This window comes from Catharus ustulatus, chromosome 9 (genome assembly GCF_009819885.2).
Source record: "Catharus ustulatus isolate bCatUst1 chromosome 9, bCatUst1.pri.v2, whole genome shotgun sequence".
In the NCBI taxonomy this organism is placed as follows: domain Eukaryota; kingdom Metazoa; phylum Chordata; class Aves; order Passeriformes; family Turdidae; genus Catharus; species Catharus ustulatus.
The window spans coordinates 23,642,642-23,761,161 of NC_046229.1; the positions used below are offsets into that span (position 1 = coordinate 23,642,642).

The following is a 118,520-nucleotide window of genomic DNA, read 5'->3' on the forward strand; positions in this document are numbered from 1 at the left end:
AGCAGCAGACCATCCTTGGTTGGCATTGGTTCCAGAGAAGCTCCCAGCACCTTGTCAGGGAAGATTTCCTCAAAACACCACCCCGTGCTCCCCCTCCCAACCAGTGCAACAGTGGATTTTAATTTAATTTCTGGTGCTGTCTCTTCCCCAGGAAAAAACACAGATATAGATACTACAGATTCCTTCATATTGCAAACAATCATGTGAAAATCAGATGGAAAACTCATGGGAATAAATGTTCCTATGTACTTCAGAGATCTTTCACACAGTTCCTAGATAAGGTGCATTTCCAAACAGCTTCTGGACACAATGTTAATTAACACTATAAATCAGATGCAAAAAATCAATAAAATCATAAATTAATAAACCTGTAGAATTACTTAAGTGTGGAGTACAGAATGATTGTTTAAAAAAGCCATAACAAAAAACCCCACCAGCATTTATTCAAGCTGATTACTATGGAGCTGACCTTACCTGATCTGCCTGGCTGGCAGAGTTCTACTGCCAGCACTAGTGATTGACACAGAGCTTTCTAGAAAAAACACTTCATGCATTTCAGATGTGATCTGGGGACCTTCCATTTTCAAAGTCTGAATTGCACCAGTTTCACCTGCCTTGATGCCCTGCTTTGTGGATGGCTCAGCACTTTATAATTATCATAAAACACTTCTTTAAGGTACAAGAAAATGTTTTTCTCTCTTCAGTATCAGAAATCAGTCTCACATCTTTAGATACCATAAGTACAGCTGGGAGTGGGGTTGCTTGTTGAAAAGGAAGTAGCCAAACTGTCACTTTAAGCTTTTCATGATAAATATTTCCAATAATAGGCCAATTTGTTACAAAAAAAAATCCTTGAACCCTATCTCAATGTTTATCATCAAAAGTTTTACCTTTTCTCTTCCACCCTTAAAATTTGAAAGGTGAAATGACTGAATGTTTTACTAGCAAGATACCTGAAAGTTGTTAAAATGCACAAATAGCTATTTTCCTTTATGTGATGTGCTTAATTTTTCTACCACTGCAGATCATTGGCCACTAACTATAAGAAGAGATTAATGAAGTTGAGGACCAAAATTCTTGAAAGTCTTAGAAGCTTAATTTCCATTTCTGCTCCTCAAAACAACCCTACTGAAATAGAAAAGTACTTTTCTCAGGCATCGGTCACATTCAGGAAATAAAATCCTATCAAGTCTTTGGTTCCATTACATTAAAAAAAACTGGTCCATAAATTAAAAGAAATGTAGCACTCTGAAAATAAGTGGTACAAGAGCATGTGTATTTTTTTTCCCAGGGAAATTATAATTATTCTAAAACATACCAAAAGAAAAGCAAATAAAGGAAGACAGGAATTGCCATAACAAATCAGATCCAAGATCCGGTGTCAAAGAAAAATACTTGACACAGAAAGCAAAGAGTTTTGCATGAGGAAATTGTGAGGTGGTCTTTCCACTCTCATCATTCCTGGTTCTTTTTCTTAAATCACTTGATTTGGACCCCTTCGGTCATTTACCTGTTCCCTGCTAATGGCCATTATTCTGCACATATATCCTAAATGTTCTTCACTTCTGCTTGCAGTTCCCTCTTCCAGTTAAGCCTCCATATTCAGCAAGAAATTAGAAGTGCTTTCTTAGCTGTTAGTACTCACTAATAGTCATCTTGGAAATTTGTTACACCTGGGTTGCCAACACCACATGTCTCTGACAGCCTCTTAATTTAGGCGTGTTCTCAAGAAAAGCATGTTCCAACAGATCTTTCCCTCTCCACGATTACTGCCTGCCCACATTAATGATATGAATCAGCACTCCTGTTAACATGTCTCCCCATTAGTGCTGCTTCTCATAAAAATGTTTGGGTTGTTCTTTTTCTGGGTTGTTCTTTTTTCCTTTTTTTTTCCCCTTTAGGTAACATGAAATTTTTACAGCACATTTTTGCACTAAGAACTGCAGTCAATATCTGCTCTTTTCTAAGCTACCTAAATCTTACCTTGTATTTCTTCAGGGATTCCTAGTTGAGATCTTCAGTCTTGGATTTTTATTCCATTAACTGAATTGAAACGGACATGTAAATTTAACAGATAGCTCTGGAAGTCCTAATTCCTATTCTGTACCCACTCTGTCAAACTACAGCAGCATTTGGCCCTGAGCACTTTGTAATGCAGCAGCAGCAGCTGTGTGTCATATACAGCTATACAGAAATCTCACCTGTGAACACAGACTTTGTTGTAGGATCAAGCAATAACTGTTCAGTGTGAAGGATGCAGCCAGGGATTAGCCTACCAGAGCAGTGCTTCTCTACTGATCCCATCAGTTATAGCTATTTATGTGTACATAAAATACTTTCTGGTACTCATATTTTTGTCCTGCTTCCTCTTTGATTCTCACAAAAACAAGCCACATAACATTGTGGGATTTTTTGTTAAAATACTTGTTTTTTCCCCAGTTACTGAAGATAACTTCAGTCTTTCAATTTTTTTTTTATCTTAACACTACCCCTAGTTCAAGGTATTATATTCCTCACTTTCCAGTCTTTGTGTCTTATTTCCCAGTGACTGGCCCAGAATCACACCAAAGACAAGGGCAGAGGAAGGAGCTGAGTCCTCCACCAGTGCTCCCAGGGGGGCAGATAACTCTCCAGGCCAGTCCTAGCTCATATCTGGGGTTACTATGCCTGGCAATAACAGCTCATATACACAAGAACCCCATTAGATGAAAGGCTCACGTTACCTGAAAAGGTCTTAACATCAGATTAGGTTTCCAAATTCCTTTCTCCTGGAAGCTAATGAATGTGAGTTTATATCCTTAACTATTACTTACTGTGTAGAATTCAGGAGTAAAATATAGGCATACTGTTTGCCAAACATTCATTTGAAGGGTTCTACTGAGTAAAATTGAATTATTATAGATTAGTGAGTGTACAGATTAATCATGGAGATCTCTGATACTTTAATGCATATCTATGTGTTCCTACTTCTATTCCCATTCTTGATGTACTTGCATATGAGATGGGAAAAGGAACTGCTTTACTACAACTTAACCTTTTTCCTGAATTCCTACAGAATGGTTTTTCAAGCAGAATACTCAGACTCTTCCTTCTCTTGAATCTGCACCAAAAAGGAAAAGCATAGGAGCAAACCTGTTTTAGATACAGCCTTCTGCATATGACAACTGATCTAATAAACAGTGTGATCTGGCACCATTTTAGTCAGTGCAATTTCTCAGCGCTGACAGCACTTCCGTATTGCTCCAAATAAACTGGCTCAGGTACCAGGCTCTATAGCTGCTCTGTCTGTGCAGTCTGCCCAGGCAAAATCTGTCCTGCCTCTCAGCCAGGCTAATTAATTCTGATGAGACTGCTGGAATAACATTGCTATGCTGCATCCGATTCCTGAGCTCCAAGAGCACCGGCTCAGCGTTGGCTGTGCTGTGCTCCACCGCAGGACTGTCAGATGCTGCAGCTCACATTTCACATACAATGTACTCAGACTCTCCATAACATTCAAGATTTTGGCAGTTTTGCTTGAGTTAGATGGGAAATAAACAGAAACTGCAAATCAGTGGGTGACTCATTGCTTCCCTTTTCCTCTGAAAGAGTTAACATCAGACACATCCAGGAGGCCATGAAGTGTTTGGCACCAACACCGTGTTCTCCTCATCCACGGCAACAAAATTAAATACATATTTATTTATGTAAAAAATCTGCTTTCGTAATACATTCTTGATATTTTTTAAATTTAGGGGTAAACCTTACTGAAGGGGTAGTGAAGTTCAGTGTTCATAAAAATGAGAGATTAATCCTGGCGAGAACAAGGCTTGGTGCAAGTGGACCCTGTGTAAACTCCCACACATCTCTGTCAATGTGCCTCAGTCAGGAGCAGCAGTGAAACGTGGCTGCTGTCCCAGCGCTCAACCTCTCCCGAGGGGAGAAAGCCAAATCTGCTGAAAAGCTCAATGCTTCGCTTGATTGCAAATAGGTTTCAAGCCCACCACAACAGCACATTTAATTACGCTTGCCTGTTTTTGACACTGTAACAGGTACTTGAGTGTCCTCCAACTAAGCTCATGCAATTGGCTCTATCCAAAAATAAACCACGAGGCACCAGAAGTTGTATCTGTGATGGTGGGGTTTGAGATTTTTTTAATTACGTGTGAATACTTAGTCTACTGGAACTCAATCCTGATGTAACAGAAGCCACTTCTAAGAGCAAACTCTGGTTGCCTCTTGCTTAGATCTTTTACAGACACAAAAAAATAATCCCAAGAAACAACTAATGCAGAGGAAGAGATCACTGAAAAAGAACCAGGTATATGCTCTAAAAAGCAGCATAAGCAGGTCAATAGGAATTTCCCCACTGGCTGTTCAAATTGTGTGCCTGTTTGCCAGGTAACCAGGGCTAACCACAGAGTGTTCCCCCCTGTGTACTGCTGGCAAGCAATCTTATCACTGAACCAAATTAGCAGGAAAGCATATTCTTAGATTGCCATTGGCCAAGGACCAATTTAACAGTGGGCTCCAGGTAAAACCTGAAACAGATTATTATTTTTTACCTTTTTTTTTTCCTTAAAGAAGCAGAACATGAATGTTTATAGAGTCCGCTACAAGTGTACCCAGATCTGTTCTCCACTTACAGGGCAGCAGAATCCAAGAACTGAATTGTTTCAAGGCAAGTAGTGCACCAAATGCACATTTTTATGTGCATGACCTGTTTTCCCCTTAGTTTTGGGGAGAAGAAAGAGCTTCTTAAAGAAGGGAAACTTTCTGCATAGAGGCAGTATTTGTGAGTGTCAGTTTCTCTGGTATTGAGGAGAAAAATACATTGAATATAATCTATTCATACTTGCTTCTCTTATTCAAATCCCAACTTACTGCACAGCAAAATCATTGGAAATTATCCCACTAATTTCAGTTGATATAGGACAGAGTCCTGGCTCAGAAGAATGCTGTGGTCATATTGACATCACTGGACACTTCTAAGCAATATTGCAAAAGCAGTTTGTCCATGGAACTGCTTTCCCCATGCTCACAATGTGCTTTATGGAGCAAAAACCCACACTGGGAAAACGCAGAGAAGGCTATAACTCAGGGAATTGCTTACGCATTATCTTGTTGGGTCAAAAATTTTGTTTTTCAAGAGAATGTGAAATGCATTGGGTCTAAAAAGCTCTCACTTATATAACAGTTGCCAAAGGGCAGCCTATTCATTAGCCAAGACATAAAAGTAAAAAGGCTGCTCCAAGGCCTTGAGGCAGCACAGTTTCTTGAGCTGTGCTGCATAACAGCTGCCCTCCAAAGTCTGGTTAACGTCATCTAAAATGCTCTTTAACGGAGGACTAGGATGACACACTTACTGTCACAGCATCCCCTCTTTGGACAGAAAGAAACATCTTCTGTTTCCTGAGCTCTCCTTTCCAGTGCTGAACTCTGACATACTGGGTTTGTCCTTTAACTCAAAGTATTCGCAGCAGGAAAATTTGCTCTTTTCTTCTTTAATATAACCTTCTGCTCTCCTTAGTCCTTGATAAACAATGGATGCTCAGATATTTATTGTAGCATGTACTCCTGGCCCTGCACAGTTCAGTCCTCTATAGAGAAGCTGCTTTTATCTTTTGAGGATCAGGGGCAGCCTTACAGAGTATTTATGCTTCAGTTTTTCAGGACAGCAAGTAGGGAACAGTTTGAGGGAGCAAAGGGAGAGAATGTGTTCCTTCCTATCAGATGATTTTATTAATTTGCCATAGAAATAATTAGTGCACGCTGCAGTTTTTTCCTTCTTTGTTGCTACAAGATTATATAATTGGCTAAAAAGAGAGAAGTCTTCCTCTCTAAATCTGGTGTGTGTTTTCCCAATCTAGAAGTCCAGCAGAATAGCTGGACACCTGCATTTATTTCTTGCATATAGCCTGCTACCCTGCCATAGAGGCATATCCTTTTCTCATTCCTGGGCTGGGTTACCCAGGTTACCTTCTAACTGCCCTTTAGATGTGATCCCAGCTTCTGAGCCACTTCAGAGGAACCATCAGCACACAGTTGTAGCTGTTCAGAGCAGTTACCATCACATGGTCACTCGGTTGTGTTTGTGATGTCTCTCAGCCAAGAGTGTCAGGTTGCAGGGGAAAGTACTGGCTGGGATGTCTACTGCAGATCAAGGTCTTGCCAAGGAAACCTGAATAAACCTTATAAAAATATTCTCTCCTTCCTATTTATCTTAGATTTCTGAAGTTATAACTACTTAATTTATCAAACTTGATTTATTCAAGTATTTACCTTGGATGCTGTTGTACTTGATGGTTTTGAGCAAAGAAATAACTGATTCATAATGACAGTTGGTTGCAAAAACTCACAGCACCAGGACTTAAACAAAACAAACTCCTGATTTATTTATATTTTTAGCTACTAGCAAAAGCTTAAATAGAATGCTAGATGCAATTTTTTTAAAAAATGCAATGCAGAAAAGAACGAAAGCAAAACAAAAAATCCACAGACATACAGAAGACCATACCCACCTCCTCCATCCAAACACTCTGGAAGAGAAAAGGGAGAAGAGATTGAACTGGCTGCTAATGGCATTCATCTGATGCCTCCTGAGCATTTCTTTGTGAGTGTGGGGCCACCTCAGTTGAAGTTGCCCTTCTCCTTCTCCCACACTGCTTCCTGCCAGGAGCATCCTGCCATGCAGCTGGCACCACTGCTGGCCTCAGGTTGGCCCTGCCTCAGCTAAAGGAAGCTGCTCACCTGGAGGAGGTGCCTAGGGCAGGCCGTGCAATGTATGCACCAAAGATGACATTTACAAGTACAAACAACCTTGTAAATGGGTCCTGACGTCTTCGAAACCAACCTACATTCACGGTGCTCAGCTGCTGACGAGCAGTTTGATTTTCAGAGCTATTGCCATGACAGCAGAACAGACTTTTCCCGTATGAACAGGGCTGAGACCAGGATTTCATACGTGTCAGTTCATAGTTGTGCCTCTCAACTCTCTATTAGACTAGAACTGCGGCCTAGGCTTCAAGGTCTCTAAAACTCAAACCAGATTAAGACAAAAATTTACTGTAGCCCAAACTTGACTACCTGGTTGGAGTGCAGCCTGTCATGAGTTGTGATGTTGTCTGGGTACATATATCTGTTGGGACAAGGAACCTTTTCCTCCCTGTTTGGGCATAATGAGGAAAAAAAGAAGTAACTGGTATCCCAAATCTCCCATTTGTTAAAAGCGAAAAAGAGGGAAACAGCTGCCTCAGAAAACAGCAGCATTCATAAAGAACATTATATAGCTTTGTGCTTCAACAAAAGACCAGAAAATGAGATGAGTTGCTTTTTAATGCGTTTCTGTGCAGCAGGGCACGGTTCACGACTTTAGAAATACTGAATTAATATTTCAAAATTAGCAAGCCTGAAGCTGTAGCTCTCACAAAACCCCATCAGAAAGCTGTTCCTGCATGATGAAAATGTAGAGAATAAGATATCTACTTTGTGGATATTTCTTACCTATCTTGTCTAAGATGAACTTTCAGAATAAAACCTCAGCTGACCAGATGATAGAGGGGCAGAAGATGCTGATGTAGCTCTGAGTGGGTATGGGCCTTGAATGAAAATATTCACGAGCATCATATCTGTAAGACAATAAATTCAGCTGACTTGCTTCTTTCTCATCTCTACCTGCACAGGTTATCCCAAACTAATACCTTTTCTCAATAAAATTTAGAGTTTTAGTCCAAATATTCAGTTGGTACCCATGGCAATGATTTTACAGGAATCAGTAGTTTTTCTGTCATCTACAAAACCTAAAATATCAGCACTCTTCAGAAGCAGTAAAGCAGGGCCTATGGAATCATGCACCGTGACACAGCTGAGGCTGAGCAGGGTCACAGCTCTGCTCTGCTCACCCCACTCAGGACAGTGAGATTGTGTCCCTGTGGGGCTGTCCCTCTCCTGCTTTGCCCTCGAGCTGGGCTCTGCTTCCCTGGCAGGGCACACAGCTCTTGCTGCTTCCTGGCACCCAGGATGGGGGGAAAGGGACAGGGAGCATGGGGACAGGGCTGGCTGGGAGATGGAAACAGAAGGCTGCTGTGGAAAACAGATAGCTCTTCAAGTCAGTGAAATGCTGGAGCTTCCAAATCAGAAGAAAACCTAGGAAGCTGATGAAATTATTCAAATAGGAAAAGATAACAATTCAGTAACTGAGCAAAAACTACATAAGGAAGAGTCAGAGACTTCAACAAATTGGACTGTGAAGATGACAGCAGAGCTGTCTGTGAGGGGACTGTGAGCCTTGTCTGCCCTGCACTGCCACAGAAAGAGTCTTTCCATTGTGAGTGGAGCACAGCAAGGTGTTATTTGATAGTGGAAATGCCTTGCTCTCTTTGAAAGGAGACATAACTCTTTATGGAATAATTTACTAATGCCATTTAAGAAATTGAATTCCTGTTCTATGAGAATTTTATTTATGCTAAATCAATATATGAAGTCAGAATTTCATTTTATGGCTGAATAGAAATTATATTAAGAAAGCAGCCTAGGAAAAGGAAACACTTAACGATACTGAACTGTTTTAGTCTTGAAGTGGTTTCAGTGACATAATGATATATTAAAAATAATATGTTTAAGTATTTCAGAAAATAGCAGAAATAAAAGGAACTACAGTGCTAAACATAGAACAAGATATTGTTATTCTCAAAATGACGTATTAACATTACTAAAATAGGATCAAAATTATTCTTTATTCTTTTTTTCAAGAAAAATAATTCAGAATTGACATTTCTTGCCAAATGTCTGCATTTATCAAGAAAACCATCATCCAGTGGTAGCTTTCTATTGTTATTTTTTACCATTTTTCTCTGCAGTTGAAGAACAAGCACACTGACTTCTATTGCAACATCAGGAGACCTGACAAATATTTGGTAGCCACTGACTCCAGTGCTGATTTCATCTGTGACACTGTAGCCATGCACCTCACCTGTAAGTTATTTTTGCAAATTCATCTCTGAAAATCACTATTAGAAAAACCACCAGCTGCACTGCCCCACAAAAAAAGTTAGTACAGGCCCACCATGTCATCCCTGTTTCTCCTATTTTCCTTTCTTTAAGCTGAGCAGCTGCCAAATCAGCAGCTCCTGGATTTCTGGCTGGGAATGGAATCTCATACTTGAGGCAATGAGCGATGCATGCACTCACGCACGCACACGCTCTGCGTCTCAACTGGAGCCTGCTCCTGGGGAGACACAACCTCTGCAGTGCTGCATAAACAAATGCCATCTTCATTACCTCAAATGGCTCCATGTTACTGAAATGGAGCAAGCTGGATGCACTGCAGGAGGCTCAGAAGTGGGCAAAAGGCGTTTGAAGAGTTTCAGCACAGCCTGCTGGGAAGCTCTGAAAATACACAAGGGCCTCCCCAAGGACTCTATGGAGCACTGACATGTGCAAACTCTGACTCCCAGCTGACTGCCACCAAGGCCAGGCTATCAGGAGGGTTCATCTCCAAAAGCAAAAATTTGAATCTGAGTGCTGAAACCGATCCAAAATAAACTTCCTTTTATTTTTCCCTCTGTGTGTCAAACAGTCACACTTATGGCTACATTAGCACTGCCTGCCATGGCCCTGCAGAGATGTGGGATTGAAGAGACACCCAGCTGGAAATAGATCTATGCCTATTCCTCTGAAAAAGATATACTAACTTAATTTTAGAAAGTTTACTAACATTGTGCATTGCTGATGCTGGCAATCCTGACTCTGAGGACATAACTATTTAAAGCTAAAACTATTTAAAACTATATTTTACTATAACTTGTGTTAAGCATCCTACCTAAATAATTTTTTATCACTAGAAAGAGACCTTTGAGCATCAACTTGCACAGTACTTTTGTAGTCATGTTCATTATTTTGCTTTGAAAAGACATATTGAGTTAAGCTTTGGTATAAAACTATTCTATGTTTCAAATAATTGGATATTTACCAGAAGACTTGAGATTTTTCTGAAGCAGAGAGCTGATGTACATAGAAATGTTCTGTATTCTGTAACTTTCTTCTGTTGTAGTTCTCCCACGTCCAAAACCAGAGTGGGGCAAACAGTTGCTTTAGGTATAGAAAAACAGAGCCCTCAGGGGGTTCTGATTTTCTTTTAGAGGCAATCTGTAGAATGTACTATGAAAAAAAACAAAAAACAAAAAACAAAAAACAAAAAACCAAAAAAAACAAAAAAAAACAAAACAAAAAAAAAAAAACAAAGAAAAAGCAAAGCAAAAACAAAACCCTGGGCCTTTGCAAAAGCAAGATACCGTGTCAAAGAGATAAACATTGGTACTGGGGAGTTTAGTTTTTCTGAGGAATGTTAAATAAAAGATACAACTTCTTGCTTAATGACACACCTGGAGCCACCACTCACTTTACTTTCTTTGCTATCTCACACAAACAAACAGCTCATGATGGTAGTATTTTTCTTCCTTTGTAACTTAGCTTCAGCACTTTCTGTGGCTTAGCTCTGCTACCCAGTCCAGTCTGTGCCTCTCATACTCAGCTTTCCTGGATTGCAGCAAAGCCCAGAAGGCACTGCACACCCTCAGTCCCCCAGCAGCCCTCCTGCACAGGAGGTGTCCTTGGGGTAACAGGGACAGCTGGGAACCCTCCAGGCCTGTCCAGACCCTCATCTCCTGTGTGTGGCCACCAGCTCCCCCAGCCCATCTGCTGAGAGCAAGGGGCAGAATGCCCTCCCTTTCCCAGTGGCAGTGAGCTCAGTGCCACTGGAGCATGTGCTCAGCTCAGAAGTGGAGATGCTGAGTTCATGGACACTGTCTGCATGTGTGTGTGGGAAAGGAGCAGGCACAAACATGCCCTGCAGGAGCGCAAATCCAGCACTGGGAGCTGGGGTGTGAGAGAGCAGCAGGGCTTCTGCCATCTCCTGGAACCCCAACTGCCAGGGCTCTGTGTGCTGGCCCTTTTCTGTGTTGCATCATAAAGCACAGCCTCTGAAAACATTTTAATATAACTGCCTTGTTCATTACAGAGCACGAGAAACAGGGAAAACCTAACCAAAAGCAAACACTCACAGTCCACTCCTCACTGCAGTTACCTGACTGGGCAGAATCTTGTGTAAACTCTGGGGTGCTTTGCTCCCCTATCTTCCCACACTGCATTCATTAACACAGCACTGTAATTTTTACATACCCACCTTTATGTCAGCATCTACCCAGCAAAATGTGGGAGAAATCCAATCCCTCTGGTCACATAAGCACTTGATTCCTCCATTTGTTGCTCCAAGTCCTCTCTCAGCTCATCTGTTGCATAGTTGTTTTTATCCTGGGCTTCAGATTCTAAACCACTCTCCAGGAGTGGTTTGCTCAGCTTGAGGCAGTGGTTAGCATGATTTCTGTGGTTTAGCTGTACTTGATGAGATAAACATTTTTCATCTTTGAGACTGTTTCTCAGCCTTCAGGCTATGCAAATCCAGTGTGCTACACCATTGTTCTTGCCCTGACAGAGCCAAAGCAGTTCCTAGCAAAGCCTTCTATCTTGGGCTTGGTGTCTGACCTGTAAAATGTTTCACCGTGTTCCTGGGGAACATGAGATTAACCCTACAAGTGAATAAGCCAAGTTACTGTGGAGCATCCAGCACAAGGACCACCTTCTTCAAGCTCTGTGTCACCACCTCCTGGATGTTTGGGAAACAAAGGACAATAGAGAAGGCAAAAACCTTCCCTGGCACACACATGGAGAGTTCCTAGAACCATCAGAACTTCTAAATTCTGTTAAGACAGGCTCCTTTAATCGTTTTACTGGGATTTAATGAGGTTCAATTCTACGATATGTCCTTTAATTGGAAATAATTAAAAGCCAAGAGCTTAGTTTACCTCTTTGTGACTGTAAGGAACTTTACTGCAAAAGTGGTTCACACTAGGCACATGAGGGCAGTTTCAGTGTAAATCTCCATTTCTCTAATAATGAAGACGTGCAAGAAGGGAAATTTAACAGAGTATATGCACAAATAAAGAGTTAACTTGGTATTCTTCTCTTTTAAAAAATACCAGCAAAAGAACATTGAAATAATTCTAGAAAATAAACAAACAAATCAAAATCACAGAAGGTTTTTACAGCCCAGGTGCTGCAGGAGCTTAAAAACCATAGGAACCTTTTTCAAGGAATTGAAGTATATGATTGCCCTAAGATTTAAAACAAGAAAAGTTTGGTGCAATTTTTAATTTGGAAAACACTTCAGTTATTTTTAAAAGTGTGACTAGTCTCTGTCTCCACAGTCTTATATGAGACAGCAGCACTCACCTTTTTGTTTTGCTACCTGAGAGGCTTTACAGTTGGCAAATCTTAAACGAAGGAAAATAAATTAATTGTTCTCTGACATGCCATGAACACCAGTGAATTAATCTGCATCTAAGGGTCTTTATACTTTTGATCTCTAAGGTATGCTAAATTTGAAATTTTGTTTTTAGTTCCTCTAAAAATACCTAACAGATTTTGGGCCTATAATATCTTCTAGATTTTCTTCCCACACAGTCCCTAGAGCTTTCCTTCCACACATGATCCCTTCAGCTATGTTAGTTTGTCACCTACCACAACTCCTTGCTGAAAAGGGAGCTCAGCTGACAGCCAAGGGGAATCCCCCTGCTCTATGTCTGCTTGCTGCCACTGTCTGAAGCAAGACTGCCAGCAAGCCCTTGTCTGAGCTGATAATTATGAATGATAGATTTGATCTAGGCTACCAGCACAATTAAATTAGGGTTTTAACCAAGTGTGACTGTACATGTTGTTTAGACAGCTCTCTAAGTGTTTTCAATTATGTTTTGTAATGAGAAACTAGGAGTAAGCAGTGATAAACCTGGAGCACTGACTCTGTTTTTGGACTGCTCCTTCGACAGCTTTAAGCAAAATAAAATGAAGCCTCTTTCCTCTGTTCTGAGAGAGTCATGACACTTACTTGGGTAGACACACAGTTTTAGAAGAATTAAATGATGTGTTTTCCTGCTGACATTTGTAAATTTTATCCATGTGTGGGACAGCACAAGATTTTATACATTTAGAAGTAAATGACCAGTTTTCATAGTACTAGAGAACAAAATAATTTTGTCAACTATTAATTACTTTTTTTTTATTTGTTCTGAAAACAATAGGCTAAAATCCAGAAAGAAGAAGAAAAAATATCAAAACTGTAACATACATCATTATGAAGAAAAAATATCTCTGGACCAATTAAAATCTACAAGTTTTGAGGAAAACTATCAAAGTATTTTCCATTTCTGAAAAGAGGTTGGAGGCATTCATGGAAGTAGTCCTTTAAATAAAAGTAAGCATAAGAAAGAGATGTACAAGCAGTCAGTATTTTAAGCTCTAAGAGTAAACAGGATGTATTTTCCACCAGAACTGTTGCAGTGATTCAAATGCTGATCTCCAAACTCCTATAGGAGTATCACATTAATATATGTGGAGCAATAAGGACACCTTGAGGACAGTTAGAAAAATGCAAAAATTTATGTTCTGCATTGATATGGGAGGATTTACAAACCCTTTGTAAGTCTGAATTCCTTGGAATTGCCACATGATGTAAATCATAAACTCTTAAAACTATGTGGCAAAGTCCCCCAAGTCCCAAGAGTATTATTAATGCTCTCATTAGTCCTGAAATACTAGAATATATGCTTACAATAGGTTCTTGCTAGTAGTTTTGAGGAAAGACCTGTTCTTGCAACTCAATAATCTTGTTCTGAGTTGCTTTTTACCTTGTTACAGAAATAAAAAATTTTGCTTTGCACTGCTCAGCATAGTATTATACTGTACATGTTTCTAAAAGGAAAAGTATAAAAATAGTAAAGGTTTCTGAAGAAGCATTAAATGAAAATCTACACAAAAATTAAAATTCCACAGTTCTTTGTCACTCCCTACAAGTTTCAAGTATTCCTTTAAATTTGTACCTTCCAAAAACCAAAATAACTAAACATTAAAAAAATAAAAGTGGAAAGAGGAAGAAATCTTATACCTCTCATTTTGCTCAAGACTTTTTTGCATGTTTTTTAGTCTAGCTCTAAGTTAGAACTGCAGTTGTGGGGCCATTTGTAGAGCTTTCTGTTCCCTTAGTGCTATCTGCAGCCTTAGAATCATCACATATTTCAGGTGGTTCAGTTTTCTCTGGCTGTGGTGGGGCAAGATCAGTAGTGATCAAATCAGTTTCCTGATCTGATTTTCCTACTTCACTGCAAAATTCAACTTTATCTTCCTGCTGGCTGTTCTTCTTTATTTGTCCATTCTGTGCAGGGTAGGTACTGGCAATGGTGTCATACAGAAACTGGTATTGTTCCTTAAAAATAAAGAAAAGTTAGTGTTAATGGAATGCTCAGAGTCCAAGAATCAATCCTTTCTTCGTTCTCTTACATTTTAGGAATGTAGCGTGTAGTTGACTGCAAGACTGCATATGAAGCAGTTTCCACAGTTTTTGACATAGTGTTGCTCCTTATTATGACTTCATGTGTACATAGCATCTCTGAAACTGTCTGCATCAGATATTCCAAGTCACTCAGTGCCCTTCTGGTTCAGAAAGTACCAAAAAATATGGTTTTGAGAGTACCTAAGTGTAAACAACACATATTGTACTGAGTCTGGAAAGCCATGTAATACCCTGCCCATATGGATGACATCCAGGTCTGGTTTGTTGGTAACTGCACAGTGTGTGCCACAGCTCCTCTGGAGTGACTGGAACAAAACCCTCAGTGGCTGCCAGCCTGCAAGTGGAGCTCATCTCCCAGCTGTAGAAGGGACACTGCGTGTACACCATGAACCAACTGCAAGAACAGCACTTTATGCAATTTGTAATTTTATACTATACAACCTTTGCCAAAGGCAGTACAGAATTGCAGCTCTGGATATCTCACACTCCTTCATTCCTATCAGCAAGGGCCAATGCCCAAATGGTGGTGAGTGTGAATGTTCTGATTAGAATCAGTGTTCCCTGCACAGAAATTATGGTTATGGGAATATTAGTGACCATGAAAAGTAATCTTTTTTTTCCTGTTAATTCATAAGATTTACTTACAAAGGTGGAGACCATTCCCAGCCTGGTGCGACGAAGAGATTTTACCACTTGGAAAACATCTATTACTTCTTCTATTTCTGCACTTTCCAAGAGGGTCATTAAAGCACAAAATACACCAGTCTGCTGTGATCCATCACTAGAAGATGACACAAAATGTACATGTAAATTTACAAAGTAAAATCAGAAGTCTTCTGACTAAATGTTAGATATATTTCAAATTCTTTATACTGAATTATATGTCCAAAGCATTTTTTACTGAAATTGTCACAATTAAGTATATGTGTAGGATTTGCACAGGAGACAGTTTATCTAGAGACTACCTGGACCTGAAGTACCACTTAAGGGGAAGAGGGAAATTCAAAATTTCAGACTTACAGTCTCAACTATTGTTAGCAGGATTATCTTCTGGTTTAGATGGCATGCAAGGCTATTCCTGGAAATGCTCCTAGAAAAGTGCACTTGTACCCTGGAGCAAGAGACAATCCTAAAAACTCTACTGGATGTTCACTATGCATCCTGCAAGTGTACTCTGACCAAGCATTTCCCCACAAAACAGGTGCACCAGCCAAGAACGCCTACTCATAGCACCTGCGCTGTGCTCACACCTGCCCGAGAGAAGTGTGCTTGCTTTTCATCACTGCAATCCAAAAGGCCAAGCTTGAGCAATTCAAGAAATTTTCTAGGGAGAGTTGAGTCCCCAGACACACAGAAAGGCCTGTGAGAAAAGGTAGGCATCCCAAAATTATGGTTGCTATGTATACCCAGAACCCAGAGCTAGGTGAATGTGTGAGCTGATTTCAGACCCACCAGCAGTGGACAAGGAGTGGGACACTGCGGGTTCTCCTGCTGTCCTCAGTGACTGGTCTGGCTGGAAGTTTTTGTTTAATGTTGAGAATCATGCTGACTAAATCTTTGGGGGCTTCTGGAACATCACAGCCACTCCACTTATGGTACTGATACTGATACACCTTCTGAGTTTCTTTTGTCTGGAAAACAGCAGTGGAGATGTGGTTAATGTTCAGGATAAAATACAGATTCACACAGTAACTCTATGGCTGCTGATTTACAAAGGGAGAATTCTATTCCTGAGGAACTGCAGGGTGATAGCTCTACCTCATGAATATGAGGTAGGTAGACATCCAAGCTTTGTTCAAAGTACAAAAGACAGATGATCTCCTGAGACTCCCCTACCACCATCTCAGCAACTCACTAAACAGAAAACTTGAGATAATTTATAGCATTTCTCATGATTGACTGCTGGTCTGCAAGAAAAAAATATTTCCATTTCTTAGAGCAGGAGGTAACTGCAGTGGGAACTGTTTCTTCTCTTTCTTGAGGCTAAGTTAATAAATTTGTTTTTAAATTTAGAAACTCCTTAAAAATCATCTTTTGGAATTTGCAAAGAAACTTTTTACCTTCAGATGTGCAACATCAAATGCACGTATGGTATAGCAAGGACCAGAGTTGACATCTGCCATTTGAACTTCTATGCCATCATACGTTTGCTTTCCTTCTCCCCAGTACTGTGCACAGAGTTCCTAAAATGGATAAAAGTACAGGTCAGTGATTACCACTCAAATCTCCTTTTATTTTGCTTTCCATGTGCACTTAGAGACTGTACTGACTATAAAGTAGGAGGAGTTCCATTGTATTTTAAAATAAAGCATCATACACTTTTCCCTCAAAAATTCATTAGAATGTAAATTAAGTAGGTAAATGCCAGAGAAAAATATATTAGAAATGGAAATTGCTCATCCTACAGAAAACACTTAAGTGGAGCAAGGGAATGAGAGAGTTCAGTGCAGTGTTTTGTTCACATGTAGAGAATATCCAATGTGTCATTGTGCAGACAATGCCCCCACCTGATCTCCTTCCTTCAGCTCTGTCAGCATAACAATGACTTTGACTTTCCTTTGGAACACCATTTGCCAGAAGTCAGAGATAGTTTCCTGCAGTGGTCCCTGTGTTGCAATCATGGCTTTTGGACCCCAGTAACCCTATAAAAGAATTTTTTTTCTTCAATTAATTTGAAATATGATTGTCAAACAATAGAGGAATTTGAGGAATACCCCGTAAAATAAATTAATAAACCTGTTTGTTTATAGGGAAGTATGCCTATCACAGTAGGCATCGGTCTTACAGGAATTCTACTACCCAAATGACATTAACCTCAATCCTCCTAAGAATATCACTTCAGACTGACAACAGTATTTTGATATTGCTGTATTGACATAGATATATTGACCCTGCAGTGGGTGAGACCTCACCCTGCCATTTTTAAGGGGTAAAACATTCCATTTTACACAGCCATTTAATTTTACCACTAAGAAATTGTGTCTATACCACACAAAGTTGATGCACCAGTCAGTTCACATTGAGCTTCCTAAAAATAAAGACACTTTTACCCTGAATAGGTATCCTTAATGTGCATCATTTCAAAGGATTCAGATAAATGGAACTTAGCTAGTAATTCCATTAAAATCAGTTGCTTCATTCATGACCGATAACTGTTCTTCTTTGGGTGTATAATGATACCAAAAAATTGTTGGCTCAAATTTTCAGTGGTAGGGTTTGGTCCATGTGAATAACTATAGTCACATTTCACTAGCAGGGACAGTATTAATCTGGTTCAACCTGTAGACTAATGGAAATTAGCCCACTAATAGAAATATATGTTATCATGAGGACTGTCTGAAGGCTAATGGTTTTAAACATAGATGGATTTGCCAATCAGCCATCAGATCCTTCTCCCTGATTTAACTAAATTATTTTCTATTGTGATGCCAACAAGAGAATAAGAGTTTTAGCCTGTGAAACGCCTACAGTGGATCCTCTAAATACATACAGTTATGAAGGAAGCATTGACGTATTTGCTGGATTCCTCACAGTCGCTGTCCTCATCCGAGGACTCATCTGAATCATGCTCACCCTCCTTACTGCAATCTTCTTCGTGCCTGATGGGCACTCGGTTAAAGTCATCTGTGTGAGACAAAGTGTCACCGTCACAGCCCTGTGGGCATGGCATTTGTGGGGGGCAGGGAAGAGAAAAGGCCAGTCCTTTCACAATAGACTGCAGAACAAGGCCACCTTGTTTGAAATAAACACTCCCCATAATTCACAGTGGTAAAAACTCATCTCTTCTTTTTTAATCACTATAAGAAATTTAAGATTTTACAGTGTTGAGAATACTAATCAAATACTGCTCTGTAAAATAATTTGCTCCTTTTTTTCAATTTTTTTCTAACAGAGGAAAGATAAAATAAGGCAAGGTGGGATAAAATAAGGCAATGGAAAGTACTTACAAGGAATTATGTTGGCATTCCTATTTTTGCTTTTATTTTCCTCCCGATTCCCAGTGTTCTGTGTCCGCCACCCCTTATAGGAAGGCAGTCGCTGAAGAAAGAAGATGTTCGATATAATGCTTGATTAAAATGGTTCTTGAGATCATTGTCTCTTCAGGACTCCCACACTCAGTCTTCATCCTGCAGTGCCTCACTCCTTACTTTAGTTCTTTAAACCTTGCTAACAGCTCTACTACTGTTTAAAAATGCCTGCACACCATATACAATGACACAGGAAATCATGAACACAGACACAAGTAATCATTCTGTGACCTCCATCTTTCTTAAAAATATTAACATCAAAGCAGAAATAAAATTTCATTAGTATACAGCATTTTTTCATTTGGATAAAGAAACTTTCTGAGCCAGAGAAATAAAATAGCACCTAAATAATCTATTACCTGTGGTATCTCTAGCTCATGACTATGGCATTTTTAAACAGAAGTGGGAAATGTGGGCAACTGTAATGCAAAGCTTATTTACCTGGAACTCTGCCTCCAGCAGAGAAGGCTCGCTCGGGTGGTCTTTTCTTTTCAGATTGTTAAGGGAAGAATGCAGTTCTGAGAGACTGATCTCTGTTTCTCCATACTGATTGTATTCCACCAGTGCTTGATGAATAAGGATGTACTGTGACTGGTGTTTCCCATTTGAAGAATTAAAACATGAAGTTATTAAAGAGTAAAAATAAAATAGTCATATGACTTTTGAAAATCATTATGAAAAGCTATTACTCCTGTGACAATATCATTAGTGCTAGTAATATTAAGCATTAATATTAAACAGATATTAAATACAAGTATTAAAATTGTAAAATGCTGAAATAAGTTAAAATACATGCAATTCATCAGTCCATAACTTTTCCGTACTCAACTCATATGAAAATTGGACTTAGGCAGATGCATTTTAGAATTTTTAAAATCGAGTTTGACTCTGCAAGCTCAGTTTTGCATTTATGAATTGTATGCCAAAAAGCTGTTCTCCTTGGCTTCCTCTTCTAAAGCCAGAACTTCAAAAGTTGATGTTTCAAAAATTGAGAAATTATGTTGGAAGTTTTTTTTTCCATCTTAATACTTTTCAGAGCTATATTTTCTATGAACAGCTTCAACTGAACTGAGCAATGCACTGGTGAGAAGTGCTGCGGAAGTAGTACAGGAGAGTTGTGACAGGAAAAATTTCAGGAGGTACCTCTACTTGGACCATGAGGCAGCGCTGGCGCCGCAGTTTCACGATGTAGCCATAAACATCCACTCTGCCTTCCGCGTCCAGCCCCTCCAGCATGGCATCGATTCCTATGTACGTCCCAGTGCGCCCGACGCCGGCACTGCCATGCACAAAGGGATCTTATGGACAGCCAACGGCACCAGCCACTCCCTCTCTGAGGGGAGCAGGCCTTGACAGAGTGAGACTGAAAACATCTAACAACAGGATTCAAAGCAACTGAAAACACTTCTTGCTGTAAATTGATTGGCAACACAAACGATGATGAGTTTGCATTTTTAGTATTATGGCTAAATATGGTGCTCATAGCCAGAGCAGCCCAACATTGATCCAGCTGTTTTTTAAAATCTGCGTATCCTCAGGTTTTATCAATCTGAATTTCCTTCATATCCTTCAGAAAACAGGCCTTGTGTATTTTTTCCTGCCTCATTTTCAAATGATCAAGTCACAAAACCTGGGATCAGACAAACACTTTTGCCAGCTCTCTTTTCTGCATAGCTTCATTTCAGTCATTTGTCATTTTAATAAAGAATAATATATATTTACCTGCAATGAACCACAATTGGACCACTAAAAAAGTTGCTTAGAGCATTAACTCTGCGTCGGAGTTTGAGAAGGAGATGTGGATCCTCAGGGACTCCATGGTCTGGCCAGCTTGTGAATTGGATATGAGTGACATCTCTTCCAGCTGTCCTTTCTCTTCCCTAGAAAAATTGAAGTGTGCTTTTTAATATTTATCAATCTATATATACATTAGTATATGTATACAGGTGTATACATAAGTCTAAGTGACTAGATTATATCCCAAAGCACACAGAGTCTTGAGTGGACTTTGGTATGCTGCTGCTAGACTGAAAGAGAGGACATAAATTTGATAACCATGATTATAAAACCAAATGAGAAAAATGCCTCAATGATATTATTTTACTGGTCAAGATTTATATGGATGTGCAGGTATTTTCCCACTAATTAACCTAAAAATTCTTACTCATAGTTGCATTATCCAGTTGCAGCAGAACTATTAATGCAGTTATTTACCATTGTTGCAGTAATTATATATCACTATTCTACCAGAACTGCAGAAGTGTTCACTTCCTTGCCATGGACCACTCTACAATTCCACAACCAATATCCATTTTATCTTTATTGATATGATGTCAGCTGAAGAGTGAGCAGACAGTTCTAGAAATATCAGCCCTCAGCTTGCTGTAATCACTCATTTCTACTGTCAGGTTTCTCGAGTGACAGAGTAATGTCTTTGTAAATAGTTAATTCTTAACACCCTGATCTGCTCATTGACCACACAAAGTTACAGCTTTCTTTTAATCAGGCCATTTTCTGAGTAAATTTTAATGCAATATGAGACAGTAGAATAGGAATTTCCGGCTGTAATCATGGATCAAGATGGGTGGATTCTGTTGCTTTGCTGAAGATCTGCCAGTAGATTTAGTCTTTGAGTCTGAATGCTTTTAGCTATGATTTAGGCTCCATTTATCATCATTGAAATATTTTTGCAAAAGGCCTGAGCTGAGCATTTAGCTTTTGATGGCAAATTTTGTTCTCAATTACACTTAAGGTAACTAATGTGACTTCAGATGTGTGAAAGAGAGCAATTAACCAGCCTTAATGATTTACACTTATCTAAATGGTGATTTAAAAACTCTTGTATTTATAAACACCCTTGAGATGTCCTATTGTACAGTTATCAGAAGGGTAGATAATGGTTATCTTTGAGTCACACTGATTTTAGTTACAGAGAGTTATGCTGAGATACACACAAAGCAGCAAATTTTTTGTGTTAGAGAACAAATTAAATATATAAGGAAACCACAGTGTATATATTAATTTTTTACCACTTAGCAGCATATGAATAGTTTAATCTTAAATGAAGGTTCCAGAGCATTAAGGAAAAGCACCTTTTGAAGTTGGGAAATATATATTAACTCGTATTTCTTGCAAGAAATTACACCTACATCTAAGTTTTCCCTTCAGCTACATGATGCTTAGGAGAGACTGCAGAGCATCTTCCATTGAGAGGTGACTCTTCTCCCTTAAAATACAGACTGCAAACAGACACCTCAGTTCCAGTCTGTCTCACACTTTTGAATCAACTCACATTTGTGATGTGCAGTTTCTGAATGACGTAGTCTGGACATGTTTTACTTTCATGGATCTTCACAATGATGTCTCCATATGTTGCAGTTCCATTCTCCATTGATGGCCAGTACTGGGCACATTTGTTCTATGAAGACATGAAGTTAAGTAAGCAGCCCAACAGTGAAGTGGCAGAGAACTGAGAACTAGAAAAAAGCCTAATTTAAAGTAGATGGCAACTCTGTATAGCTTTTCCAACTTTTCAATTCCAAATATCCAACAACTCTGGTTTCTGACCTGAAATTTATTATCATGGAATTTAACTTCAGATTAAATTCAGGTAGTGGGGGAAAAAATCCTGTACACTAGTTGAAAGAATGAAGAGTGACTGCTGCTGTTGCCTGATGGCTGAAGAAATGTTTGTAGCTACTTTCATGCTTTCCTTTTCAGTCTTGAGCAGCAACAAGGGCTGCTGTTTCTGCCTGCCTATAACATCAGCTTGGCTGTGCTGTACATCTGCAGGCTGTCAACATCTTTAACTGCAGCTAAAACCACAGTTCCCCTTCCCCTTGCTGTACCTGGAATAAGGAACAAAAGCAAGCCAAAAGCACCCAGCCTTCCACTTAAATAAAGGCATTGGAAGAAAAATATTCTTTCTAGGATCTACTGAGGACACTGCCAGGATATCAGAATAGACAGGAGAAAAACAGAAACCATACTTTTTTTGACAGGTCTATGAGAAGCTAAAGTTCTACCTTGAGCCCTTTTCTGGGTTAAGTAGCTGTAATTTGGAAGCTTACCCTCTGCTACTTACTGCTGTGACTAAAGTGGTATTTTCAGATAAGACTGGTAATTCATAAGGCAAAACTGCTTTGGCATGCTTTCTAACACAAGTTCTGCCACAATGAGAGAACAGCAAAGAATGAAAAAAAAGCACTTAAGAAGAACATGTAATTCAGCACAGCACAGCAATTCATTCGGATTTCAGAAAAGAGAAGAATGGAAAGATAGAAGGAGGGAAGGATGGATATATCTCACCCTCTTTCCTTCCTCACAGCGAGTCACCATGACAATAATAGTGGCCTTCTGTTCCCAGATCATCCTCCAGAAATCATCTGTGGTTTCATCCTTGGGGCCTAGAAGGAGACAATTTAAGGGACTTTTTCAGAGTACAGCCACATGAAAATACACCTGCCTGCTTGACATGCTTAGCCATGCAATCTGAAGAGTTAACCAGACATCATGCAAGTAACAACCACACACTTGATTTCACTATGGCTGCTGCCATTAGGCTACAGCATTTTAAAACTCTCATCTGTATCTTTAGTGCACAGCTATGAAATCTGAAAACTTTTGGTGTAAAATTATACAACATGAGAAATCTGTCTTTGAAGTACAATTTATTGTCACAAAATTCCCTAAGCAAAAACTCATTGACAACTTCATCATATTAAATTTCATAATGTCAGATTTTCATTTTTCCTTTAAGCTTACTAATAGGATTTTACTACTCTAACAAAAATGGGTGAATAAAGAAAGCATTTTCTTTTAAGGTTATAAATTACCTTGTGCAGCAATGTATTTTCTTGGTTCTTTGAAGCCCTGCAAAAAGAACATTGTTATTAACTTTTAGAAAGAAAGTATGAACAATCTAAAAGATCTGCAACCTTAAAAATAAATTCAATATGCAACAATTCAATAATACCAAATACATTACTAAGGTGAAAGCAACCCCAGTGGAAATCCTCCAAGGTATTGATGCTTTAAATGCACAGACTAAAGGATTTCTTCCATAGTGTCTAAGACTTTATTTAAGTAAAAGTCACTCACATCAATATAACTTGCATTGATATAGTCTGATCCTGGATCTCCTGGCATCTCTGAGAGCTCAACACGGTTATGGTCATCTGTTTAAATCATTTAAACCAAAATAATTATATTATCTCAAGGCAATGAGAAATCAAACATTTATAAAACATGTCAAAATTGTTACAAATACTCACATGGCAGAATATCAATGTAACGATTTTTGTTCTGATTATGGCTCTTTTTGGCCTCCTTTATAGAAAATTTACTGAAAACTCTAGGAATACTCTGTAAAATAAAAAACCTATTTTATTAGTTAAGCCTAGATTTAAAACAGCTTTTACTTACAGTCAAATGAATATGGAAATATTTCAGCATTACTGAATCTGGAAGGTAACATTATACTTCATAAGATATTACTTCATATATTTCTTATATCTAAAGTTAAAAAATTCTTAGTTAGTATATATCTCCACATTTACATATTATTTATATCCTCATGGCTATGCAGTAAAACAAAATTTAAAAATATGTATTAAAAGGTACTTTAGGATGAGAGGTACTTAGACTGAATAATTTCTACTTCTGCTGAAGAACATCAGGAAAAAGAATTATTTTCATCTTAAAATGGGGAAGAGACTAGTAGCAAAATTAACTGAGAACTATTTGACCTTCGATGAGAATTCACTCAATTTTCTAGATTATTTATTTATTTATTTCTAACTAGTGCACATAATCAAACATGCTCCTGGATGGAATTCTTCCAACCACTGGATAAAAACCTGTGGTATATTTTGAGTGAAGGGCAAACCTGAAATTCTTCCAAGAAGAGCCTTCCTTCATCTGCAATCTTCCTCTTGTATGTGTCCAGTAATAGCTCTGAGGGTATTGGCTCTATGTTGAGAAGTTGCTTGTCATCATCTTTAACTGTGTAAATAAGTCAAGTGTTTGTTGTTGAAAATGTAAATCACACTTCAGTAAATATGAATCTAAAACTGCCAGATAAATTAACAAAAGAACTTAACTCTTTCTTTTGACTTGGTGTATTTATTTTTATAAAACTGCTGTTGCCCAAGCCAGCTGTGAGCAAACAGGCTATGGGAATAAGAGAACTATTCCAGCTCTGCTGCCTGACTGGAGACACCACTGGAGGAGGCCAGGTGCAGGGACATCACGTGAATACTTCTGCATGTGGTGACTGTCACACTCAGGGCACAGCAACTCCTCAACACCCACAGAGTTACACAGCCTTCCTTCTGCTTCAGCTCTGCTCAGTTATTGTCAGTGATCAAAATATAACAACATGTATCACCTAACTTTCCAGATTTTCTCCAATTTATGCTCTGAGTTGCAATAATGTGCAACATCTTCTTGAATGATAAAATAACAATTGAGTAAGTTTTAACACCTCTTACTAGACATATATTAATTTTTCATTTACATTGAAAAGTTGTATTTTTTGGTAACTGTGTATCTAAGCAAATGGATTTGAATTTCAACACAGTCCTACTGCCTATTTAATATAGGTAGTTTCTGTGAATTTTAGTGTACTAAATTATTTTTTTCTTGAAGCTTTCTGGTATTAACTGGTCCTGTCTTCCTTCACAGGCTTTGAAATCTTGTGCAAAAAGGTGCATAAAATTTTCAGTCTTTGCGTTTTGAAAGCTTTCAGAATTTTTCAGTGAAAAATAACTGGCTAATGTTCAGTCTCTTGGGAAAAAGGTGCACGGAAAATGGAAAACTTGTTTTAAAGTGGATTTCATTCTGGACTTATTCTCAGTGTTAAACACATGACAAATCTTGTATGGGATAACTATAACTGAGTTTTTAATTGAATGACAAATAGAAATTTTCAAACACTGATGAACTTTCAGATCACCCAAATATAAATACTTCTTCTATGTATTTACCGAAGTATTTTTGCCCACCAAATAAGCTGCTATCATGTTAATATCTGTAATCTCTGTATACAACCTAGAATGCAAATAACTCAAGGTGGTAGCAAGACCTAATTTTATTTCCATTTGTTAAATGGAAAAAAATATAAATTGCTGAATATATAAAGATACTCACCTGCAACAAGGTTCACGCCTTCAGAAGAATTGCTGTAAGAAGCAGAAGAACCTGTAAATGCTTTGACCAGTAAGATATATACATAAGTTAAATAAAATCACCAGGGCTGTTTTTAGCCAGCAGCCTGCATTACAAGCTGTCTGTGAAACAAGAGTGCTACCCCTAGGATCATGCAGAGGTGGTTGGGATCCTTGTCTTCCTGCCCTCCTGCCCTGAGGCAGAGAAACAAGGTGGCCATCAAAAAGCTTTAGTGCCTGCATGATTTTGGCCATCTCACCTACAAGAAACATGTATTTAATTTCTTCACTGGAGTGACTGCTCACAACATCTTCTCTTCTCTTGCTAGTGACAGAAAACTAACACATACATAAAATATAAGTTTAAATGCTAAGTAGCCAAGAACAAGTCAGGCTTTCTGGAGCTGTACAAGCAAAAATTAGTTTGGCTTCCCTAAACATAAAAGATTGTGTTTGAGCAAAAGCAGCTTCCTGTCCCCCTAAGGGGAAGAGTAGGGAAGGGAAAGGGGCTGGAAGAGTCACCAAGTCCTGCTGCTGCCAGAGGGCTGAGAGGTTGCAGAGGAAATTGCCCCAACTGCTGTGTCTGCAGCCAGTGCCCCCTCAGGAGAGCAGCAGTCAGCCTGGTTTGCAGGGCTGTGCCATCCTTCCATTGCCATCCTCTGTCCTACAGAGCTGCTGAGCCTTTACTGAGAGATTTCTGTAATAAGCAACACCTCCCTGAGATACAGTTTAGGATGAACAAGCATTTAAAAGGGTTCTGAGAAAGCGTGGATTATTTTCATTACTTTTGATTTAAATCACAAAGGAAATGTTTTCCAGATATTTCTGATTTTTTTTTCAGAAAACTAGAGACAAGTCATTTTGTTCTGTGCCTTGAACAAGGGTAGAGCAGAGAGATTTTAAATTTATTTCACTATATTTGTTAGACAAACACCAAAAAATTAGCTTCTTTTAAAAGGATTTAAAGGTAAAAGATGATATCTTTTCTCAGGATTAATGAAACATCAAACTTGTAACATTTTGCCACTACCCACTGGGAAATTTTGTGGAAAACCAAAAGCCCCATCCCATCCCCCTTCCATTTATGTAAGAGAGGGAGACAAACATGAAGCTTACCCCAGCTTTCTTTTGTGAAGATCATAGATTTTGTACAAAACCAGTAGTAAAGCAATTACAGTCACAATGATCAGGAATGCCAAGAATATAATCAAGGCTCTTGAATTATCTACCAACAGAAAAAGAATACATTTATTACTTTAAAATTACGGTTAAGAAAAGAAACCTGTATACTCCCTAAGAACCAGGGCTCATCAATTTTGGGTTTGGGGTCTTTTTAGAGAAAAATCTTAATAGGTTTGAGGTTGCTATGCCAAAGTAGAGGGGATTTTGTTTTCATTAAGAAATATGTTTTCCCTTAAATTCTCCATGTCCACCTGTCAAAATGCTACAAGTCACTGGTCCAGCATTACTGTGTTTGTCTCCTGCTGTGTGTGACCTGCAGCTCTCAGTTGCTCCTGATCTATAAATTGGGAACCTCTGCCAAGTCACAGATGTTCAGCTCCTGAAATGCAGGATCTGAACACAGGAAAATAATCCTAAAGTGAATAATGCCAGTTAGAGAAATTAATTTCTAGTTGCATTTGACTGTTTCCTGAAGAAACCACAGCTGTGTAATAATTCTGAGTTATGATTAATGACTTGTCAACATGATCTGTTACATTAATACTGAATGAAGATATTTTTCAAATGCAGATCAAATATTAACTATAAAACAGGAAGTTTGGATTTTTAATTAGAAACAATTTAACAATTTACATTGTTTATATTATGTTAAAATCTAAAGGTATTTATATTATGGTAAAATCTAAGGGTAAAGGTGCTGTACATATTTACTTACATCTGGTTTTTATACTCTCCGATATATGTGTCCCATTATATTTTCCATTAGACACAAAGATCTGTATGAAATGGGTGACAATAATAGAGATGTTCAGAGATGACAAGTAAAAATTTCTACATACAATTCTTTAAAAATAAAGCACAATGTATTTTTGAAATCCATCCATCTATTGAGAACACCATTGACAGCAGTCTGCTGTCAATCTCTGCATTGACACTTATAGTGCAGCTCAAGTTTCTACCCAAGTTACAGCAAGATCTGGATTCAAAAATATGGAGATGACAGAAAAAAGAATGTAGAAAAATAGGAAACACACTTGAGAAAATAAAAAACAAATGCATCTCAAAGTAAAATCAATTTTATCTTTTATTAAGCCTCTCAAGTCTGAAAAATAACCATGCAATATATAAAAATCCCATTGTTGCAACAGTAAATATACAAATAGTCCACTGAATTTGATGTTTGTAGTACAAATTTATGCATGGGAAAGTAATTAATAGAAGTTTAATTAAATAAGGTGTTTTCTTGCATCATTAACTTTTGGATACTTTAAAAGGCGTTAAAACAATAACTTTGTTTTGCTGTGTTTATGTTATGTCATATATTTAATATTTATTCATTCTTTTAAATTTCCTTAATAGAAATTCCTATCAGATCTAAAACACAGCTTGCAGTCAAATATTTCACACTAGTTTTTTTTCCTCTTGAGTCTTCTATAACTTGTCCAGAGCCCTTTCATTACCAGCTAAGCCCATAAGGCTTTCTCTGATTTTTGGGTAAGAATGAAGAAAAATAAGCACAAAGCAGAAGCCAGGATTTAGAGGGGCAGAAGCAAATTCCTCGTGTAAGGAAAAGTGCTCACTGAAAGTGGTGGACAAAAGCCTTAAATGGCACAGAGGTCCTGTGCTACTGGGACAATGCAAGGATCTTTTGCTTCTACAGGGCCTGATTTTTATTTTCCAACTATAAAGCTCTCTGAGCAGAATCTGTTGGGAGAATACTGACAAAATATTGAAATCAAACTGAGACTACTCAAGTTCTCTGATATTGCATTTCTTCAGGTAAAAACACAGAAGCAGGAAAAGACTGTAGGGAATAAGCAAATCTGCATCCTAAAAGTGGTAAAACTCCATCACTCTTACTGGTTACTTTCTTGCCTAATCTTCACTGAGAGGAGCTATCAGGATATAAGAAATATCTCTATTGGCCATATTAAGGGAATCCCACAAGACCATTGGTTTTGCAGGCAACCCTAAAAGGGTGAAATGCCTGACAGAAAATTGCAGGAAGCCTTCAGGAAAGTGAAGTGTGTAAATAGAGGATGATCTATTTTGTATGGACACAAGAACTGGCTTGTAAGAGGTTGATGTAAAGACATGCAAAAGGATCTGAACAGTTTTGCACTAATTATTCCCCAAAGAACCAAAATTCTTCATTCATTAAATGGAATATGTTTGAAAAACTAAAATATCAGTCATACTCCAGAAACTATTTTAATCTTACAGAAACCCCAATCTTCTCTCTGAGCCTAGTACAACCCACTCTGCTTGCATTTTTCTTGCTGTTAGAACCTGTGTGGAATAACACACCAGGGAGTGCTTGATAGATTAGGCATATATGCATTTTAGTTCTACAATAATAATTACTTTTTTACACCTGAAGCCTACAGATTATAAATTGATTCATCTGCCACCTTATCTGCCTTTTTTCCTAAAATCAAGCATAATATGCTTAAACAATTAAAATGCAGCAATATTTTATATATTTTAATACAATAAACTAACTTACCTTAAATTCATATTTTGTCAAGTAAAAGAGATTTTCTTTTTTAAATTTACATTTTGTTTGTCTTTCAGTTTTTTCATCATAATCCCAAGATAAATAAAATATTGTTTCTGGTCCAAATTCTTTCTGTTTTTCGCATGTAATCAGGACAGCATTATCAGCTGTCAATGCTGCTTTAACATTCGTCACTTTTTCTGGTACTGTAGACAAGAAAAAGGGTTACTTGGCCTATCCTCATCATTTCAAACCCAACATTTCAAGCTGTATGTGCTTGTCTGTTTCTTGTCTTCTCTCGAGAACTTAACATATTTTCTTCCTTAAAAATTTTAGTCCCAATTTAACAAGATTAGTAAAATCAATTTTGACTTAACCATAGGCTTATCTAAGATGGAAAAGGTGGGAAGTGGAACTGAAAAGGCTCTACTGACATTCAGACTGCAAAAATGCTATGATGGCAAATCTCTGTTACATCTGACATCACTTCCTCATTCGAGGAACATGGGGCAACAGACAAGTTCTCCATGTGAATATTCATTTCAAAACTATTGTAAATTAAATTTTCTCCTAGGAGTCACTAGTATATTCTAATATTTGGAATAGTGTCCTTACATTTAAGTCTGGCCTAAAGCCACAAAACCTTTTCAATGATACAGAATCTGTTAAATCTAATCTGTGGTTTCCAACTGTATGCTGCAGGTAATGTTGCAGGTTTCAGATTGAGGGGCACAGCCAAGTGACCTTTCACTGAGAGCTGATAAAACCTTTCAAGTAAATTCAAAGTAAATGAGGCAGCCTGCGTAATGCAGTAGCCATATCTCAGCAGCCATATCTCAGTAGAACACCATGGAAATTTTAAATTTTCTACAAAATCATGTCAACTTCCAAAACAGCATATTAAAAAAAAAAAAAAAAAACAGAAAAAAAAAAAGAAAAAAAAAAGAAAAAAAAAAAAGAGAGGCAGCTGCTTTTTTTCTTCATATGAAGAGCTAAGACCTGTAAGGCTTTATATGCAGATCAAATATCCCAGGGGAGGAGTGGCAGGATATTTGACTTGGCTGAGTGTGAGATTACATCATAGCTGATCATTTTTATCTACAGGGCAGATCTGTTAGATTCCTATTCCATATGCTGCTCAAAGAGCCGTGACAAGGAGAAAGTGAATGTTTCTGGAGGCAATGTGTTTGCTGAAGATTAAAACATCTTTTCTAAAATGATAGGGGTTTTCCTACTTCCAAGGATTGTGTTCTACTGATACATTCTTCAGTTCAAGAAGCCATAAAAATCTTCCATTTCCTGCTTGACTTCTTATTGACTGTTGTGACAGTTGGAGAAGATCTAATTAACACCATTAATTCATGATGGAACTCGTTATTTTCTCAAAAAAAAAAAAAGGGAAATGAGGTTGTTTGCACATCCATAAACTTGTATTGTAGACTTTAATCTTCACCTGACTTATTAAAATTAGTAGAACCCAGAAAGTGAGGGCATCAAAAGATATGCTCAAACTGGATTTTCGTAGAGAAAAGAACCATGATCATGCTTCTATCAGGGTTGCATAAAAATTAAAGCCATATTTAAATTTGTATTACAGTTAAGTCTCAGATCAACCTGTTTATATTTACAAGTAAATTAATTTACCTGCCATTTTTTTTTTGGTGGAGCTTCAGGTTACAATTCTCATCCTTGTACTATACTTTTGAAAGGACAGCCCCAAAAAGATGCACAGACCTTTCTGTCAGCAGAAGGGTTGGCACACATTTTTTCATTTTTAACCTAATGTTGGAAGCTGTGTACAGGTACATCCAAACTGACATCCATTACAGAGGAACAGTGTTGGTGTAGCCTGGGTCTGCTTCAAGCAAACAGGTAACTACACAACAGAAGGTACAAGCTGCACATCTTTGTAGCTTTCATGCCACAAAGAAAAAAACAAACTTTTTCATTCTCTTTTTAATTCGATTTTTTTCTTTATATTGGGACATAATGCTTCCTAAAAACTTCACAAGAATTTCAAGTTAATGAAATCTTCTTTTTAAAATTTTATATATAATATATGAAAAATACAATATAATATGAATAAAACATAATATGAAGCGCATAATTTAAAAATAGATCAACATTAAGTAATTTTAAAAGGGACGCTATGATATGAAAGTCAGTACAATTATTTTAATGTTAATCAGTCTCTTGGTTAATGGTGATATCACGTATAAAATATAACGAACTACACTAGGAAAGTACAAATTCTTTGTGTTAGTGTCAGGCTAGGTCATAACAGTTAGCCAACAGATTTACCTCCTTCTGCTGTTCTAAATTTATAGCTTCTACTGCTGCCTAGAAGCAGATCACGTCTTCTGTTGAATGTATATGGAATCACACGTACAGAACCGTTGGTATAAGGCGTGAAATTATCGCATTTAAACTGAGTTGTGCTGATATTTGCACGACAAACATCTGCAAAATGAAATTAATGAAATTAATGAAATCTATGTTAGGAGCACAGGAACTCTTATACTTTATCAGACCTACCTGAAACCATTGTCATGTGTATTTCTGTTTTAATTACCTTAATCTGGTTGTGCTGCTTTGCTTACTAATGCTAAGTGAAGGCTGAGGAAGAGGAGGAAATACATAAATATATAGAGAGTATTTACATATAAAGAGTACATTCAGCCTGGGAAGGGGGAAAAAGGGAGGTATCACTGCACAGTGAGCAGGTTTATCCTGGTGTGATGCCAGAGATACTGTGGTAGACCTGCCTTCAGGGGTGGCAAACAGCAGAAGAAAGGAATTGCATGAGACACAACATGAGCAAAGCTCCTGCCCAGCCTGCAGCTGGGCTTTGGTCGTGTGGGAAGCTGGGGAGCCATGGTCTTTCCATGCTCCCTTCTGCCTGCTTGTCACGCGACCTCCCTGCCTCCACACATCTCCTCCATCTCTAACACTGGCCAAGCATAACCAACCATAGAAACTGGCTCATGGGGCTGCCACCCTTTTGGGTTATAGTCAAATGTGGGGCATGGAGAATGGGAAAGATGATTTGTATCAGAGGAGCACAGGAGCATGACAGCCTTTGGCTCCTGTGGCAGCCCAGGTTTATATAACCTGTGGTACATGAACAGAAAGGCTGAACTAAGCCTAGAGGATGAATCAAGTCAGGACTAGCTTAAACCTGATACATATTTATTATTATCAGGCTGTTCATATTAAAAACCTCATTTTCCAGTCCTTGTTTTGAAGAAAAGCTTGCATCTGGAGAACATCTTCCCAGTAAAATGGATACAAATTTATTCATTGAAATGCAAAGTGGCCTACACTAGCATATTGGAAAGGAGTGGCCATTTAGCAGAAGACAATCCCTTGGCTATGCCTATCCAAACATGTTTATGTCTAACTGCCATATGTTTATACCAACTGAAGGGTGACAGGGTCATGTCCTGACATGGTAAACTGAATAATCTCAACTGAAAGGTCAACTGGAACAACCTCAAAGGAAGGAAATGTTAACTTTTGTCTAAAAAAACAAATTCTAGTGTTAAGAGATTCCAATAGGACTTGGCAGTGCATTATGCTTGGTGCTCTGTAACTATATACATATACTGAATTGTTTACTTACTTTCGTCTCCGACAAAGAAATACACCAAGTAGCCATCTATGGGACCCTTGGAAGTGTCCTTAGGTTTTGTCCATGTAGCTGTTACACTTGTGCTAGTACAGGATACATTATGGATTTCTGCTGCTTCTGGAACTATTGTAAAAGAACAGTAACAATAATTAGCAATAAATGAAAATAAAAGTATTCCTCTTTTTACCTATTTTTATTAATTAGATTAAATTTCATCTGACACTAAAGCAAGATACCAAAAACATATTTTTTGTACTCTATTTCAAGAAAGTATACATAAGTATAAACTGAGTATATGTACAAGCATCATATTACAGTAATTTCATACATTTAATTAATTCAGGACAAGGTGAATACAGCAACATTACATTTTACTAAAATTTTCCAATTTCTTCAAATCAAGAACTTAAGACTTGCTTCAGACTAGATCTGCACTTTTTGTGTGCACTTTTTACTGAGTGCATCTTCATTCATAATTCCTTATAGTTGGCCATGTTCTCACTGTCCAAAACATCAACAAAAAATAGTCACAGTCTCTGACAGAAGCAAAAAAAGGCTCAGACTGGAAGACTGAGAGGGTGACTGCAATCAAAGAACAACCACTAGAGCAGCAGACCAGGAAGGAGGAGCTGAAGGAAAAGCTGAGTTTGGCAGAGAATGCTGCTCAAAGTGTATCTTTAACCCCAGGAAGCCCAGGTAATGGGTTTCATAGTAGGGGCTCCCAGAAATACATGAAATGTAAAGCAAAAGTAAGCACTGCACTTACCACCATAGTCTGTTGTTACATTAATGATGATTTGTCTGCTAACATTCCTTTGATTAAAATGCATGTCTCCAGTGCAGTTGTACCTACGGTTTGGTGATAAATCTTTCAGCACTTCACAAATTAACTTTTCTTTTCCTAAAATCTGTGCAGAGCGTGAATCTGTAGACACAAGAAGAGCTTTATTTATATTTTTCACAATTCCAAAAGTATGTGGAACCATTTTCACCGAGATTTTCTCTACTATATTTATTCAATGTCATTTGTTGTAAATGATCATAATATTCCAAACAGAAAAATATACAGCCTGATCCAATGACTAGATTTATGGTTCTTACATACTAACTTAGTTTGCACAGATCTTTACTTTTCATCAGTAAAGGTGATGATTTGACTTTCTAAGGAAACAGCTTTCCTACAGAAATCAGAACACATCATGGGGAGTCTGGCAGAACCCTGGAATGGCTTCTCAGCTCTTCAGCTCCCTGAAGCAGGAAATCTCCAGCCCCAGACATTCATCATCCATTTTTCTGGGGTACATGAGGCCATTCAGCATCTATATCTGCCTGTCACACTAGGTGCCTTTGAGCCAGCATGTCCTCAGGCTGGCTGGCTCTGAGAGCAGGGCCTGGCCTCGCACTGTCCAGGAGCCCGTGCAGCCAGCGGCCAGGGCAGCCTGCCAGGGGTCAGCTCACAGCACACCCACAGACTGCAGCATTTCCAAACTGCTCAGCTGCCCTTCAGAAAACCAAACAGGACCTCAAAATCTCCAGAATTTGTGCAACTTGTGAAGATGGGAAACTCAGCATAAGAGTTCTCTGGGTGTGAACTTTCCCAGATCTGCACTGTGTGGGGATGTCCAACTGGCAGTCCCAGGAATTCTGAGCTGCCCTTCCCTCAGACTGGCACAATTAATTTAAATCTGCCAGTCTCTCAGTAAAAGACAACATCAGCAATGATTTTTTAAATAAATAAATAAATAAATAAATAAATAAATAACTCACTTCTAGAATACTTCAGAACTGTTCCATTGCAGTCAACAGTCACATCAGTACAGGAAAGTGTGCGATTCCAACAGAACTCAGCAGATGTGTTGGTTGTGGCCATGACTTGAAAAGGTTCTTTGACATCTGGAAAGGAAGAATGTTATGCATCATTGTGACATTGACTATACTAAGTCTTTAAATAACAGTTCATCTATATTTTTTGACTTGTTCTGCAATATGAAGACACAATCAGCATAGAATAATATACAAAGAATTTAATAAGAAATGGAAAGTAAAAATTGAATTCATGCGGTAAAGACACACAGGTACTCAAATAATAAATTAAAGTTTTAATCCAGACATTCAGCATAAACACTTTGAAGTGGTGGCTGGTCTTGCTGTTGTTTACCATACTGCATATGGCCAATGCAGTTAAAGTTCCCTTTTTTCTTCAGAATGAAAAAACTACAGTTTGTTTACATTATTCTTTAAGAACATACTGAGAAATTTTAATGTGCAACTTCAAAATAGCTTGCAAACCATGGACAAGATATGAAAACTTTCTGTCTGACTCTCTGAAAAGTGACAAGAATAGACAAAGAAACCTGGAGAAGCTGAATTACTGCATATTAAATAAACAAATAAATAAACAAACTACTAAACACCTTGTACACCTACCTTTTGGAACTTGTAAAGAAATCTCTTTTGAACACTTGTCAATTTTAGCTTTAACAGTATATATCCGGCATTTTGGAAGCTCTACTGAAGTGTTGATGGAACTCACAGTTATGTTTTCGTCACCCCCCAAAATAATATATTCTCTCTTGTCTTTTGTGGAAATATTCAGTGAAACTTCAGCCATATCATAGTTGTCCGTAATGTCTTTTACGTCTCCAAAAATATCTAAAAGAAAAGCCACAGTAAATGAAGGTGAAAAGACCAGAAGTGTTAAATAACTTTAATTTTACTTCTTCCAGAACTTGAAGACATTTTATATGCTAAAGATGCTAATCGATCCATTTAATTTTTTTACTGCTTTATCAGCTTTACAATTTCCTATATTTGAGTTTACTATTTGGTCATGTTTCAAGACTGAAGGAGAATAAGGGGTTTGGTTCTTACCACAATCTGCTTCAGGTACTACTTCTGCTGTGGTATTTTCTATAAGAAAAGAAAACAATGTGAAAGTCGGTCTTAACAGGTTGGGTATTTTTTTCATAGAGCATTGAAGAAGGGTTACCAATACTGGCCCAACCTCTTTGTTCAATATATTCAATATAAGTAAATGTATTTAGCACTCCTCTCACATTTGAAACAGGGAAGAAAACATCAGCTACACATAAGCCCATTCTTTAACTAGTTATTTTAGGGATCATGTGTCTTTCACAATTTTCCAGTGACATCAATGAACGAGAAGTCAAACTAGTTATTGGTAACATTTCTGTCTACCAAATTACACAAGAATATTGCACAATCACACATTCTCATAGCAACATGATAAACTACAGCAGTTTTCCAGGAAATGTATGCAATGGAATGGGTACCAGAACAGTACAAAATGTCACCAAAGACACAAAAATTACCTGTTTTTTGCACTACCACTCTTACCTTTGGAAAGAGATTTTTATACAACAGTACAGATTGTTTAATGACTACTTTTACACCGGGAAACCCACAAGAAATTTTTGTCGGTATTTTCTGTACTTCATCCTGAAAATAGTTACTTAATATATCCCAAGGCAAAGGTGTCACTAAATCTAATCTAATTTTTTTCATAGAAGGTAGGCCCTAGATTTGCCTGCCTCCAGGCTGGGAGTCACCTGGCAGTAAGGAGAGGGCAAATTAAGAAGGACCACTGGAGACTCACCAAGATTGTAAGGGGCAGAACACCCATAAGTAAAAGCTAAGCTCAGCTTGTCAAAGAGCAGACAGCAGCCTACAGCTACTCAAAGGACAGTTCAAAAAGATGGAAAGTGTCCAGCTCCTGGATGTACTTTGCACAAGCACATACATATATTTGCTGATCTGAGTAATTCCCTGCAGCTCAATGGCAACTAAAATCACTGTAAGTGCTTGAACTACTAGATCCCAAGAAAGTATTACTGCTGTGTTGAACCAAAGGGAAGACACTGGAAGTCAGAGAGGCACACAGATCTTGGATGTATTCGCACCTTTTTGCTGCTTGGGCAAATTTCTGTGAACAACAAGAGGGTACTGACACAATAATTGACAGATTTACCTTCCTACTATGTGCCACTGTGTGGAAATAATTGCTATTTTGCACTTGCTTGACAAGTAACAGTTCTGGTATCTTTACTATTACTCATAAACAATTAGTAGGGTTCCTAAAAAACACCCTTAAGTTTAATGCAGTTGTAGGCCTAATTTGTATGTTTAGGTTTGACACATTCTAAATGAATTGCCTCATTTAAACCTATTTTCTATGCCTGATGTATCAAAACTGTGGCAACTGTGTGCAAGTTTGTCACCTATTGTGTGAGTGGAGTTGAGAATGGGGCTGATCCCAGTGCTTGTTGGCATGCTGACTGATGAGGTGGTGCTGTGCAAGGATGTTGAATTGTAATCATCTGTAAGAAAATAAACAACATATCAGGATTAAAAAGTGAAATTCTTTTTTTCATATGGCTTTGTCATCAGAAATGTCTTACACTACAGCACTTCTTTGTTTTTGTTTTTTCTTAGGGGATTTTTGTAATTTAGAGAAGACTGCTGCAAGAAAAGTCATGTTAATACAGTAAATAAACAAAAAAAAATAGTATCTAAATAGAAAGCAAATTTTTAGGAGCATACCACTTACAAATGAATTTTGCTATGTACAATGACAATGTTTTGGTCATGATTTAGTCATAATTCCAGATGAAGTCAACATAAAAATAATGTCACAATTTGTGAACTAGGAAAAACTAGAACATTTTGCTATATTCTTACAGTAGAACACAATTATGAATAGTGCTTGTGCTGTTTCACAAACAACAACTCTAGGTAGCGCTCGTTTGCCAGATCACATATCTTGCTCACTATATTTCTTACTATATCTCATTATTTATAAACATTCCCTGTTCATAAACCACTGACAGGTTCTATATTCTCTTTTAGGCTCGTTCCCATTGCTCTTGCTTTGGGGATAGCCTTGTTGGTATTAATTGGCATTTTGATGCTACTGTGGTGACTGCAAGACTCGCCCCTCAGATCCCAGATCCTGCACATAATCCTGGAATTGCCACTGTGCCAAAGTGCAGACACCTTTTCAATTTGATGAGCTGGAAAAGGCTACCCTGGTGCTGAACACCTTGTTTTTTGTTGGAACCTAGTCACTGAGAATTTCAGACTTTCTGTGCTGACAGACACTGACCCCCAAGAGAACACTGCATTTGACCTGAGGCCGTTGAGAAGGCTTCCAAAATGGAATGATAGAACTGGGATTATGGGTGTGTAGTTTGAATAGAAGTGTCTAATATCACATGGTGGAAAACTTAAGAGTTTAAGGTTTTAGAATATATATAAAGTAATATATAGTAATATATATAAAGCAAGATGGAGGTTTTAGGGCCAAGGTTTGTCTTCCTTCTTCACCTTCTTATTCATGGGTCTAGGTACTATTGTGTAATTGGATACAAAAGTCCACATTGCAGGCTGCGAGAGATTGGTTAATGGGTTAAAAGTAAAAATAATTTAGGTGTCATTTCTTAATTGGACAGTTTATCCTTAAAAGGTCTTATAGAGAGAGAGAGATAGAACTCCATTTTTAGGTTGTTAGCTTGAAGTGCTGTAGAACTCACTGTTTGTGGGACTGTAATATAGGTAAGAACTAACAAACATCTGAGTCCAAACAAGAAATACCGTCTCGAGCATTTAATCCCAACCCTGGCAAAAAGAAGATAAGCCGGGACAAGTTTTCCCCTAGAGTTTTGAGAGCAGAGCGCGGCTTCTAGAGGCGGCCAGCAAACCTGTGGCAGCGTTCCCGGAGGCAGGAGGAGTGCGTGCGGTGGGGGCAGCAGAGCTGCCGGTGCGTGCTGGGATGCTCGGCGCCGGGCTGGGGGTGGGCTCGGGGCCCCCCTGCGTGGAGAAGTGCGTGCTGTTTGCGAGGCTGGCACCTGCGGTGAGAGGTACAGCAGGGTCGGTGATGCTTCAGTCAGCTGTGCCCGGCCGAGGAGGGACAGAGCTGCGCACAGCACCAGGGTGCAGTGCGGCAGCGCTCTCACACTGAGACACTGGGAATTCTCAAGGAAGCAAAGGCACATCGAACATTAAAAGTGCAGGGGATTCAACAGGTGTCAGATGAACAACCAGCATGTATATTCTTTTTTCGTTATGATTGTGCCTTTCATGCTAAATGCTTCGTTTTAAAATACGTTACTCAAAACCAGACTTGTTTGATATTCTTGCCTTTTAAAACAGAATATTTCATTTTGTTGGGTGAATGAAAAGGTGTTATACACTCTGTGAGGTAATTGTGTGTGAGAAAAAGAAAGAAGTAATTTTCAGGGGAAAAAAATTCAATTCAGTTCTGCCATGTAAATTTGTTTCTTACCAGGTGTGGGTTCGGCCTCCTGCCCTGAAAAAGAGAAAGAGAAAAAGTGTAACTTAAACTTTCAAGGAATTTGCCTAAAATATAAGAAGACACATTCCTTCCTCCCAAATATCAACTAAGCTTTCCCCAGGAAATTGCACATTCTTAAGTTTTATTTAGTGGACGTAGCAGCAACCAGGCCCCCAAAATATCAAGTATGTAGTCACAGAATCACAGAATGCTCTGGGTTAGAGAGGACCTTAAAGATCATCTGGTTCAAACACCCCTGCCATGGACAGGGATGCCACCCAGCAGATCAGGTTGCTCAGGGTACCACCTGACAAACTTCCATCCAACTGTTTGGCTCCTCCTTCCTCCTTCTTTTGCTCTTTTTCTACCAGATCTTTCCCACTATGTTTGTTTCTTGGATTTATCTCTTTTTTGTGGCACTTGTTTTTCAGATAGCTCTTCCCTTTTTATAATTTCTCTGTTACTTCAGCTTCCCTACATGGCACTTCACAACTGCTGTAGCTTTACTCTTTTGAAAATAAACTCCAACCTTTAAAGTAAAAAGTCAGGTCTCTGTGAGAAACTGCAATACTTGCGAGAGACACATAAATATCCTGTTCAGGTGTCAGCATCAAAACCATGTATCTCATCTCTGACACAAAAGACCAACATAAGCAGATCCTGGCGATGCCTTGGGTTCCCCGGCATCACTGGGACTCCAGAGATTTTTTTCCTTATGGACCTGACAAGCAGCAGCACATGTGTTGGCTGCTCAGTGGCCACCATGGATTCTGCAATGTCACCTGCAGGGAGTGAGAATTTCTTGGTGCTTGGAACTGTCATGAACTGTGTCTAAGCCATGATATGAATATGAATATACACAAAAGTTAAAATCTTGCAAATACTTTTCTAGTGAGCAACTGAATTTGTAGTGGACTGTACATTATGCAAGATCTCTTACTACAAATTACAATTTAGAAAAAGCCAGTAGTCTGATACCTTATAGAAAAAGCAACAACAAAAGTCAAATGTAGTTCAGCCAAAACCAGTAATGCAGCATTTATTTCTTTACAGAAGTGGGGAAGGGTGTTGCCTAAATTCTGATCCATGAGATGAGGATATAAGTCTATGAGGTTTGCCTGAAATCATATGAAACTGTCATAATAATATTGCTCTTAATTGTTAGAATATAATCTCTAAAATTTAACAGACTCATAACACAATAACGTGGGTGTAGAAGCCACTATATTAACAGGTCTAGGCTGTTAATTCATTTATATCTATACACCTTCCTTGAAACACAGACCATGCATTCTTTTCAAAGCTACAGAATCTCAGCACATGAAACTTCCTAACCTAAGAGAGGCTACAGATAAGAAACAAAAATATAGGTGACCTTTTGAACTATCAATGTACCTTCAGCATCTGTAACCTGTCTGCAACATTTCTTTACAACAATTGCATGATCTATAACTATATGCATTAAACTGCCCAGGGACCCTGTAAAAGCTAACATTCATATCCATTCATATTTGTCATAAGTAATAAATTTTCAATGTATTTTCATGGTTTTCAATTCAGTGTTTGAAAGCAGGTACTTAGTAATTCTAAATTCCATAAGATTTTTCTTTTTTCAAATGGCTTATTAGCTGAAGAATCAATTATTCCCCTTTCCTTTCCCAAATCTTACTTTGGTTTAGCACATCAAATATACCTCAAGCCAAATATTACCTTTCTGTGAGCATTGACACAGATTAACTTTCCCTTAGAAATTTTCCAAGAACAGAAAAAAAGAAGTTGCAGAAAAAGTCCTAAATTAAACTCTGCTTAAACTAGTGAAACATTCTGAATTACTTTTCAAGCTATTTACTGATCTCTGATGCAAACATAATAGAGATAAAAGCATATACATCAAGATTGCCTCTTCCAAGTAAAGTGAGATAATAAGAGGTAAGGGGGATCATTAGAGATGTTAAATATTACACATAATCATGGAACTCCAGGTTAGAAGAGACCTCAAGAGATCACCTGGTCCCCCTGCCTTGCTCAGAGTAGTGTCTTAAAACAGTATGGAAAATAATAGGCTGAGATTGCCCTTTTTTCTCCCCTATAACTAAGCACTGTCATTTTAACAGAACTTCATGGCAGTTTTGTACCCTTCCAAGCATTTCATGGGTCTCCTGCTCTCCTGTGATTCTGTTCCCTGATATGCTTTATTATAGCAATGGAACAGGAGGCAGTTGTAAAGATTTCAATAGGTGGCACCAGAACACTAAAAAATCCTCTGAAAATGGAAAGCAAATGCATTTCCCCATGAAACCTTTTTGAGAGATACTGGGTAAAATGAAGGAAAATCCCAACACACCAAAATCTGTTACTCTGATATTAATAGGTATATTACTACTATTAATTTATTTTTCAAAAGATGTACCAGCATTTAGAAATGTCTGAGCCAATCTCAGGCTAACCAAGGTAACCTCAAAGACAAAACTGTCTGCTCGTGTTTATATTCTAATACATAACTCTAGAAACTTGAAAGCTGAAATCCAAAAACATCTTTAAAATGTAATGAGGATGTCCAATCCCCCAAACACGTGCTGTGCAGTATGAAAGCTTGATGATTGCCAAACTGAATTGTTCTGAGTTTAAATGGGAACTATCCCAAAACTTTTCTCAAAGCTTAAACTGCATCCAACCATAAGACATTCTTAAGACAATATCTGTAGGATAACAAGGATAACATCTGATAACCCAAGCAGAAGAATTAAAGCATAGAAAAAGTTCCTACTACTGCAGTAAGTTTTTCAAGCTTCCCTTTCCCTTTCCCTTCTCTTGATTTGGCCACCAGTTGGCTCCTGCTGACTTACCTAAAAGATTTCAAACCCATCAGTAATGTTTGAGCAGATCTGGCCTTATTCACATGCCCTGGAAAAAGATACAACCAGCAGCTCATCCCAGGGGCAGATGGGAGCCTGGCTAATTGCTTTCATTCTCCTTCCTACCAGCTGGGGGACAGAATGCAGCTGCAGCTTCAAAGAAAGTTTTGAGATGTAATGACATGCTGCCAACAAAATACACCTAAAACAAATGAGCTGATCACTCTTTCTCCTGCAAGCCCAAAGATGAACTGGCCCTGGAAGTGAAACACGGAGTACTGCGTTATGAAGTACTTTCGATGTTCAACAAGAAGAGCTAACGGAAAAATCGTGAAAGAATCCAAGCCACCAAAAAAAAGCCAACCTCTCAAAGCCCTAGGACAGCAGGCTGGCTGGCTCACATCTAGAGGTACAGGAGCTGCTGCATCACCTCTGCAGTACTGACTGCACTCACTGCAGTGAACTGTGGTTGCACCTGTATAAGAAATCCAGCTGTATAAGGAGACAGCTTTTTGATGTTTTATAAAATGTTTTCCCTTGGCAGGACCAAGCAACTCAACAGAAGACATCTGGGACCTAGAATATGTTAAAAATGTGTTTCAAGGAAGTCCAGATCTTCTCAAGCAGCAGGAAGTGCCAGCACACATTGCCTGTGTGTATGTGCTATTAATAACACAAACTTCAGCTGATAAGATGGACATCCTGTTGAATCAGCATTAAGAGCCTAAAAATGTTATCATATTTATAGACGCAGAAATCCATTAGTTGATGACAGGGGACATGCCTTTTAATTCCATTCTGCTGCTTAGTTTGCACAGTGAATAAAATGGACCTGGTTTTGTATTTCCTGCTGGACTGGCCAGGAGGCTGAGCTTGCATGGCAGCAGCCCAGGCTGTCTGCCCTGAGCACAGGACTGCTGCAGGACTGCATTCCTCCATACACACAGCACAGAGCAATGTGGGCAGGAGGATGCCTCCTGCTAATAGTGCATTTGGTGTTTTATCTAGCCTGGTACTGCACCAGCTGGCTCTTCACATCCAGCTGTACTCCTTGTGTGTTTGCCAGCGCTGGGAGGGGGCAGAGGAAGTAATCCTTCCTCTCAGCCTTGCGTCTGTAAAACAGTTGGCAGCCGGATTTTGCTACCCGGAAAAATGCTTAGTGATTCTGCAGAGCTGCTGCCCTTTTCCCAGGATCTCTCCAGCCTTGAGGATATTGGACAGATCCCAGCAACCCCCACCAGGCAGCATTTTACACCAAGCAACTAATGTGGGTCCAGATTCTGCCTTCCCTCTTTTCACAGCTGAACGGCACTGCTTCAGCAGGGTCAGGGCTCTTCACATCTGCACAGAAAGCAACAGGATGTGGTCTACTTGTTCAGATGGAGTAAAGCTCTTTGAGGGGGTCTCCTAGCAAACAGCACAGACATTGCAGCTCCCCTGCAAGCCAACACTAAACTGCAAAAAAAGAGCAGTTCCTGGTGGGAGGTGAAGGGTGATTGAGGCAAGGAGCCTTATAAAATACTGCCAGCCACCGTTTGATTTATTTTTAAACTTCAAGTGGGATAGGATGTAATTCACACCTACTTTAAGGCCCCCTTGTGCTGCCAGAACCAGCTAAAGAGACCTCAAAGTAAATGAGCATCAGGGCCAGAGATGTTACTGTTCTTTTTGCTGAAAATACAAAATGAAGGAATCGGGATCCATTGCTACTTTACAGACAAATCGGGGCAGACCTAAGAATAGACTAGCAAACACCTAAACATCTCAGTAATTCCATACCACAGAGGACCCCTCAAATTTTATAGGTGGGATCACATGTGCTAAAGTGCTTTCATAATCAGAGACGACAGAATTATACTTTATTCTTTATCACTAATTCTGAGGAAGAAAAAACTAAGAATGTTCCCAGTTTCTGGACAAACTGCTGCTTTTTGAAAATTGAAGAAAAGAATGACAATAGAGATCATATTAAAAATATGCAAAATTTTTTAATGCTCTGACTCAAAAAATAAACTACTCATTTGACTTTACATTATAGAATTTTCTCAGGTGACTGAGACATTTCTGAGGGTTCTAAAACAAAAACCTACTCTTGTGTTCATTGAGGATGAAGCCATCAGATCACTTCTAAGTTATTCATAAAAGTTATTGATAAGTCTTCATAGCCCTATAGCAATACATAAATAAACAAACATTATAATTTATTTTCTACAGGCAATATTTACAATATTTATTTCCACCAGGAATTAGGGAATAAAATGTTGAAACTGTAAATTTTAATTTAAGAGAAATTCTAAAATGTTTTGATTAAGAAATGTCAATTGTCTGCTTTGGCTATCTGGATTTAATGTCCATTCTGACTTTTCACAATGATAATTAAAATAATTTCTATCTTATTTCTCAAAAATTTTTTTTTACAAGTTAATTTATAATTGCCTCCCATAGCAACACAGTGCTGCCCAAGAAGCTGATTCTGGAACTCTTTCTTGCACCTTTAACCTTTGGTTAAAGCATTATGTGAGAGTCAAAGGCCTTTTTGTTCCCAAGCACCTGCCAGTGCTGAGAGCTGACTTGCAGTGGAGAAGGCGTGGTGTTCCTGCAGAGCTCAGCTCAGCAGTGAGTGCTGGTCTAACTACAGCTAACAGGATAGGATGGGGTGTTAGCTTTCAGTGAAGATTGACCTCTGAAATTAATGTTTGTTCTGGATCCTTGCTGTCCACCTTCCAAGACTGGAATTTTCCCTATCCTCCTCAAGTAAAGAGTCAACTATGAGCATTAATCAGTATTTACAGCTATGAGGAGGGTAAAAAATTCAAATTAGCCAGCAATCAAGTACAAGGGGGAACAACCAGAAGAAAGGGATAGAATTAAAAATTTTTAACTGACAGATACATGGAGGAACACAATGTTACAGGATATGTTGAATATTTCTGACCATTTTAAAAAAGTATTTTTCTTATTCTGATTATGAAAAATAAACATTGGAGTTCAAGTTTTCCAGAGGAAAATAAAAAAAATCAGAGCAAAAGAGAAATTTCCCTGAGAAATATTAATTTAATGGAAGTAATACTTGTTACCAATGATATGTAGAATTTCTCAAAACCATAAACCTGAAGTAGAACAAAAACCAAAAGCAGCAAATCAAATTCTTTTTGCCAACACAGTTCCTGCAAACCTAAAATAAATACCCAGGAATATTGGGTGTTTAGCAGCCAGAAGGAGGAGTTGTCTATCAATTGCACCATACTTTAAATGACATTTTCAGTCTGCACAGGACAGTTTTGCAGTAACCCACTCGAACAGCTACAGCTAATGATGCCTTTGCTGCTCTGTGGTTTCTCTCATGCTGTTTACTTCTGCATTTCTTCTACAGAACCCTGCTCAAAAGGAAGAGGGTGCAGCATACTGTGGTTTTGAGCTTAAGTGCTTCCAAATGCAAACGGAGTTACCATAGCACCCACATGCCCAAGCAATCAGACTTATCTTGGTGCTAAACCACTTCTCTAGTGCAGTCATGAAACATCCCTATTAAACTCCTTTTCATAACATTTGCATTTGTAATTATTTTCAGTTGTACAGGTTCATTAACATGATACAGTGAGGGGTGGCAATCTTTGGGATGAAGTCCAGGCTGCTTTGCAGGGAGTCCTTGTCACCATGTGAATTGTCTCCAAGAGAGGAGAGTATCAAACCCTGAAGTAACAATTCTTTAAGCTATGAAATGCTGGGTACTGTCCACAGTCACTAAGAAAGACCTGTACATAAAGAATTAAAGATTGGATGTGATATTTGTTTGGCAATTTTGTGCTGCATACAAAAAAATGTGTTAATGTTTGCTTTGCCCTTTATATATTTCCAGTATTTGTACATAGAAAGTCTTGAGTCAGATTAATGTTCTTCCCTTCTCTGCTCCCCAGGCCCAGTCCCTCTAACTTCATCCATGACTTTTCCAGCCCTGCTATACCTTCCTTGATCTGCATTTCCCACATCTACCTTGAACAGAAACACTTGCTCCGTATTACTCTGCTCAATGGCACTGACAGGATGGTTCTGGATTTGCTGAATGGATATTGTTTATGGCAAGCAGAAGGAGGAGAGAACTTCTATCTATTATATGATCCTCTCCATTCTTACTCCCACAGTTTTTGCAATTGCTGACTCTCTTGGTCACAGGAAGCTGAGGAGAACAGCAGAAGGGAGCTCAGTTCTCAAGAGTTTTGATCAGAAAAAAAGGCTACAGCTGAGAGCAGATTGACTGGCTGTTGATGAGAGCGTGAGGCAGGGGCAAACTTCTTCATTTCAGGCCCTTCATTGGACCATGACTTATTTAAACACTTGACTCACTTCTCTGCTTCTCAGAGACATATACCTTTGAGTTTCTTCAAGATTAAAGCATTATCTGACTTTGTAGATCTTCCTGATTGCATATAACTTTTTATGTAATTTTGCCAGTAACAGAAAATGGTTCCTCTGCTCTAAAAAACAAAATCAACTTGGAAATACTTCTTTAAACTGTCTTTAATTATCTCAAATTAAAACCATAAACAGTTTAGTACCATATGAAGAGTAAGGGAGGGTGCAAGTAAATGATGTTTAAGGTCTAGTCCAATGCAAGTCTTTCTGTGAGTCTGTGATTCTAAGATCAGCATTTTAGCCACTGATAACATAAAGCCTGTTGAAATCAGAAACATCTTCTGCTTCCCAGAGTAATATTAGCATGGAATCCTTGGATCAACAGCTCTGTACTTACTGGGAGCATTATGTCAGTGAGGACTCTAATCAGTGATTTTCAAAAAGATTTAGCCAGTGATTTTTAAAAAGAGCATTTTTTTCAAGAACTGACATCTGCCTGTGAGATATTCCATTTCATAATAGCATATTTCTCTGATCCACTGCTATGTTAAACACCCTACCAAACCACTTGTTTGATTGCTGTGCACTGCAGATTTGTTACTGATAAAAGATACATGAATGTACCACAGGAGTGCTATGGCTTCACCTTGCCCTCGGCTGAGGGCAGGACAAGCAGGGCTGTGTGGTGGCACACAGACTCGAGCCAGCAGGACCAGTGGTCACATCAGTGTGACAAATGACAGAGCAACAGCCCCCCAGAGAGCAACACCGAGTAACTGCTGCAAAGGTGCAGCAGCACTGACAGCACCTGAGCGTCGTGCCCCTCAGCAGTAGCAGCTGGGGACAGAAAGAAGCCAGAGTCCCAAAGCTGCAGTCACATGTGTACCTCTGGCCTAGGAACACAGGAACATAGGAACATGTATAGCTGTAGCTGCACCCTTCCCTGAGTTTTTCCCTTCACCAAGGTGAATTTTAATTGAATTATCTGATGATTGTGCAGTCCAGGCCTAAGGAAAACTAGCGGCTTTATTCCACAGCAGAGAATCCACAAGCCATTGCTCAGTACCTCCAGTCACTGTGCTGGGTTTTATTGTGCCCAGTCATTCTGCCTGCACAGCCTCAGCCTTTGAAAGATTCACAAATCAGAATAAAGATGTGGCACAAAAATTTCCTTTTCCAGTGATCTGTCATTTGTATTTCTGTGACTTCTTGCTCCAAGCTTAACAGGACCCTCAGCACTCCCTGTGCTCCGTGAGCTGAAGTCCCAGCCTTACATCTCCAAGCAGCAATGCTCTAAACTATCCTGCTAGTCTCAGTCATTTCCTATGACCCAGATTTCTTCCAGCATGAAGAGAAGATCCTAACCAGCACTGGCTGATAGACAACTAGCTTCTGTTTCTTGAAAGGATAGAGAGTACAGAGGAAAAAAAATCATGCAGTTCAGTGGAGAACCGTTCCCATACCAACTCTGCCTGCTGGCAGCTTCCTCACCCTCCCGGGGCTGCCAGCTGCAGCCAGCAAACTCTCTTTGTTTCAAGGGACACTGATTTTACTTGGCTACTATCTTCACTTTTTCCTCCAGACATTCAGGCCAAAATTTATCAGAATTGAATATCCTTCATCAAATACGCTACTGAAAAACATTTGGATTTTGTTCATAAAATACTCTGACAGCCAGTATTCACTGACCAACAGCTAAATCAACTGCATACTTGTTAGGGTGCAATTTAAACCACAGTAAACTATACACACAAAATGTTGATAGGAAGTATAAAGGTCAGATTCTACCAGCATTATTCATGCAAAAATCATTTGAAAAGTAAATCATTCAGTGATGTGTACCATTATCTTCCAGAAAATTGCCTGTTAAAATTTATCATTTTTTTATTATTTCCCTGGAGGTGTTTAAGAAATGGCTGGATATGCTACTTAATTCCATGATCCAGTTGACAAAGTGGTGTTATGTTTTAGGTTGGACTTTACGATCTCAAAGTTCTTGTCCCAATTCTGGCATTCTGTGAAAAGCAGAAATTACACTTTTTAAACTAATCAAAATGTCCTATATTTGATGTGCGACCTGAAATCTATCTTGTCTTCAGCTAGAACAAGAAAAATTGGGACTGTGACCAAATTCTACCCAGGAATTCCACTTTTTAGTCACTTAACTGCATGAGTGGTTGGATGCACCCTCCATGTCTGTGCCTCTCTAACATCTCATGCAAAGTGGAGAGAGCAGCATATTGCATTTAGAAATTAATTTAAAATTATGAAGTTCACAGACAAGGGATCTGAAAGTGACATAAAAAATATGCTCACATCCGTCTGATTGCATAAACAGGAACTGGCTGCAAAGAGAGAAACTCCTTGAGCTCGAGCTCTCAGAATGCCATGTACACACTTACGAAAGCCTCTCACTATCTCAAAATCTGGATTGCACAACCTGGGCTCAGTCCCTTCAGGGAAGCTGAGCAGCTGAGCAGGTCAAGAAGGGGCCCTGACTTCATCTCATGTTAGAAGCAATGATGAACGGATTGCAGAAGAGAGCAGAGTCCACACCACTCCTCTGGAATTCAACACAAACGTTCAGTGAAAGTGATTTCTTGATCCCCTCTCCTTCTTTATTTTTCTTTTGAAATCAGACCAGTAATTTTGGTACCCAGTGCTGGGCCTTTCACTGCATTTTAAATGTGTTCTTTTTTTTTTTTCTTTTTTACATTTGCTATTTTCATTATAACAAAGAGGAGATGTGAAATCCAACTTTAACAAACCACCTGATAATCACAAGCAAGTAGACGTAAAAACAGTTCATCTAGTTTTGCTTTAAATCCCGTGCTGATCATCCTCTTCTAAAAGATTGTATGCTGAATGTTTCAGGAAATAAAAATAAAGGCTCAGAACAGAAGGACTTCACTCTGCTCACAAGGTTTGTGGTGTCCCATATTCCAGCACAAATCTAAAGCTAATGCTCCTCAGGATTTGAAGACTGATTTCAGTATCTCTTTAAATAATTCAAGGCAAAAAGAACATAAATAGTCTGTGCTTCCATCTTTTGCCTGTGGCAAGGAATTTTCATTAGCATTTAAAGTTTCCCTTTTTTACTATAATTTTTTATTTTAAAAGTATTAAATGAGAGGTCTGGGAAAGAAAAGAAAAATCAAAGATACTAGATAAGGATGCTAGACAAGAATTCATTTAGGAAAAGAATTGTAAGGACCTTTCAGTGTATAGGGACCCATGGAAAGCCCTCAGGTCAAAGTTAAGAGAACATCCAATTTCATGCTCCAAATAATTTTACACTCTTTATATAGGCACAGCTATGCACAAGCCAGGAAATTCCACAGACCTGCAAACATTTCTTATGTCTAATAATAAGAAATGTGTATATAGCAGCATTACACACGTTATGACTTGGAGGTGGGAGGTCAGAATCCAAATTTGATTTGTAACACAAGCATCAGTTTGTATACACACATCCTCATAGAGGGAGAAGTGTGGAAGAAGTGTGTGCTGTCTGCTGCGATGACAGACGGAAAAGCTGAAGCAGCAAGACACAAGTATGCGCACATGTGGATAAGGCTTTTCTAAGTCTATACTTTTACAGTATTTGGTAGAAATGCTGGTGAATGTATGGCCACATGAATTGGTAAAATTTACTGCTCTTTCATTTTTAATACAGAAATAGATAAGGTTTTTTCAGTTGTATAGATATTATTCAGTACCTATTATTTCGTATTTCATATGTATGCCCCACAAACAAACTAAAAAAGACAAAACCTTCTGGCAGGTGCTCAGTGAAGCACAGAAATTTGTTATTTGTCATTTACTTCAGTGGGAATTAAGTGTAGCTTGAAAAACGATCATAGTTTGAAGAAAAATCGCATGAATCAAGACTTCTAAAGAATCTGGCATGTAACAGATCTCCTAATAAGCCCCAGCAGCACACACAAGCAGGAAGAGGGCACTGACAGGGTTTAATTCAGCACTCAGCTCTGCTGGCTCAGGAGGGCATGTGAGCCTTGGTACCTCCATTCGGTGCATGGAGACCAACTCCAGTCTGGGATCACCTGGATTTCCATGGGCTGCTCTGCACCAGTAAACTGTTAGGAGTACTTGGCTAAACTGAGCTATGATCAAAGCTCTGCACAATCTACAGCACCCACCCCCAAACTCTTTATCAATTTTTTAAGTTTTCATTGTCCTTGATGCTGAAACAGAAGCTTTAAAGGTAGTTTAATTAATACTAAAATTATGAAAGACCATTTTGAATGGTGCCCAACATTAGCAAGGCAACTGAAAGACAGACTGCAGCATTTTAGTCAGGATTATCAAGAATACCCTCATGAGCAGAAGCTTTGAAAAATCTATAAAAAAGGTAAAATCTAGCTTCAGGATTTCCATTTTGCTGCATAAGACCCTTTTGTAGGAAATTCCATGGTAAAGGATGCATGATAGTTGCTCTGCTCATCTGCTGCAAACAGAATAAATTCTGCATAGTTAACACAATGTGATCTTTCTTTCCTTTTGGATATAAAGTATGTTCTTTATACACATTTATGTAACCAAGACCCAAAGTACTTAAGGACAGACCAACATCACCTGCGGTGACAACACCAAAAGCAGTCTGAAATAGTGCAATGAAAGATATGTCAGACTGTTTTTAAGGTTGACAGGGTCACAAGAAAGCTTTACAAAGACTTTCGTACTTTCAAGAAAATAAGGAACATGATGATCAGGGAATGGAACCCTGTACCAAGGATATAATGAATTTCTGTTAGGGTACAAATTGCCAGTCCACCAGGGTAACAGCAGGTGTAAAAGAAAATTGAACTAAAGACTGTCAATTCATTTTTGGCACATGTATGGGGCAGACAGCCACCTCAAAGGAACAGGATTCTCTCATGAATGGAAACAGAACTTATTAAAAAAATTGTCCAATTAATGCAAGAAATGGCACTGAGTTCCACAACATCTACACCAAGCTGATCAATCCCACACCATGAGTGACTGGGGAACTGGCAGTAGCAGAGGAGCTGGCTCTGCAGAGGTGAGTGGCTGGTGGCTCAGTGGGGTCCCACAGCACTTGGTATCATGAGGAGCTTCTCACATTAGAACCATGCAATCTATTGGACCATGGCTTTGGTCTACATTACAAGAGGAATACTGCCCTCTTGCCAGAGCATTGGCCCTCCAGCCAGGAGTGCAAGTGCTTTTACTTGTGCAAAGGTGCACAGTGCTAAAATGGATTAACTGACAAATTTGTTTTGTCTTTCAATCTTAAGTTACTGGCAGCCACTAATGAAAGTCATCTTCTACCTCATCAAAGTTAATGAGATTAGGCACTACACTCCTGAAAGCCATTGTGAGAGTCCTGCTTCCACCAGTGGTTGTGTTACTGCTTGTTCAGGCGCCTCTCTGCCTGGCACTGCTGCACTGTGGAATCGTGTCCTTTCTGGCTATGACTCATCACAGTCAGTCAGCCACATGGTCTAACTCCCTTTTCAGTTTAAATCACCTTCAGGTTAGATTTGAGTGGTTTAACCATGGGAGGGTTCCCATTGTCTTGTTCCTGCTTTCTGATCATAGGGGACAAAGCTGAGAGTCAATGTTGGTGTTTATTCATTAGCCAGCTCAAAGTTTTGCTTTGGCAGAGATATAGAGACATCATACAAAGCAGATAAAACCCACTGCAATCCACCACCTCAGCAGGAAGGGGCAGAGGAATTATTTTAACACTTAAAGATAGATAAAACCCTTGCCACACGTGTTTGCTCTGAAGTAGTAAGTTTAACAAAATGTCTGCCCCTGTTCCTTCCCAAGCTCTGCGTTAATGCTGGCACTAACAGCTCCTGAAGCACGGCTGACACATGAATGGGCTCAGAGGGCGTTGGGGCAGGTGCTGCAGAGCTCCACTGCCTCCTGCACATCCCCCAACAATGCTACTCTCTGTTCTGCAGCTTAAAATTGCAAAAGCCATATGTGATTGGCTACTTTTTGCCCATTCTTTTGCCTCCTACCCTCCCTACCCGCCAATGTTTAGGAGCTCCTGATTCAATGCTCCTTCAGCAGCTGAGCTGTAAACTGCAATGGTCCCATGTTCAGGGAGCTGGTCCCTACCTGCCTGACTCCCCCTTATCTCATCATCGTGCATCTGCTTATGACACGCTCCATGAAACTGGCCCACAACTCTGATGATGCCCCCACAGCACAAATCTCTCCATCTGAAAGCTGTGCTCAGTCTAACTCACTGTCAAAACTGACATGTTCTTGCACCACAGTTTCACTAGGAACTTACAGCTGCTTCAGACTTGCCACCTAGATGGCCGTTTACGAAGTCTTGACAGTTTGTTATCTCTCTGCCAATCTGATCAGAAATTCTGAAATTCAGAGGTCATAAGATCACAAGGATTAGTCCAGTCTTCTACAGAGACAGTAGTTCAGATTTGCTTGCCCAGCAAGCCTGTGATGCATAACCATGTCACTATGTTTATCTTCCTGGTCTTGACCAGTTTTCACAGGGATAGTACTTCAGGTAGACTAAGAAGCTTAATTAAAATTTGTATTTCTTTTCAAATAACATACTGATTTCAGAAAAAAATCCAAAATAGACCCAGTCAGCTCCATTTAACAATTCATTGCTAGAGTTGCTAACATTATAGAGTAATAAAAGGAGAATGTCTACTTCCCTAGTCAATAACTTCATCTGAAACATATATGTATTTCAAAAATAAAACACAGTTGAATTTTTCAATAATTATAAGCTGCATATTCAACATCTTTGGTACAAAGGTAAGAACAGACACAGGAACTAATGCAGAAAATAATGATTACAGATATACAAGAAAAGTTGCTTTATCTATCAGTTCTATGAATTTACTCCTGTTCACCTGCAAACCTAAAATGGTAGAGAAGTAGCCAGGATTGGTTTTGCTCCTCTGCCACCACCAGGAAGAGTTGCATGAGCAGAGGGTTAAGCTCACAAGGCACACTTTCAACTGTGCACAGGCAAATCAAGCATAGCTTTTGAAAGTCTTTGCTGTTTTTTAGCAGTGCTTGGAGCTAATGGACTTATTTCAATTTCCTGGTAAATGGCAGCCTGCAAGACCTAAATGGTGTGACAGGATGTGGGTGCCTGAATTTTATCTCCATTTAGCAGAGCACTGCTCTGTATTTAGCAAAGCAGCTTTCTGCTTGCATTGCCAGCAAGCACCTTCCCATTCCCAGGAAAGGCTACCAGTCAACCCACAAATGAGTAAACTTCCTCACTGAGTAAGGGAATGCAAAGGGTGGCAATGTACAGAAGCATTAACACTGCAGCCTACATTGTTTGAAGACACAGAATTTTGCAAACCTAAAGAACCAGAAAGTGTAGCTGCCCCAATGACTAATTTTTTTTCATTTTTAGCATGCTTTTCTAGCTACAAAGCACTACATAGGCAACCACCACAATGACACAAACCTCACAGTACACTATGAGCGGTGTAAATATCTAAGAGCAAAGACTGGAATTTACCTTCTGTGAGCATTGCACAGAACATCCAGAGACTGTCTTGGGCTAGCATGGTGCGAATTGCCCAGTACAAACATCCAAAGTACTTTTTACTGTTATCCTTCTGCTATTACAATTTCATGTATTTTTTAACTACTGAAGCTTCATTGATCTATCTGAAGTCCAAAGAGTCACTGTTAAAATGATGATCCCCTGACTACCTCTGCTGCAGCAGCTGATGCTCAGGCAGCTCTTTTGTTGTTTTGTTTTTTTAATTGGAATTCCATATTCAAAAGTCCTTCAAGACATGTTGAATGAATTCCACAGCATTCAGCTCTGAAACTTGCTTCCTAAAGACAACATCCACAAGCATTTTTTTTTTAATTAGCTTTTTTTTCTGTAAAAGAAAATCTAGCATTAATTAAAATTATTAAAAAAATAAAAAAAGCAACAGGTCCCATTTCTGCTCTTCCCCAGTGCTCCCAGAAGCAAACACCTCATGCTGTTAAACTGCTGGGCCCCATCCCCACACCACTAACAGGTTGTAGTCAACCCTGCTTTCTCCTGTTGCCTTAAACTTTCCAGCACTGAACAGGAATCTCTCTGGGGCTGACTACATGAAAACTTTGCAAAAAAGGCACTTTAGTCTTCTGTTTTATTACTTCTAGTACTTTTTAACAATCTAGCAGACCCATCGAGTTATTCACAGTTTTTCTCATACAGTGGAATAATTTGTTAATTAATTATGGTTTATGTGGTTTCCTGAATTAATTTTTTTATTTTGGTAATAATTACTTTGAATTTTTTCTTTATCTACAGTAGTAGATATTATCTTCAGTTAGTATCATTTTAGACGGATTTTAATCTTCAGAAAACCACTAGTACCTACACAAACACTCATAACCCAGCTTTTATTTTTTTTCTCTGGCTTTATTGCTCCCTCTTCACTTAGGCTGAGGCAACTTGTGCAGTGTTGTCATAATTTCCTTACAGGTTCTAGGATTTCAGTTTATATTTGTATACTCTCTTTCCATACATTCTAAACTGCTTTCTCCTAGAGCTAACTTTTAAACTCTTGTCTCAGAGAAGACTAGAGCTCATATTCTGCAGAAATAGCACTGGGTATTTTAAAGGAGATGTAACTTTTCCTGTTTAAATTATACCCAGAAGATAGCATATATACTTGCAATACATTGCATTTATGTAACATACATCTCTCACTTTCTAATTCTAAGAGCATGTATTTTTACAAGACTATCTCCAAATACTACTTATAATACAGAAGCTCTTCATGGTATATCTCTGCCATGGCCTAAAACTGTGCAAGAAATTCCTTGGTTAGCGATGCTGGGAGACTGAATTAACTCTGTTTCTTTGTATGCCCAATTTCCAGTCTAACTTAATGGTATTTGCAGTGAGATGCTACAAATGTGTGCCTTGTCCCCACAAAGAAGAATGAAAACTCAATTAGTGTGCACTCCCAAGCACTGGGAATGGAGGATTTTTTCAGACCATTAAAACAAATATGCATCTGCATATTGTTACCCATGCTTTTTTAAAAGTAGAGTATACTCTCTGTGAAAAAGCATCAATTAAAACATGACATTAAAGCAAATCATGGGGTTTTTTTAGATAAAAAGTGGTGACTTACTACAGCAAGAGCAAATCAACCACTGGAAAAATACACACTGCCTAACAGTATGGTGAGAGGCATCCAAATGGCCTTAAGTCCCATCCTTCATGCATCAGTAGAAATGGATGAATATCACTACATAAACAACCTGAAAATGCTTCCAAGATTGCAGGACCAGATCAAGCACCTGAGACCAAAGGGGAAGCACCTCCATCTGTCACACTGGCTCTACATGAAGAAAGCCTAAGTCTGCAGCAGAGATGGAAGCAGCAACGTGTGTCAGGATGGCTTCCTGGGCAGGCAGAGAGCTGACAGCCAGGCTAGGATGTTTACACCTGGGCATGTCACACCATATTTCTCTTCTACCTTATATTTTTTATGGATTTTTTAAAATTTCATAGTTTGCATTATTAAGCTTTTGAAAAAGATCCCTATTAATACAGGTTCTCTAAATTAGATTTCAAAAAACCCCAATAAATAATTCATCTGCATAACAAAATTACAAATATTAGAAAACAGCAGAAATCAGTTGATTTCAATAAAGTTGCCCTGACAGACAGATCAGAAATGCCAGTGGAAAGAAAGACAGAAAATTCATTATGTTAAATTATTAATCTGCCGACAGCACAAAGGTAGTGCAATGGATCTGGGTGTGTCCTTGAAATGCCTCTAAACCTTGTAAGCAGGAAAATTATCAGAATTTGTTTTGCAGAAGATGAACAACCCCTGCATCACCAGAGAATCCTTTGAATCTCCCAGATCTGAAAAATCTGCCTGTTGTGATGCTTAAATCTCTTTTTGGTTTTCTGTAGCATGCAGACAACTCCTATCCCAATTGAGAAACTAAGTAATTTTTCAACTTCTTGTTTTCCTCATAGCAAGGCTTCATCTATGAAGAAGGCACAAGCTGAGATGGTGCTTGCCAACTTGATCATTACATTAATAAATCCATCAAAAACAATATTAAAAAGACTCACCAGTAAGATTGCAAGCTGGACACTAAGACAATGTTAAATCTAATTATTTTTTAGAAAAGAATCATCAGAGAGCTGAAATTCAGAAAGAATTTTGGATGTTAGAACAACAGCAGGAATATGAAAAGCAAGTGTACCATAAAGATAATGAGTAGAGAGACCAAGCTAGGATGTATTTGCAATCAAACTGCTGGTTTCTCCTCCAGTAACTGCATTGTGAAGCATCTAGATGGAATCTGTGGTCAAGAAACATCTAACATTTCAAAAACTCAGCATCACACACTGTCAGCCATTCCAAGGATTATTATGAGTGAAATCTCCTGTCTCTGTATGACAAGAAGTCATAGGGATTTGGGTTTGAGCTTGTTTTTGAGCTAAAAGCTTTGAAGCACTTTTTGTTCTGAAATATGGCATCACAATGAATTTTGTGACAGATCATTTCCCTAATGATCACATTTCCTGTAGTGAGACTTTTCATCTTCCTCTGTGACTGCACCAACACTGTAACAACACACTCTGCAACACCTTCTGCCTCCAGTGAAAAGGCTCTTATAGTCCCATAGATTGAAAAAGGAGTCAAAGAAATGTATCACTCTGACTTAAGTCCTGGGTCAGAACTCTGCATCACCAGCACAGCTGATCTGTTTTGATTTGGGGGTTGAATTTATTTTCTATAACAATCTGCCTTACTAAGACCTATCATCATCCTGATCATGTTAATGCTTGTTTGCATTTGCCTCCTGCAATGCCATGATAATTCCAGATCAGAAAATAAATGAAGCTGCTAAACATGCTGAGCCTTGCTATAAAGTTACTGGGGCATTACTGTTATTTCTCTGCTCTTGATTTACTCTTGCTCATGTCCATTAAAAAATGCTGCCCTCTGATCTGACCCAACTGTCCAAGCAATCCTTTTATTTGTGCTCAATTTGATACCTCTGACTGGAATCATGCAGAAATTTCCTGTTGAAGATGACAGCAATCCTCTCCCAGTAAGAAGGATTAACGCCCTCAAGTCCTCCTGCAATAGTCTTTGCTGAACATCACAATAACTTCTTGTGACCACCCTTACTTGGATGACAAGTATTTTATGCAGAAGGTTAACCCAGGATTTCTACAACTGGCTGAGGTGATGCACAGGCCTCCTATCATGCTGCTGATTGACCAACAGGGTTCATTAAATTAATGGTTCATTTCATACATTAATCAGTGTTATACTCTCAGTTTGGGTTGTTCAATATGGCGTTTTGCTTCTGTTTGCTGCAAATCATGTGACTTCCTTTATGAAATTACAGTCACAAACCATCAACTTCAATGTTTGGATTTAAAAATGTTCGTTCTTTTGTCTTCATTTCTGATTTTTTTTTTCTTTTTTGGCTTCTTACTCAGCAAAAGGTCCAGAGCATTTCTTTTTGTTCAACAGCTTTCCAAGTGACCTTTTGAAAGTCAACTATCTGAATGTTTCCATTTAACAAAGAAATAATAACTTTTACTAGCTAAAGTGTTCTGAGCTCTGTGGAACAGTAAGGTAGTTAGAAAGTTTGAAGTCCATTGATGAAGTAGAAATATTTTATATCAGCTCTATGAGGTGACAATTTGCTATGATGAGCAAGTATCCCAAGGCTCTCTTCTTTTGCATTTCCTTTAATAAATAATGTTTACCAGCATTTACTGAAATAAATATGATTTGATTTCTGCAAATACATACTTTTCTCTCTAATTACATAAATATTATTCAAGGCAATTTGAAAAAGGCCCTAGGTCTTAAAAGGAAATCACATTTCTTTTTCTCACCTAAAGGATGAAAATGACTGTCACTAACATTAAGTTTCACTCAAAACCACTTACGTGTGTGAAATAATGAAGACTCATGTACATTCCTGAAAGCAGGAATCTATTCTAAACCCTTTGGAAGAATCATTGTATTTCTACTTGCATGCAGAAACCCAGATAACTGTAAAAACTGGCAGCCCATTCATGGCTTGTGATTCCTGAATGGTGTCTATGGGTGGCCAAGAGATCAAGCCTTGTGCATCTGATAAATGATGCAGTTTAAATTCTCTATAAGAAATCCCAAGGAATTCGACCAAATTTAAACTAGTAAATAGCTCTGCTTTCTTAATGGCACAGATTTAAAGATGTAAAACACTGAAACGTTACTAACACTGATTTTAAAGACAAGCTATGTTGTCTTAGGCAAAACTCTCACAAACATAGTTTGAAAGTTTCTCCAGGTTAGAATCTTTGGAAGAGACACTATAATCCTTTCTCTGAGCAGAATTCCTTCCCCCACAACTATAATAATTGTCTATACGCTTTCTTAGACTGGAAGAATTACAGTATTCTGCCTACACTTCCTGGAAACTGTGCCTAGGGTTGTGTGTCTGCTTTTATCAAAATATCCATCAAAGGTCAGGTAATTTTCCATACTCATTTAAAGATGCTACCTATCTTGATGAATCAGTTCAAGAGTATTAGTGCTTTTCCCTCAAAACGGATCAGACATAATCACTAAGAAAATGAAGTGCATTATTTCCATGACTGTTTTCAAGCATGCTCAGAATTACAATCATAGCAGATCCCACAGCTTCTTCCACTGTGGCCCTTCAATCAGCTCTCCCCTGGCTTTGGAGTTGGTGTCAGGGGACAAGAGGCTGAGCAGGAAATCAGTCAGGAAGGGCTAACTAGACTTCTGCACTAGTTCTGACAGCTGTAAGAAAGTACGAGTATGCGACAGCGAGCACAAGTTTTAAAAAAGAAAAAAGACAAAAAAGAGAAAAGAGCAGAAAAAATGCTCTCACTGAAGAAATGCTGGAGATAAGCCAGTAGGTTTTCATCCTCTTTAGATTAATGCCAAAAAGTGACTGTGCCTGCAGTAGTAATTTACATCTTTCATAAGAAACTCTCTGATTTACTGAGAAAGAAAACTATGCCATTTGTTTTAGCAACAGGGCCACAGTTGCTACTACAGGTTATCAGTAAGTCAGCACATGCATTGTAAGCCATAACAAAGGTCACAATTTCCAAAACAGATAAGGGATTTAGGAACCCAAGTGATCCTCAAAATATTCACTAAAAAAAAAAAACAAAACAAACAAAAAAAAAAACCAAAAAAAAAACCCAACAACCTGTCATTTTCCCCAGCAAAGAATATAAAGATACTTGACTGAAATCAGTTTGTGCTGCAGGGATCCTAACATGACCCAAAGAAACCAAAATATTTTCTTTACTATTAAATTCTTATCTTGGCATTGCAGCAGTTACACACATTGCTTCACATCTTAGAAAGGACCTGAAATAGTCCACAAATTTGTTTTCCTTTTCTTTCTTCAAACTTTTCTTATACCTGGGCAAAAATATTAAATATTTCTACGCAATATTTTGCACTTATGTTTCTTACCAACATCTACTGTCCAAGTCTCAGAGCTGATTAGCAATATAAAAATAAAGCCTGCAGGTCAAAACAGATACAGCGCAGGTTTTTTTCAAAAGGATTTTTCTCCTATTTCTATCTCAATTCTATGCTCCATTAAATGGGAATTACTGCCCTTTGTCCAAAAATGCATTCTGAAAACTGTAATTCCACATTTCCTGAAGAAACACAGATCTAGTGAAGATTGTTTAAAATATTGTCAATATTAATATCATCTACTTTTAATGTGGCAACTACTTTTAGATGTTTTACTCCTTTTTACAAGAATCAGGAATGTCTCATAAAGGGACATTTAGAGTCTTTTGCAAGGGCTCTTCAAATAAATAACATCAACCAATGCAATGTTCATTTTGACAGTAATAATTGAAAACAATACAAAAAGAATGATAACATCAACATGATACAAGTAGTTTTCATGGTCATAAAGACAACAGAAACAACTGTGATCCAGAAATAAGTAGGAAAAACAGCTACCAATGGGATGCCCTTGGTCAAGGGGTACAGGAATGTGGTAGCTTTGGCACTAAGCTTCTGTAAAAAGATAAATATTTAACCAGACATTAGTATGTATTTTAATGAAAACTAAACAAACAAATAAATTCACATCAAGACACAGAAATCCTCAGAATTTCATTATTAATTTTCAATTCTATTCCAAACTATTCTATTTCTATTCTATTGAAAGGGTAGCTCTGAAGTAACTTTTTTTACTTCATTTACAACATTGGCAGAAGAACTTCAGCACAGAATTACAGCCTGGAAAGTCACAGATACACGTGACTTTTACAGTATACACAATGTACAATGACTTTTTATAATAAAATCATACACACATGAGCTGTTCCAAAAGTCATTGTCCAGGGAGCAAAGGCAATTATTCAAGAGCTGGTAAATATCCATTTGCATTGGATATCCACTGCATATCCAGTGCAGGGCCCTAATCCTTTTCCTTTTCTAACACTGCTGAACATCCACAGAGGTGTTTCATTCTGCGATCACAGACTGCTCTTTTGGTCCAACTTAGAACACAGCTCCAGAGCACGTGGTGAAGATACCTCTCCTCTGCAGAGCTGATTCTGTGCTTGAGCCATGGATTTAGGGAGGCAAAGAATCACAAGAACACAGAAATCTCACAGCTAAGTGATAAAATGGTGGTTTAGGTAATATTCCGGCTCTCATCACAGAATTCTTGTATGATGTTACAAAATGTACTCACAAAATGTACTCATTTTACATGCGGCAAACATTAATAATTGGTCCTCATTTAACAGGTTCTTAATTATATCAGTCTGACTGACCGAAGTCGTGACCTTTCAAAATTGCAAATTAATCTGAGACAAGCACCCCTCTTCCTAAAGCACCCCTAACTTCAGTTAATTTTTCTAATTACTAGACTGATCTGATCTTTGGGCCATTTTATCAGTACAAAAATCTATAAGTGTGTGGCACTTAGCTAGAGAAGATAAGCAGCAGTTTCAAAAAACATAAGAAGAAACAAGTATATCTAGTTGTAGAAAGTTTTCAGTAGCAATTCTGTAACTATGGCCTGAACTGTACATTGAGCAGCACAGATGTTATACACAAAACAGATTTTCATTCTCTGCACAGAAAAGAGAATCCAGTAGAGGAAAAAACCTCTTTCTGAGTTTAGAAGAACTTCTTTCAGTGAAGATGCTGATTGCATCCACCACCACTGCAAAGATTTGGTATCAGCCATATGTCAGCTTTATCACTCTATCATTTCAGTCCTCTTCAAAGACTACTTTAGAGATCTAAAGTGATTTTTAAGAAGTGTGTAGGGTTACTGTACCTGCTTCCTTCCCCCCATGTTTACTCATTATCTCGAGGAAAGGCTGTCATAACAGAGTTCAGATTTTACAGAAAGATATTAATAAACAATTATTACACACATATTGCACAATACAACTGCATTCAAGGCTCTGCCTACAGCTCTATCTTACGATCAACTACTGCACTTGCAAATATAGCCATTCCAAAGGCTTAACATTTCATAACAAAACCTTTTCACCATCTAGAACCTAAAAGTCCTTACGATCCTGAAATCCAACAGGGCAAATTAAAAACAACCAATCCCACAAAAGCCAAAAAACAAACCAAAACCCCCCAACCCTCTGTAGTGTTCAATAGATATATTTTTTTTTAATATTCTATACTGTGTTACAGATCCAGGTCACACTTGAATTAATTGCAGGCAATCTCCAGAGTTTGTATGTGCAGAATTCACCATCTGATAATCAGGAAACATGATTTTTTTCTTTACAGTCTAAATAAATCAGTTAGATCAACTACATGTCAAAATCAATTTATTATTGTTATCGCTATTTCTGAGCACTAAGGTGCTGAATGCAACGTAAAAGTTTTTTGAGCTGAACAGAACAGAATTTGGAACCTCTCTTCCACATCCAGATGTTGTTCATGTTAGCTCATCTCCTGCAGGTACAGGAAGAGCTACAAGAATTGAGAACCAGAAGGATGGGATTCCATGCTCCGTACAAGAGAGTGAATGTGTATGTGTGTTTGTAACACATCATCTACACATTCTGTTGTTTGTTTACTGTATTTCACTCACTACTGCGAGAATGCAATATGTTAATGAAAAGATTAAACAGCTGGAGAAAATGATCATTGTAAATAAATACAGTGCCTTTGTATGTGACCTGATTTTTATTGTTTCCACACAGCAAGAGGAGCTTGGAATACCTAAAGTTTTTACCCACAGTAGATTTACCATGAAGTGTTATCTTCCAGGAATACTTACACAGTGGTTGACATGTATAAAAGTTATAAGAGCACAATGTGACGATATGTGCAATACATGGACCTGTGTAGGACAGTTTATCTTGAATCCTGGGAATAATTTATTGCATGCTGCTTTGAAGGAAGTGTTGTATGTCCCTTTCTCAGAAAAGGAAATAAATAGCACAGGGGATTATGCAAGTTCTCTGGCTGGCCACGTATGCTGCTATCACTTTTTCCATTATCAGTTTTTCCTCTCACTGCCATAGCATTCCCTTTTAAGAAACATCCATGCGGCCAAGAATCAGATTAGAAATCCTTTAAGGACAAGACCATACTTCATCTTACATTTGTAAAGCACCTGGCCCAGCAAGAATGCTTGACTACAGCTATGGAAAATAGCCCTCCTACTAACACAGAAGTAAGGCAGTCACAATCACACAGAGGAGCAGCTCCTTCCTGACTTCCCAAACAGCTCTTTTTTTTCCTTTCCAAGTATTCAGTATTCACAACTTCAGAAAAACTTTCAGAAAATATTAACTTGCAGCAGAACACTACAATTCTTTACATTGTCTCAGTGACCAATACATGAAGGTCCTCTGAAAATCTGATCATTTTCTTCTATGTAAAAACAGTTCCCAAGTGTTTTGGAGCTTATAATCAAAGCCAGGGATATCTCTTCCAAACAGCTTTCTCAGGGCAGCTAACAGGAACTTGAAGACTCCCCCAGTAGGAATTAAAATAAAATAAAACACCCCAAACCAACAAAACTAGAAAAATAAAATAAATTCTATAAGATACTTGAAAGTCTTTCCAGACTTTCCACTGATGTCATCACTGAGGTGAGACTCAGGTGAGCAGCAATTCTATTGTGAAGAGAAACAGAGAGCATCAGCTGCTGTGAGAGCACCTGAAAATGGCATTTCTGACATGCATTTTGTTATGAAAATGTCTTCCTTGCCTGGTGAAGAGTGCAGTTTTTTTGCCATGGTTTGTAAGCAGTCCTTCCCTTGCCATTTAAGGCGCCCTCCTGCAATGACGACACACTTGACGACATCCACATTGTAAATGGTTTTCCTTCCAATATTAACACAAAAACTTCAACCAGCTACTGCACCAAATGTTTGTCTATTTATTCAAGGCAAAACTGCATCTCAGCAAACCATTGAGTCCAGCATTATTTACAGGAGGATGTAGCTGTTGCTTTTTTATTAACTTTTGGAATAACTGATCCACATATCTTGACATTTTTTTCCTGAACTGCTCTATGATTTCTAATTAATTTAATGCATCCTGTGTTGATTCAAAAGGCATCTGTAGGTGAGTTCCATAACTGTATGCCTCTATAAATAATATCTTACTACATATTAAAACATAACTATTTTCTCACTTCAAAATCCTCATGGCCAAACTGAGCAGTCTACGAAAAAGTTTAAAATGCTAAATTTGGCAAGCCACACAACACAGGATTTTATGAAAGTTTCGTGTCTGAGTGTTATAAAGCCTTGATTCGTTGCTGTCAAAGTTAAATAACTCTTTATAGATTTCACATTCATTTCCTTGAGCGGCCTCCCTCGTATTCAGCACCATTCCACTGTAAACTTAACTGTAGAGGAAGCTGACATTGGGTTGTTATTATTAATACATTTTTTCTAAGAGCAAGAGCATTGGATGTCTCTCAGAAACATTTCTAAGTCATTTCATTAGCAGACAGCAAAATCAGAAATGCTACTAATGTATACTAACACATATTTTTTTCTGCTCCTATATTTTTCCCTCAAACTTCACCCACATCTCTTACCTCAGACTAACACACCAGACTGCAGGTGTGTGGAGGATGTAGAAAGATCTTTCACTTCTGTTGAGGCAGCACAGTTGAGCACAGAAGCATTAATGAAGTTGGAAAGGAAGTCAAGCTTTTTTCTGTACTTGTTAGGCAGTCTGAGGTACCCCAAATATTACCCTTCCATTCACACACATTGCACAGGCATGCACATTCACAGACTGTATTTTGGGAGGAGGGACTTTGTGTACTGCATACAAAAGATCTAGGGCAATAATCTCTTACTGCCATTAGGGACCAAGTAAAAAAAATCCACATAATTTTTAAAATACATGTTTCGTCATTTAAAGTCTTCCAAGAAAGTATGATATGAATAAAGAAATTCTCTAGATGCTCTATCCAAAACTCATTAAAACTGGAAGATTTCTCTAAGGTGCACACACACATGATTTTGCATTCATTTGAGACATCAAAGGTCTATTTTAACAGATTAATCAAACTGCTGCAGTAGCAGCACTGGCCATCTTTCCTTTGATTTTGTGAGTGTACAATTTTACATTATATGCTGACAAAGTCAACTTGGCCTGCACTTCCCTAGAACAGTTGTTTAGGTTTATAACTGCTACCACTGAGACTCCTAAAACACCTAATTTACTAGACAGGTTTCCTATTGTATTTACCCTTAAGTGTGGAGGATTCTTTATAACATGAAATTTTTTGCAGCTGTGGTATGTTTAGAACACCTCAGCTCATCCACAGACACAGGAAGTAAAAGTCTGTTCTGGTGTCTCAAGAACTCACGGACCAGCTTCAGATATTTCACCCAGATTTCACCCAATAACGGGTAAAATAGAGACTACAGTTGATGTGATCATGTTCTACACAATTTCAGATTTGCTGAGGTTAAGCACAGTATAGGTTGTTCTTACTCAGCACAAAAGTATCAGCTCCCTGTTGACAACACCTGTGCTTTAGGACTGAGAAAAATTAGAAATTTGTGCACAAGTCATTTGCTCCATACTTTTGCTTTCTTTGCTCAGATATACTACCCAAAATAGTCTAATGCACAGCCAGTTCCATCACATTAATTGGTGGTAGTTCACATGTTGCAAGACACAAGCATATTTGTAAATATTTAAGAAATTAGGACTCTACATTTTTCGACAAGGTAAGTGTTACTATCTTCAGCTTGACAGATGATGAAACTAAGTTCTGGAGAAATGAAAGCAACACTTCACACCAGGAGTTTCTGAGACAGCCTAGACTGCAGCTGATTTCTGCCTCTTAGATCTTATTCTAGAAGCCTGACTCTGCTTTCCCATTTATCTTATCTTATTTTTCCCCTATATAAATCTTAACTTACAAGCCTCCAGAAACGGTTCATGGCTTAATACTATCTTAAATATTCAATTCACAGTTTTGCAGTGATTACCAGGAAAGCCCTATATTTTTGTAACATCTCAGCTGAGGTTCTGTATTATATATTTCTCTGAGTGCAAAAACCTTTCAACTCATATAGGACATATGCTTCAGTTAATGAACTACTATTTCCTTATATATTTTACAAAGAGCTTCATTGTATGGCTTCATTTTTCTATTAGACAGCTATTTTGATTATTTCTCTTACTGTCAGGAAAAGGGTCTATTTCAAAAGGCAATTAAAAATATTCCTCCATAGAGTCCACATTTTTGAAACAACAAAAAAGTCATTCATGCCCTACAAAAGGTACCTCTAGAGCTCTTTGCAAGGCAGTGGGATTATGAATGAAGAACAGACAGATTGTAAGAGAAGTCTTTGAAACTAAAGAATAGAAACCTAAGCAAGCAGGCCAGCCGAGAAGGCACTGACACAGAGGGAATAACTGCAAGAACAGTACTGCAAAGTAGTGGTATAAAAGAAAAGAAGTGGATCCTGTTAGCTATACAACACTATGGATAATATAAGCTAGCACTGAAGTGCTCACAGCTAGTTCCTAAAATCCTGGCATTGAAGGCCCCAAACTGCTTTACTTGAAAGGGAAAAAAGCCTGGAAATAGATAAAATGCTGTAACAGTTACTGAAACACCAGTGAAAAAGACCTGTTTGCAAGTCCATGTATAGCCTGGAAATACATCAGGACATGCAGGCTAAAAGAACAGTCAAGTTGCAGGGAAATAAACAACTTTCGTAACTGTATCTGTTATTTTTATATTTGCAGCAGGAAAAAGTTAAAAAATTTCACCAGTCTTTTAAAACTTCAAAACCTCTCACCTTTCTTTTTCTTTCTTTTTTTTTTTTTTTTTTGCACAGAAGTGTTTCAGGGCCTAAACTGAACTTTGAAGACAGTCAACTACTTCCTCCAAATATACAGAATGCACTTCATAAGTTTGTCTGAAATAAAAAACTGCTAGATTTCTGGCTCTATAGGATTGAAGGTAAATCGGTGTGCACGATGGGTGTCTCAGGATGATGCAGAAAGCAGCGGAGTTCGGGGACAATCGCTGTCCCGCAGGCAGAGCTGGCAGTCGCAGTGCCAGCAGCCAGCTGGGCGAGCACATCTGCTCTGAGCAGGCACAAACAGCCGGCCCAGCTCTGCCTGAGCACAGCGCTCCTGTAACACACATGCTCTGCTGGGGCGCAGAGGAACTCACAGCCACAGAGCTGATCTCTTGCTAGCAAACCTTCCCCAGCCCTTCACACCTTCTAAGCTAAACTCTTGCTAGGAAGCCCTGCCCAGCGCTTCACACCTTGCAGCGCTTCTCATTCCTCCGCTGTCTCCGGTTCCATCTCTACAGCCACCCCCGTGCTGTGCTCTCCCTCCTCCCCTTGGTTCTCACCCTGCCAGTGGCAGCAGAGGAGGAGCAGCCTCCCCAGGAAGGGGGAATGACTCAGAGTAAGTCTGCTCTGCACAGGGGGATGCAGAGACACTTCAGAAACACTTGAGCTAACAACAGCAGGTAGTTGGCTGAGTACAAAAAGTCAAGCCATGACAGCAGATTTCAATGTGCACAAATTTCTTTTGCCTTCCTGGTGGACCAGATTTATGCTTATGGATATTAACTCTTCCATGGCTTGCTGTTCTTCCCTAGCTCCCAGCAGGATACAGTAAATACCACAATGCAGCTGCACAGCAAAGGAAAACAGAATACATACAATGTATTCCCATCTTCAGCGTGGAGACTGCTGCTTGTTTAATGCATACACTTTCTTCTACCTTATTATACATTCTCCTGCCAGAGCAAATCCCCTTATACTTTATCCTACACATAAAATAAATCAATTACTAAGTTCCACTGCTTGAAAAATTAGGTTGGCCAGACTCTTTCCAAGGGTATAGACTGACCTATGAAAAAGATTTTCATGGCAAATCAGAGCCATAGGACAGAATAGCTGAAAAGAATTCCACTTCCAGCTGGAAACTTGCATAGGTCTTGGGCACGGAGACTGTATGACCAGAATTTCATGTATGTGCTGGTTTTGACTCGGGTAGAGTCAATTTTCTTCACATTACCTATCACTGGGCAATGTTTGGATTTGGGATGAAAAATGGAGTCAATAATCCAGAGATGTTTTCGTTAGTGCTGAGCAGTGCTTACACAGTCAAGGCTTTTCCTGCTTCTCATACCACCCCACTAAGAGAAGAGATTGTGGGTGCACAACAACCTGGGAGAGGACACAGCTGGGACAGGTGACCCAATTGCTCAAAGAAATCATGCTCAGTATAGGGAGCTGAAGGAAGGAAGAAGTGGGGACATTCAGAGTGATGGCATTTTTGTGCCCAAGTATTCATTACATGTGATGCAGCCCTGCTTTCCTGGTTATGGCTGAACACCTGCCTGCCCAGGGGAAGCAGTGAATTAATTTCTTGTTTTTCTTTACTATTAAACTCTCTTTATCTCAGTCCCTGATTTTTCTCACTTTTACCCTTCCAATTCTCTCCCCAACCCCACCAGGAGGCAGTGAGCATGCAGCTGTGGGGGGCTGAGTTACCAGCTGAGGTTAAACCACAGCAGCCCTCCTTGATGTCCAATGCAGGGCTCAAAGGGGTTGAGATAACAACAGCTTTGATTGGAATGTGTTAGATAGAATTTATAGCTGTTATTGCTGTTTGGCTGCTCTGGGCAGGCTCCCATGCTTGCCCTGGGTTTGATGCCTTACAGTACATTAGTGTAGTGCTCATCTGAGGCTGCTTTCTGTTTTTCCTGCTGTTGTGCTGCGGGTCCCCTCACTGTGCTGTGCTTGGGGACATTTTGAGGACAGCAATGGTGATGCACAGGGACTGGCAGATGGTCGGGGCATTGCTGCTCTTTCTGTGCTGCTGTACTGGACATGCTGGAATTCCAGTGTGAGCTCAAGGGACTGTGACCTGTGGGTGAGTCCACATGGGAGCAGGAGATCCTGAAGCTTCTCTGGCCATGAATAAGTCCATGCCAAAGCAGGTACACCTGGAAGTACCCGTGGCTGTGTCAGTGCCACAGCAGGGGCACCCTGCAGGCATCGGGCCCAAGGCCAGGTCCAGCTGCAGCAGGTACAGCTTGAAGCACCAATGTTCATGAGGCCATGCTGGAGCGCCTGAAATTGTGTGGCCACGGATAAATCCACAGCAGGGCAGGAACACCCGGCAGGGACTGCAGCCAGGGGCAAGGCCCTCTTGGGCAGGTTTGCTTTCTGAGGGGACAGTGGCTGTGGGGGAGCAGGTCTGTGTCCAAAGGCATGGTGGCCCATGGACAGGGCTGTGCTGGAACAGCTGCACCTCAGAGCCACTGTGTCTGCGGATAAATCCATACAACAGCAAGCGTGTCCCTGAAGAGACTGGCTCTAGTTGGAGCAGGTACAACCCTCAAGGACTGCAGTCTACGGGTAAATCCAAGCTGGAATAAGGGCAAGGGAAGGCGTTCATTGCAGTGTTATACCCAATACGGGGTGGGTAAGAGATTGCAATAGAAATACGTTTGAATTGTTGTAATCCATTATTTGAGTTGCCTATTATAGGAATTACTATAACAAGAACCACCCAAACCTATGGAGGAGCAGCCTTACAAGAAACAGAGCAAGTGCATCAGGAGCCCCAACTCAGCTGGCTTTGGTGCCCAGAAACCACAAAACAAACCATCTTTCCTGTCCTGAGTACCACCACAACGTGGAGCCCAAAGTCATGGACCCAACAGACTCAACAGACATGTGGTGGATATCTTATGAACACTTTGCAGTGGTTGATAGACTAAGGGAATAATATCTGTATATTATACCAAAGGAAGGGAAGTCAGGTGGTGGTTAATATTGTATTGGATAGCATGGGACATAAACAGTATGGGGTAAGGAAGAAATCCCTCTATTACCAATAGTTTTCAGCACAAACCCAAAACATAGTAGCTACTATGTCCAAAATTAACATCCCAGACAAAACCAGCACAGTGTGCCTGCTGAACTCAATACTCAGTACTTTTAACTTGAAAAAGAAAAAAAAAGTCACACCCAAAACTATTAAACAATTATTTAGTTTCCTGACATAAAGGAAGTGGCTCAGAAGTGGGTGAAAGCTTTTGAAAGCTGTCAAATTGCTGCTACTTTTGTGGAGGAGCGAGGGAACTTGAAATAATGACCTAATGGAAAAAGTGCTTGGTCTGCAAGCATTTCTTTTTTTTTTTTTCTAAAGGGAAGCAAAGCTGTTTTTCTGACTTTTTTGGCACATTGGTTGGTTTTTCAGAGTGTTTGATTACCACTACACATCTCTTTCTTATCAGAAAAAATTAGTTGGATACATGCTTTTTATTTGAGGGATTCACATAGTGAAAAGGCCTTTGTGCAGGCTCTAACTTTTAATTTCGTTTGGTTTGTAGTTTGATGCTCTTAAAAGTGGCTTGGTGATTACAGGAAATAAGTGATGTTCTATAGGCTCTCTGAGCTTGTGGAGGAAGTAAGACAACCTTAAAATTTCTCCTGCTAAGTTTTCATAATCACTAGGTACAATAGGCTGTTGGAAAATAATTTTAGGAATGACAAAAGAAATCCCAATACCCACCCAACACTTAAATCAAGTGCCTGAAAAGAGACTGCCATAAAATCAAAGTCTGTGCCACCCTTTCGAAACGCTGCCCCTCCATTAACAAATCCCTCCCTAGGAGGCTGCCCAGTGTCCCTTGGCCACAAGGCAGAGTAATCTGAAGGCAAATGTGAAGTATAATGGTTCTGTCATCCTGAAAAGAGAAGCAATCTCTGTGCCAAACTACATCAGAAAAACAAGGTCTATAATGCTGTGTACTTGATACTACAGCATGAGATTTAAGTGTAGTAGAGAGGAGTTAAAATATTTATTTGAGGTTTTTCAGTTTAGTAAATATAGAGAGGAATTGGCTCAAGTCAGACTACTATGTGTGAACAGAGAAAAATAGCTATTACTTGAAATAAAATGCTACTATCCATTTATCTGTCTTCCAGACCTCTCTGTCAGCTAACATGTTGACTGACTGTGGGGGTGGCTGAGAGAGCAGACAGTAACCTGCCTTTTCTGGAGAAAAGGTAGCAGTGGGAAGTCTCAGAAGGACTTATAAAATGGAAAGTAGGACAGCAGAAAAAAAAAGTATAAGAAAAGCAAGAGATTTTCTTCTTTTTCTCTACAGTGCAGCATTCACTTGTTTTCTTATAATCTCCAGCAGCTATCAACCAGATTTATGCAGTACTGTCTCTGTTCAGAGACTTTGATGGACAAGAGAGCTAATGCTCAGGCTTCAAATGCTGTTCTTAGCTGGTTATCAACTAAAGACAGATCATTTTGTTGCTTACATCAGTATAAACCTAAAGCTACCACAGTGACATGAAGGTAGAAGCATGAATAAATTCAATGTAAATGAAGAGATTTCAGCCCTGGATATAACTCGCCGCCATTTCAGAAAAAATATTTCAAGCCACTTTGGGTCTGCCATCAGCTATCCCAAATTAAATTGCTAGCTAAACTGATGGAAGATATATATAAACATAAATATTGCATTTTCTTCAGAAGAAAATGTTTTCTTGAAATGGATACTTTTTTTGACTTTATATTAAGTATTACCTCAAGACTGATTGCTAATCTTGCTACTCTCTTTATCTGTAACATCTAACATGTTTTGCAAGATCCTCCTCTTGGGCTCTATCTTTCTCTCAAAAAGTCAAGCAACAAATTCACCTGCAGTGGGGTAATTAAATATTCCAAAGACTATTTCAGAAGCAGTTTTTAAAATAAATAATGTCTATTTAACAAAATAAATAATTTACCAACAGTAGAGATTAATGTACAACTTTTTGAATTTGTTATTAACCCCTCCACAGTAAAAAAATCAAAACTTGAGGAACTGTAAGCAGATTCTGTGATCAGGGAGTGGCTAACATCGATGGGAAGATTTTTTTTTTGTAAAGGATTTAAACACAGAAAACCAGTACTACATCATGAGATGAAGCTGAATATAAAAACTACATGGAACAGGTTCACATAAGAGACCTAAAAGTATTCTTTTGCAAATTCAGTTACAAATGTGGTTGGTTTTTTGAATGCTTTGTATAACTCTCACATGGACCACGCGGAAGACATTTTAGCCTAGTACATGATGCATCAATCTTCCTGACCTAGGTTCCTACACTATTGCACACAATTGTATTCTAATTTCTGAACCAAGAAGGTATTTCTCCACTTTGCAAAGTTCTTCATTGGTTTTACATCTACAGAGGATGTTGAGGGATCAAAATGAGAGAAAGAAATATCAGTTGTGACCTACCTTTGAGAAAAGCATCCTGTCCCAGAAATGCAACACCAAATGCTAAGAGTTTAAGCCACAAAAACATGGTTATTTCTGGAAATCAGGCGTATCCTTATGAAACAGCATGTGTCTCTCTCTGGAAAGCAAAATAAATGTTATCTGTCTGCAAAAGAAGTTCTTCACAAACTTTGAACCCAAAAGGAGACTAACTAGGCACATACATTGCAGTGCCTGCTTATCTGTGAGAGAGTTGCTTCCTCTGTTACCCTAACTAACCACCCGCAAACTCGCAATGCACTGTAGTGATGTCAGAGACAAATACTTCTTCAAAAAAACTTCTTTCAGTTTCCAGGAAGTCAAAGGGGTTTTTCTTAGGTTCCTGCAGTAATATTTAGCTTCCTTAATTCAACTAAAGTAGATTATTTTCAGCTATTTCTTCCTTTGTATTTAGGAGCTAGGCAAGACTTCACTTTTCATACGACTGGATTTTGTAAAGTCACTGTTTTCTGCAAGGATCTCTTTCTGGATATGACAGGAATACACAAAAAATGGATAGAGGCACTCTAATTCTGTTTTCTGTAATGTTAAGAATTGGAGAACTCAATAAAATTCTTTACCATGATAGTGCAGGAGGATTGTTATCACTTTCATGGACTTGATACAAGGTACAGCAAAGACATTTTCCCTCACTGCATGCACTGAGGCAGTTCTCAACAACTTGGTAACAAATGTCCCCTATATAGGAGACTACAAGGGGAAGAAATGTTTGATTGCTTCTCTTATTGAAGATCTCCAAGGTTCTAAAAGAACCAGCATAACCCTGTCATAAGATAGATAAAGAAGGGAATACTTTTGTGCTGCCTATTCATAAGTGCTTCAGAGATTTCCTAAGCATCACACAGGAGAACGTTGCACAAATTCACATAATAATTCACAAATGACATGACTGAATCAAACTCATACTACACATCTTCTACAATTTTGAATCAAGTCTTACAACACAGGCTAAAATCTTGGCTTGCATTAAGCAATATGTCTCCATACAAAATGGCTGTAAAAATAATTATATTGTAAATGTGTTCAGAACAAAACTGATCCAATGATATTGCTCTAACACTCCAGAGACTCCCATTTTTACAGAAAATAACTTCGTCATCCTGGAGTTGTCACAAAATAAATTTCTACTATGGTCATACATTGCCTGCAGCATGGACATCTTAGTCCCTTTTATCGCAGACAAAAGCAGGATAAGCAAAAAAGCAAAAGCAGCCAGGCTGACGTGTGCCATTTGATGAGTAAAGTGTGTGACATCCTGTGAAGAATCTCTTGTAAAGGTAAAAAGAACCAGGCTCCATTGCCACCTGACCTTCCCCAGTAGTTTTATACAATCTCCACTCAAGTCCTCAAACTGCAATCCCAAGACAAATTCCTGCAGAGTGGATCATTTCTGGCTGTGTGATATTTACAGAGCTTCCACAGCACCAAAATCCCGCAACATACTCTGTTATTTGGTGAGAACATCACACACTCCAGTGATCCCACCATTCTAGGTATACTGCTAACCATAAACCATCAGATGTTAAAATTAATGACCAAAGTTACAAATTTACATAAGAAAGACATGGAACTGCTGGAGCAAGTCCAGAGGAGGGTCACAAAGTTGATAAGAGGATTGGAGTACCTTTCCTATGAAAACAGGCTGGGAAAGGTGGGGCTATTCAGCCTGGAGGAGACCTCATCTGAAGGGGCCTAGGGACCTCATCTAGTGAAGCCAAAGGACTCTTCATCCAGAACTGCAGTGACAGGACACAGGTTAACAGGTACAAGTTGAAAGAAGAGAAATTTAGCTTAGATATTACTGTGAGGGTGGTTACTAGAACAGGTTGTCCAGGGAGGCTGTGGATGTCCAAACACTGTCAATATTCAAGGCCAGGCTGGAGAAGGCCTTGGGCAACCTGGTTTTGTGGGAGATGTCCCTGCCCACTAAAGGGGAGTTGGGACTGGAGGATCTTCAAGGGCCTTTTCAGCCCTTAACATTCCATAATTCTGTTGGAACTCATGAAGTCATTTTCCAAACATAAACTGCAGCCTCCTTTCCCAAGGTTAAGCACAAAACTTTCCTTTTGAGGGAATGGGAGAATTAATTTATTCTCCTTGTACATTAAACAATGGACTCTTAAAATAAATCCTTTCTCAGGACAGAGCCTGAATTTTTAATTGGCCAACATGATTATGTCAGTATGTAACTACAGCAGTATACTTCCCCAGTGCTGAAAGAATCAAAGCCAGAATCATCTATTTGTATTAATAAGGATTTCTAAAATGACATTAAAAATGTGCAGTTGCTTAAGTTACCCACCTCTTTGGTAGTCTTTCTCTTTTGTAAACTATAGAAAGAGCCACAATACCTCCAAAAAACCAACCAAACAGCATAAAATGCAAATCTTTCCTTGTCTGATTCATCTGTCTTGAAGTACATCAGATTTATTAAATTATCATAAATATCTCCTGTGCTTTTGAAAACCAGCTCAAAGGGCAATTCTATCACAACTGCGATAAATGTTTAAAAATTTAAGTGTCAAATAATAATCAATTTTCCTTTCAATTTGCATCTGAAGGCTTTGGAAAATATCACAAAACCACGCCTTCTTCCTCATACCAAAAATTCTAAAAAAAGAGTCTTTGAAATATAGAGAAAAGAAAGGGAACTCAAAGAAGAAAGAATTAAAGCAGTATGCCCTTGCTCCAGATGAGTTTCAAATATTGTTATGAAGTGATTTACATAATTCTATATTATAAATTTTATATTGAAAATGCATTGAAATAATAATAAAATAGGTTGATCCTGTATTAAAGTGGTTTATGACATATTTGTAATACAACACTAGTACTAGTATGGTACTATGTACTATGGTACTAGTATGGTACGCTGAAGTTACCATATCCTTACAAAGAGATTAATCACTCCAGTCTAAATCTAAAAAAAATAAACAACAAAAGAAATATGAAATTATTTGCATTTCAGAACTAGTTAATATTTCTGGCATATATAGCTAATATTTCACAGGCATACATGCAGACACATATTCTGCATATATAGCTTCAACACCTAAAACACACCACAACTGGCTCTGACTCAAAAAAAAGGCTCTTACTGAGACACTGAAATGAAAACATACTATTGGAATCTATATACTCGGATACTTTATTCTTACAATAGATTTCTGAAAGAGATGATCTAAGGAGAGAGACAAATCAATTTATGTCATGGAAAGATTCAGCAAAAGTTCCCACTGGTTTTGATTTGCATTGATTTACACCTGATTTAGATGTCCCACATAGGAGTAATGATTGATGACTAAGGAGATTATGACAAAGGTATCATCATTGCTCATTCCAAATTCTCTTCTACTTCTGAGTCAGTCCTAGGAATATTCACTCATCCCCTGGGTAACCTGGATAACCTAAAAAATACCTTACTACTCTTTGGGGAGAAGCAAGGAGCTGCTTCCTATTCCAGTGAAGGGCAGAGAAAAGTAGAGAACAGCCATAAAACCCACCACTATTTACCCTAAAGGAAGGGAGAGGATGAACTCTTTAACCATGTGATATTATTTTGAGAATCCCCTTTTCTACTCAAGAGCATTCCCCAAACCGTTCCCTATCTCTGCCTGGTACTACTGAGCCAGGAAGAAATAGACTGGAAAGACTATGGTAGCAATGGTAGCAGTAATCAGGGTATAAACAGCATCTTCATACAGCCACAAGCCAAATAAATCTGTGCCTCAGGTTGGATGGTCACAGGTTGCCCCCAAAGATTGGCCCATCCTGTATGTGCCATCAGATATCAACACTGCACTCTGACATATATAGGGCCTGTGCCACCCAAAAATGATCCTTCCTAGTGCTCACTGTGTTTAATGACATAGAAAGTGGGACTAAAAGATGTCAGTGAAACCTCACTCTGTTCTGTCTTCATATGATTTCATGCTGCTCAGTTTCACTCTGTGTTCATTTCCCTAAGAGTTTAGCCAGGTAACACTGCAGCATTCACCTTCCTCACACAACACAACTTCCAAGTACAGATTAACAAAGTCATTATGGTTTCACTTTGGCATTCATCACCAAGAATTTTAACTGGGATGTCTGGGGTTTTTTTGAGGGTTTAATGGCATGGAAGGTGAGAGTTAATTCAGTGTTCCTCATTGGTACCCAAACTTAATGCTGTTTTGTGTTAATGTATTTACAAAATCTAGTATGAATTTGTTTTCTCAAGAAATGTATTCTCAAGAATTCACCTGTGTTTTCCTTTTGTTGAGAGGTCTTGAAAGAATAAATTCAAAGCATGTAACTAAATAAAAAATTCTCTACATACTCCATACATCATTTGGATTTAAAATAATGCAGGCTTAGTTTGGCATAATTTCCCTTGCATTGAAGTCATCTCACATGACTCAGCTCAGTTACAGTGATACTCAGCACACTGCATATCAGAATTAAGCAGTTCTACAGAAACTGAATTCACACGCTTTTGCAAACACTAAGGGACACAGGATAAATTTATCCCAAGGACAACTCTGTTTAAATCAAGGGGGTTACCTGCATTATGCATTTTATCCAGTAAAATTAATTTGACAGTCTTACTGTGAAAACATGGTTCATGCTAGACAATATATCTCATAACAGCCTTAATATTTCACTGAACATTTGCTAAGGAATCTATTTTTTACATACTTTTTCAGGCTTGTTTTCAATTGCCAAGAACTATTTCCCTGAAGAAAGAAAACATTTCTACTTAATGTGTCATATTGGATCAAATTATTTTAAGGTCAAGAGTAAACAATGGAGCTCTTTGTGCAAGCATACTGCTGTGCTGCTATCAACCCTCAGGCAATGATGATTTGACATCTTCACTTCATATGTTGTGTGCATGATCTGTGCTGTACCTGCTCAGGACAGAGAACGTATTCTGGTATCCCTGAGGCACTCTTCACAATCTGGCCCAAAATGAGCAGTAAGCCTATGAGAAGTTCTTGCAAGTGCCAGGCACCTACTTCTTGCTTACACATAAAATCAGTCCAGGATAACAGTGGGCTCAACTATTGTGATATAAACGTTCTTGAATAGCTCCTTTTAACATGCCCACTTAAACAGTGTCAGCATAGCCATAAGCCCTGGAATTTGTTAGATTTGTGCTGAACATCTGCTCTGCCTCCTGGTTTTAAATGAGTGCTGGATGCTGAGAACAGCTCAGGTTTTAACTTTTTATAAGGTGTTCAAATACTGCACAGTGAATGAGATCACTTTACATTATAGAACATCAAATAAACATTTTTACCCATAGTGTCTTTTCTTTGTATCCTTCCATCATTCACTTTGAAAAGGAAAGTGAAAAGGAGGGATGACAATTAATAGAATATTTGCTTCCCCTGGACCACTTCTTGAACTCTCATTCAGAACAGCTCTTCAATGGTGGAAGATTTTTCCTCCTCTTAGCCCAATTCTGCTATTTTCCCCCCAGTTTCATTTCCTAGTACCAACTTCTTGGATTCTATAGGCACTCATATGACTGTCTCAACAAATGAAGAACCACAGTTTTAAAGGGCAGTGAGCTGAATGTCAGGCATGGCATTGTTTTGAACAATCAGGCTGAAACTAAGGAATACCACCCAAGCTGGAGGTACTAAACAAGCTCCCTCTGTGCAGGGTCTCCACTATCACCTTCACCCTGCCTTCAGCTAAACTGGTTACTTACTTGCTGAAGGCTTGGTACTAGCTAATCTGTACTTGCTGGTTAATTTTCCCAAATTATGTGCAGAATTGTACTCTACTACATAACACTCCGAAGTAAATGCTGTCTTACCTGCACCATAAAGTCACAGGTGTTACATATTTGCAGAAGGCCTGACAAGAACACAAGTCAAAGCAATAGTAGAACCTGCCAACACAGAAGAAGCCACACAGAAAAAGGAGAGAATGCTTACAAACAGTTTTTTCCAAAGTCTGTACATTCTGGTTTCATTGCAGATCACTGGGCATTCCCATATCTCTTGAATATTCCTTCCTGTGTGCTCTGTACCAAATACAAAGACCTGTCTGTTTATTCTGAAGCTAATACACAGGGTGGGATTTCCTTTTTTTTATCAATCTTTTTTTTCAATCTTTTTTTTAATGCTCAACTTCAGCTGAAGCAGGCCAGGACCAGGGTCAGGGTAGGATACTGAACCCATGTTTCAGGCTATCTTCCTACAATATGCTACTTCTACACTACCTGCTCTCTAATCTCTGTTGTAAAGGAGCAGATCAGCTTGTCTTCTGTGAGTTCTGTCCCTTTTTCTGTTCTTCCCAAGCAGGTATCTTCCATGATATTGACTTCTGTATTCTTTGCTTCTACTACTGTATCCTGCTTCCACCCAGACTGCTTCTCACCTTATTGTCATACTCTATTTATTGTCATACCCTATTAGCTGTGGTCTACAAGTTGTCCTGTGTTTTACTATGTCAGATGACACTGCTTATAGCCAAGAGTATTTGTGTGCATTTTTTCACTAAAACACAGGATTACTGTATAGCAAATGTTTTTCTAACATCTCAGTTATGATTATGTTTTGGATGGACATGCAGTCCTACAGCTGATTGTAGTCATTATTGTATAGAAGCATAAAATGCCTTTCAGCAAGGTATTTATAAGTATAAACCACAAATCTTTACCTAGAAGGCTGGTCTGTTTTCAGTGATGCCGTTGGTCATCTTCTGATAGCCCATCTCCTGCCCTTCTTCACATTGTGACATGATTTTTCTCTCTGGGGCTGTCCAAAAAGGTTAGAGAGATGTCTCCAAAGATAAGCATGTGGCAGGCATTACTTCTTCCTCAGTGGCTTGTCAAGAAACTACTGCTATAAATCTAAAAGTGTCTGGAAGATTTCTATAATCTAATCTCACAATAGTCCTCCTTGTATTTGTAACAGGAAACCAAACTGATCCCACTGATTTCTTTACCTTCTACATCAGGCTCTATATTTCCCTCCCTCAGTTTCCATGCTTCTAAGCCATTCAGTTTGTTTGTTTCACACACATTACAAGCCATCTTAAAATGCAACAAGTTTATATTGCTGATACTCTGAAAAAATAAAGTCTGTCTAAAGGTGCACTGGATGTCTTGGTTTATTCTCACACTAAAAAAAACAAGAAAATATTTAGAAAAGGTAGTAAATTCTAAACTTTAAAGAAAAAGAGTTATGTAAAAGACATTCATGTAATTGCAAATATTTATCACTTCTTGTTAAGGGGCATAATTAGAGTCAGCTAACAGAGGTGCAAAAACATTGGATATGTAATTTTACAGTAACAATCATGTAAACAGTAGACTCGTGCAAGACAAATTTAGACAGAGTCAAGCAAATATTTGAGTAATTTGTGACAGATAAGAGAAAAGACAGCATTGGGTAGTCAGACACTGAAATAAATAGATTTGTTTTGTTATTTGAATTTTAATGCTAATTTCTATTTCACTATGGGACATTTCGTAATAAATACTCAAAGACATTTAGCACAAATTGGCTATTTTATCTAGGTCACAAAGCCCAAGAAACATATTGCTGAGGCCTTATAAACACATAAAATCTGTGCATACAGTGCAATGAAAGAGCCAAAAATAACAAAAAAAGCATGGTAGAAGGGGAGGAGGGAAAGCTGGCAAACTCATGCTGTGGTATTCCCCAAACACCTACCTGGAATTCTCAGTCTGTAAACCACTGAATCACAAGAGAAGCACAACAGTATCAGATGCATTTATTTCAAGGAAAAAAAACCCTGCCACACTTCTCATAAAACAGGACCCTAAGAAACACCACAATTTCACAACTATTTTATGATACGTGCTCATGAGTACACTGCCAAAAATCTAGTCTCTGTCAAAAAAAAAATGCAAAAACCGTAGTATCACTATTGTTTCTTAAGTTTTATTCTAAAAAGTGATAAAATGTTGTCAATATAAATTATTAGCAAGAATAGCTCACTTTTCCCACACCAAGCTCAGGCTGATATACTAATTTGGTAATGTGCTCTCACTCCCCAGATCAGCATAAAATATTTGCACATCCTCTTTCTGCTTTACTGCAAGTGTTACTTCCTACACTTAGTACGTTAGGAAATATCACAGAAGATGAAACTTCATGCAACAATTATTTAGCAAGAGAGTCTGTTTTTGTCTCCTTCTCATAAGACGATCCCCTTAAGAGTTTATGAGATTCTGTGTTAAAATATAGGAGCATTATTTAAAATTTATTTTGATGCAAACCAAAAATAAAGTAATGGTTGCTAGAACAAAGTCAGTCTGTCAATACTGTAACCTGGTAAACAAAAAATTTTCCTTCAGTCAAAGCTATGCTGAGCAATCTGAACCTCATTTTAGTGTGATACCCCAGTTTAATTTTCAGTTTACTGAGATTCAGAATGTTGCTCCACACTGATCAATAGAGACACATTCTGGAGGGGGGAGTTTTCTGAGAGACTTTACCCCATCCATCAGCACACTGTCATTTTAGGTGGAGGAGACCAACCACCAAGGAAAAATACAGATTCACAAATAAGTTTATCTAAGAAAAGCAAATAACCTGTTCATTTTCCTTTCTCCCTTTTACTGTAAACAGGAACAATTTAAAGACAGATACCAACAAAATAAGACCTGCCTGCCCTCCACTGTCCCTGATCAAAGAATCCTTGGGGCTGTTCCTTGCTCTTCCTTTCTCTGAATTTCCCACATCAGCCTGGAAAAGTCCTGAAGTGTCTCACTACTCTTCACAGACCACCTTCTTGAATTATGAATGTGTAAGGTCAGACTTAACATACACTCCATTCTAGCTGGAAATACCTTTCACATACTACTACAATTTTTGGGCACCAAAATACCAGTCCCAAGGAAAACAAGCTCTGTGCATATTTTTGCATGAGGAACACAAGCAGGGTGAGAAAAGAGAAGTTCAAAAGCAAGGTATGAAGAGCTTTTCTCGGCTGCTTCCACAACGGCCTCTGCTCTACCCCAAGAGGTAACAGGGAGCAGAAGAAGTAGTTTTGAGAAAGTCTGGGTTTTATACATGCCCTAGCTTGTATTAGAAAGTTGAGCAGCCTGAAAATGTACATGTTCTTTCTACGGTCATATAACCACGGGATCTCTCTGAAGATCATGCATCTATACTTATTTACCTATTTAAAATAGTTTTATGCTTTCATTAACATTCAGATTAATTAAGGGGCAAAATAGTTCAGTTTTCATGCTCTACAATAGTTAAATTATGTGAAACCAGTTTTATAAATTATCTACCAATCATCCAAACCACCTACAACTGTTTACTGAACAAGTAAGAGATCAAAAGGAAAAAAAAAAACCCCAAAGTCCTGTCAAATAGATTATTTATCTTGAATCCCAGCAAATACCCACTTAAACTACTGATACTCTTTTTTATGCTGTATTTGTAAAAATTTTATGTAGTGGAAGCAAGTTTTGTTTAACTGCAACATTAGATATATTTGATACCCTTACTGTCATGAAAGATCATCAGCAGTGTTTTTCAGGGTTGTCAGAATAAGACTATTAGCCCAAATAACGCTACAACTGAAAAACAGTAAGAATTTCTGACTGCTGCTTCTCACTCCTGCCTCAGCTTGGCCCATAAATCGATGCTGCTCAGCTTTCCAAGCTGGTTTCACTTTCTGGTTCCTGTATGATAATTACCAAGGCCCATAAATGGTGCAGAGCTGCAACACTGAGGACCTGAATATAACCTTCCTTTCTAGCTAAGTGAAATTCCATCTACATCAGTAAAGCCACTACTTCATTTCTGTTGTCTCTAGTAGCTCTCTTTGCAGATGGACTTTCTGGAGATCAGCTGAGGCATTTTGATGCAGCCCACTGTGGGTCCCTGAAGTAAGGAATACCCAGAGCTGAAAACAGCAGTGTTTGATATCCTGGCCCTCAATATTCAACCTCAATTTAACATACTGAAACACTTGTGATGCGTGCATGTCTTCTTACCTTTAGATTGTCTGGATGAAAAGATTGATCCTTTGGGGACAACCTATCTGATATCTCAGCTTTCATTCTGTACATCAGAGGTACCAAGCTCCTTTTCACCAATCCAGCTGCCACAGGTGCCAGCACTTTCTTACTGAAAGCAGAAAAGTACAGAGACAGATAAATACCATCCATATTCTCATCTAAGGACTACATTAAAGATTTGGCAAAACCTTTTGAGCCAGCCGCTTTCTTAGCTCTTGTCATGATACATTGGGTGATTTGAAGCTTGCACTGAACTAAAGCACACATGACACTGACTCCCAGGTGCTGCAGGACCTACAAACACTGCTCTGGGGCAGGGAAGAGATTGCAGAAGTGTGCAGACATTTGAAGTTATGTCCACTCCAAGTGCTGAGAGCACATCTCTTGCTCTCCCTGGCCCCTGGCTGTTCTTTCAGCTTGTCAATACCTTCCTTTTGACATGATATGACTTGAACATTTGTTTGTATGGAGCAGAATGATCCACTACACAGTTCTCTCAATAACACTTTTGGGCAGTACCTTTGATGGCATGCATTTTACATCCCAGTCTGTCTTGGGCTGTACTTTAACCACATATTTTAATCTACCTATGGTATACACAGTTATCAGCATCTCCTCCTCCCCTTACCTGCTGAAGTGTGAGGTTGAGTTTTCTGTGTTTAAAAAGATATAGCTGTCACTTTATGGTCATTTCTGCAGGATTATTTGAAACAATTTGAACACTTTCATCACTGGATGACACACACTGTTAGTGCAGAGATCTGTGTTGTCCTTCTCCTAAGCTGTGGACAAGCACTGACAGAGGCTTTCTTTTTTTGCCAGCTGTCTCTTGACACACCAGTGTTCAGGGAAAGGCATCCTTTGACAGCCAGCTCTGTGCAGCACACTCATGCTCTGGTTAAGCAATGCAATTTTGAGTGGGAGGGAAGGAGAGGAGAGGAGGAAGGAGAGCAGAGAAAAACAGATCATGGAGCAAGAAGTGGTGGTCACTGAGAGCTCTGTATATACAAGTAGGATGCTGGTAAAAATCTCAGCAGAGAAAGCACGGACACCAGTACAATGCAATGTGCTTTTACTATATCCAGCTCCACCCAGATATCAGGCTGCTGTGCCCCACCCTCAGCTCCACAGGGATTTGTGAAGTCCCAAGGAGTGTTCCAAAAGGACAATGACCCACAGGATTCTCAGTGTATCTGTAGCTACCACACTAACATGTACATGAGCATGTAAGGATGAAGCTGCAGAACAGCTGTCATTTTTCAATGGAAGGGTTATCAGGAAAAAAGGATCCTTTAAATGTTTTGTGTTCCATGCTGCACAAAAACCTTTGAGCATATACTTGTTTTAAGCAGCTCATACTGCCCAGCTCAGCAAGGGTAATGTTCAAACTTGCTGCTAAAATTAATATCAATAACATTTAAAGAATCACTTCTTGGAAGTGACTTTTAATCACTTTTTGGTCACTTTTTAGCTGTAAGAACCAGAGCAAATACATATCTAGCAAGAGACATGGTAACTTAGATTTATAACTTGACCTTGAATTATGGGAAAGTATTTTATAACATTCCAGATTTATGATCTTATTTCCTGGAGACCCTGACTGTAAATATGAGGCTGGACTTAAAGAAGAAAGTTCACTTCTGGTTTTCTTAACAAGAAGGTGTCCTTGAGCTGTGTAATCTCATAACATAAACCAGACAATCTTTCAAGAAATCTATGTTCTTCCTTAATTGTCTTATAGCTAAAGGCTTTAAAACCAAGATGAGGTATGTACTTCCTCACATCCACAGGTGCAGAGACACTGAGCAAAATTCTAGCTTTTAATATGCAAATTTCTTGAGAGTATGATGTTCTTTTTCTCCATATCTAAATTTTACAAGTACCTTTTCTCTTTCTTGATTTGTAGCCTACACAATCTTTACATTATAACATTTCAGAGTGTTCAAATTTACAACAAGAAAAATATCTATTCTTAATACAATAAAAATTCAGACCTAAATGCTTAAAAGTCTTGCAGCCTCACTTCTTCAGTGATGTGTAAACAGACCACTTGTCCTGCAATCATTAAAATTTTCTAGAACAGAATTTCACTACAGAAAACTCAAATATAGCTGTTATTCACTCGACTGCTTGAATTGATAATAACACACATGCTTATACTTAATTATTTCTTCTGTTTAGAAGTCAAGACTAAAACCTACCTATAAGTTATTGCATAATCTCCTGTTAGAGAGTTTTTCACCTCTCACTCATCTTACAAAAATATAGGGAATGGGAGCACAGAATGAAGAAGCAGAAAAAGCAGCTTCAAAAACTGGAAATTTACAGTTACTTCCCCTTTCTTGGTTTTCAGGAGTAACTATTAAAAAAGCTCAGATTTTATTTTATTCTTTTCTTCAAAGGGTTGCTGGGAATAGAATTCAAATTATCATAGGCTCCCTTTCTTTTTTAGGTCCACTGACTGACCCTAAGAAAAATGTATTGAGGCATTAGATGTATTTTTTTGAAATACTTGATATTGAAATGCAAACAGTTCTTCAAGCAGAATTCCTAACAAGAAAGATTTGTGACAGGAAGTCTACAAAACTTACTTTGAAGCAAGAAAAGTGTGTTTAAGAGACCCTTGAACCTTCAAAAAAACACCTCCTTCAAAAGGCCCCACCTCACAGCTATAAGGGATTTTCAGAAGTTAATGTATTTACATGAAGTGGAAAGACTTGCAAACCATCCAAGGCAATTACTGGAAACAGTGGTATAGTAGTGAACAAAATGGTCCCAATTTTCCTTGGTTGTTTTTTTTTTTTTCCCCCAAAGAAATCCACTATTTCTTTCATCAACACTAAAACTATAGACCAAATCCTGTAGTTCTTACTAAAAAAAAAAAAGAAAAAGAAAAGCAATTTTGCAGACCTCCTGCTGGTCTTAGGTGCAAAGAAATCGAATACTCCAGTCAGGTAAAGGACAGAAAGAAAAGGAACTTGAAAATGCTCTTATATGAAAGAAAAATTGTATTTAAAATGCACCAAATAAACACTAAGGACCTATTACCATGTATTTGAGCAGCTTTTTCTGATATTTATATTACTATACCTCTGTCTATTCATACACATATATATGCTTGTATATTCATGCATTCCACACAGAGTTACCCAGATTAAAAGCCTGACCCATCCTTCTTAGTTTTAGTTGGAATACATTGAAACCAATACACTCTTTGCTATCATCAGCTAAGACTTCCCTGAGACAGGACTCCATGGTGTCTAATTGCTGCATGTTTCAAATTGGCTTTGTGAACTTATTAAAATTATATTTCAGGAAGGGAGGGGTAGAACAGCTAGAAGCCACACATAAGCAGCAGGTCTAGCTGGGTAGTTCAAAGTGATCAATGCATTTAATTTTTTGGGGGGTTTTAAATTTTATTTTAAAAATATTCCCCTTATAGTTTATGAAAGACTTTTGCCTTCTTAATCCCACCTTTATGTTTCTCCTTATCTCCACAATCATCCTGAAGACGTTTCAGAGAGAGGGGTAGAAACTTGAAAATTATTTTTGCAACAGAGTAGGACTAGTAGAGCTTTTCATCAACATTGCTGTGGAGATGATGCATGAGCACATGCACACAACCACCAGACGTCCACTGAAGATTCTTCCCTGATCTGTAACTGCCAGCACCAACTGAAAAAAAATTCCACACTGCAAAACATGGTAGAATGGGTGTCTGGTAATTTTGTGTGGGAGCTCTTTAGACTTCATCAAAGAAATCTCCTCCCACTAAACACTACAGAATCATTCAGTCTATGCACAATAATATATTTAATCTGGCAATGCTTGTCCATGTGGTAAGAACACTCAACAAGTAAGATAAGACTACACAATATCTGAATTAATTTCCATTCACCTCCTTTAGCAACAGGAAATCTATAATTAAATAAAAAAGTATTTGTTTTTGAAACTATATTAGATAATTCAAATATATTATTGACCATCAATCAGTTCCAAATAAATCAATCACTCTGGCTTGAATGCTTGAGACTAAAAGTGTTTAAAATGAGTTTAAAATCATATTGTATATTTGAAGAGGAAAAAACATTAAAATCCTTTTTTCTATGCATTCACCCCTCCAGAATCTATCTCTGTTGATCAGTGCGGAGAAATTTTCTGAACCTCAGTAAAATGAAAGTTAAGCTGGGATATCAATCTAAAATGAGGTTCAGATTGCTCAGTATATCTTTGTCTGAATGAAAAGCCTTAATTTTTATATGCCTAGCATACAAAAGCTATTGAAAGAATTAAGATAGCTGCAAAAACTACATAGCTGACCAGGAAGATTACAGACACAAGCATATCCTGATCATTTCTCAGCATAACTGACAAGATAGCTCTAAAATTCTAGGACTCCAAAGTGACATTGCTGCTTGTGGACAGTTGGATGATGAATTCTGAAATTTTAAAAGTGATGCAAAGGCTTCTGCTTAATGCCACTCTGAAGTTATCCTATATGGGAATCTGAAACACTTCTGTGAAATATTCTCTTTAATATGAGGATTTTCTCCAAACATGGAGCCTACTTCCACCTCACCTACTACTAAACCTCAGAACTTTCAGAGTCTGTGTAAACACTCCAGTAAATGTAATGAAATCTTCAAGCCATTTCCCAATATTCAGCTTTTCCTCTGTTGGACTTTTAAAGCCTGCTGCTGTATGGTTACTGTGATTCAGTAACATGACTGAAAACCATGAGCCTGAAAACATTTAACTGAGCTCTTGGTGATTACAGAGGAAGAAATACAGCCTCTAAGGCCTCTCCATTTTCCCACATGGATATCAGTGCAAGCTAGAGTACACTAACTCTAGCAGTTACAGCCTAGATGTATGCAGCATTTTCCCCCCTTTATATGCCTTGAACAAACCTTAGAAGTGAAACTTCACCACTTTTTCCCCACTGCTGCCTGCAGCTTTTGGACAACCTGAGAGACATCATGGGGTGCAGGAAAGCACTGGGTCATCACTGTATCCTCTCTAGGCCAGGACACAGACAGGCTGTCCACAGACTGCAGCAGAGGTCCTGTCATGCCATAGCACTCATGGCTCTTGACCCTGGGGGCTGAAGATGCCTCTTTGCTGCTGCCTCAGGGGTCAAGCAAACTGTTGGTAGATGTAGAACTAAAACATTTTCATTCTCAAGTAGGAGTCAATTTGTTCAAATCATGCTCCTACAGAGAACACTGGGGGTTTCCCTTGCAAGATTATTTTTCAGGTCATTTTTCTAAAACAAACAGATTCTTTGACAAAGTAGGCTGCAAAACTGCTATGAAGATTTGTAAGCCAAATAACAGGATAACACACACCTAACTACATAAGCATATTTTCACACAAACCTTTGATTTGTTGGTAACAACCTTATCAGATACTGTCTGAGGAAGGGGAAAGTTCCCATAGCCAAGTCATCCCTTTATATATTTAACCAGCAAACTTCAAAACAGCAAAATTTTATATAGAGGAAGTCAAAGTTACTGTAAAGAGTCAGGTTTCTGAACTTCTTACCGTCAGCTCCCCTCCCACCCTCTAATTCACATACCTATTGGCACAGGTTTCTGTGCTGTAGAGCCTTGTTATTTCTTCAGTATCATCAATACTTATAAAAACAGGTATTTCACATACTGCAGAACTGCAAAAACAGAAATGTAAGAGAGTCAGAAGAAAACAGTGATATCAAAGATATTACAATGAGAGGAAGTAATTTATACTTGGAAATTTCAAGGAAATGATAGTGCTTTACCTACAATGCTTCAGAGCAGTCCCCAGGGTAACAGCACACATTCCTGTTGGGGGTTTTCCTGGAGTACATGGGTCATAATATACACATTATGAAAAATATATCAACCTGTTGCTCTTACAGTCAGTTTGCCCAACATCCACAACTACTTGACACTGTAACACAACATTTATTTGACATATGCAAGTGAGTGCCTGCCCCTGCATCTCACCAAAGCTCACATGGTAAAAGCCTTGTCTTTTCATCACCACGTCTATCCCTCTTCTTCCCATGTGGGATTCATTAAAAACCCTGGCTGTAGGAGCCAGCAAAAAGGCTGGCAGTGCTGCACCTGCAGCTGGGGGCAGAAGCCTGCCTGCAGGTCAGACTCAGCATGAGGCCCTGGGCAGGGGCATTGAGAGGGAGCTGCAGGCATGGGCAAAATGCAGGAATGGCTGCTCTGACTATCACAGCTTATCTCATAAGAGCAGAGCTGGTTTTGTTCTGAAGGCAAAGAGGAGTCAAGTGGCCAGAAAGAGGCAGAAAAGGAGTAATTTCTGAGACTCTCAGTACTTTGCATACAGTGCTCACCCCTGGATGGAAAAGGGGGAGAAGTGAAATGGACAGAAGTACTGCTGTAATGTTGTGGATCCTGGGACACATTTTACAATCATCTCTGCTGTTAAGAGGAGGATATCAGGTGGCTTAGAAGGGAAAGATCCAGTATGGCACACTGACAGAAAAAAAGCTATTACTTCTTAGGCCCTTACTAAAGCATTTCAATGGATTTAATTTAATTTCAAGAGTGTTTTGAGAGCCAAGACTGCGTAGCCTTTTATCAAGGGTTACCATACCCATAAGCATGAAGCTTCTTTTTTTAATGCATCTTTTGAGGTTTTTCAAAGCATTGATTTTTTTTTCTTTTGAGAGACTTCTATTACAGCCTATGCCATGCTCTGTGAGAAAGGTTTAATCCATGCTGCCTGTGCTATTACCCATAGTGTCAAAAAAGAGCAATGCAAATATTCACAATATCCTCAGACAGAAATAGAGAGAATACTTTCATGCTTTCATAGTAGCCTAATTCCATTTTTTTCTCAAAAAGAAAAAAAAATCTTTCCAGGCATTTATTTCAAATATAAAATAGGCAGCTGCTCAGAATTCCCAAATTGATAATAATTTGCGTTTATTTTTTATTCCAGCAGCTCCTATCAGACCACACATTTACTAGAGCAAACTTTTCATATTTACATTAACTGCATGTAAATAAAGTTCTATTTCATATTAAAAATAGATATATTTTAAAGTCATTCACCTCGTTCTTGTTGTGACTTCAGAACAGCACAGATAGCAGTGAAGCTCCCCTTTAAATGCTGTGTGATAGCAAAAGTCCTGTGGTTCCCTGCAGGGCCAGAAAATATTCCCTGGGATCTTCCAAAATGTTCTGTAAAATATTTTGTTCCTCTTTGTTCTCGCAGACAAAGTTTGACCCCTGGAACTTCTGTGCCACAACCACAGAAGCACAGAGCCCACACAGGAGCTGTGAGGGAGGCCCATAGGGAGCACTCTCATGTTGGCCCATGCTGCACACTTCACCAAAAAAGCACAATTGTTGTCAGAAATGCACCTATTACACATCCAGGACAATGGCACCAACCACCTCTGACCTATCTTTGGATCATTACTCCTGTTATTTCCTATATCACACCAAGGAGAATTAAAATGAGCCCAGGGCTAAAGCACATTTAGGAGGCGAGTTTTGCCTTTCCTCAGGGAGGTGTTTTGAGGGCCCAGCTCCACTTCCCCCCAGTGCCCCCAGCTGCAGCCAGGCCCTGAAGGCTCCTCCGGCCACCTTCCCTCGCTCCTCCTCCCCAGCAGCCGCCCCAGGCCTGGGGTTCTGCAGGATGGAGCTGCTGAGGGTAGGGGGAGTCCAGGTGGAGGCACCGCCATGGCCGTGTGGAGAGCCCAGCTTCCACAGGGGCCATGAGCCATGGCCCTGCACACACCATGTCCATGGGAGAGCCCAGCTTCCACAGGGGCCATGAGCCATGGCCCTGCACACACCATGGCAGAGCCCAGCTTCCACAGGGGCTCAGAGCCATGGCCCTGCACACACCATGGCAGAGCCCAGCTTCCACAGGGGCTCAGAGCCATGGCCCTGCACACACCATGGCAGAGCCCAGCTTCCACAGGGGCCATGAGCCATGGCCCTGCACACACCATGTCCATGGGAGAGCCCAGCTTCCACAGGGGCCGGGAGCCATGGCCCTGCACACACCATGGCAGAGCCCAGCTTCCACAGGGGCCGGGAGCCATGGCCCTGCACACACCATGGCAGAGCCCAGCTTCCACAGGGGCCTGGAGCCATGGCCCTGCACACACCATGGGAGAGCCCAGCTTCCACAGGGGCTCAGAGCCATGGCCCTGCACACACCATGGGGAGAGCCCAGCTTCCACAGGGGCATGGAACCATGGCCCTGCACACAACATGGGAGCAGCCTGGCTTCCACAGGGGCTCAGAGCCATGGCCCTGCACACACCATGTCCATGGAGAGCCCAGCTTCCACAGGGGCCCGGTTCCACAGCTTGGGAATGTTTAATGCTGTAATTAATGGTGCTCTGCTTCACTGAGCTCTGACCTTACTGGCAAGTGGAGTGTTTGGAAGAAAAGCAAAACTAATGATGAATTCTGACCGTCTTTTCAAGCTTGGAAGAGGTACAAATGCTCTACATTAAACATACAGAGATCCTCACCAGCAGAATTACCTTCTGCAGAGGAAAACCCAAGTCCCTACAAGCTACCAAGAAAATGGCAAAAAGAAGAGGAAAAAAGGTATTTACACTGCACAAAGGCTTGACAATAAAAATCCTTCCCCCTCTAAAATGAGGAACTGCCTGAGACATGAGACTGACTACTCTCACAGCCACATGACAAGCAAGAGAAACAAAGAACAGAAATACCAGAGATGTGATGTAAAGTGCTGGATAGACTAAAATTAGTTAATGTTCTGATTTCTTCTATTAAGGGAGGACGAGTTCTATTTTTATTTTTTTAATTGCACCAAAAATCCTAGAGTTTACTGGAAAGTAGTTAAGTAGAAAGTTTTACATCACAATACACCCATGTACTAACATAAATACATATACACATTAGTGTTTAGGAGCACTAATTAAAAGCTGATTTTACAAAGTAAGGAGAAAAACATCCCATTCACTTTCTGAATTGTATCAGAATAACATCAGGAAATTTTACAGACTACCTTAGCTAAAGCAACTTCTACTAGTATTAAGAGAAAGGTTGGCAATGTTTTTCATTTTTTCCACCCCATTTTTTCTCTCTTACCTTTCCAAACAAAGCTTTCCTTCTTCCTATTGAGGTATTAACATTTTCACCACAAGAAAGGAAATTCTTATTCCTTTTTCTCACTTTCAGTTTAAGCAGGAGTTGCTCACAGCTGGAATGAAATACAATGAAATGACTGAGTAGAAAATTAAGATTTTGTTAAAAGTCAGAAAATTGATTAACAACTTCATTCTATACACAAAGCAGCAGCACTTAAGTACAATGCAGAGGACCAGAAGTTCAGCTCCTCTAGGCTGAAAGTTGAACTATTTTCTTTGTGGTATCTTTGTTGATCTTGTTAAGTTTAATTTGAGACAGAATTGAAATTTTGTGATACAGTACACTCAGTTTTCTTCAAGTGAATGTTGAGCTGTGACACAGATATGAGCTGTTGGTTAGCCTACACAGTCCAAAACATATTTACATGGCTCCTCACTTGCCGTCCCTGCCTGTCTACATGCACAAATACACTGATGAAGTTACAAACTTCTTTTGGGAAAGGTAGCAATGTGAAGAATCATAAAGAGGATGTAATAAGAGAGAAGGCATTATCACAGTGCAGAAGGATGGGAAAGAAGACAGCAAATAGCTGTACTGGGGAGAAAAAAAAAAAATAAAACTCTTTGAAATGAAGCTGTTTACTGGGGCTGGCTGTGATGGGGTTAATTGTTCCATCACAACCTGCACCTTGCCAGCTCACAACTAAAACTGTGCTGATAGCACTCAGTGTTCCAGGTGTTGCTGAACAGGGCTTGCAGGGTGTCAAGGCTTTCTCTGCTCCTCAGCTCTGTCCCCCATGGGGCTGGCAAGAGGCTGGGAGTGGGCACAGCCAGGACAGCACCAGGGGCTTTGTGTCATGCAGTGCCAGGCTCAGCCACAGAACTGGGGGCTTGGCCCTTCCATGGTACCCTCTCTTTGAAGGCTGACTAGGCACTGGTCTGCTTGTGGGAAAAGTGACTTCTTTTGCATCAGTTTGTGTCCTCCCACCCTTTCCTCTCATTTTTAAACTGTTTTTATATCTTGACCCACAGGCTTTCTCACTGTTGCTCTTCTGATTCTCTCATTCTCTCCCCTATGCCACTGTGGGTGAGCATGTGATCTGCTGGCTGAGACCATCACACCATACACAGAGAATAGGAAATCACCACAACCATAATGACAAATTATAAATTAATCTGGAAGTTAGAGAAACAGAAACTATGGCATTTTTCTGCTGCTTACCCTTTTGCACTTTTTAAAAATTAGTATTTACCTGAATTGTCACATGGGTAGTGAGATTAAAAAAGAAAAAAGATGCTTTAATTCTTAACTTTTCTTCTGGATGTTGAAAAGATTTTTAGGAAAAGTAATTAAATATACAGCTCACACTGGCTGTCTCTGAACGTGAAACTGCCTATAGCTGCAAACAAAATTACTTCCATTACTTCCATAGGCCAAATTTAGGAAAAAAATGTGAGCTCGTTTAAAGTAGGTGTTCAATATAGGGTCATCAGAGTGCTATGCCAGCTGAAGCAGGGGCTGTGTTGCAGACTTGGCCAGTAGTCAATAAGCTCACCTAGCCAGTGTAGCAGCAAGCTGCCTCTAGCAATATTTTAATATTTATTCATCTTCGCATACCTCTTTGTTACCATATTTTTCAGGGCGATGGGTGAAATTCAGGCTGCTGTCAACTGTGGTGATGTCAACAGAATGAAACTGTCACTGTCAGAAAATGGTTGCAGCAAGAGCCTTAGCTAGCAGACATAATTACAACTTCAGTACAAAGTTCATAACTTTTTCTTCTAATGTAAGCAAACAAGGTTTTTGTATTCAGAGAAAAAAGGCCAGGATTTTCAGATATGTGTGATGGCTTTCACTGTATACTTAGTAATTTGTGCACAAATACCTTTTGCTGTTGATGCTACAGGAGCCCATCACTCTTTCTCATCATGACCGATCCTACTGCATTTGAAGGTGCTCCATTTTCACAAGGAGCAGCCCCTACCATGCTGCAGGAAGCCATGCAGGTGTGCACCCTGCTTTTCCTCACTTTGGTTTTTCTAGAGCAACAGAACAAAAAGCACACAGACCCATAAAAGCAGCCGAGGCAGCTGCCCTGCCTGGCACATTGCTGATCTTAAGGCTTTATCAGTGAATCAATGTCGCTGCTTTGAAGCTGGATCCTGAGCAGAGTGTGTTACTTAGCAGTCATAGCAGCTCATTTGGAAAGTATTTGGTTCATAATTATTTTAAAAAGAGAGATATTTAAAAAGTCTGTGCCTTGGGAAATACACTGTGGAGAAAATGCATGGGAGACCTTCAAGTTAAACACATTTCAGTGGAAACTCTGCCTGCTGCCCTTGTACATACAGGAGAGTCTGTGCACATTTAAACCACAATAAAAGGATGCCACAGCACAACCTTTACAGCTCAATAGTAGGTGGATTGAGAAGGTGGCAAACTCGTGCTAGATAAGGCTCAATCTGAGTTACAGCAAGCAGATTTTTTTCCCCAAATAAAGTAATCTGAATTACCTGGGGTGAATTCAGCCACTAGCCGTGGCCTTCTCACTGCAGAGATAAACAGCAACTGCACAGCCTGCATCTAAACTCAAAATGCCTGATTTAGAGTGCTTCTGCTGCTCAAGCTGTGGGTGAGCAGGGAGAGCTCATCAGGTCTCTCCTCCCTTATAACACTCTTCAAGAGCTCTTGTTCTACAGCTTTGCTTTGAAGGAATAAGAATGCCAGAACTGAGCCCATTTTTCCCTTTCTGTCAGTGGGGATAACCAGAAAAAGCACAGGAAATTCTGGAGGCCAAGATAGATAGACAAAATGCTGAGAAGAAAAAGGAGACTTTAAAAAAAAAACCTAACAGCACTTTTCTCTGCCCTCTCTCACTTTGGTAACACCTCTCCTGCCCCCATCACCACATCAGCTTCTCTTTTCTAATTAAATGAGTCTGGAGCTGACTTGGAAAGAAAGTCAGCAACTACGACACGGAGAAGTTTCTCACTGGTTTGTGTGATGAAGTAGGAGCCTGTTTGGCCTGTCAGTGGCTTAACCTACTTTATTTTAATGAATTATCCATGAGGTGGGATACATAGAGGTGCCATGTCAGCATAGTCTGAGGTCATCACCAACATCATCAGACAAGCTTTGAAATTAGTTTTAAGTGGCAATACTTCATGGGGAGTCTAACAAAATGTGTGTAAGCACCAGCCAAAATAAATTATTGTCTTCTCCCTTGCAGATGTGCACTAGTGCCTGCCTGATGCCATGAGGGATGGCATGGCATGCCACCCCAAACTAGCCATCAGCTAGGAAAATTATAAACTGAGACTTATTTTGCAATTCAGAAAAATATTAAAAGTGTGAACTCTGACCTGTGCAGCTCATATGATCTGTGTAAGGAATATATTATTTTTTTCACAATGAAGGAGCTTCATAATCTCTTGAAGATTGGATCTTTTTGCCATAAAAATTCATCATGTAGAACCATTTCCTGTGAAATATTAATTAACAGATTGTAAATATCAAAATTCAGATCATTAGTGAGGCCCAAATAACGTAATTACAGTTTTGAGAATTGCTCTGAAAATTCAAAGGGTCTCACCCATAATGCTTTCAGCCAAGTCCAGAAACTGAAACTGTTTAATTTGTCAGTAGTTTTGTAACATTCCTCACAGCAGTAAGATTTGCTTGACAAGACTCTTTTGCCTGGAATATACTTTTAATGTCTGAGACCAGCCTGATATTTCCACTTCCTATTTAATTTTTAAGTAACTTCTGCTTTAAATTTCTGAGCCCAAGCTTCCTGCCCCAAGTAAACCAGTTCTCTTCATTTTTTACTTTCATTTTCCACTTCAGCTTTTCTTTGCCAGTAATATCACTTGTAGCTGAATCCCAGTGGCAAATGGCTTCTAACCCTACGGTTTCTACATTTTCTGTAGGAAATATATAAAGTCATATAGATTTTATTTATAATATATGCAGAAATCATATCACATGTATTAATATATAACTATGTATATAAAATTGCAGCACAAAAAACCCATTTGTATCAGGAGGTGATCTCCAGTCCTGGCAGAGCTCTATCAAGAACCTGTAATAAACATACTTTACTCATGCTGTGAGGTATTTTTTTACAACAATAGATCTATTTTAATTACGCAACGTGACATGTCCCTCTCCTAGCAATGGCTGAAGTACCTGAAACAAGTGGGATTTTTTTGGTTTTTAAATGAGGATTCAGAATATGAACATGCTGCTTATTCATGCAGAAGCTCACAAACCACTCTTTCCTTCTGTAGGAAATGGGATGTGCATTCACAGCCATGCTCAGGCATTCATTTGACTGTTGTGTGCATTGTGACTTGGAAGTAAAACCTAGCCCACCATTCATAGAAGAGTCTGAATCTTAGAGGTAATCCCACAGTTTCTCTCTCCATCTCATCTCCACTCACCTCCATCATGGCAGATTAGAAGGCAGAGCATACCTCAATCACTACATGCTATTTTAAACTTTAGTCCACAGGGAATTAACTCCTACTGAAAATTTTTTTAAAGTGAAAACCCTAATAAGTAGTATTAAGAAATAACAGTAAATAGAAACCTACAACCAGTTCTTGGTGTTCAACCAAAATTAATTTTTGCTGAGCCTGATTCTTCACTTTGAGGGGAATTTTTATTAAAAGGAAATGCCAAGAAAATATTTTTTCTCTCAGTTCCTAGACAAGATTAACTGCATTCTGCTTCAGAAATAGGAGCCTAAAAGAGAAAAAAATTCCCCATTAAAATACAAGCTCTTTTTCCCCCAGTGTGTTACTCAGACACTTTAAGCTCTCTGTGACCCTGAGGAGAGGAGGACATTCCTTTCAGCCTCGCTGCTGTGTTTTCCTGACTGCACTCCCAGGCTTGTGCGCCCAGCAGCAATCCAGGCACAGCCGGCTGGGTTGGTACAATCTGGAAGCTTGTTGCAATAACACACAGAACAAAAAACACAAGGAAGCGCCTGGCAGCTGTATAAAACTCCCTCTGAGCTGCAGTCTCCACAGAAGTTTACCAGCTCCAGCAATCAGCATGACCAGCCAGTCTCAGGGAATCCAGCAGCTTTTGCAGGCAGAAAAACGTGCCAAGGACAAACTGGAGGAAGCCAAAAAAAGTAAGTAGTTGGCCTGGTTTTACTGTACTTCTCAAGTGCAGGCCCTTCAGAATTACAGTAGCTCACAGAAAAAGATTATTTCATCTGTATACACGCACTAGTGCTGTGCCTTGGCTGCAGCCAAGCATTTACTCAAACCTGCACATTCAGAGTTTGCTTAAAATCCTGTGTGCTTGTGTGTACGTGTACACGTGCCTTAATACATTTAAAAAGATTTTTTTTTGTTATATTCATCCTGTCAGCTGCATTTGTTCTTCCTTTATCTCAGTGTTGATAATATCATTACTGCCTTGCTATTGAAGTTAAAATCCTACATGCCTTTGCCTGCCAGCTCTGGAGGACCACATTCCAAACTTTTTATTTTTCTTTATAGGTCTTGCTAATTTTTTTCAGTATTCCTCTTTACTTGAAAAATCCAGTAACTTGTCTCCTAATTGAAGCTGGGCTTCAAAAAATTATACGAAAACTAAGGGGACACTTCACCCTGATAGTAATCAAAGTCACAGTAAAACCATGAGCACTCTCAGTACTGTAATAGATCATTCACAAACGTTTTACTACAGGGTACAAGTAATTATTCTCCTGAGTGCAGGTACAACCACATGAGTCATTGATTTGTACTAGCACTGGAACATTAATGCTGTCTTCTAGAGCGATCTTGCTTTAGAAACCAGCAGCAAAATGCAAAGAAAATGGATGACAATGATGTCATATGGAGCAAGAGCATGATTAAAGGAATATATTTTGTTTTCCAGGGAGGAATGGAAGCTAAACAGAATAATTTGTGTAGTTTCCATATCCCTTCAACACGTGAATTAACATTGCTGTGTGTTCATTAATTTTTAGTGTGATGTGTCAATTTATACAGCAGCACACAAGAATAAGTAGACAGGCAAGTCCCAAGTCCCCTCCCTAAGCACCCAGCCACTGCCTGTGCCTTGCAGACACAATAGAGATTAAAACAAATCCTCCTGTCTTCATAAAACAGAACTCTCTCAGGCAGAAACCTGAAAGCAAGGATAGTAAAGTAGTATTTTGACCTCTTATGCAGCCAAAGTAGGAGCTCTGGGAGGGATGTTTTTTTCCTTCTCATGTAGGGCAGGGGAAACATACTGCTCCCTCAGAGCAAGAGAGCACACTACCTGGAAAGGCACAGCCTCAGTGGAAGGAGAAGGAGTTTGGCCTGGACATAGACAGCAGAATCAGGCCTTTAACTATCATAGCTTGCAGTGGATTACCCTTTACTTTTAGGGGGGTTTTTTGGTGTTTTTGGTTGGTTGGTTGTTTATTTTTCTTTTTGTTGCTTTAATTTCATTTGTGTTTGTTTGTAAAACCAGATGAGTCACTTTAGCTTTTTCTATAACAGTCAGTTACAAAGGAAACTTCATAAATTAAGGAACTCCAAAAATGAAAAGAATCATTAAAATGTAAAAGCAATGACCAAAGATGAATGTCTTGCAGAATCCAGACACAGTTATGGATGCATTTACTCTACTCTGCAAAAGATACCCTCCCTTGTCATCACCTCAGCCTCACTTAGAGGGCTTGTGGTAAGAGCAGGATTTCTTACAGATAAAGTATCTTAAGACTCCTCTGAGTCAGAAACTTGAATTAAACCACTACCAGTGTTTACCTCAACACTGACACACTAGTTATTAACCAGCTACCGAAAAACAGCTATTAAGAATTTTGCTATCAGTAAAATTATTCAGAGTAAAAACATATCATCGCTATGTACTTCTTTTCCATTACTTCTAAGACCACAATTTCCTTGCATTTATAAAAAAATCAAGGAAAATTAAAATTTCAGTACAAATTTAAACGTAAGAAAAGAACCCAGTGCCTGTGAGGGAGGAACAGGTTGCCCAGAGGTTGGGAAATCTCCATTCTCAGAGACATTCAAAACTCACTGGATATGGTCCCAGTCAAGCTGCCCTTGCTTCCATCTGGGAGTGCACCCTATAGACTCCTTCCAGCCTCAGCAGTTCAGTGTGATTCCATGAAAAGCCTCAAGAATTTCCAAAATTAGCAGATCAAGGGCAAACAGTTTCAATAAACCCACCCTGGATTTTGTGCCAAGCCAAGCATTATAGGTAACCTACCAGCATAATTATACCTAGACAACCATTATATTCAACATTGCAAGAAGTTTGCAGTGAAGCTACAAAACAAAATTTAAAATTTCCATGTTGTCCCTAATTTAAGTATTTTTAATAGCACTGTCACTACATCACCTTAGATAACTATGCCAGCATAACTTAAATACTGTGGGACAAGGGCAAAAGGGATTCTTTTAGAGGCAAATCTGGCTATTCTAAATTGGGATTACCTCAGCAGTCTCTTCCCCACATTCATTCTGCAGTTAGATCAAAACAAAGGATTGCAGTTTGAGCATAAAAGCTAAGCTAAAAGGCAATCCATGAAATGCAGATCTGCGCAGTGCAGTTGGCTGACCTGTGCACACACAGTTGGGTGAAACAAGGAAGGAGGTGCTGCTTCACCCCAGAATGGCCAGCTCAGATCCACCCAGCACCAGCTGGGATCAGCAGCTGCTGCCCAGGCCCTGCACTCTGCAGGTCTGGGCTGCCAGGAAAGCACTGAGCCCTTCCAGCCCTGCCACGCCTGCCCCAGCCCTGTGACCTCTGCTGTCACCCAGGCATTGCACAGCACCAGTGCACCAAGGGGTCTGGCTGCTGTGCTGACACTGGGACATCAGCTGGCAGCTTGTTCATGGGACACACCAGGAAAAGGCATTTGCAAGGAAATGTGACTGCAAAACTGCCCTGATGCAAAGCCTTCAGTGTTTACAGTTGATACTCACATAACCAATCAAAATGTAGTGTGAACACACATAATGTTGTATATAAACAGTTAATGGGCCTCGGTTTTGCTGACATATGTGCAGTTGGTAATGCAAAAGCCTTGAAATAACTGAAAAAATTAGCATATAAAATTATATTGATTCACACAAAACAAAGCAAAAAATATAGTGCTAAAGCTCCTCTGTACATGTTTTTTCGTATTCCTTTCTCAATACCCTTTTTCCTGGCATGATATCATTACCTGGTATCATTTATATCTGAAAACTTATTAATATTTTAAATAATTGATTAAATGAACACATGCAAGGCTAAAATTATTAAACACAAACCAAACCAGTCTGCAATCCTTTGGCCATTTGAACATGGGGCTTCTTTATCTATCATTTTTACTTTAAGCACACTTTGGATCCCAGAAATAACTGAGCATTGTCAGTGCCAAGACACCAATTCCTGAAAATCCTTTTGGGTAAAACAAGGGAAACAAATGTGTCATGAACACTGAGCTTAGCAAAGCTTGTTCTCCTATAAATTTTTATATCTTCCCTTGAATTTCTCATGCCGAATAAAAAGAAAACTCAGATAAAAGATTATAGAAAATCAAATTAAAACCAAATGTTAATCAAAATCAGATACTGTAAACAGAATTTTATCCATGGTGCTCCCTTGGATAATAGCCAAGACATATTTTATCTACTGAGAAAACTATACAAAATGCTCAGCTGCTTGTATTTTATTAAAAGTACAAAATAGTTTTCTCAGAATGCACATCCCCAAAATCCCATTTTTCAAACAATTTAGCAAAGACAACTGAAGTGATTCTATTTTAAGAAAATATGATTAATTTTTGGCAGCTTCTTCAAATGACTTGATTTCTATGCAGAAATTCAGCTAGGAGCCTAGATGATATGTTTGAAAACAAAACTCCAATTTTAGCATTGCAGTTTTTGGAAAGTAAGATGACTTAGTGTTTGAACAAATCAGAATGCAACATTCTTGCAAGAATGTCTTACTGTCTTTCTTGCAAGATCTAAAAAAACCCCAACAACCTAAAAGACACCAGTTCCTGTGGATCTAACCAGAGCAAGGTGTTTCATTAACATCACAGAAATACCTAGAAAGAAGAATACAGCCTTTATCCACACTAATAACACCTCCCCATGTTAGGCAAGAAAATCCTATACAGTGCTGACTGGTTACAGGGAGTTTTTAAAACTTGGCCAATTTAACACAATGCTTAAAAATGTATAGGCTGTGGGCAAGGAAAGCAGGCATAGCACAGCTGCTTTGCTGCTCCCCATCTTCAAGGGGGGACAGAGGGCCGGCAGCAATCCTGGCCCCCACAGCATGACCTTCCTGGCAAAAAATCTCTTCAAACCTGGGGCTTTCTGTACCTCACCTCTGTGATCCTGAGGAAATATCATAGGGCCAGGCTGGCTTGCCCATCCTCCTGCATTTCTTGCCCTCTTTTTGCATGATTTTGGCTGAATTTCAGTGCTCCACCATCCTTCAGTGTGTTAGAGTTGATTTCAGCTTGGCTGTGCTCTGCAGAGAACCCAGCCCAGCAGATCAGTAAGGCTTTGAAAAGGCAGTCCTGTATTGCACAACTACGGTAGCAGACAAGTGGTTAACAACAGACTGATTAATTAATTTTGGTTTGTCTCTAGTGGAACAGCAGGTTAAGCTCTAGTTTCTGCTTAACTTAATCAGGTGCAGCATATGCACCATCGCATATGTTGGCAGTTGCCGATTCTGTCCACAACGTTGTTGAACTAGCAGCAATTTACTCACAGCTTTTCCACTTAATTAAATAGGAAGCAGCAGGTTCCTGCTGTGCCAATCCTAAAGGCATCATGGCAAAATGAGATGGCTGCCACCCTACAGTTACACCCTATGTATTGTGCTTACTCCAGAGCACTGGCAAGAGCTGACATGTATGTGTATATATACTCTCTGGTTCACTGTCTACATTGTCAGAGGCAACTGAACTGTTGTTTTATAGTTAATCTCTTTCCATTTTGTGCATTTTAAATGGATATATTTATCTATCTGGTGGCCAAATACGCAACATATTTACTACAGATGGCCCCCCAGATGGAATTTGAAATTAAAATCCCACTGATTTTGAAATAATTTAATTTGCTGTAGAGATCCAGTTCCTCAGCTGGTGAAATTGGCAAAGCTTCATCATAGTCACTCCCCTGACTGCCAGCTCCAGAAAATCACCCCCAGCCCCACTCCTACAGAGTGGAAATCTACAAAAGGCTGATCAGCTCCAAATTTGGAGGGGAGAATAAGGGAAATTTCAAAATACAGACCTAAACCTGGTCCCAAATTTTGTTGTCCAGACTTATGTCAGACTCTTACACAGATCTGTCAGTTCTCTCATCCTGGTCCCAACACTTCATACAGTGAGTGGCAGAAGCTGGGGGATATCAGCCTTTTTCAAACAAATACAAACGCTGGAAAAGTACCCACTAGGTTTTAAACAGCCTCTCTCCTCTTTATACATAAGCACAGGGGGAGAAAGACTGAGAAATATAATTTCCCACACAAGAGAGCCCTGCACTGATAGACTGGGAGTCAGTAAAGCTATCTAGCTCCTAGCAGGCTGCTCCTTCCTGTAAAAAGCCTGTACACATGCCACCCCCAAGGTTCTACAATAAGCACCCACAAAAACCAACAGTCCAGGAATCAAGACTTAAAAGGTAATTCCCATTTTGTGCATCTCTCTGCTTCTACTCACCCATCTGAAAATAATTATTTTGGAAGGAGCAATCAGCTGGAGAAGTAGTTTCCTGCTGAATCAGGTATTTTACCCATGTGCTTTCGCTGGATCTCAGATGTATTAAAACAAACAATCTTCCTCCCAAGCTTCAGCTTCCTCATTATGCCATGCTCAGTGGGAGCGTGTTGCTATATGAAACACCTGATAAGTCTTGAGAAGCCCAGCTCAGGTGTAACCAAACCAGTGTAACAGCTTGGAGAAAGAAAATGAGAAATATTTATGCTCATCTTCCTAGTCTGGGCAGAGAATGTTTCCTAGGATTTCAGGAAAGGAGAAAAGGTACATTTTGTCTTCTGTGCTTGAATTAAGAGCCAAAAAAAAAAAAAAAAAAAAAAAAAAAGGATTCTTATTGCTCAGTCTCAGTGGTGTTAAATAGGTTGTTACCGTAAGTAAATAAATCAATGTGCCACAGGAGATCAAGATGGCTCTTTCAGCTGCCTAGGCCTCCACTCTCACATTCTTGTGATATCCTAATTTAAGCAATTAAGCATTTTTTTCCAGCCACTGACGATATTTCTCCTGTTAAGGAAAGGGAGCAACCTTATTCCCCCTGCTCCTAAAATTCTGGCTGTACAGTAGCAGGCGACCCCAAAAATCAGCATTAGCCCAGGTGTCTCAAGTATAACATACCAACATTCCTTAGAAAATTACTGTTTCCTCAAAAGGTACCGTAGCAGAACCCTGAGCAGTCCATGCAACTTTACTGACTTTATAAATGACAAAGCCCAAAGCCAGCTCCTTCATATACAACCTTAAACATCACAGTTCCATCAAACCATTTACTTTATTCTTTACATGACAACCCTACTAGATCCAGGAAGATCCTTATGTCCAGTCCTGCAGTGACTTACATGCTCTTAATTTGATAAGCCTGTTTTTAGCGTTTTACCTAAAACAAACTATTCACAGCAAACAAAATTAGGTATGTAAGCAAGCCTGGTGAGGAGGAAGGCTCTAGTTTCTACTACACCCTAAAATGTCGTCTTATAGATCACCTTGTTCAAAAGGAAAAGCAAAAAAAACAAAATTAAATGCCTTTCATGGTTTCTGTGCACTGGCAAAGAATACCATTGACCTTCTCTTATCACTCACCTCTGCATTTACAAAGGTTAGTAGAAAAGGGTGGGGGAGAAAAGGACAAAGCCTGAAAGTTGCAACTCAGTTTGGTAGTGGTTAAGACATCTTGCATTGTTTTGGATATCTGCCAGCTCTGAGCAGAATCCAGTTGGTGTGAGATGAAGGGATTCTGGCAACCAATCAATACAGGAAATCTTACAGAATAATGTCTTTTCCCATCCGTGACAACTAAAATCTGTTATCTGGCTGCTACTATTGCTGATGAAGAAAAGATAGATATTTATTTAAACACCAAGCTGTGATTAGAAAAAAATGCATTTGTGTCACGGGAAGATGTCTACTTGCAAAAAGACTTCTGTTGTCAGCAAACCAAGAAGCTCTTCACTTGATGTGTGCTTCTGCACAGGAAGTTGTCTCAGAAGAGGGCTACTTGCATGACTGGCTAGTAGTCAAAAAGTATTCTAAGTGAATCCCTTTGTCTCTTCTCACCATTGTTGTGCAAATAGATCTGATGGACAAGACTTTCAGCACAGTCAGTGTTCTACTATGCCAGCTAAAATGTCTCTAATTTGGAGAGATTCATCTTTGGGGATACAGGGATGTTATGAAATAAATGCCTCTTTCTTCCCCCTCTAGGAAAGGGTAAAAGGCTGAGGCAAGCCAAGGAAGAAGCCACAGCTGAGATAGACCACTACAGACTGCAGAGGGAGAAGGAATTTAGAAACAAGGAAACAAATGTAAGAAAGCTGTGTATGTTCTTTTGTCATGCCAATCTGCTCAGTAGTAAGCCAGATTGCTTCCAAGAGTATTACATGGAGACTCCTGCAAACCAGCATGCTCATACTGATTAAACACTGGGGTGTCATCTACAGTGTCTATATGCTTCATTTGGGCTTTTTCACAGGCTTTGAATGCATTTATAGGAGACATTGTGGATATTAATCACTAAAATAGTCCAGATTCCATATTTGGTTCATGCTTATGCTTTGAGGGTATATGTCCCTTGAGGAAAATACTTTTGGGTCCTTTTTCTATAACCACAGACAGACCTAGTTCCTGTCCTGAGACTAGGGGATTCAGTAAGGTGTATGCATCAGTAAAAGCAAAAGTTTGAAATGTTTCTTTCCATTCCTGTTCCACTTCAGCTGTCTCTTTTCATTACATATAAGACTGCCTCCTTTATCAAACTGAAATCACCAAAACTTTGGAATTTTTCACTGTTTCTATAGTCAAAGTGGTCTGACTCAATATTTTAACATCTGAAGAAAGCCATTTCATACATTTATGGCATCTTGCATTTTTCTCTAGTATTTCATGCAATTCACAAACCGTTCTCTTTTTACCAGGTGATCTTCCTCCTCCAGTTTTGGTCTTGTTTTTTCCCTCAGTTTGTATTGTGTAAAGACAAGGAAAGACAAAAATGGACACAAAAATAAAATAACCAAAGAGGTCAAACAAAATCTGTTTTACAAACCTGTCATTTCAGTCACAGTTCATATAAAATGTTTTCCATCAGGGATCACAAAGCCTTAGGAACATCTGTACACACAAAGTCCCTATCATACCCTGCCAACCCCCAGACACACTGTCACACAGGCAGGCCAGTGTCTCAAATGCACAATTTCAGTTGTTTACTGACACCAAAATAAAGTAAAAACACCTCTACAATTTGTTCACCTTTTCAGTCAAGCCAGACTTCCTGTTCTAGGTCTTGACAGCAGGAGAGTAAAGATGTTGGTTTTTTGTGAACTCATTTTTTCCATCACAACCAAATGAAAGCTGCAGGGAAAGGCCACTATTTGTCGACTGGAGGTTTCACAGGAGCAGGACAGAGCACATATTGCTCCTCAAATGACAGCATGTTGTACAAGATCACTGCAGTGCTCCTCCATGTTCCCTGACCCCATTATGTCGAACGTTCATCTGCCCAGACAAATGCCATCATTATTAACCTGTGTCTGGGAGGCAGTCAGGAGCTCCTGCAAAGCCAGTTCAGTTTCCTTTCTCGGGGATTTGGGCACAAGTATTTTTAATTCTCCTTTTAAGTCTCCATTAATGCCATTCTTCCTCTTACTTTGTGTCACTTGAATCTAAACAGAAGGAAATTTTCTCATACTATGAGATGCTTCATATCCATCCAGAATTAACAACAGCAATGGGAAAATAATGCTTGAGGTTAGAATGACAATATGCAAAATCTTTTTTCAAAACATGCAAAATTGTTTGCTGGATCTCAAACCAATTTTGCTAGAGTTCAGAGGGTTTTCACTCAGTATCTGAGGTCCCCTAAATCTGGAGATGTGCAGCCTAGTTCTGAATTTTGTGGCTTCTGAGCCAATATAATATTTTAGCAGCTTTGAAATAACACTAGCATAAAAGTAGGGGAAAAATAAGGGACAAACCTTCAAGGTCAGCAGAAGTCATAAACTAAGGAGAGCATTGCTTGCATTCTGCAAGAAAAAGATCCTCAAATTCAGAAGCAGAGAAAGAGAAGGAAAAAAACGTAAAAGAGTAAGAATTTACTATCTCAAATTACAATATTAGCATGAGCTGAGAAAGCAGGTCTGCAGAGGCTCTTCTTAAAATTATAATACTTTTCTTGAGGCTTTTCAAAAGTACTACAAAAGCTGGATAACATGCAACCATCTGGGATCTCTAGAAAGTTACTTTCCTCAGTGGAAAAATCCAGTGCCATAAATCTGGTCTAAGCTGTACAACCTTTCCCACATGCAACCCTTGCAACTTGCCTAAAAGTTAAAATAAAATGTCAGCTAAAAATAGTTATTATAGAAAACTATAATCTTTTCCCAATACTTAATACTATGTCTACCACCTACATTTCTTTCAAATTGAAAAATGGTTTACACGTGGATTATGGACAAATGTCTTACTACGTTGCCAGGTACTGATAAATGGAACAGGGAAGATGGCTTATGCAAAAGATGCTTTTCCTTCTTTTAAGGACTAAGTTGGGCTGCAACCACATGGAAAATAGAGTTAATGACTCCTCCTTTGTTTCTGGTCATGCTCTAGGAACCCCACTAATACACCCCAGGTTAGCTCTACCTGTTAGTCCACCCCAGAGAACTGTGGCAGGAATAAGAACAGTATGTTACTTATTCCTTTCTTATTCTGCCAGCATGCAGAAATGTCTTCTTCTCTCCACATGGAATTCTTTAGCTGGAAACCAATTTCTCTGGTATCTGAAGGACTTTTCCATAAGGGAAGAATTCAAGGGATGTTGGGGCAGTGGGGGAGGAGGGAGCAAAGTCACAGATTTGGAACGTGTGCATCTGTTTATAACATAACCTTGCTAAAATGTTCAGTGAGTCTAGAGTCAATTAAATCCTAAGCGAATGTCCTGATATTAACTGTGCCAGAAACTGTCTGGTATTTCGCCAGATAAGAAAATGTAACATTAAAAGACCTTGTCTGAGGCCTGTTGAGGGTTATACATCACTAACTGCTGAAGACATTTCAAGTACTCTGAAACTGTAATTATGCATTTTCAGGAAGGCTTTTCCATGTTTGGTCCTTAGCTGCACTCACAGGCATTCTCAGTGAGGCCAAACGAAGGCACACAGTGATAGAACTTAGCTGACTAGTCATTAAAATAGAAAACAAATTAAAATGAGCCATATAAAAGACAAAACATACACAATGTTTTTCTCATAGAGAGCTGGGAAACTTGCATTACATAGGGAGATTCCCATTGCTAATGAGCATATGAGAGTTGCCTTTAATCCTGATTTTATGCATTCAGTTCAACCCAGATCAAACCCTCAGTGTTTGGAAGCACCATGGTGTGTTTGTGTTATGCTTGTACTACATGATGAAGAAAAGTACAATAAACAGGATTATATATAACCTCACATTTTGGTCAGAGATCTTCTGCTTTTCAGGTAATGGGCTCCCAAGGTAACTTCTCTGCCAAAATAGAAGAGCAAACAACAGAAGCCATCCGAAACCTCACGAGCAGCTACCACAAGAACATGGAGAGCATGATGAAAAAGCTCTTGAGCACAATATGTGACATCAGCCCCGAAATTCACCCAAACTTCAGACCTGCAGTTTAAAATTAATTGAGGTGCTGCTTGTAAAAAGTAGCCTTCTTTCTTGATAAGCATAAATACTTCCTCATGTATTGTTTCTGTATGTGTGAGAAAAAAAGAGCGCTGAAGCCAAAAGCACACAATTCCACACAGGCTTTTGATGTGACAGGAATTATACAGGGTTTCACAAGAATTTGTTGGAATATTGTTTCCTGTAGCTAAGCCTCTGTCATTTAGACAGGGGCAAGTCAACAACAGCAGAATAAATGATTTTTTGACACCAGCAGGTTTTCAGTGGGAGTCTTTGTTCCTTTTGTCTTATAAAATGTTCTGTACTTGGATGTTATGTTGCATAAGGTCTGTTTATCCCAATCTTTACTATACTTCCAGTCACATGGAATAGAATATCACAAAAAACTAAAATGGAACATTTCTGTTTTGTTTGTGACACACAGAGTGGTCAGGTTATGGACCATACAGGAACATCTGATTTTGGTCAAAAAGAATAGCTCAAAGCGTTTTCAATTTTTCTATGCTAGTTTAAAGCAAAATGTAGTTAACTTGTACAAAATTATGCTTAAAAGCTATACTTAAATTATTTTCCTAAAATTAACTACACCACAAACTTTATATAGCTTTGTTAAGTCTGAAAAATGAGAACAGGCATAATCATTATTTACAAAATTGCTACGGTGCAAGAGGCAGGCTAGCACATCTATTATTTTCTATACAGTTACCCTGAAAGCACGGGAACCCAAGGGCTCAAACTCTACACCAGCTATGCTAAATGGTACCTGAATCCGCAGGTTGTTCACCAGAAATTGCATCACTACAGCTCATTTCTGTTACCCTAAGTGACCTGGGATAATACTTCCCTCTGCAACAGCACAGATTTCCCTTGGAATAAATTCCACTGAAGTTAGGAAAATACAATATGATCTGTGCTCTCAAGCTGATGCCTATTCAGTCTGATGGGAGGCACCGATGAAGTGGGGATCTGACACACCTGCACCGTGAGCTCCTTTAATGCCTCGTCTCCACTACAAAATTACATCAAATTAGAAAAGAAGCTTGAGAAATTGCAACGATTAGCAAACAATAGCCACGATTTTCAGTCCACGTAGACACAGACAAATCATTTGAATTTCACAGCAGCTAGTCAGGGGCAATCTCCTGCTCCAGCAAGGTTTACACGGCTGACATGCTGTCATGTGTAAAATGACCATAAAGCTGTAGTCAACCTAATGTCAGCAAACATGACTCCTCAAGGCTGTGCCTGGATACTACATAATTGTCCTGATTGTTACAGTCTCCTGTGCTTGATTATATTCTCTGGGGAACCAAGGATGGTGAGGAATGGGAAAGAAACTAGAAATCCTATTGACACCAGCTGAAAGGCTCATTTATTTAGGAGTGCTTTGAATCAATGTGTGATAGGTTTTGATTTACTGAGGGGATGAAGGCACTCCAGTCCCAGCCTATGTGCAGGACCCAGTGCAGGCACCTTCCTGCACAGCTTAGGGCGGTCAGGGCTGCCTCACACCCAGGGGCAAAGCCTCCAGCTCGGGTCATGCTGCAGCCCCAGCACAGTGCTCAGCTGTGAAACACACATCTGTGAGCTCAGACAGTCACCAGGGTGGGCACTGACACCTCACAGGGTGTCACTGTGGTGCTCAGGACAGCTCTGCTTCCCCTCTGGGCTGCCTCAGCACCCTTGCCTTCAGCTATCTCTTCTAAACATGCAGAAATATTACAGGTCAGCTGCAGAACTGAAGCAATGGGGCTCCCATTGCCAGCTGCACAGGATAAAACACCCCCTCCCCATGGTGAGAGCAGAATTGCCACAGCTGGTGGGCAGCAAAATCCAGCAGCAGCTTCTCAGGAGACAGCAAGCCAGGTTACATGAAATAAAGGTTTGTCTTCCTTGTTACCCTGCTTCTTTTCATACAATCCCTCTCTCCCTCATTCTTGCCAAAATCTGTCTTCTCTCACCAACTGCTTCCCTTGCAAAGCCTTCAAGGCTGTCTGCACCCTTCTGGTCCTACTGGACATGCACACATCTCTTATTTAAATATGACCTGCCTGCATCCTTGTTATCACCTGCATACCTGAGGTACACACTGAGTCTCAGGTTGTGAAGCTTTTTTGAACATGATTACGTTCTTGAACTGTGGCTAGTCTGTGGCTACTGCTCATGAAAAAGGAATTTATTTGATAAGATTAGGTCTTTGATCTCAAGATATAAATCTGAGAGCTTTTAGCACTCTGAGCATTTACTCTCTTCTACATTCAGCCCTACTTCTGGACATAAAAACACTGATCACATCATCACTTTTAGATGTACAGAGGTAAGGGTCAAATTAGACTTCAAATAATTTGGCAAGATTATACTAAATGAAGAGTGTAAATTACCAGTTGCAGTTGGAATATTGGGATACCAAGAAAGCACATGCTGAGTTTATAAGTGCACAAAATACCTTGTGTGTGACAGTTACATACTCCTGATAATGGCAAATAATTGTTCCATGCAAAAGAAAAAAAAAAAAAGGGCAGGACAGTTAATTGCAAAATTTTTAAAATACATAAAAGACAGGTAAAAATGGTTACTCTGAATTAGCAGTCACCTACCAGGGATGATTACACATGCCCTTTAATCTCCTGGGGATATTTCCAGACCCACAGGAGACCCCAGTCCTCCTGGACAGTGCCCTGACACTTCATTACCTAATATGCACCAATGCAGTTGCCAAATAAAATGGCAACACCTCACATGTCACAACACAGATTTTAAGAAATAGAAAGCCACACATAAATGGCACTCATAAAAATCTTTGTCTTCTGTTTCATAATTACCATTGAAATTAACTGCAAAACTCCCACAGTGTGACATATTAGGACTGAAACAACAAACCTGCGTTTCCTAGATTGGCCCAATTCTTCGCTTATATAAACAATTTACAATAAATTGTAAATCCACTGATTAAAGTATCTCAAATAACAACTAGTGGAAAAGGTCTACCAATGGAAAGTATAAGAATTGATACAACTCATGACATGGATTGGGCTGAATTTCTCTGGCTGCTCTCCTTCAAAACTCTCCTTTGAGTTATAATATATGAGAATGTAGCAATGCAGTTCCCATTCATGGGTGATGAGGGAAGATCTCTGAACTCATGCCAGTAGGACAGAATATCTTTCAAGTCTAAATAAAGTAAAATGAAACAGACATGAAGAATTAGTACTATGCTCTGTGTTGAAGCTGTCTACTGACTTTCCCATTAATTTCTGAAGAGTTTGGAAGCTGAGGTTTGGGAAATCAGAACCAGATGTTAATCCATTACATGGATTATGATATTAACTGAAATTTTTCCATATTAAAATATACTTGGAAGTTCATACAATCTGTAAAACATAAGTTGTTCTTGTAAATCATCATATGTAGGGTATAAGTGTGTGTGTATGAAGTTTTAGCAGAACAAAATATTTCAGTCCCTGACTTTAAAGATTTTGTAGCTCCAGAGCTGTGAGGAATGTTTCCCTGCAAGTTGGGACAGGATGCTCTGCTATTGCAGAGCTCAGGAGCCACCACAGGACAGGTGACAACAGACTGCCATGACATACAATCACAGGAGATGCAAACCTGCAGATCTGTACTTTCTTGCCCAGAAGCATCCTTAACTGGAGACAAAAGGGGAAAGATGTTCGTGTGTAAGGATATATTGAGCATCCCTGCAGCAGGGAACTGTGTCAAACTTTGGGTGCAAATTTGAGTCTAGGACTGCAATATAAAGACATTGTTAGGCTATTAAGCTATACCTTCCATAATTCTGCAGTGGCACTGGCTCTCAGTCATACTGACAGGCAGGTAATATTGCCATCAATTAAAGACATGAACAGTAACAGTTCTTACAAAAGAAAGAATCAACCTTGCTTGCTCCTGTGGTCCATCAATGGAAATACATTATGCTCAACTGAAACGCCTCTTAACTGGATGCATCTCTGAACCATGGATTTGTTTTTCTCTCAAAATAACAGCATGCAGAATAATCAAATGTCGAGACACAATTCTTCCTCAGTCTCAGCTACAAGTCAGGCTCACACTCTAGGATGTCCTCACCAAAAGACTAACTCATGGGAATGGTGGCATCTCATCATCACCTTCTCCTTCCTCTGGGGCAAAGAACATGGCCCTGACTGTCCAACAACTCAGCACAGAGCCAGGAGCCATTGAAAATAAACATAAGGGGAGGAAAGGATACCAGGCAAAGATTTTGGGGTGAGAGCAGCTATTCCAGGCCTTTTCTGTTCCAGAAGACCCCACGGCCACATGTTGATTAAGTAGGAAACTTGAGCATTATGTAAAATTACGTCCTGCTTCAAGTATACAATGCATATTCTTCAAAATAATTTCCTCCAGCTCCTCATTGAAATAGAGGGAATGCCTGTTCCAAAATACACAAGCATCATATATTGCTGTCAGCTTCACTGTGGCCTGTCCTTCACAGATGTGATTATTCTGCATTTTATGGTACTATAAGGCACTTCATACTCTGAGTCGTCCCCGAGGAACATTAACGCTTGTTAGAAGTACATGACCCAGCCAGTATTACTACAAAACACTTGGAAAATGTTACATTGGAGTACTATTAATACACTCTACTGCACTTGCACTACATGACTGCATGTGGAAAATCTGATGACTCGCAAGCTTATTAACTTACTGAGATTCCTCATTACTTTTATGAAAGATATGCCACAACTGAACTACCTGACCCTGGGTGATTCCTGGAAGTTCCTCTGGCCCCAGATCTGATTTATTTCCAGGGACATCAGACTCCAATATGTTACCAAATTTCATATCACTTTGGAAATACAGGATTTTTGAGTAGAGCTGTGCTCCAAAAACAAGCTTTCCACAAAATATGCCAGAAAAAATACCTCAAAACTTGCTATTACATAGACCTTGCTTTAAGAAACACAGTATTGATAATTCACTTGTAACAAACCAAAGAGCATAAATATTAACATAAAACAGATCATCAGTATCCCTAATAATCTAATAACCCTATAACCTAATTTGTATAACCTTCTCTATGTATTTCATGCAAATATTTATTTAACAATCCTGTGGCACTGATTGTAGAAAAGAGACAGATAGATGAAAACAGATATATAACAAATGTAACGTATGTGTCTTTGGCAAATAAATCTAGCATTTTGTGTCAGTCTCATTTCCATGCAGACTTACTCAGGGAAATGAGCAATCTCACTGCTGGCAGAGGGATGACTCATACCTGTGTTTTAAATGGAGTAAAGGTGAAGTGTGGAGGCAGCTCCGAGTGCAGAAGTGAGATGTAGCAGCAAGGACAGACTGCCAGGGCACTTGGGATATGTCTTACCTCTCACTCGTGGCTTCCCAGCTGTTAGCAGCAGCACAGAATGTTTAATAAATGAAATAATTGTGTCTTATAACAGATTAACACTTCTTAACAACATATCTACTAAGATGAGTTTCAAGGAAAAAAAGTATTGTTTCCTGTTAACACTTAACTGCTCTGCATGTGCTGTGGGTAATGTTTCTTATAGCACAGGCTGCCAAATCCCTCCAGAGTATTTTCCCTAATGCCTTTTCCATTCAGCTCTGGAGTAAGTAAATCAGCATTCAGCACTTGTCTCTTGTTTTTAAACACATCTTTTGGAGTCACCCACAAAAGTGACATGGATGCAATAATTTACTCCAAGGTGAAGAGTCTGGAGAATCCTCACCCCTTTCCATAAGTACACCCATTTCCAATTCCTACTAACTTCTACAATTTAAACTGATACATTCTTATATATGAGCAAATATATACATCCCATATGAATCCTTTGTATTCAAGAAATTAATTTTCATTATTCATTCAGTTTCTCTTTCTGAACATAATTATTTACCTACCCTGGAAAAATAAACAAAAAATTCTTTTCTACTTTTTTGTGTCAAATTCAAGCCTGAGTGATTCATCAGTTTCCTCTTAATCATTGCCTAAAAGAGACAATATTCACCATAAAGGATTTTAGACCTGGAAATATTCCTTCCAAACTTTTGTTTATGTAGTCTATTGTGAGAAAACCACCACAGACCTGACTGCCAGCTACTGGGAATCACTCTAAGTCAGATGATACCAACAGGGTAGCAATCAACAAAGTGTAGTGAAAATCTGTGAGCTCTGCATCTGTCTCTGGCACTTTCTGTGCTGTGCTGTTCCACAATGTCCCAGCACGTCTGCTGCTCTGCTGATGCTATTGCTCCTGTCTGAAACCAGATTCAATAAGAAAAACACCTTGTGATGGAGGAGCCTAACAAGGCACAAGAAAGATGAGTGCATGGTCACAGTTTGTGCCAGGTCTGTGCGCAGGCACTCTCCTGCCCAAAATAGCCCACTGTCAATGGCATGGGCTGCAGGGTACACTGGAGGACTAGAGGGGATTTCAAAGAGGGAGTGCCTCTCAGGAAAATTAGTATTTTCTGAGAGAACTTTCCATTAAAAGTTTTTCAATCAGCTCAAGCTTAAAATTGTCTGCTCTATTACTTTCAATGAGAGTAGCTTTAACACACTGCAATACCCTCTGGACCAAGTCTGCTTGAACTGAACAAATGGATACAGCCATGTTCAGTGAAACATGAAAAATTGTCACAGCTTTGATCTGCACAGAAATTCAGTAAATCCACAGTAAAGCATGGTGTTTAGAAATGATTCACTTGTTTGACATGTGACTCGTTCAAGCACTAAGACCAATATTTATACTCTTTGGTGGTTAAGAAAGATGTCGTATTCAGAAGAAAATATGTTCTACACAGAAGCATGTGGACTTGTCAGCAAACACTGAATGTAGTCATATATACTAATACGTTATTAATTGCTTTGTGGATAGTAAAATCAAGTCCCTGATGTACTTCAGAGTGAAAATATCTTTCCTCTCCTTGAAATGGAGAGCGAACTTGTATCCTACGTACTAACATGGATGCCAGCATTCACCAAAAACTTTTGCAGCTTTTAAATTAAACTTGAGATTCATTCTCTATCACCATGTGGGAAAGGTAAGATGAAATGTGCACTAGTTAAGACAGCACACAATTAAAATTCAAAGCATTAACAAAAAATGGCACTGTGCAGTTTACAGTTGACTTGCAGACAAAGTTTAATGAACCTCTTTGCTTTCTCACCCCTCTGCAACTGGTTCCAAGTCTGTTAACTATTCCTTTGCCTTGTAAATTCAGGTCCATGTGAGGTGAAGATCAGTGTGAAGGTGCATGTAACCTAACAAGCCTGAGTTTGTTTCAGTGCCCTGCTTCCCCTCAGCTGCTCGTGTAAGACTGGAGCATGCAGAGCACCAACAGCAGCCCAGGAACTGGCACTGCAGGGCTTACAAGTGTTTGTGGAGAAAAGAGCAGTGGTACACACACAGGTATTTGCTGACCTTATGGGCTACTCCTGGTGTTCAGACTTCAGTGTGTCTGTGGAAGAGCTGGAATTGAAAGAGCAATCTCAACACAGACTTATAAACGAGAGGAAGCACAGTCCAGCAGCATGGGTTTGTAGGAGGTCCAGGTCCTGACTTAAAGCCTCAGCTGCTGCTCTAAGGAAGTTGCTAGATATGCAACATCCAGCTCCTATGCACAGTGGGGGCTGTCACCAACCACTGGGGTACCCTATGTGTTTTGTGTACTTGTTCTAATACAAATGAGTCAGAGAAGGCTTGTTTACAAAGATCACACTGCTGACCTAACTGAAAAGCTTCAAGTCATCACTCCATAATTCTGTATACAGATTTCACCTGCCTTTCACAGGATCTCTGCTTAAACTAAGCATATCTACCTCACCAAGGGAGTGCAGGTATGCTGTAGCAATGGTTTGTTGGTTAGTTTCTTTCTTTCTCACAATGCCATTGTGAAGAGTGAAAAAATCCAAAAATATAAGGTCCTCCAAAACTTTCCTGGCTTCTCACTTTCATCAGGCCAACATTTTTCTCACACAAAATGCAATCTGCTTTTCTTTCTGTCTAATGTGTACCATAATTTATTCCCATCATAACCTCCTTAATTTCCACTTACATTATGCATCCAGTTTCCATTTTCCTCTAATTACTTTTTCAAATAATTATCCTCATGTTTCTCCTTCTCTAACAGAAATTCATCATAGGTACACATAACATTGCTTCATTTTCCTTCTTTACTCTCCTAGTAATCCTACCAAAAGAGCATGACAATCCTAAAACAAATTGTGTTTTGAGGCCACTACCCAACAGCATCTTAATTTATTTTCTGATTTCCTTATTCATCTGTTGCCACATTGTGCTACAAACTCCTGAAGACAGGAACCATCCACCCTTCTGACCTCAGCTCCAAGTCCCACCCTCAGTGCAGCCCTGGTCCACAGCTGTGATACCCACGAGTCATCAAACACAAATTATTATTGTCAAACAACAAAGTTTGTATAGGCTTTGATACAATAGAGTGGCTGAGGAACATTTTAAACTGAGAAGCCATTGGTAATTCTAACTCATCCCTCTTACACTCAGTAGAAGGCAAAAAATATTCCACGTGTTTATCCCTGGGGTGTGTTTTAAAAGGCACATTATAAAAAAGTCCTATTTGCATTGTTTTTACTGAAAGACTTTAATTTAACAGATCTGACCTGGATTAAAAATAATGACCCTCCAAATTCCAAACATTCTTCATGTAAATACTGGCTGTCCATTTATAGCATAATTCAAGCCTGTTCTTAACTTGTAGCTGGCTCACCACCACCTGCCATTAACAGCTCGTTCAAAGTTGAACCTAATTGTACAAAGAGATAAGGAAACCTTCAAAGTTATTTCTTAACCAATCCATCATCTTTTATGCCCGTCTTTAAGCATGCCAGGGCACTGTTGGTAGGCAGACTAATCTCTCAGGTATATAAAGGGAAGGGACTTCTGCTTTACCATTACTGCTGGCTAATCCTATTAAAATAACAACACGTATACAATAATTAGATGTCAGAAATAATAGGTGCTGCTCCAGTTCTACCCTCTCTTTTTTTTATTTGACTCTGTGTTTCAAGAGAAAGTGATCTGGTGGCCTCTAGTTCTGACCTTTATCAAGTATTCCCGAGATCTGCAGCTCAGCTTTTCTAATCTTACCTTGACTTCTCCTCAGTGACCCCCCGTTCCCCATTACAGACTTCCCCAATTACCTCAATATTCACAGTATTCCCTAAAGCACCGCTACATGGAACACTATTATCTCTTATCTATTTTATCTATTAACCTTAGGAACACTGGCAAGCTATTATGGGCAATCACTGTGCCTACAGAAAAAGGACAGGAAAGGGGCTGTGCTTTAAAAGTCTATGTGGAAAATGTTTGCCATTTTGAATACATTTTGTGTTTTCTTCTAAAGGAAAAATAACCAGATACATCAGAAACAAAGCCAAAAGTTTCTCAAGTCTCTCAGCTCTTCTGCATTCAGTGAAGTACTTATATTTTTTTAAAGATGTTTCCCCCTGATTCCTGCATATTTCCTATTGCTCACTCTGCATAGAGGGCCTGTCAAAAGGCAACAGCCACCTGGGGATGGAGGTGTCCTGGATCTCTAACTCTATCCCGTACCGTGTTTTCCAGGTTGACTGCCAGACTCTTAGGTTGGTGGTGCTGTGACTCCTGAAGAGCCAGTTGCTTCAGGAGAAATAGATAGTTTGGGAGAGAAGGAGCAGTCAGCTCAGAAGCGACAATAACAGCATGAGACAGCTGGAGGAGAGATCTGCAGGAGCAAAGCTCATCCCTGTTCATGTACCATCAGTAGAACTGGAAAACTATTTATTTGTTTCTCAGTCAAGAGGTTTGGGGCTTTTGGAAATCTGAAATTTAGAAATAATATTTGTAAAGACAGCTGAGATCAATTTTTCCCCACTCACTGGTGGTTTGCTTTTTTGGGGTTTTTAAGTTGTAGATTTGCCCATATTGTGTAATATTGCTGATTTCAAACAAAAGGGGAAAGAATTTTTGTGCTTCACAAACAAACTCAAAGTATACATTTTGACCTGCTGGGTTTTGCTACTGTTGGGGTTTTATTTAAAAAAAGGAGAAAAACTCATAATCTTCCCTCTTTCCAAAAAGCTCAAAATGTTTTTGAAATCTTTTTCTAAATCTACAGGAGACAGCAGGGGCAGAAATACACAAATGCTCTGAGCAGGGTGGCAAGGAGAAATCCTTCAGCCTCCACTGTACTTTTGGAATGACATTTTGGAGGTAGGGATCTAATTCCAGTTCCTGCAGAGATGGGAATATATGCCAAAGTAGTCAAGGCAATTTAGAGGTGCTGAGATTTTCTGGTGATGAAAAAAAAATCCAGTTATTTTGTGCCTTCCATGTAACCACAACTAAATTCTACTGTGAATTGTAGTGCAGAATGCTATCCCTGCCCAGGACTCAGTGCTGATTCCCTCTCTAATCAGCAGATGGCACCATGAATTCGTCAAACAGGATGGAGAGCAGAAAAGTATAAATTTATCCCCTGAAAAGGAGCGGGGGGAGGAAAGAAGCATACACCCAACTTGACACACATAAATCAGGAATTAAATTCAGAGGGTGTAACTTTCCCCTCACGCCACCCCTCCTAAAATAGGACGGGCTGTGGAACACGCTGTGTGACACCCTGATGCACAAAGAGCAGCTACACCTATAATGTCCCCAGCCTTGCCCTGTCACTGACCTACATTGTCTCATGGCTGACTGGGAGACTGGAAAAAAAAAAAAAGAAAAAAAAAACAAAAAACCAACCAAAAACTGAAAAAAAAACCCTCCAAACCAAATCTGAAATGATTTTTTAAAAAATAAAAAATATCCCAACTTTCCTTCTGACCTCCCCTTGCTCTGAACAGCGCCCCTCTGGAGCAGGAGGCCTCCCCTGGGCTGGAAGGGGGACCAGAAGCAGAGGCAAAGGCAGCAGGGAGCTCAGAGAAGCTGCAGGCAGAGCTGCAGATGCAGAGGTCGAGCTGCTGCAGCATGGGCACAGTCACAGGGGTCCAGAGCCCACCCAGCAAACCACAGGCTGACAGCAGGCAAGGGCACAAGAGTTTGCAAGACTTTTTTCTTCCACTCAAACAGTAAAATTTCTACTTGGAATTCAAGGGCTGGCAGAGGCAGCCTCCCCATGTCCCTCAGCAGTGCCCTACATCCCTGAAGGAGCACAGCATGCACCCACAGCTCTGGCAGAGGCAGGAAGCAAGCTCTGCTCAAAGGAGCAGCTCGGTGTGTCTGGGTGTGTGCCCTTCCCTGGCCAGCCACG

At 39.2% G+C, this 118,520-nt stretch overlaps 2 protein-coding genes across 3 annotated transcripts; one reads left to right on the forward strand and one right to left on the reverse strand.

Moving 5' to 3' along the window:
- Positions 1 to 13,075: 13,075 nt before the first annotated feature.
- Positions 13,076 to 72,458, reverse strand: PTPRC (protein tyrosine phosphatase receptor type C). 2 transcript variants are annotated; one of them, XM_033068112.1, is made up of 29 exons: positions 72,403 to 72,458; positions 72,200 to 72,317; positions 39,186 to 39,209; positions 35,756 to 35,794; positions 35,312 to 35,536; positions 34,652 to 34,777; positions 33,651 to 33,809; positions 32,876 to 33,007; positions 31,555 to 31,713; positions 29,263 to 29,459; positions 27,472 to 27,532; positions 26,691 to 26,799; positions 25,558 to 25,589; positions 24,296 to 24,411; positions 23,682 to 23,772; positions 23,509 to 23,585; positions 23,244 to 23,280; positions 22,717 to 22,814; positions 21,701 to 21,826; positions 20,131 to 20,288; positions 19,552 to 19,687; positions 18,850 to 18,999; positions 18,328 to 18,418; positions 17,871 to 18,004; positions 16,888 to 17,022; positions 16,441 to 16,563; positions 15,833 to 16,011; positions 15,026 to 15,161; positions 13,076 to 14,293 (listed from the first exon to the last, which is right to left on the reverse strand). In XM_033068112.1, exons 2-29 carry the CDS (start codon positions 72,264 to 72,266, stop codon positions 14,021 to 14,023), a joined length of 3,390 nt encoding a protein of 1,129 aa, XP_032924003.1. In that variant the 5' UTR covers positions 72,267 to 72,317; positions 72,403 to 72,458; the 3' UTR covers positions 13,076 to 14,020. The 2 variants fall into 2 exon arrangements, with proteins under 2 accessions (XP_032924003.1, XP_032924004.1); XM_033068113.1 differs by lacking the exon at positions 72,403 to 72,458 and having other exon boundaries at positions 72,200 to 72,396.
- Positions 72,459 to 96,202: 23,744 nt separating this feature from the next.
- Positions 96,203 to 107,495, forward strand: ATP6V1G3 (ATPase H+ transporting V1 subunit G3). The gene is made up of 3 exons (XM_033068147.2): positions 96,203 to 96,476; positions 103,797 to 103,897; positions 107,063 to 107,495. Exons 1-3 carry the CDS (start codon positions 96,395 to 96,397, stop codon positions 107,234 to 107,236), a joined length of 357 nt encoding a protein of 118 aa, XP_032924038.1. The 5' UTR covers positions 96,203 to 96,394; the 3' UTR covers positions 107,237 to 107,495.
- Positions 107,496 to 118,520: the final 11,025 nt, after the last annotated feature.

Bases quoted from the DNA above. Each gene is read 5' to 3' on its own strand.
- PTPRC (XM_033068112.1), bottom strand. From the start codon at position 72,266: ATGTTTTTGTGGCTTAAACTCTTAGCATTTGGTGTTGCATTTCTGGGA. The intron at 33,810-34,651 runs GTGAGTTATTTA...TTGTGTCTACAG, and splicing joins AGTTCTGAAGTATTCTAGAA to ATTCACGCTCTGCACAGATT. The intron at 26,800-27,471 runs GTAAGTAAATAT...TTCTGTTGGTAG, and splicing joins GGAGAGTATAAAAACCAGAT to ATAATTCAAGAGCCTTGATT.
- ATP6V1G3 (XM_033068147.2), top strand. From the start codon at position 96,395: ATGACCAGCCAGTCTCAGGGAATCCAGCAGCTTTTGCAGGCAGAAAAA. The intron at 96,477-103,796 runs GTAAGTAGTTGG...TTCCCCCTCTAG, and splicing joins ACTGGAGGAAGCCAAAAAAA to GAAAGGGTAAAAGGCTGAGG. The intron at 103,898-107,062 runs GTAAGAAAGCTG...TCTGCTTTTCAG, and splicing joins TTAGAAACAAGGAAACAAAT to GTAATGGGCTCCCAAGGTAA.